This window comes from Oncorhynchus mykiss, chromosome 12 (assembly GCF_013265735.2).
Source record: "Oncorhynchus mykiss isolate Arlee chromosome 12, USDA_OmykA_1.1, whole genome shotgun sequence".
In the NCBI taxonomy this organism is placed as follows: Eukaryota; Metazoa; Chordata; class Actinopteri; order Salmoniformes; family Salmonidae; genus Oncorhynchus; species Oncorhynchus mykiss.
The window spans coordinates 5,519,737-5,663,915 of NC_048576.1; the positions used below are offsets into that span (position 1 = coordinate 5,519,737).

The following is a 144,179-nucleotide window of genomic DNA, read 5'->3' on the forward strand; positions in this document are numbered from 1 at the left end:
GATCAGATGGGTTTTTACTGTTGATCAGATGGGTTTTTACTGTTGATCAGATGGGTTTTTACTGTTGATCAGATGGGTTTTACTGTTGATCAGATGGGTTTTACTGTTGATCAGATGGGTTTTTACTGTTGATCAGATGGGTTTTTACTGTTGATCAGATGGGTTTTACTGTGGTTCAGATGGGGTTTACTGTTGATCAGATGGGTTTTACTGTTGATCAGATGGGTTTTACTGTTGATCAGATGGGTTTTACTGTTGATCAGATGGGTTTTACTGTTGATCAGATGGGTTTTTGCTGGGCTGTTGATCAGATGGGTTTTACTGTTGATCAGATGGGTTTTGCTGTTGATCAGATGGGTTTTACTGTTGATCAGATGGGTTTTACTGTTGATCAGATGGGTTTTACTGTTGATCAGATGGGTTTTTACTGTTGATCAGATGGGTTTTTACTGTTGATCAGATGGGTTTTACTGTTGATCAGATGGGTGTTTACTGTTGATCAGATGGGTTTTACTGTTGATCAGATGGGTTTTGCTGTTGATCAGATGGGTTTTCCTGTTGATCAGATGGGTTTGACTGTTGATCAGATGGGTTCGACTGTTGATCAGATGGGTTTTACTGTTGATCAGATGGGTTTTTACTGTTGATCAGATGGGTTTTTACTGTTGATCAGATGGGTTTGACTGTTGATCAGATGGGTTTGACTGTTGATCAGATGGGTTTTTACTGTTGATCAGATGGGTTTGCTGTTGATCAGATGGGTTTTACTGTTGATCAGATGGGTTTTGCTGTTGATCAGATGGTGTTTACTGTTGATCAGATGGGTTTTACTGTTGATCAGATGGTGTTTACTGTTGATCAGATGGATTTTACTGTTGATCAGATGGGTTTTTACTGTTGATCAGATGGGTTTTACTGTTGATCAGATGGGTTTTGCTGTTGATCAGTTGGGTTTTACTGTTGATCAGATGGGTGTTTACTGTTGATCAGATGGGTTTTACTGTTGATCAGATGGGTTTTGCTGTTGATCAGATGGGTTTGACTGTTGATCAGATGGGTTTGACTGTTGATCAGATGGGTTTTACTGTTGATCAGATGGGTTTTTACTGTTGATCAGATGGGTTTTGCTGTTGATCAGATGGGTTTTACTGTTGATCAGATGGGTTTTTGCTGGGCTGTTGATCAGATTGGTTTGGCTGTTGATCAGATAGGTTTTACTGTTGATCAGATGGGTTTTACTGTTGATCAGATGGGTTTTGCTGTTGATCAGATGGGTTTGAATTTTATCAGATGGGTTTTACTGTTGATCAGATGGGTTTTGTTGTTGATCAGATGGGTTTTACTGTTGATCAGATGGGTTTTACTGTTGATCAGATGGGTTTTTACTGTTGATCAGATGGGTTTTGCTGTTGATCAGATGGGTTTTACTGTTGATCAGATGGGTTTGACTTTTATCAGATGGGTTTTACTGTTGATCAGATGGGTTTTGTTGTTGATCAGATGGGGTTTACTGTTGATCAGATGGGTTTTGCTGTTGATCAGCTGGGTTTTGCTGTTGATCAGATGGGTTTTACTGTTGATCAGATGGGTTTGACTGTTGATCAGATGGGTTTTTACTGTTGATCAGATGGGTTTGACTGTTGATCAGATGGGTTTTGCTGTTGATCAGATGGGTTTTACTGTTGATCAGATGGGTTTTACTGTTGATCAGATGGGTTTGACTGTTGATCAGATGGGTTTTTACTGTTGATCAGATGGGTTTTTCTGTTGATCAGATGGGTTTTACTGTTGATCAGATGGGTTTGACTGTTGATCAGATGGGTTTTTACTGTTGATCAGATGGGTTTTACTGTTGATCAGATGGGTTTTTACTGTTGATCAGATGGGTTTTTACTACTGATCAGATGGGTTTTTACTGTTGATCAGATGGGTTTTACTGTTGATCAGATGGGTTTTTACTATTGATCAGATGGGTTTTACTGTTGATCAGATGGGTTTTGCTGTTGATCAGATGGGTTTTGCTGTTGATCAGATGGGTTTTACTGTTGATCAGATGGGGTTTACTGTTGATCAGATGGGGTTTACTGTTGATCAGATGGGTTTTACTGTTGATCAGATGGGGTTTAATGTTGATCAGATGGGTTTTTACTGTTGATCAGATGGGTTTGACTTTTATCAGATGGGTTTTACTGTTGATCAGATGGGTTTTTACTGTTGATCAGATGGGTTTTTACTGTTGATCAGATGGGTTTGACTGTTGATCAGATGGGTTTTTACTGTTGATCAGATGGGTTTGACTTTTATCAGATGGGTTTTACTGTTGATCAGATAGGTTTTACTGTTGATCAGATGGGTTTTTACTGTTGATCAGATGGGGTTTACTGTTGATCAGATGGGTTTTACTGTTGATCAGATGGGGTTTACTGTTGATCAGATGGGTTTTTACTGTTGATCAGATGGGTTTGACTTTTATCAGATGGGTTTTACTGTTGATCAGATGGGTTTTTACTGTTGATCAGATGGGTTTTTACTGTTGATCAGATGGGTTTGACTGTTGATCAGATGGGTTTTTACTGTTGATCAGATGGGTTTGACTTTTATCAGATGGGTTTTACTGTTGATCAGATGGGTTTGACTTTTATCAGATGGGTTTTACTGTTGATCAGATGGGTTTTTACTGTTGATCTGATGGGTTTTATTGTTGATCAGATGGGTTTTAGTGGGCTGTTGATCAGATGGGTTTTGTTGTTGATCAGATGGGGTTTACTGTTGATCAGATGGGTTTTTGCTGGGCTGTTGATCAGATGGGTTTTACTGTTGATCAGATGGGTTTTGCTGTTGATCAGATGGGTTTTGCTGTTGATCAGATGGGTTTTACTGTTGATCAGATGGGTTTTACTGTTGATCAGATGGGTTTTTACTGTTGATCAGATGGGTGTTTACTGTTGATCAGATGGGTTTTAACTGTTGATCAGATGGGTTTTAGTGGGCTGTTGATCAGATGGGTTTTGCTGTTGATCAGATGGGTTTTAACTGTTGATCAGATGGGTTTTACTGTTGATCAGATGGGTTTTTACTGTTGATCAGATGGGTTTTACTGTTGATCAGATGGGTTTTACTGTTGATCAGATGGGATTTTACTGTTGATCAGATGGGTTTTACTGTTGATCAGATGGGTTTTAGTGTTGATCAGATGGGTTTTACTGTTGATCAGATGGGTTTTACTGTTGATCAGATGGGTTTTACTGTTGATCAGATGGGTTTTTACTGTTGATCAGATGGGTTTTACTGTTGATCAGATGGGTTTTGCTGTTGATCAGATGGGTTTTACTGTTGATCAGATGGGTTTTTACTGTTGATCAGATGGGTTTTACTGTTGATCAGATGGGTTTTAGTGTTTATCAGATGGGTTTTACTGTTGATCAGATGGGTTTTACTGTTGATCAGATGGGTTTTCCTGTTGATCAGATGGGTTTGACTGTTGATCAGATGGTTTTTACTGTTGATCAGATGGGTTTTTACTGTTGATCAGATGGGTTTTTACTGTTGATCAGATGGGTTTTACTGTTGATCAGATGGGTTTTACTGTTGATCAGATGGGTTTTACTGTTGATCAGATGGGTTTTACTGTTGATCAGATGGGTTTTACTGTTGATCAGATGGGTTTTTACTGTTGATCAGATGGGTTTTACTGTTGATCAGATGGGTTTTACTGTTGATCAGATGGGTTTTTACTGTTGATCAGATGGGTTTTACTGTTGATCAGATGGGTTTTAGTGGGCTGTTGATCAGATGGGTTTTACTGTTGATCAGATGGGTTTTACTGTTGATCAGATGGGTTTTGCTGTTGATCAGATGGGTTTTACTGTTGATCAGATGGGTTTTACTGTTGATCAGATGGGTTTTACTTTTGATCAGATGGGTTTTGCTGTTGATCAGATGGGTTTTACTGTTGATCAGATGGGTTTTTACTGTTGATCAGATGGGTTTTTACTGTTGATCAGATGGGTTTTACTGTTGATCAGATGGGTTTTACTGTTGATCAGATGGGTTTTGCTGTTGATCAGATGGGTTTTACTGTTGATCAGATGGGTTTTACTGTTGATCAGATGGGTTTTTACTGTTGATCAGATGGGTTTTACTGTTGATCAGATGGGTTTTACTGTTGATCAGATGGGTTTTAACTGTTGATCAGATGGGTTTTACTGTTGATCAGATGGGTTTTACTGTTGATCAGATGGGTTTTACTGTTGATCAGATGGGTTTTGCTGTTGATCAGATGGGTTTTACTGTTGATCAGATGGGTTTGACTGTTGATCAGATGGGTTTGACTGTTGATCAGATGGGTTTTGCTGTTGATCAGATGGTGTTTACTGTTGATCAGATGGGGTTTACTGTTGATCAGATGGGTTTTTACTGTTGATCAGATGGGTTTGACTGTTGATCAGATGGGTTTTACTGTTGATCAGATGGGTTTTACTGTTGATCAGATGGGTTTTTACTGTTGATCAGATGGGTTTTACTGTTGATCAGATGGGTTTTACTGTTGATCAGATGGGTTTTACTGTTGATCAGATGTGTTTTACTGTTGATCAGATGGGTTTTTACTGTTGATCAGATGGGGTTTACTGTTGATCAGATGGGTTTTACTGTTGATCAGATGGGTTTTACTGTTGATCAGATGGGTTTTAGTGGGCTGTTGCATGTCCCGTGGTAATACTATTAGAAGAGGAATAATGGAGGTCAATCATTCCATTTAAAAGACAAAGTGACAGTCAAACAGATGACAGAAATACCCGCCTCTCATCAGGGTATATGTACCTAATGTTACCCACCTCTCTCTGTTACTTCTCATCAGGGTATATGTACCTAATGTTACCCACCTCTCTCTGTTACCTCTCATCAGGGTATATGTACCTAATGTTACCCACCTCTCTCTGTTACCTCTCATCAGGGTATATGTACCTAATGTTACCCACCTCTCTCTGTTACCTCTCATCAGGGTATATGTACCTAATGTTACCCACCTCTCTCTGTTACCTCTCATCAGGGTATATGTACCTAATGTTACCCACCTCTCTCTGTTACCTCTCATCAGGGTATATGTACCTAATGTTACCCACCTCTCTCTGTTACCTCTCATCAGGGTATATGTACCTAATGTTACCCACCTCTCTCTGTTACCTCTCATCAGGGTATCTGTACCTAATGTTACCCACCTCTCTCTGTTACCTCTCATCAGGGTATATGTACCTAATGTTACCCACCTCTCTCTGTTACCTCTCATCAGGGTATATGTACCTAATGTTACCCACCTCTCTCTGTTACCTCTCATCAGGGTATATGTACCTAATGTTACCCACCTCTCTCTGTTACCTCTCATCAGGGTATATGTACCTAATGTTACCCACCTCTCTCTGTTACCTCTCATCAGGGTATATGTACCTAATGTTACCCACCTCTCTCTGTTACCTCTCATCAGGGTATATGTACCTAATATTACCCACCTCTCTCTGTTACCTCTCATCAGGGTATATGTACCTAATGTTACCCACCTCTCTCTGTTACCTCTCATCAGGGTATATGTACCTAATGTTACCCACCTCTCTCTGTTACCTCTCATCAGGGTATATGTACCTAATGTTACCCACCTCTCTCTGTTACCTCTCATCAGGGTATATGTACCTAATGTTACCCACCTCTCTCTGTTACCTCTCATCAGGGTATATGTACCTAATGTTACCCACCTCTCTCTGTTACCTCTCATCAGGGTATCTGTACCTAATGTTACCCACCTCTCTCTGTTACCTCTCATCAGGGTATATGTACCTAATGTTACCCACCTCTCTCTGTTACCTCTCATCAGGGTATATGTACCTAATGTTACCCACCTCTCTCTGTTACCTCTCATCAGGGTATATGTACCTAATGTTACCCACCTCTCTGTTACCTCTCATCAGGGTATATGTACCTAATGTTACCCACCTCTCTCTGTTACCTCTCATCAGGGTATATGTACCTAATGTTACCCACCTCTCTCTGTTACCTCTCATCAGGGTATATGCACCTAATGTTACCCACCTCTCTCTGTTACCTCTCATCAGGGTATATGTACCTAATGTTACCCACCTCTCTCTGTTACCTCTCATCAGGGTATATGTACCTAATGTTACCCACCTCTCTCTGTTACCTCTCATCAGGGTATATGTACCTAATGTTACCCACCTCTCTCTGTTACCTCTCATCAGGGTATATGTACCTAATGTTACCCACCTCTCTCTGTTACCTCTCATCAGGGTATATGTACCTAATGTTACCCACCTCTCTCTGTTACCTCTCATCAGGGTATATGTACCTAATGTTACCCACCTCTCTCTGTTACCTCTCATCAGGGTATATGTACCTAATGTTACCCACCTCTCTCTGTTACCTCTCATCAGGGTATCTGTACCTAATGTTACCCACCTCTCTCTGTTACCTCTCATCAGGGTATCTGTACCTAATGTTACCCACCTCTCTCTGTTACCTCTCATCAGGGTATCTGTACCTAATGTTACCCACCTCTCTCTGTTACCTCTCATCAGGGTATATGTACCTAATGTTACCCACCTCTCTCTGTTACCTCTCATCAGGGTATCTGTACCTAATGTTACCCACCTCTCTCTGTTACCTCTCATCAGGGTATATGTACCTAATGTTACCCACCTCTCTCTGTTACCTCTCATCAGGGTATCTGTACCTGACCATAGAGTCCCCCCCCCCTCAAGGCAAGCTGATATAATGTTACCCACCTCTCTCTGTTACCTCTCATCAGGGTATCTGTACCTGACCATAGAGTCCCCCCCCCTCTTGGACAGGGTATCTCTAACTAGCCATAGAGTAAAGTTATATATAATATTATTAACCAGGTTTTTCTACCATGTCTCCAGGTTACCTGTACCTGGCCATAGAGTTCGCCCCTCACGGTAACCTGTTGGACTTCCTGAGGAAGAGCAGAGTGTTGGAGACTGACCCGGCCTTCGCTATCGCCAACAGCACCGCCTCCACCCTCACCTCACAACAGCTGCTCCACTTTGCTGCCGATGTGGCCCGAGGCATGGACTACCTGGCTCAGAAACAGGTCAGTACTGAAGATGTGGCCCGGGGCGTGGACTACCTGGCTCAGAAACAGGTCAGTACTGAAGATGTGGCCCGAGGCGTGGACTACCTGGCTTAGAAACAGGTCAGTACTGAAGATGTGGCCCGAGGCGTGGACCACCTGGCTTAGAAACAGGTCAGTACTGAAGATGTGGACTGAGGCGTGGACTACCTGGCTTAGAAACAGGTCAGTACTGAAGATGTGGACCGAGGCGTGGACTACCTGGCTCAGAAACAGGTCAGTACTGAAGATGTGGCCCGAGGCATGGACTACCTGGCTCAGAAACAGGTCAGTACTGAAGATGTGGACTGAGGCGTGGACTACCTGGCTCAGAAACAGGTCAGTACTGAAGATGTGGCCCGAGGCATGGACTACCTGGCTCAGAAACAGGTCAGTACTGAAGATGTGGCCCGAGGCGTGGACTACCTGGCTCAGAAACAGGTCAGTACTGAAGATGTGGCCCGGGGCATGGACTACCTGGCTCAGAAACAGGTCAGTACTGAAGATGTGGCCCAAGGTATAGACCAAACTGGTATGTGACCAGGCTAGGTACAGCCCAAACTGATCTGGGACCAGGCTAGGTACAGCCCAGACTATTCTGGGACCAGGCTAGGTACAGCCCAAACTAATCTGGGACCAGGCTAGGTACAGCCCAAACTGACCTGGGACCAGGCTAGGTACAGCCCAAACTGATCTGGGACCAGGCTAGGTACAGCCCAAACTAATCTGGGACCAGGCTAGGTACAGCCCAAACTGACCTGGGACCAGGCTAGGTACAGCCCAAACTGATCTGGGACCAGGCTAGGTACAGCCCAAACTAATCTGGGACCAGGCTAGGTACAGCCCAAACTGACCTGGGACCAGGCTAGGAACAGCCAAAACTGACCTGGGACCAGGCTAGGTACAGCCCAAACTAATCTGGGACCAGGTTAGATACAGCCCAAACTGACCTGGGACCAGGTTAGGTACATTCCAAACTAATCTGGGACCAGGCTAGGTACAGCCCAAACTGATCTGGGACCAGGCTAGGAACAGCCCAAACTGATCTGGGACCAGGCTAGGAACAGCCCAAACTGATCTGGGACCAGGCTAGGAACAGCCCAAACTGATCTGGGACCAGGCTAGGAACAGCCCAAACTGATCTGGGACCCAGCTAGGTACAGCCCAAACTGATCTGGGACCAGGCTAGGAACAGCCCAAACTGATCTGGGACCAGGCTAGGTCAGTGCCTTTTTTTATGTTTCAGATCCCAGAGACAAGAGAGTGTGCTTTTAGTCATAAAATCCCATTAACGTTGCACATACTGTGGGATTTATTCTTGTGAGTTGTATATTCTAATCAGATCTCTTGTGATTTCTAGTTCATCCACAGAGACCTGGCAGCCAGGAACATCCTGGTGGGAGACAACTTTGTGGCCAAGATAGCCGACTTTGGTCTGTCCAGAGGTCAGGAGGTCTATGTGAAGAAGACGATGGTAAGAGTCTCTGAAGCTGACAAATTTAATGTCAACGTAAATCACAAGGGTTTTATACTATGAAATCATATGATCCTCTCAGACCGCTGTGGTCACAAACAGAAGCCTATCTTTCAGTTGGGGAGAGGGACACGCCTGGGCTGCCCACTATCTTAGCTTTGGTTTAGTTTATTAATTCGACAATTAAAAAAAAAACAAGCACACATAAAACTTCAAATCTATACATGCACATGAATAAAACCATAGAGGATAACACACAATACAGTCTGGGACTTATTTCCATTGTTAAATCATGGAGGATAACACACAATACAGTCTGGGACTTATTTCCACTGTTAAATCATGGAGGATAATACACTATACAGTCTGGGACTTATTTCCATTGTTAAATCATGGAGGATAACACACTATACAGTCTGGGACTTATTTCCATTGTTAAATCATGGAGGATAACACAAAATACAGTCTGGAACTTATTTCCATTGTGGTCCTCTTGAGACAAGATGGCTGGACAAGATGGAACACAGTATGGCAGTGAAATAATAAAACAAAAACAGAGAAGAAGAACATCTATCTCATCAAAAACAGAGAAGAAGAACATCTCTCTCATCAAAAACAGAGAAGAAGAACATCTATCTCATCAAAAACAGAGAAGAAGAACATCTATCTCATCAAAAACAGAGAAGAAGAACATCTATCTCATCAAAAACAGAGAAGAAGAACATCTATCTGATCAAAAACAGAGAAGAAGAACATCTATCTCATCAAAAACAGAGAAGAAGAACATCTCTCTCATCAAAAACAGAGAAGAAGAACATCTATCTCATCAAAAACAGAGAAGAAGAACATCTCTCTCATCAAAAACAGAGAAGAAGAACATCTATCTCATCAAAAACAGAGAAGAAGAACATCTATCTCATCAAAAACAGAGAAGAAGAACATCTATCTCATCAAAAACAGAGAAGAAGAACATCTATCTCATCAAAAACAGAGAAGAAGAACATCTATCTCATCAAAAACAGAGAAGAAGAACATCTATCTCATCAAAAACAGAGAAGAAGAACATCTATCTCATCAAAAACAGAGAAGAAGAACATCTATCTCATCAAAAACAGAGAAGAAGAACATCTATCTCCTCATTCCAGCTACATCATAGGGGTTATTCAAATGGGCACAGAGGACATCAAACATATTTTTACTTTATTAAAATTATTATTATTATTAATTATTATTACTTTATTACTTTATTGGTGCTAAAACTTTGTTGACAAAGACGTGTTTACTGTGTGTGACTCACAGGGACGGTTACCTGTCAGGTGGATGGCCATAGAATCACTGAACTACAGTGTCTACACCACCAACAGTGACGTGTGAGTACTGCATCTTTCATCTATTTTTTTTTAATGGGAATGTAATGTTCTAGAAGTGTCCAGACACCTTTTTTTTGTGATTTCCCTAGTTTTTGTGAAAATTACCCTAAACAGCAAATCACTTCCTCATACTCGTTGCGTATTATGGGGGGCCCTGAAAAATCATGAATAAAGGCTCCCAAAAACCTCCTTTTAGTAACGGCAAAGCTCTCAGAACAGTGATGCAGGTATTCGTTAAGCTGTTTCATACTGAATACATTAAGCTGTTTCATACTGAATACGTTAAGCTGTTTCATACTGAATACGTTAAGCTGTTTCATACTGAATACGTTAAGCTGTTTCATACTGAATACGTTAAGCTGTTTCATACTGAATACGTTAAGCTGTTTCATACTGAATACGTTAAGCTGTTTCATACTGAATACATTAAGCTGTTTCATACTGAATACGTTAAGCTGTTTCATACTGAATACGTTAAGCTGTTTCATACTGAATACGTTAAGCTGTTTCATACTGAATACGTTAAGCTGTTTCATACTGAATACATTAAGCTGTTTCATACTGAATACGTTAAGCTGTTTCATACTGAATACGTTAAGCTGTTTCATACCGAATACGTTAAGCTGTTTCATACTGAATACGTTAAGCTGTTTCATACTGAATACGTTAAGCTGTTTCATACTGAATACGTTAAGCTGTTTCATACTGAATACATTAAGCTGTTTCATACCGAATACGTTAAGCTGTTTCATACTGAATACGTTAAGCTGTTTCATACCGAATACGTTAAGCTGTTTCATACTGAATACGTTAAGCTGTTTCATACTGAATACGTTAAGCTGTTTCATACTGAATACGTTAAGCTGTTTCATACTGAATACGTTAAGCTGTTTCATACCGAATACGTTAAGCTGTTTCATACTGAATACGTTAAGCTGTTTCATACTGAATACATTAAGCTGTTTCATACTGAATACGTTAAGCTGTTTCATACCGAATACGTTAAGCTGTTTCATACTGAATACATTAAACTGTTTCATACTGAATACGTTAAGCTGTTTCATACTGAATACGTTAAGCTGTTTCATACTGAATACGTTAAGCTGTTTCATACTGAATACGTCAAGCTGTTTCATACCGAATACGTTAAGCTGTTTCATACTGAATACGTTAAGCTGTTTCATACTGAATACGTTAAGCTGTTTCATACTGAATACGTTAAACTGTTTCATACTGAATACGTTAAGCCGTTTCATACCGAATACGTTAAGCTGTTTCATACCGAATACGTTAAGCTGTTTCATACTGAATACGTTAAGCTGTTTCATACCGAATACGTTAAGCTGTTTCATACCGAATACGTTAAGCTGTTTCATACCGAATACGTTAAGCTGTTTCATACCGAATACGTTAAGCTGTTTCATACCGAATACGTTAAGCTGTTTCATACCGAATACGTTAAGCTGTTTCATACCGAATACGTTAAGCTGTTTCATACCGAATACGTTAAGCTGTTTCATACCGAATACGTTAAGCTGTTTCATACCGAATACGTTAAGCTGTTTCATACCGAATACGTTAAGCTGTTTCATACTGAATACGTTAAGCTGTTTCATACTGAATACGTTAAGCTGTTTCATACCGAATACGTTAAGCTGTTTCATACTGAATACGTTAAGCTGTTTCATACCGAATACGTTAAGCTGTTTCATACCGAATACGTTAAGCTGTTTCATACTGAATACGTTAAACTGTTTCATACTGAATACGTTAAGCTGTTTCATACTGAATACGTTAAACTGTTTCATACTGAATACGTTAAGCTGTTTCATACTGAATACGTTAAGCTGTTTCATACTGAATACGTTAAGCTGTTTCATACTGAATACGTTAAGCTGTTTCATACTGAATACGTTAAGCTGTTTCATACCGAATACATTAAGCTGTTTCATACCGAATACGTTAAGCTGTTTCATACTGAATACATTAAGCTGTTTCATACTGAATACGTTAAGCTGTTTCATACCGAATACGTTAAGCTGTTTCATACTGAATACGTTAAGCTGTTTCATACTGAATACGTTAAGCTGTTTCATACTGAATACGTTAAGCTGTTTCATACCGAATACGTTAAGCTGTTTCATACTGAATACGTTAAGCTGTTTCATACTGAATACGTTAAGCTGTTTCATACCGAATACGTTAAGCTGTTTCATACTGAATACGTTAAGCTGTTTCATACTGAATACGTTAAGCTGTTTCATACTGAATACGTTAAGCTGTTTCATACTGAATACGTTAAGCTGTTTCATACTGAATACGTTAAGCTGTTTCATACTGAATACGTTAAGCTGTTTCATACTGAATACGTTAAGCTGTTTCATACCGAATACGTTAAGCTGTTTCATACTGAATACGTTAAGCTGTTTCATACCGAATACGTTAAGCTGTTTCATACTGAATACGTTAAGCTGTTTCATACTGAATACGTTAAGCTGTTTCATACCGAATACGTTAAGCTGTTTCATACCGAATACGTTAAGCTGTTTCATACTGAATACGTTAAGCTGTTTCATACTGAATACGTTAAGCTGTTTCATACTGAATACGTTAAGCTGTTTCATACTGAATACGTTAAGCTGTTTCATACCGAATACGTTAAGCTGTTTCATACCGAATACGTTAAGCTGTTTCATACCGAATACGTTAAGCTGTTTCATACTGAATACGTTAAGCTGTTTCATACTGAATACGTTAAACTGTTTCATACTGAATACGTTAAGCTGTTTCATACTGAATACGTTAAGCTGTTTCATACTGAATACGTTAAGCTGTTTCATACTGAATACGTTAAGCTGTTTCATACTGAATACGTTAAGCTGTTTCATACTGAATACATTAAACTGTTTCATACTGAATACGTTAAGCTGTTTCATACTGAATACGTTAAGCTGTTTCATACCGAATACGTTAAGCTGTTTCATACTGAATACGTTAAGCTGTTTCATACCGAATACGTTAAGCTGTTTCATACTGAATACGTTAAGCTGTTTCATACCGAATACGTTAAGCTGTTTCATACCGAATACGTTAAGCTGTTTCATACTGAATACGTTAAACTGTTTCATACTGAATACGTTAAGCTGTTTCATACTGAATACGTTAAGCTGTTTCATACTGAATACGTTAAGCTGTTTCATACTGAATACATTAAGCTGTTTCATACTGAATACGTTAAGCTGTTTCATACTGAATACGTTAAGCTGTTTCATACTGAATACGTTAAGCTGTTTCATACTGAATACATTAAGCTGTTTCATACTGAATACGTTAAGCTGTTTCATACTGAATACGTTAAGCTGTTTCATACTGAATACGTTAAGCTGTTTCATACTGATCTTTATCAGCAACGTTATATTACAGCTCTAAAATACTCAAACTATCTAAACACGGGGAGTGACAACTGCAGAAAGAACTCTAAAATACATTTACACTGTATGGACTGACTGTGTACACAGATTTAATCTATATCACTTCTCTCTTCTCTCTCGTTCTTTCTTCTCTCTCTCCTCCCTCTCTCTCTTTCTTGTCTCTTCTCTCTCTCTTTTTTCTCTCTCTCTCTCTTTTCTCTCTCTCTTTCTTGTCTCTTCTCTCCTCCCCCTCTCTCTCTTTCTTGTCTCTTCTATCTTCTCTCTCTCTCTCTCTCTCTTTTCTTTCTCTCTCTCTCCAGATGGTCTTATGGTGTACTTCTCTGGGAGATCGTCAGTTTAGGTTTGTATTCAGGATAATTAGGTTTGTATCCAGGGTAATTAGGTTTGTATTCTGGGTAATTAGGTTTGTATCCAGGGTAATTAGGTTTGTATTCAGGGTAATTAGGTTTGTATTCAGGGTAATTAGGTTTGTATCCAGGGTAACAAGGTTTGTATCCAGGATAATTAGGTTTGTATTCAGGGTAATTAGGTTTGCATCCAGGATAATAATCTACAATATTGCCAATGGATTTGAAATGCAGCCTGATACGTCCAGTGTGTGCGTCTTATCATGGACAGTGTATTTTGTGTTGACCTGGTGTATCAGGAGGTACTCCGTACTGTGGGATGACGTGTGCAGAGCTGCATGAGAAACTCCCTCAGAGCTACCGGCTGGAGAAACCCCTCAACTGTGACGATGAGGTGTAAGTAGTCTGGAGATGTAGACATCAGAGAATATAGAGACATCAGAGAATATAGAGACATCAGAGAATATAGAGATCAGAGAATATAGAGACATCAGAGAATATAGAGACATCAGAGAATATAGAGACATCAGAGAATATAGAGACATCAGAGAATATAGAGATCAGAGAATATAGAGATCAGAGAGTATAGAGACATATAGACATCAGAGAATATAAGAAACATCAGAGAATATAGAGATCAGAGAATATAGAGACATCAGAGAATATAGAGACATCAGAGAATATAGAGACATCAGAGAATATAGAGACATCAGAGAATATAGAGATCAGAGAATATAGAGACATCAGAGAATATAGAGATCGGGGAATATAGAGACATCAGAGAATATAGAGATCAGAGAATATAGAGACATCAGAGAATATAGAGACATCAGAGAATATAGAGACATCAGAGAATATAGAGACATCAGAGAATATAGAGATCAGAGAATATAGAGACATCAGGGAATATAGAGATCAGAGACTATAGAGACATCAGAGAATATAGAGACATATATAGACATCAGAGAATATAGAGACACACAGAATGTAGAGATACAGAATATAGAGACATATAGAATATAGAGACACACAGAATATAGAGACATATAGAATATAGAGACACACAGAATACGCATGAAGGAAACAAGGAAATGATAAGGGTACAATTTTAAAAACATAAAAAATAAGTTCAAATCAGATTCAAGGTTATTTGCGGTATGTATTAAATCCATTTTCAACCCCTCTCCTGTGTTGTTGTCCAGGTATGACCTGATGGGTCAGTGCTGGAGGGAAAAGCCCTACGAGAGACCCTCGTTTCAACAGATACTGGTCTCCCTCAACAGGATGCTGGAGGAGAGGAAGGTAAAACACACTTTATTTTTTACTCATTCATCTACTCCGTCATTGGTAATACATTTTTTTAAAAACACATAGGACATTCAGCAGTAGGAAGTTCCAGTAAGAAGTCAGAAGTTCCAGTAGGAAGTTCCAGTAGGAAGTAGGAAGTTCCAGTAGGAAGTTACAGTAGGAAGTAGGAAGATACAGTAGGAGGTAGGAAGTTGAAGTAGGAAGTTACAGTAGGAAGTAGGAAGTTACAGTAGGAAGTAGGAAGTTCCAGTAGGAAGTTCCAGTAGGAAGTAGTAGCCACAACGTAGGTACAGGGTATGACAGTAGCCCATCACAAGCTTTCTCTATCAGTTCATTAAGTACAGAACACTATTTCTCTTCCTGTTGTTTCTAGACATATGTCAACACCAAGCTTTCTCTATCAGTTCATTAAGTACAGAACCCTATTTCTCTTCCTGTTGTTTCTAGACGTATGTCAACACCAAGCTTTCTCTATCAGTTCATTAAGTACAGAACCCTATTTCTCTTCCTGTTGTTTCTAGACGTATGTCAACACCAAGCTTTCTCTATCAGTTCATTAAGTACAGAACCCTAATTCTCTTCCTGCTGTGTCTAGACGTATGTCAACACCAAGCTTTCTCTATCAGTTAATTAAGTACAGAACACTATTTCACTTCCTGTTGTTTCTAGACGTATGTCAACACCACCCTGTATGAGAAGTTCACCTATGCCGGTATCGACTGCTCCGCAGAAGAAGCTGGATGACCTTGTGCTAAACCTAAAAACTACAGTGCAAGTATTCCACTACCACTGCGTTGTACGGAGAATTATAAAGTTACATGGTTTAAGAAATCCTCTTACAAGGGATTCACAGACTAGTATTTTGCACATATTGTGTATTCCAAGTTATGTGCTAACTTTTGTCCAATCATAAACTGACTTTCAAAACGCTAATCCTTGATGCTAAGTTGTTGTTTATGTTGTTGTTGATGATTCTTCTGTTTTGATGAACCGTCCACCCTATTCCCCCATACTGTATAGTGCACTACCTAGGGGCCCTGGTCAAAAGTAGTGCACTGGAAAGGGAATAGTGCCATTTGGGACACAGCCTATGCTAGTCGCTGGCTGACCGATAACAACAGTGTAACGGTTGACCTTACAGATGGAGTATCTTAATTTGAGCCAGTTTTCTACAGCTGGAAAATAATCCTGCAGCAACAGGAAATGTGAATTATTACACGGGTTATAATACATTTTTCATTAGGTGCAAATCAAGTCTGACATTTTAAAGTGGAAATTACAAAATGTAGAAGCCTTTTTAAACCTTGAATAATACACTACAAGTTTGCATTTTCTGCTGTGTAAGAAAATTCCCAACAACAAAAAAAAGGGATCAAATGAAGAACCTACATCTGTATAGTGTAACATACATGGCAGCCTGCTGTAATATCAGATGTAAATGTCTTTAAGAAACCATTACTTAGGAAGATGGTATCCTTAAAATGAATAAAACGTTTTGTGATTAAATTCTTATCTGTGATGTATGACTTGTGTGATATTATTTGTTTTTATGTTTCAAAGAGATGACTGCAACAAAGCACACCACCTAATAATCAAGCAGTACACTATGATTTCATGACACAAGTCAGTAATACTGGAGTTATTCTGTCCTTATTTCTATCCAGATAGTTCAGGATAGGTCAGTGGTCCTGGGTTGAGTGTCCAGTAGAAATCCAGTCTATATCTGGCTGTTACCGCCACGGTCTCCTCGCAGGGTCTACTGTCTGCTACAGGTCTGTTCCTAGTCTCTGGGTCACTCTATGGTCTGGGTCCACAGGTCTGTTCCTAGTCTCTGGTCCACAGGTCTGTTTCTAGTCTCTGGTCCACAGGTCTGTTCCTAGTCTCTGGTCCACAGGTCTGTTCCTAGTCTCTGGTCCACAGGGCTGTTCCTAGTCTCTGGTCCACAGGACTGTTCCTAGTCTCTGGTCCACAGGGCTGTTTCTGGTCCACAGGACTGTCACTAGTCTCTGGTCCACAGGGCTGTCCCTAGTCTCTGGTCCACAGGGCTGTCCCTAGTCTCTGGTCCACAGGGCTGTCCCTAGTCTCTGGTCCACAGGGCTGTCCCTAGTCTCTGGTCCACAGGGCTGTCTCTGGTCCACAGGGCTGTCACTAGTCTCTGGTCCACAGGGCTGTCCCTAGTCTCTGGTCCACAGGGCTGTCCCTAGTCTCTGGTCCACAGGACTGTCTCTGGTCCACAGGGCTGTCACTGGTCTCTGGTCCACAGGGCTGTCACTAGTCTCTGGTCCACAGGACTGTCTCTGGTCCACAGGGCTGTCCCTCACAGATCTCCCTCTGAGCAGAGATAATACACACCTCATATACCCTGAACGATGCGAAAGCTGCCGCCACGATACACGATCCTCCCAGGATATACCACCAGCTGAAGAGGCCGAAGGACACGCCCTTCACGATGCAGTACAGGCCGAAACACACCAGGAAGATCATCGACACGATCTGAACACACACCGGCGGGCTGCTGGCCTCCTCACCCATAGAGGAAAAGTCTAGGCTGTACAACCGACTGGTAGGTCTGAGCTGCAAGAGATGGTGTCTCTCATGGGACAAAAGGGGCGCAAGCTGTGGCCCAAAGACAAGACTCGTTGGAAGACGATTGTCGCACCGTTAGCTACGAGGAATAAGTCAATTATGTACCAACCGACATGTCAGCATTAAACCTCCTCTTCGGTTAGACAGACTCAGACAGAGACACACAGTCACTTAGCTCCACTGAGGTGAGAGGTACTGTAAGAGGTGGGCTGTGAGTGCCTGGTCAGCTTTATATATTAGCCTACTGTTGTACATGGATCTGATTGATTAGACGAAACAACTCTCTTTTTAATTAGCTGTGGTGAGGATCAACCTTGACTTTAATCCATGTCTAGAACCTCTGAGGTGAATTAAAAAAAAACACTGGTGGATTAAAACACTGTGAGTGGCTGTCCATGGAGAGAACTCTTCCTACAGTGAGGTGTTAGCATGTTAGCCTCTGTGCTATTTATCACCCATCTAAACACAGTGAGGGTTAGCATGTTAGCCTCTGTGCTATTTATCACCTGTCTAATCACAGTGAGGTGTTAGCATGTTAGCCTCTGTGCTATTTATCACCCGTCTAATCACAGTGAGGTGTTAGCATGTTAGCCTCTGTGCTATTTATCACCCATCTAATCACAGTGAGGGTTAGCATATTAGCCTCTGTGCTATCTATTATCAATCTAATCACAGTGAGGGTTAGCATGTTAGCCTCTGTGCTATCTATTATCAATCTAATCACAGTGTGGGTTAGCACAGAGGCTAACATGCTATCTATTATCCATCTAATCACAGTGAGGGTTAGCATGTTAGCCTCTGTGCTATCAATAATCCATCTAATCACAGATAGTGTATAAGTAAACTAAGCTAAACTAATGAGCTCAGAATAAGAGATTGAACCGCTGTGTTTCTCTCAACAACAGATGAGCCCATTCTGTATCGCAAACAACACCAGTAGGCATGTACTGTATAAAATCACCTTGTGAAAAGATATAAACTTTTTTCTGGAAGGAATCAAAACTTTATTGTTTCTGGTGTAGTAATGTTTACATGGAATCATGAACAGTCAAACTAAATGTTAAAAAGAATTGTAAATAAGTGTCAGTGTCTAGTTGACAATATTATCATCGCTTTGTAGGTCAGACACTTTGTGTTGGTTATTGTAAACTGAACAGTCAAGTTACAGACTGATGATTGGATAACAAACTTGATTTTAGTGTTGCTAAATTATCATAAATACATATTCACTAGGCTAAGGATGCCAGCACAACAAGTTAATTTACATAGAAAGAAGTCCTCATGGTGAAGTAATGAAAAACAGGATCATGATGGATGAACACCTGAAAGAACCAATGAAACTACAAAAAAACCCCGGCAATATCACATTTATATAAGTATTCAGACCCTTTACTTAGTACTTTGTTGAAGCACCTTTGGCCGTGAAGACATCCTTGAGTCTTCTTGGTTATGACGCTACAAGCTTGGCACACCTGTATTTGGGGAGTTTCTCCCATTCTTCTCTGCAGATCCTCTCAAGCTCTGTCAGGTTGTAATGGGAGCTATTTTCAGTCCGGGCTCCGCCTGGGCCACTCAAGGACATTCAGAGACTTGTCCCGAAGCCACTCCTGTGGTGTCTTGGTTGTGTGCTTAGGGTCGTTGTTCTGTTGGAAGGTGAACCTTCACCCCAGTTAGAGGTCCTGAGCGCTCTGGAGCAGATTTTCATCAAGGATCTCTCTGTACTTTGTTCTGTTCATCTTTCCCTCGATCCTGACTAGTCTCCCTGTCTCTGCCACTGAAAAACAGCCCCACAGCATGATGCTGCCACCACCATGCTTCACCGTAGGGATGGTGCCAGGTTTCCCCCAGAGAATCTTGTTTCTCATGGTTTGAGAGTATTTAGGTGCCTTTTGGCAAACTCCAACTGGGCTGTCATGTGCCTTTTACTGAGGAGTGGCTTCTGTCTGGCCGCTCTACCATAAAGGCCTGATTGGTGGAATGCTGCAGAGATGGTTGTCCTTCTGGAAGTTTCTTCCATCTCCACAGAGGAATTTTGGAGCACTGTCAGAGTGACCATTGGGTTCTTGTTCACCTCCCTGACCAAGGCCATTCATCCCTGATTGCTCAATTTGGCTGGGAGGCCAGCTCTAGGAAGAGTCTTGGTGGTTCCAAACTTTTTCCATTTTAGAATGATGGAGGCCACTGTTTTCTTGGGGATCTTCAAAGCTACAGAAAATATTTGGTACCCTTCCCCAGATCTGTGCCTCGACACAATCCGGTATCGGAGCTCTACAGACAACGCCTTCGACCTCATGGTTTGGTTTTGCTCTGACAACTGTGGGACCTTATATAGACCGGTGTGTGCCTTTCTAAATCATGACCAATCAATTTAATTTACCACAGGTGTACTCCAATCAAGATGTAGAAACATCTCAAGGATGATCAATGGAAACAGGATGCACCTGAGCTCAATTTCAAGTCTCATAGCAAAGGGTTTGAATACTCATGTGAATAAGGTATTTCTGTTTTTAATTTGTCATTATGGGGTATTGTGATGTCATTCTGGGTTATTGTGATGTCATTATGGGGTATTGTGATGTCATTATGGGGTATTGTGATGTCATTATGGGGTATTGTGATGCCATTATGGGGTATTGTGATGTCATTATGGGTCATTGTGATGTCATTATGGGTTATTGTGATGTCATTATGGGGTATTGTGATGTCATTATGGGGTATTGTGATGTCATTATGGGGTATTGTGATGCCATTATGGGGTATTGTGATGTCATGCTGGGTTATTGTGTGTAGATTAATTAGGAAAAGATGTATGTAATCCATTTTAGAATAAGTCTGTAACGTAACAACATGTAGAAAACGTCAAGGGGTCTGAATACTTTCCCAATGAACTATATAGTGCACTGCCTTTGCCCATAGGCCAAAGGGTCCCATAGCGTCCTGGTCAACCGTAGTGCACTGCCTTTGCCCATAGTGCCCCGTAGGTTTCCATAGAGCCCTGGTCAACAGTAGTGCACTGCCTTTGCCCATAGGCCATAGTGTCCCGTAGGGTTCCATAGAGCCCTGGTCAACAGTAGTGCACTGCCTTTGCCCATAGGGCCCCGTAGGGTTCCATAGAGCCCTGGTCAACCGTAGTGCACTGCCTTTGCCCATAGGCCATAGTGTCCCGTAGGGTTCCATAGAGCCCTGGTCAACAGTAGTGCACTGCCTTTGCCCATAGGGCCCCGTAGGGTTCCATAGAGCCCTGGTCAACCGTAGTGCACTGCCTTTGCCCATAGGCCATAGTGTCCCGTAGGGTTCCATAGAGCCCTGGTCAACAGTAGTGCACTATATAAGAAATAGGATTCTATTCTTACGTTTTGATTTGCCAGTCAGCCAGCCAGCTTGCCAGTCAATCAGTCAGCCAGCCAGCTGGCCAGTGAATCAGTCAGCCAGCCAGCTGGCCAGTGAATCAGTCAGCCAGCCAGCTTGCCAGTCAATCAGTCAGCCAGCCAGCTGGCCAGTCAATCAGTCAGCCAGCCAGCTGGCCAGTGAATCAGTCAGCCAGCCAGCTTGCCAGTCAATCAGTCAGCCAGCCAGCTGGCCAGTGAATCAGTCAGTCATCCAGCTGGCCAGTGAATCAGTCAGCCAGCCAGCTGGCCAGTGAATCAGTCAGCCAGCCTGCCAGTAAGTCAGTCAGTCAGTCAGTCAGTAAGTGGTCCTAGTAGTCATACTCTCATATTGAACATAATCAACTCATGCAAACATTAGTTAATCAGCTCCTCCTCTGTAATCTGGTGTTATAGAGAGAATGATTCAACATGACAAACTACAGCAGAGTCTAGTAGTCTCTGCTACAGTGTTGATCGTACAACTAGTAGAGTCTGTCCTCGCTACATCCAGCCAGGCAGGCGTATCTGCAGATAACAGGTTCTTCTACGGCTACCAGACGCACGGTGATGATGTCATCCAAGCTTCAGAGGCATCTCTGCTGCTCACTGGACCCCTCCCACAGCGTATCCACGGTAACCTCCTGCCAGGCCATCGGCAGCTCCAGTGGTTCTGCTACAACACCTCAGTGACACATCCCAGACGTCATATCTTTCTGGAAGAGATAAATAAGTTACTAGAGAGTGAGAGGATGAAACTGATTCAACATTCAATTCATTTGTTTACAACAACACTTGTGACTGTGCTCCATTCGATGGTATGTCATGACAACTGTTCGGTCAAGACAGGTGTAAATCCCTGTATCAGCGGAGAATGAGTTTGGCAACAGTGACAGGCTGGCAAACTGAGCTGAGCTCCACCTTGGTGAGAGGGCCATCACTACGCTCAAGGTCAACGTACTAACACACCTGGCCTGATGGCCTGCTAATACACGCTGGCTGTCAGCCTATTAGGCACAAGGTCAACCCGATAGCACACCCAGAGAACTCACAGCCAGGTGGCTAGGCAACAGCCTTCCTTCCAGGGGCCAGTAGAAGGGTGGCACCAGGACCTACAGTCGTCCTGGTCCTTGTTTCTGCCTCATGTGTGCAGCTGTATTTGTTTATTTTCTGTTGCCTAGGAGATCTATACTACACAAGAGCTGACCTGAAGGAACAAATATATTCCTGCAGGCCATTCCCCCATATTCCCCCATCCCCCATATTCCCCCATTCCCCCATATTCCCCCATATTCCCCCATTTTCCCCCCATTCCCCATATTCCCCCATTCCCCCATATTCCCCCATTCCCCCATTCCCCATATTCCCCCATTCCCCATATTCCCCCATTCCCCATATTCCCCATATTCCCCCATATTCCCCATATTCCCCCATTCCCAGATTCCCCATATTCCCCCATTCCCCCATCACTCCTCTTGTCCGAATCTTTCTCCTGAGCCAGCATAAGGCCAAATGAGAAGGACTCACAGGAGCTGGCAGAAGACATCTGTATGTCCCTGCCGTGTAATGGCGACCAGAACCAGACTGATCCCATCTCCCTGCCGTGTACTGGCGACCATAACCAGACAGATCCCATCTCTCTGCCGTGTACTGGAGACCAGAACCAGACTGATCCCATCTCCCTGCCGTGTACTGGAGACCAGAACCAGACTGATCCCATCTTCCTGCTGTGTACTGGAGACCAGAACCAGACTGATCCCATCTCCCTGCCGTGTACTGGAGACCAGAACCAGACTGATCCCATCTCCCTGCCGTGTACTGGAGACCAGAACCAGACTGATCCCATCTTCCTGCTGTGTACTGGAGACCAGAACCAGACTGATCCCATCTCCCTGCCGTGTAATGGAGACCAGAACCAGACTGATCCCATCTCCCTGTCGTGTAATGGAGACCAGAACCAGACTGATCCCATCTCCTAGCTGATAGAGGACTGATTATATCTCCCTGTTCCACTGTATGGAGGCTGATAGAGGACTGATTCTATCTCCCTGTTCCACTGTATGGAGGCTGATAGAGGACTGATTATAACTCCCTGTTCCACTGTATGGAGGCTGATAGAGGACTGATTATATCTCCCTGTTCCACTGTATGGAGGCTGATAGAGGAAGTAGACAAGAGGAGAAAATGGAATACAATGAAAACCTACAACTAAACTAGAATGTTTTCTTAAGGAACACTGACCAGGCAACAGCACATTTTAAAGAAAACATAGAACATCTATTCTAATGCTGCCTTACACCAGTCCAGTCAGCCTCTAGGTGGCACCAGTCCATTCAGCCTCTAGGTGGCACCAGTCCATTCAGCCTCTAGGTGACACCAGTCCATTCAGCCTCTAGGTGGCACCAGTCCATTCAGCCTCTAGGTGGCACCAGTCCAGTCAGCCTCTAGGTGACACAAGTCCATTCAGCCTCTAGGTGACACCAGTCCAGTCAGCCTCTAGGTGACACCAGTCCAGTCAGCCTCTAGGAAACACCAGTCCAGTCAGCCTCTAGATGACACCAGTCCAGTCAGCCTCTAGGTGACACCAGTCCAGTCAGCCTCTAGGTGACACCAGTCCAGTCAGCCTCTAGGTGACACCAGTCCAGTCGGCCTCTAGATGACACCAGTCCAGTCGGCCTCTCGATGACACCAGTCCAGTCGGCCTCTCGATGACACCAGTCCAGTCGGCCTCTCGATGACACCAGTCCAGTCGGCCTCTCGATGACACCAGTCCAGTCGGCCTCTAGATGACACCAGTCCAGTCAGCCTCTAGATGACACCAGTCCAGTCAGCCTCTAGATGACACCAGTCCAGTCAGCCTCTAGATGACACCAGTCCAGTCAGCCTCTAGATGACACCAGTCCAGTCAGCCTCTAGATGACACCAGTCCAGTCAGCCTCTAGGTGACAGCAGTCCATTCAGCCTCTAGGTGACACCAGTCCATTCAGCCTCTAGGTGACACCAGTCCATTCAGCCTCTAGGTGACACAAGTCCATTCAGCCTCTAGATGACACCAGTCAGTTAGCCTCTAGGTGACACAAGTCCATTCAGCCTCTAGATGACACCAATCAGTCAGCCTCTAGGTGGCACCAGTCCAGTCAGCCTCTAGGTGGCACCAGTCAGTCAGCCTCTAGGTGGCACCAGTCCAGTCAGACTCTATAATAAAGAACTACCGGGTGACCAGAGCCTTAATAAACCCCTAGCCCCTAACCCCTAGCCCCTAACCCCTAGCCCCTAGCCCCTAACCCCTAGCCCCAAACCCCTAGCCCCTAACCCCTAACCCCTAGCCTCCTGTATGTCTGAGAGGATTGCATTACTACTCACCAGCCTTGGTCTAAAGCACTATATAATAGGGAATAGGGTTCCAAACGGCTCTGTTCTAAAGTAGTAAACTATATAGGGAATAGGGAGCCATTTGGGACACTTCTCTCTATACTCACCAGTGGCTCCAGCTCCTTGCGGTCTATGAGGTTGAGCTCTGTGCTGAAGTAGTAGAAGTGCTTATAGCAGGTGTTAACATGGGCCTCAGCTCCCATCAGGATCATACGGTCAAAATGGTGGATGTAGACGTGGACAAACACCCGGAACAGACGGCAGATGATCTTCTTACAGATCTGGGTGAAGTTCTTAGGGAAGGGGATACCTGTGGGGAAAGAGAGAGAGAGAGAGAAGGAGAGAGAGAGAGAGAGAGGGAGAGAGGGAGCGGGAGAGAGAAGGAGCGGGAGAGAGAGAGAGAGAGGTAGCGAGAGAGAGAGAGAGAGAGAGAGAGAGAGAGAGAGAGAGAGAGAGAGAGAGAGAGAGAGACAGAGAGGGAGAGAGAGAGAGGGGGAGCGGGAGAGAAAGAGAGGGAGCGAGAGACAGAGACAGAGAGAGAGAGAGAGAGAGAGAGAGTGAAAGAGAGATTTTATTTGTATTTATTTTTTATTCTTTATGCCATGCACAATGCAGAGAACGCCAGAAGAAGAATTATAATTTAATTATCACAGTGAATTATTGTAATGTTTGTTTATGTGTAAATTAATCCCGAAAATAAAACTATGTAATTCCTTTGACAGGCAGGCAGGTGGCAGCAGAGAGCCAACAGAGACCAACATTCTGTTTACCCTGCAGTATAAACACAAACAGAGTCTGTTTACCCTGCAGTATAAACACAAACAGAGTCTGTTTACCCTGCAGTATGGACACAGTTTGTTTACCCTGCAGTATGGACACAAACAGAGTCTGTTTACCCTGCAGTATGGACACAGTTTGTTTACCCTGCAGTATGAACACAAACAGAGTCTGTTTACCCTGCAGTATGAACACAAACAGAGTCTGTTTACACTGCAGTATGAACACAAACACAGTCTGTTTACCCTGCAGTATGAACACAAACACAGTCTGTTTACCCTGCAGTATGAACACAAACACAGCCTGTTTACCCTGCAGTATGAACACAAACAGAGTCTGTTTACCCTGCAGTATGAACACAGTCTGTTTACCCTGCAGTATGGACACAAACAGAGTCTGTTTACCCTGCAGTATGGACACAGTCTGTTTACCCTGCAGTATGAACACAAACAGAGTCTGTTTACCCTGCAGTATGGACACAAACAGTGTCTGTTTACCCTGCAGTATGAACACAGTCTGTTTACCCTGCAGTATGAACACAGTCTGTTTACCCTGCAGTAAGGACACAGTCTGTTTACCCTGCAGTATGAATACAAACAGAGTCTGCTTACCCTGCAGTATGAACACAAACAGAGTCTGTTTACCCTGCAGTATGGGCACAAACAGAGTCTGTTTACCCTGCAGTATGAACAGTCTGTTTACCCTGCAGTATGAACACAAACAGAGTCTGTTTACCCTGCAGTATGGACACAAACAGAGTCTGTTTACCCTGCAGTATGGACACAGTTTGTTTACCCTGCAGTATGGGCACAAACAGTCTGTTTACCCTGCAGTACGGACACAGTCTGTTTGCCCTGCAGTATGAACACAAACAGAGTCTGTTTACCCTGCAGTATGAACACAGAGTCTGTTAGTGGTAACATGGATAACATTTTCTCAACGACATGCCACACAACCCGTATCCCACTCTGGTAATAATACAACCACACAGTGATGCTATGGAGACCAACAACTGTGCATGGCATCAAATGCATGATCTAAGCCAAAGACATATCAGCCAACTGACCGGCATGTATCCCGATCTTGTAGATATAATTGAATTGTATAAACTTAATTGATGGACAGTTGGAAATGTCCCCAGCATAGGACACATACAGGGGCAACTCCATCAATACAACCAGGACAATACAACCAGGACAGACCAGGACAATACAACCAGTGGCAGACCAGGACAATATAACCATAACAGGCCAGGACAATACAACAAGTACAGACCAGGACAATACAACCAGACTATCAGACTACAGGACAGACCAGGACAATACAACCAGGACAGACCATGACAGACCAGGACAATACAACCAGGACAGACCAGGACAATACAACCAGGACAATACAACCAGACCATCAGACTACAGGACAGACCAGGACAGACCAGGACAATACAACCAGACTATCAGACTACAGGACAGACCAGGACAGACCAGGACAATACAACCAGACTATCAGACTACAGGACGGACCAGGACAATACAACCAGGACAGACCAGGACAGACCAGGACAATACAACCAGACTATCAGACTACAGGACAGACCAGGACAGACCAGGACAATACAACCAGACTATCAGACTACAGGACAGACCAGGACAATACAACCAGGACAGACCAGGACAATACAACCAGACCATCAGACTACAGGACAGACCAGGACAGACCAGGACAGACCAGGACAATACAACCAGACCATCAGACTACAGGACAGACCAGGACAATACAACCAGGACAGACCAGGACAGACCAGGACAATACAACCAGGTTGTCAGACTACAGGACAGACCAGGACAATAAAACCAGGACAGACCAGGACAGACCAGGACAATACAACCAGGACAGACCAGGACAGACCAGGACAATACAACCAGGACAGACCAGGACAATACAACCAGACTGTCAGACTACAGGACAGACCAGGACAGACCAGGACAATACAACCAGACTGTCAGACTACAGGACAGACCAGGACAGACCAGGACAATACAACCAGACTATCATACTACAGGACAGACCAGGACAATACAACCAGGACAGACCAGGACAATACAACCAGACTGTCAGACTACAGGACAGACCAGGACAGACCAGGACAATACAACCAGACTATCATACTACAGGACAGACCAGGACAATACAACCAGGACAGACCAGGACAGACCAGGACAATACAACCAGGACAGACCAGGACAATACAACCAGACTATCAGACTACAGGACAGACCAGGACAATACAACCAGGACAGACCAGGACAGACCAGGACAATACAACCAGACTGTCAGACTACAGGACAGACCAGGACAATAAAACCAGGACAGACCAGGACAGACCAGGACAATACAACCAGGACAGACCAGGACAATACAACCAGACTATCAGACTACAGTACAGACCAGGACAGACCAGGACAATACAACCAGACCATCAGACTACAGGACAGACCAGGACAGACCAGGACAATACAACCAGACTATCAGACTACAGGACAGACCAGGACAGACCAGGACAATACAACCAGGACAGACCAGGACAGACCAGGACAATACAACCAGGACAGACCAGGACAGACCAGGACAATACAACCAGACTGTCAGACTACAGGACAGACCAGGACAGACCAGGACAATACAACCAGACTATCAGATTACAGGACAGACCAGGACAATACAACCTGGCCATCAGACTACAGGACAGACCAGGACAGACCAGGACAATACAACCAGACTATCAGACTACAGGACAGACCAGGACAATAAAACCAGAATATCAGACTACAGGACAGACCAGGACAGACCAGGACAATACAACCAGACTATCAGACTACAGGACAGACCAGGACAGACCAGGACAATACAACCAGACTATCAGACTACAGGACAGACCAGGACAGACCAGGACAATACAACCAGACTATCAGACTACAGGACAGACCAGGACAGACCAGGACAATACAACCAGACTATCAGACTACAGGAAAGACCAGGACAGACCAGGACAATACAACCAGACTATCAGACTACAGGACAGACCAGGACAGACCAGGACAATACAACCAGGACAGACCAGGACAGACCAGGACAATACAACCAGGACAGACCAGGACAGACCAGGACAATACAACCAGACTGTCAGACTACAGGACACACCAGGACAATACAACAAGACTATTAGACTACAGGACAGACCAGGACAGACCAGGACAATATAACCATAACAGGCCAGGACAATACAACCAGGACAGACCAGGACAATATAACCATAACAGGCCAGGACAATACAACCAGACTATCAGACTACAGGACAGACCAGGACAATACAACCAGGACAGACCAGGACAATACAACCAGACTGTCAGACTACAGGACAGACCAGGACAGACCAGGACAATATAACCTGGCCATCAGACTACAGGACAGAACAGGACAGACCAGGACAATACAACCAGACTATCAGACTACAGGACAGACCAGGACAATACAACCAGACTATCAGACTACAGGACAGACCAGGACAATACAACCAGACTATCAGACTACAGGACAGACCAGGACAGACCAGGACAATATAACCATAACAGGCCAGGACAATACAACCACACCATCAGACTACAGGACAGACCAGGACAGACCAGGACAATATAACCATAACAGGCCAGGACAGTACAACAAGGACAGACCAGGACAATATAACCATAACAGACCAGGACAATACAACAAGGACAGACCAGGACAATATAACCATAACAGACCAGGACAATACAACCAGACTATCAGACTACAGGACAGACCAGGACAGACCAGGACAATACAACCAGACTATCAGACTACAGGACAGACCAGGACAGACCAGGACAATACAACCAGGACAGACCAGGACAGACCAGGACAATACAACCAGACTATCAGACTACAGGACAGACCAGGACAATACAACCAGACTATCAGACTACAGGACAGACCAGGACAGACCAGGACAATATAACCAGGACAGACCAGGACAATACAACCAGGACAGACCAGGACAGACCAGGACAATACAACCAGACTATCAGACTACAGGACAGACCAGGAAAGACCAGGACAATACAACCAGGACAGACCAGGACAGACCAGGACAATACAACCAGACTGTCAGACTACAGGACAGACCAGGACAATAAAACCAGGACAGACCAGGACAATATAACCAGACTGTCAGACTACAGGACAGACCAGGACAGACCAGGACAATACAACCAGACTGTCAGACTACAGGACAGACCAGGACAGACCAGGACAATACAACCAGACTATCAGACTACAGGACAGACCAGGACAATACAACCATAACAGGCCAGGACAGACCAGGACAATACAACCAGACTATCAGACTAGAGGACAGACCAGGACAATACAACCAGGACAGACCAGGACAATACAACCAGACCATCAGACTACAGGACAGACCAGGACAATACAACCAGAACAGACCAGGACAGACCAGGACAATACAACCAGACCATCAGACTACAGGAGAGACCAGGACAATACAACCAGACTATTAGACTACAGGACAGACCAGGACAATACAACCAGACTATCAGACTACAGGACAGACCAGGACAGACCAGGACAATATAACCATAACATGCCAGGACAATACAACCAGACCATCAGACTACAGGACAGACCAGGACAATATAACCATAACAGGCCAGGACAGTACAACAAGGACAGAACAGGACAATATAACCATAACAGACCAGGACAATACAACAAGGACAGACCAGGACAATATAACCATAACAGACCAGGACAATACAACCAGACTATCAGACTACAGGACAGACCAGGACAGACCAGGACAATACAACCAGACTATCAGACTACAGGACAGACCAGGACAATACAACCAGACTACAGGACAGACCAGGACAGACCAGGACAATAAAACCAGGACAGACCAGGACAGACCAGGACAATACAACCAGACTATCAGACTACAGGACAGACCAGGACAATATAACCAGGACAGACCAGGACAATACAACCAGGACAGACCAGGACAGACCAGGACAATACAACCAGACTATCAGACTACAGGACAGACCAGGACAGACCAGGACAATACAACCAGGACAGACCAGGACAATACAACCAGACAGTCAGACTACAGGACAGACCAGGACAGACCAGGACAATACAACCAGGACAGACCAGGACAATATAACCATAACAGGCCAGGACAATACAACCAGACTATCAGACTACAGGACAGACCAGGACAGACCAGAACAATACAACCAGACTGTCAGACTACAGGACAGACCAGGACAGACCATCAGACTACAGGACAGACCAGGACAATATAACCATAACAGGCCAGGACAGACCAGGACAATACAACCAGACTATCAGACTACAGGACAGACCAGGACAATACAACCAGGACAGACCAGGACAGACCAGGACAATACAACCAGACCATCAGACTACAGGACAGACCAGGACAATACAACCAGGACAGACCAGGACAATACAACCAGACCATCAGACTACAGGAGAGACCAGGACAATACAACCAGACTATCAGACTACAGGACAGACCAGGACAATACAACCAGACCACCAGACTACAGGACAGACCAGGACAGACCAGGACAATACAACCAGACTATCAGACTACAGGACAGAACAGGACAGACCAGGACAATATAACCAGGACAGACCAGGACAATACAACCAGACTGTCAGACTACAGGACAGACCAGGACAGACCAGGACAATACAACCAGGACAGACCAGGACAGACCAGGACAATACAACCAGACTATCAGACTACAGGACAGACCAGGACAATATAACCAGGACAGACCAGGGCAATACAACCAGGACAGACCAGGACAGACCAGGACAATACAACCAGACTATCAGACTACAGGACAGACCAGGACAGACCAGGACAATACAACCAGGACAGACCAGGACAATATAACCATAACAGGCCAGGACAATACAACCAGACTGTCAGACTACAGGACAGACCAGGACAGACCAGGACAATACAACCAGACTATCAGACTACAGGACAGACCAGGACAATACAACCATAACAGGCCAGGACAATACAACCATAACAGGCCAGGACAGACCAGGACAATACAACCAGACTATCAGACTACAGGACAGACCAGGACAATACAACCAGGACAGACCAGGACAGACCAGGACAATACAACCAGACCATCAGACTACAGGATAGACCAGGACAATACAACCAGGACAGACCAGGACAGACCAGGACAATACAACCAGACCATCAGACTACAGGACAGACCAGGACAGACCAGGACAATACAACCAGACTATCAGACTACAGGGCAGACCAGGACAATACAACCAGACCATCAGACTACAGGACAGACCAGGACAGACCAGGACAATACAACCAGACTATCAGACTACAGGACAGAACAGGACAGACCAGGACAATATAACCAGGACAGACCAGGACAATACAACCAGGACAGACCAGGACAATACAACCAGACTGTCAGACTACAGGACAGACCAGGACAATACAACCAGACCATCAGACTACAGGACAGACCAGGACAGACTAGGACAATACAACCAGACTATCAGACTACAGGGCAGACCAGGACAATACAACCAGGACAGACCAGGACAGACCAGGACAATACAACCAGACCATCACTACGGGTTACTACCGTGTCTGTCTGTCTGTCTGTCTTAGTCTGTCTCCGTCCATCTCTGTCCGTCTCTGTCTGTCTGCAGCCTGAGATGTTTTTGGTAATCCAATCCACAGAGCGACCAGAGCAGGTCAATACTGACTGGGTCTAGGTCATCACAGAGAGAGGAAGAGGTTGGTTACCAGCCACACATACAATAGGACCAGTCTGAGGGATATTGAAGATGTACAGCAGCTGAGCTTGAGAGCACACCCTATTCCCTATATAGTGCACTACTTTAGGCCAGAGCCCTATGGAACCCTATTCCCTATATAGTGCACTACTTTAGACCAGAGCCCCATGGAACCCTATTCCCTATATAGTGCACTACTTTAGACCAGAGCCTTATGGAACCCTATTCCCTGTGTGACAGACACCCTCTATCTGACAGAGCTGAACGCTCACACAGACACCCTCTATCTGACAGAGCTGAACGCTCACACAGACACCCTCTGACAGAGCTGAACGGTCACACAGACACCCTCTATCTGACAGAGCTGAACGGTCACACAGACACCCTCTATCTGACGGAGCTGAACGCTCACAGAGACACCCTCTGACAGAGCTGAACGCTCACACAGACACCCTCTATCTGACAGAGCTGAACGCTCACACAGACACCCTCTGACAGAGCTGAAAGGTCACACAGACACCCTCTGACAGAGCTGAAAGGTCACACAGACACCCTCTGACAGAGCTGAAAGGTCACACAGACACCCTCTGACAGAGCTGAAAGGTCACACAGACACCCTCTGACAGAGCTGAAAGGTCACACAGACACCCTCTGACAGAGCTGAAAGGTCACACAGATTCCCTCTGACAGAGCTGAAAGGTCACACAGACACCCTCTATCTGACAGAGCTGAATGGTCACACAGACACCCTCTGACAGAGCTGAAAGGTCACACAGACACCCTCTGACAGAGCTGAACGGTCACACAGACACCCTCTGACAGAGCTGAAAGGTCACACACACACCCTCTGACAGAGCTGAAAGGTCACACAGACACCCTCTGACAGAGCTGAAAGGTCACACAGACACCCTCTGACAGAGCTGAACGCTCACACAGACACCCTCTATCTGACAGAGTTGAAAGGTCACACAGACACCCTCTGACAGAGCTGAAAGGTCACACAGACACCCTCTGACAGAGCTGAACGCTCACACAGACACCCTCTGACAGAGCTGAAAGGTCACACAGACACCCTCTGACAGAGCTGAAAGGTCACACAGACACCCTCTGACAGAGCTGAAAGGTCACACAGACACCCTCTGACAGAGCTGAAAGGTCACACAGACACCCTCTGACAGAGCTGAAAGGTCACACAGACACCCTCTATCTGACAGAGTCGCAAGACTCATCAATCTCACCGGAGAAGTCATCCGAGTGAGCGAAACAGCACCCCAGCTGTCTCAGTATGTATAGATCATGTTTCTGATGCTGTCTGGCCAAAAAGAGTATGGCAGGTAATATTATGAGCTACAGATACTAAAACAGACAGGTGCTTTTTGCCTTGCTATGATGCTTTCTCTGGTGAAAGAGATTCAGCTTCTTGGCGAATCAAACAATAATTATTACAATTTAGTACACACTTATCCAGAGTGATTTATAGGAGCAATTTGGGATTAAGTGCCTTGCTCAAGAGCACAATTACATATATTTCATCTAGTCGGCTCGGGGATTTGAACCAGCAACTTATCGGTTACTGACCCGGATAGACATTATTATATACAGTGGCATTCGGGAAAAAGTATTCAGACCCCTTCCCTTTTTCCACATTTTGTTACTTATTCTAAAATGGATTAAAAAAATTATTGTAAACGTATACAAAAAAATGCATCCTGTTTCCATTGATCATTTACATTTTTTATTTAACTAGGCATCCTTGAGATGTTTCTACAACTTGATTGGAGTACACCTGTGGTAAATTCAATTGATTGGACATGACTTGGAAAGGCACACACCGGTCTATATAAGGTCTCACAGTTGACACAGTGCATGTCAGAGCAAAAACCATGCTATGAGGTTGAAGAAATTGTCTGTAGAGCTCCTAGACAGGATTGTGTTGAGGCACAGATCTGGGGAAGGGTACCCAAAAAATGTCTGTAGCATTGAAGGTCCCCAAGAACACAGTGGCCTCCATCATTCTTAAATGGAAGAAGTTTAGAACCACCAAGACTCTTCTTAGAGCTGGCCCTGGGCCAAACTGACCAATTGGGGGAGAAGGGCCTTGGTCAAGGAGGTGACCAAGAACCCGATGGTCACTCTGACAGAGCTCCAGAGTTCTTCTGTGTAGATGGGAGAACCTTCCAGAAGGACAACCATCTCTGCAGCACTCCACCAATCAGGCCTTTATGGTAGAGTGGCCGGATGGAAGCCACTCCTCAGTAAAAGGCACATGACAGGCCACTTGGAGTTTGCCAAACGGCACCTAAAGACTCTTAGACCATGAGAAACAAGATTCTCTGGTCTGATGAAACCAAGATTGAACTCTTTGGCCTGAATGCCAAGTGTCACGTCTGGAGGAAACCTGGCACCATCCCTATGGTGAAGCATAGTGGTGGCAGCATCATGCTGTGGGGATGTTTTTCAGTTGCAGGGACTGGAAGACTAGTCAGGATCGAGGGAAAGATGAATGGAGCAAAGTACAGAGAGATCCTTGATGAAAACCTGCTTCAGAGCACTCAGGACCTCAGATTGGGGTGAAGGTTTACCTTCTAACAGGACAATGACCCTAAAAACACAGCCAAGACAATGCAGGAGTGGCTTCGGGACAAGTCTCTGAATGTCCAGAAGAGGCCCAGCCAGAGCCCAGACCTGAACCTGATTGATCATCTCTGGATAGACCTGAAATTAGCTGTGCAGTGATGTTCCCCATCCAACCTGACTTGAGCTTGAGAGGCCCTGCAGAGAAGAATGGGAGAATCTACCCAAATACAGGTGCCAAGCTTCTAGCGTCATTCCCAAGAAGACTCCAGGCTGTAATCGCTGCCAAAGGTGCTTCAACAAAGTACTAAGTAAAGGGTCTGAATACATATTTTTAAATATTTATATGCTGAAACAGGAAAGGGCCTTCATATACTGCTGCCACAAAGTTGTAAGCACAGAATTGTCTAGAATGTCATTTTATGCTGTAGCGTTAAGATTTCCCTTCACTGGACCTAAGGGGCCTAGCCCGAACCATGAAAAAACAGCCCAGACCATTACTCCTCCTCCTCCACCAAACTTTACAGTTGGCACTATGCATCCGGGCAGGTAGTTTCTCCTGGCATCCGCCAAACTCAGATTCGTCCATCGGACTGCAAAATGGTGAAGTGTGATTCATCACTCCAGAGAACGTGTTTCCACTGCTCCAGAGTCCAATGGCGGTGAGCTTTACACCACTCCAGCCGACGCTTGGCGTTGCGCATGGTGATCTTAGGCTTGTGTGCGGCTGCTCCGCCATGGAAACCCATTTCATGACGCTCCAGACGAACAGTTCTTGTGCTGACATTGCTTCCAGAGGCAGTTTGGCACTCGGTAGTGAGTGTTGCAACATGTCTTTAGAGAGAGAAAGTCCTCTTATTCTCCAGTAACAGAGGAAGTCCTTAACATGTCTCTAGAGAGAGAATGGCACTCGTTCAGAACGTACGCCCACTACATGAGCCCAGCTAGCACCCTGTGTGTTTGTGTTGCAGTAGCCTGTTAGGCAGGTTAGATCCGATTAAGAGAGGATTGATCAAGTTGGTTTTGAATTAATAAGTAATTCATATTTAATTATGCGCAGTAAACACACGTGTTTGTTTCAGTAAAGTTAATTTACATTCCTCTTTACGGACACCAGCAACAAGGAAAAAGGTTTAATTTCCAGTTTGAGACTGTTCCTGACTGGGAAACACTTGTTACTTCAAAACAGGAACCACAATGGAATAAAATCCTCAACTTGATTGTCAAATGCCTGTCAATTTAACATCTATATACAGTTGATGTATTTATTTTCTCTTAACTGACACACATAGATGTTTTAAAGTCCATCAAAAGCAATCAATACTACAGACCCACAGAAAACCACAGCAGTGAATTTTCCATCAACATTTCCTGCCTATAGGGACCATCAATCATTTGAATGTGTGCCTCGTGCATGACTGACAGGAGATGATATCATTCAGAGCATGAATGATCTGAGTTTTAGACGGATGGAGCTCACTCCTCACTATGTGCCACTCTAATTTCAAAGTCGTAGGTCCATAGGATCTCTGGTCTAAAGTAGTGCACTATATAGGGAATAGGGTTCCATAGGGCTCTGGTCTAAAGTAGTGCACTATATAGGGAATAGGGTTCCAGAGGATCTCTGGTCTAAAGTAGTGCACTATATATAGGGAATAGGGTTCCATAGGGCTCTGGTCTAAAGTAGTGCACTATATAGGGAATAGGGTCCCATAGGGCTCTGGTCTAAAGCAGTGCACTATATAGGGAATAGGGTTCCATTTGGGACTCATCCTCAGTCTCCCTAACCCGCTCCCCCGGGTCTGGTGAAACTGGATTATACGGGGATCTCACAATCCAGGAAAAGATTACTCCATTATTGCACAAAAGTATTAGGTTAAAGTTGAACCCGTAAGAATTCAACCATTCATGCCTATAACACAGAGGCTGAATATATACATATATGCAATTAGTAAAGCTAACTTTAATAAGGTGTGAAGCCACTCTATGTCGCTTAATTATATATTAAATCTGTTCAAAATCTCTTGATTGAAATCAAACAACATGAATCACTGTATTCAGGAGATTGGATCAAACAGTAAACTCCCTGAACATACAGTACAATTTACAACAGACATCCACCATGAGATAGATTTGAACACTGTCATCATCAGTCTATCACATCAAAGACCGTCACAGAGACAGCATGACCCTGGGTAACCTTAACCCTATCCTGAAACTGACCCCACACAGAGATGACAGAGCGAGTCAGAGAGACACTGTCTCAGGAAGACATAACATCACCTTAAAGGTGAAAGGTCAGCTACCTGCACCATGACCCTGGGAAATCCTAACCCTAACCTGACAGTGACCCCAAAGCCATGACAGAGACAAATAACAGTGGTCTGGCACACTGCAGCTGCAGGGTTAGTAACAGACAACAGGGCCATACATACCCTGACTACTCTAACCCTGACTACCCTAACTCTAACCCTGACTACCCTAACCCTGACTACCCTAACCCTGACTACCCTAACTCTAACCCTGACTACCCTAACCACCCTAACCCTAACCCTGAATACCCTAACCCTGACTACCCTAACCCTAAACCTGACTACCCTAACCCTGACTACCCTAACCCTAACTACCCTAACTCTAACCCTGACTACCCTAACCCTAACCCTGACTACCCTAACCCTGACTACCCTAACTCTAACCCTGACTACCCTAATCCTGACTACCCTAACCCTGACTACCCTAACCCTAACCCTGACTACCATAACCCTGACTACCCTAACTCTAACCCTGACTACCCTAACCCTGACTACCCTAATCCTGACTACCCTAACCCTGACTACCCTAATCCTGACTACCCTAACTCTAACCCTGACTACCCTAACCCTGACTACCCTAACCCTAACCCTGACTACCCTAACCCTGACTACTCTAACCCTGACTACCCTAACCCTATCCTTGACTACCCTAACCCTAACCCTGACTACCCTAACCCTGACTACCCTAACCCTGACTACCCTAACCCTAACCCTGACTACCCTAACCCTGACTACCCTAACCCTAACCCTGACTATCCTAACCCTGACTATCCTAACCCTAACCCTGGCTACCCTAACTCTAACCCTGACTACCCTAACCCTAACCCTGACTACCCTAACCCCCTGACTACCCTAACCCTGACTACCCTAACTCTAACCCTGACTACCCTAATCCTGACTACCCTAACCCCCTGACTACCCTGACCACCCTAACTCTAACCCTGACTATATTAATGGTTTAAACCCTCTGGGTTGTTGCCATGATCTTCTCCTCAATCACAGTAACCTGAACTAGATTGTAGCTACGTTAACGCAACACCTTAGGGGCTAAGGTGCTGGACTGACAGTACTTGGATCAAGCCCTGGTTACTTCAGGACTAAGGAATACTGTAGACTACACATGGCTCAAAACAAGACTACACCACCTGGCTCAAAACAAGGCTACAACACCACCTGGCTCAAAACAAGGCTACAACACCACCTGGCTCAAAACAAGGCTACACCACTTGGCTCAAAACAAGGCTACAACACCACCTGGCTCAAAACAAGGCTACAACACCACCCTGGCTCAAAACAAGGCTATACCACCTGGCTCAAAACAAGGCTACAGCACCTGGCTCAAAACAAGGCTACAGCACCACCTGGCTCAAAACAAGCCTACAGCACCACCTGGCTCAAAACAAGGCTACAACACCACCTGGCTCAAACCAAGGCTACAACACCACCTGGCTCAAAACAAGGCTACAACACCACCTGGCTCAAAACAAGGCTACAACACCACCTGGCTCAAACCAAGGCTACAACACCACCTGGCTCAAAACAAGGCTACAACACCAAGCTCAAAACAAGGCTACAACACCAGGCTCAAAACAAGGGTACAGCACCTGGCTCAAAACAAGGCTACACCACCTGGCTCAAAACAAGGCTACAACATCACCTGGCTCAAAACAAGGCTACACCACCTGGCTCAAAACAAGGCTGTTCAAAACAAGGCAACAACACCTGGCTCAAAACAAGGCTACACCACCTGGCTCAAAACAAGGCTACAGCACCTGGCTCAAAACAAGGCTACACCACCTGGCTCAAAACAAGGCTACACCACCTGGCACAAAACAAGGCTACACCACTTGGCTCAAAGCAAGGCTACAACACCACCTGGCTCAAACCAAGGCTACAACACCACCTGGCTCAAACCAAGGCTACAACACCAGGCTCAAAACAAGGCTACAACACCAGGCTCAAAACAAGGCTACAGCACCTGGCTCAAAACAAGGCTACACCACCTGGCTCAAAACAAGGCTACAGCACCTGGCTCAAAACAAGGCTACACCACCTGGCTCAAAACAAGGCTGCTCAAAACAAGGCAACAACACCTGGCTCAAAACAAGGCTACACCACCTGTCTCAAAACAATGCTACAACACCACTTGGCTCAAAACAAGGCTACAACACCACTTGGCTCAAAACAAGGCTACTTCACCTGGCTCAAAACAAGGCTCAAAATAAGGCAACAACACCTGGCTCAAAACAAGGCTACAGCACCTGGCTCAAAACAAGGCTCAAAACAAGGCTCCTACACCTGTCTCAAAACAAGGCTATACCACCACCTGACTCAAAACAAGGCTACAACACCACCTGGATCAAAACAAGGCTACAACACCTGGCTCAAAACAAGGCTACACCACCTGGCTCAAAACAAGGCTACACCACCTGCCTCAAAACAAGGCTACACCACTTGGCTCAAAACAAGGCTACAACACCACCTGGCTCAAAACAAGGCTACAACACCACCTGGCTCAAAACAAGGCTACCACCTGGCTACCCGATACTGCTGCGATACTGCTGCTGTACAAGGCTACACCACCTGCCTCAAAACAAGGCTACACCACTTGGCTCAAAACAAGGCTACAACACCACCTGGCTCAAAACAAGGCTACAACACCACCTGGCTCAAAACAAGGCTACAACACCACCTGGCTCAAAACAAGGCTACACCACCTGGCTCAAAACAAGGCTACAACACCTGGCTCAAAACAAGGCTACACCACCTGGCTCAAAACAAGGCTACAACACCTGGCTCACTCTCACCATGGTGATACAGTACAGTATAAAAAGCCTATTAAAACAAACAAGGTTATTTTTAAACTTTGTTAAGTCATTTAAGTGTGTGGTTGGAAAGTACTGGATGGATACAGTACTCTCCTCTTCCCCTGGTTCGTTACTGTTTAATAAAGCATGGGACTGCTCGACAACACATCCCATGGACACACACACACACACAGGTTTGAACATGCTCCAGGGTGAATTATTGATGTCTAGCTGAGAGCACAGTGGAACCTAAATAGAGACAGAGAGAGAGAGAGACAGAGAGAGGAGAGAGAGAAGAGAGAGATGGATAGAGAGAGAGAGAGAGAGAGAGAGAGAGAGAGAGAGAGAGAGAGAGAGATGGATAGAGAGAGAGGTGGGATAGAGGGCGGGAGGATGAAGATAGAGAATGAGGATAGATAGAGAGAGGAGAAAGAGAGAGGGGATAGAGAGAGAGGGGGGATAGAGGGAGGGAGGGTGAAGATAGAGAATGAGGATAGATAGAGAGAGGAGAAAGATAGGGAGTCAAGATAGAGATACAAGAAAAGAAGAGGAGAGAACTCTCACGGTCGCCATGCGGTGACAGGCTGCCGGCCATGGAACAAAGGGAATCATCCTGGATATCATGGTGACACCGTGGTGGGAACAGGCTAGGGACTCGTTCCAAACGGCACCCTATTCCCTATATAGTGCACTTCTTCTGATCTGAGCCCTGTTGGTCCCCTATGGGCCCTGGTTAAAAGCAGTACACTATAAATGGAACTATAAAGGTTCCATTTGCGTGGCTCACCAGAGCATTGGCAGATCAGATGTATCTGCATTATTCAAAGGCTGAACTGAGGACGATACTGCTGCTGTACTCTGACACCCATTATCAGACTGACACCCATTATCTGTTACCAGACTGACACCCATCACCTGTTACCAGACTGACACCCATCACCTGTTACCAGACTGACACCCATCACCTGTTACCAGACTGACACCCATCACCTGTTACCAGACTGACCCTCATCACCTGTTACCAGACTGACACCCGTCACCTGTTACCAGACTGACACCCGTCACCTGTTACCAGACTGACACCCGTCACCTGTTACCAGACTGACACCCATCAGCTGTTACCAGACTGACACCGTCACCTGTTACCAGACTGACACCCATCGCCTGTTACCAGACTGACACCCATCACCTGTTACCAGACTGACACCCATCACCTGTTTTTTTCCAAGCGATAAACTTTGTCGGACCCCGAAACAGCACCCTATTCCTCATAGTACTACTGTTCACCAGGGCGCTCCTTAGACTGCTTGTAGTGGTGACTAAGAGCAGGGTTGACAGGAGGAAGGTCATACTGTAGGTCATAGGTCAATAGCTGTTAGTGGTTCTATCCAATTAGCGTCCGCCTCCGGATCACCTGACTTTTCATGTCAGCGTCAAGGCAGCCATTACAATGAGCAGTGTTCCTTGTAATACCCTGGGTCCAAGAGGGCCCGGACTCCTGATCTAATGCTATATTTTGTTACCGTTACTCCGCAGGACAGTATGGTAGCCTAGTAATCCAGTAACTTCCCAACTTCCCAACATTTTCAGAAAATGACAGGAATTTTCCGCAACAGGAATTCCGTCACCGATGCTAGTCTGAAAAAATTCCCAAGACGTTCCTTATCCTCTAATGCAGGGGATGCTCAATTACTGTTTGAGATGGTCCGGTGAGACAGATGTCCTAGGTGACAAAGGTTCAGATGGATATTGTCATGTCTCAGCATACTGTAGTAACAACCCATGTGAACCCAAACTGTTGTAATTGTTCACGGCCATCTTGTTGGTTGGGAATTGATGGGAAATGATGTAAATATATCACTAGCCACTTTAAACAATGCTACCTTATATAATGTTACTTACCCTACATTATTCATCTCATATGCATATGTATATACTGTACTCTATATCATCGACTGCATCCTTATGTAATACATGCATCACTAGCCACTTTAAACTATGCCACTTTGTTTACATACTCATCTCATATGTATATACTGTACTCGATACCATCTACTGTATCTTGCCTATGCTGCTCTGTACCATCACTCATTCATATATCTTTATGTACATATTCTTTATCCCCTTACACTGTGTATAAGACAGTAGGTTTGGAATTGTTAGTTAGATTACTTGTTATTACTGAATTGTCGGAACTAGAAGCACAAGCATTTCGCTACACTCGCATTAACATCTGCTAACCATGTGTATGTGACAAATAAAATTTGATTTGATTTGATTTGGAGTGTATTAATAGATGCCAAGAGAAGCCAGGATTACTCAAATATTTTTGACCAATCAAAATTCTAAAAAAATATATGTATCTTTCATCTCTCTGAGATTTCATAAATTTCTATAACAGCACCTCTCTGTCTCAGTATGTGTAGACCATGTATCTGATGCTGTCTCAGTATGTGTAGACCATGTATCTGATGCTGTCTGGACAGTGAAACAGCACCTCTCTGTCTCAGTATGTGTAGGCCATGTATCTGATGCTGTCTGGACAGTGAAACAGCACCTCTCTGTCTCAGTATGTGTAGACCATGTATCTGATGCTGTCTGGACAGTGAAACAGCACCTCTCTGTCTCAGTATGTGTAGACCATGTATCTGATGCTGTCTGGACAGTGAAACAGCACCTCTCTGTCTCAGTATGTGTAGACCATGCATCTGATGCTGTCTGGACAGTGAAACAGCACCTCTCTGTCTCAGTATGTGTAGACCATGTATCTGATGCTGTCTGGACAGTGAAACAGCACCTCTCTGTCTCAGTATGTGTAGACCATGTATCTGATGCTGTCTCAGTATGTGTAGACCATGTATCTGATGCTGTCTGGACAGTGAAACAGCACCTCTCTGTCTCAGTATGTGTAGACCATGTATCTGATGCTGTCTGGACAGTGAAACAGCACCTCTCTGTCTCAGTATGTGTAGACCATGCATCTGATGCTGTCTGGACAGTGAAACAGCACCTCTCTGTCTCAGTATGTGTAGACCATGTATCTGATGCTGTCTGGACAGTGAAACAGCACCTCTCTGTCTCAGTATGTGTAGACCATGTATCTGATGCTGTCTCAGTATGTGTAGACCATGTATCTGATGCTGTCTGGACAGTGAAACAGCACCTCTCTGTCTCAGTATGTGTAGACCATGTATCTGATGCTGTCTGGACAGTGAAACAGCACCTCTCTGTCTCAGTATGTGTAGACCATGTATCTGATGCTGTCTCAGTATGTGTAGACCATGTATCTGATGCTGTCTGGACAGTGAAACAGCACCTCTCTGTCTCAGTATGTGTAGACCATGCATCTGATGCTGTCTGGACAGTGAAACAGCACCTCTCTGTCTCAGTATGTGTAGACCATGTATCTGATGCTGTCTGGACAGTGAAACAGCACCTCTCTGTCTCAGTATGTGTAGACCATGTATCTGATGCTGTCTCAGTATGTGTAGACCATGTATCTGATGCTGTCTGGACAGTGAAACAGCGCCCCCTCTGTCTCAGTATGTGTAGACCATGTATCTGATGCTGTCTGGACAGTGAAACAGCACCTCTCTGTCTCAGTATGTGTAGACCATGTATCTGATGCTGTCTGGACAGTGAAACAGCACCTCTCTGTCTCAGTATGTGTAGACCATGTATCTGATGCTGTCTGGACAGTGAAACAGCACCTCTCTGTCTCAGTATGTGTAGACCATGTATCTGATGCTGTCTCAGTATGTGTAGACCATGTATCTGATGCTGTCTGGACAGTGAAACAGCGCCCCCTCTGTCTCAGTATGTGTAGACCATGTATCTGATGCTGTCTGGACAGTGAAACAGCACCTCTCTGTCTCAGTATGTGTAGACCATGTATCTGATGCTGTCTGGACAGTGAAACAGCACCTCTCTGTCTCAGTATGTGTAGACCATGTATCTGATGCTGTCTGGACAGTGAAACAGCACCTCTCTGTCTCAGTATGTGTAGACCATGTATCTGATGCTGTCTGGACAGTGAAACAGCACCTCTCTGTCTCAGTATGTGTAGACCATGTATCTGATGCTGTCTGGACAGTGAAACAGCACCTCTCTGTCTCAGTATGTGTAGACCATGCATCTGATGCTGTTGCTGCTGATGTTGCGGCCGTAGTGTTTGATTGATTGATGCCAGAAAGCATTTGGCCTGACTTGATGAAAAAAATTATAAAATAATTAGCCAATCAGTGCTGAGCTGTTGCATTTTTATTTTACTAGGCAAGTCAGTTAACAACAAATTCTTATTTTCAACAACAGCGGGGGCAGAAGGGGCAGAAGGACAGATTTGTACCTTGTCAGCTCGGGGATTTGAACTTGCAACCTTCACGGTTACTAGTCCAACGCTCTAACCACTAGGCTACCTGCAGCCTCTACACTCTAACCACTAGGCTACCTGCCGCCTCTACACTCTAACCACTAGGCTACCCTGCCGTTACAGTACATTCGTAATTTGCTTTGTGGACTTCATCAGACAGATTGTTGTTCTTCGGTTTTGTGATGAAACAGAAGGTGTGGTTGAATTTCTTCTGCCGCTGTGTGACTGTTGTCTTTTTGTTGTATATCCCGGGTCTTATTGTATATCACAGTGGCGTATGAACCAATGGGTTATAAAGCAAACAACACAAATATCACTACATTGGTTATTATATGGATTTGTTTTTACTGGCCTTGTTTGCTGAGTGATATTACCCACTAGCACTGCTTCTAGTTCCTAAAAAAGACTGTCTGGGTCGGTTGAGTGTGGCTGATGTACATATAGTTACAGCAGACCCAGAGTACTCACCCATGCTGGTGGGGAAGATATCCTCATTGTTGATCTGGACCTCGATCCAGTCCATGAGCAAGTTCATGTACTTGGGAGCCGGTAGAGCCGTTGGTTTCTTGTACTTGTGATCGTCCTGCCATCGGTACTCATACCTAGGACCTCCGGACATGACCGGACAACTCTTCTCCGTGCAGAACTCACACACCGTCCCGTAGATGAGGTTTATCCTGTTGAAGAAGTCAACTACGTGCATGGCCACCCAGTCGTTCAGATCCTCCCCGTGGGGCAGAGCTACCGCCGCCCGTAGGTCAACCCCGGAGCTCAGCGACACCTGGGCCTTTTTATGCAGCTCGAAACGCTGCGTCCCCGGCTCAAACTTACGCTTGGGCCGGAAGGTCTTGTCCTTGTTGAAGACCTGCTTCAGGGCGATGGACATGTTGCCGGGGACGGGGGCAAGTGGGACGAAGACTGGGGCGAGGGGGGAGAGGAGGTTCAGGGACGAGGACCGGGGGAGCGGAGAGGAGGGGAAAAGTTCTGGAGGAGCAGGAAGTACAGGAGGAGGAGGAGGAGCAGGTTGAGATGAGGAAGAGGGATACAGCAGGGCAACGTTTACTGTTTGGAGTGCCGCATCAGGACATCTTTTTCTGTGAGAAGCAGAGAAGAGAAAGACACGGATTAGACATCACGTTAACATTTGACATTATAGTCCTTTAGTTGATGATCTTATCCCCAATTGTAGTGTTTGTTTGTGTAACAGTATAGACTTTACGTCCGTCCCCTCGCCCTGACGTCACCGATTGAAACGCCACTAGCGCGCACCACCGCTAACTAGCTAGCCATTTCACATCAGCTACATTTGCTTAAAACTTTAAATGACAGAGATCATGATTGAGCGTTGAATAAGGAGTTGACAGGGTGTTGGACAGGGTGTTGAACAAGGTGTTGACAGACAGGGTGTTGACAGACAGGGTGTTGAACAAGGTGTTGACAGACAGGGTGTTGACAGACAGGGTGTTGAACAAGGTGTTGGACAGGGTGTTGAACAAGGTGTTGACAGACAGGGTGTTGACAGACAGGGTGTTGAACAAGGTGTTGGACAGGGTGTTGAACAAGGTGTTGACAGACAGGGTGTTGACAGACAGGGTGTTGAACAAGGTGTTGGACAGGGTGTTGAACAAGGTGTTGGACAGGGTGTTGAACAAGGTGTTGACAGACAGGGTGTTGACAGACAGGGTGTTGAACAAGGTGTTGGACAGGGTGTTGAACAAGGTGTTGACAGACAGGGTGTTGAACAAGGTATTGAACAGGGTGTTGACAGACAGGGTGTTGAACAAGGTATTGAACAAGGTGTTGACAGACAGGGTGTTGACAGACAGGGTGTTGAACAAGGGTGTTGAACAGGGTGTTGACAGACAGGGTGTTGAACAAGGTATTGAACAAGGTGTTGACAGACAGGGTGTTGACAGACAGGTGTTGAACAAGGTGTTGAACAAGGTGTTGACAGACAGGGTGTTGAACAAGGTGTTGAACAAGGTGTTGACAGACAGGGTGTTGACAGACAGGGTGTTGAACAAGGTGTTGGACAGGGTGTTGAACAAGGTGTGGACAGACAGGGTGTTGACAGACAGGGTGTTGAACAAGGTATTGAACAGGGTGTTGAACAAGGTGTTGGACAGGGTGTTGGACAAGGTGTTGACAGACAGGGTGTTGAACAAGGTATTGAACAAGGTGTTGAACAAGGTGTTGGACAGGGTGTTGAACAAGGTGTTGGACAGGGTGTTGGACAAGGTGTTGACAGACAGGGTGTTGAACAAGGTATTGAACAAGGTATTGAACAGGGTGTTGACAGACAGGGTGTTGAACAAGGTATTGAACAAGGTGTTGACAGACAGGGTGTTGAACAAGGTGTTGGACAGGGTGTTGGACAAGGTGTTGGACAGGGTGTTGACAGACAGGGTGTTGACAGACAGGGTGTTGAACAAGGTGTTGACAGACAGGGTGTTGAACAAGGTATTGAACAGGGTGTTGACAGACAGGGTGTTGAACAAGGTATTGAACAAGGTGTTGACAGACAGGGTGTTGAACAAGGTGTTGGACAGGGTGTTGGACAAGGTGTTGGACAGGGTGTTGGACAGGGTGTTGAACAAGGTGTTGGACAGGGTGTTGGACAGGGTGTTGAACAAGGTATTGAACAGGGTGTTGACAGACAGGGTGTTGAACAAGGTATTGAACAAGGTGTTGACAGACAGGGTGTTGAACAAGGTGTTGGACAGGGTGTTGGACAAGGTGTTGGACAGGGTGTTGGACAGGGTGTTGAACAAGGTGTTGGACAGGGTGTTGAACAGGGTGTTGAACAAGGTATTGAACAGGGTGTTGACAGACAGGGTGTTGAACAAGGTATTGAACAGGGTGTTGACAGACAGGGTGTTGAACAAGGTGTTGAACAAGGTGTTGGACAGGGTGTTGGACAAGGTGTTGGACAGGGTGTTGACAGACAGGGTGTTGAACAAGGTATTGAACAAGGTGTTGACAGACAGGGTGTTGACAGACAGGGTGTTGAACAAGGTGTTGAACAAGGTGTTGAACAAGGTGTTGAACAAGGTGTTGAACAGGGTGTTGAACAGGGTATTGAACAAGGTGTTGAACAAGGTGTTGACAGGGTGTTGAACAAGGTGTTGACCAAGGTGTTGGCAGGGTGTTGAACAAGGTGTTGAACAAGGTGTTGACAGGGTGTTGAACAGGGTGTTGAACAAGGTGTTGAACAGGATGTTGAACAGGGTGTTGAACAGGGTGTTGAACAAGGTGTTGACCAAGGTGTTGGCAGGGTGTTGAACAAGGTGTTGAACAGGGTGTTGAACAAGGTGTTGACCAAGGTGTTGACAGGGTGTTGAACAAGGTGTTGACCAAGGTGTTGGCAGGGTGTTGAACAAGGTGTTGAACAAGGTGTTGACAGGGTGTTGAACAGGGTGTTGAACAAGGTGTTGAACAGGGTGTTGAACAGGGTGTTGAACAAGGTGTTGAACAAGGTGTTGACAGGGAGTTGAACAGGGTTTTGAACAAGGTGTTGGCAGGGTGTTGAACAAGGTGTTGAACAAGGTGTTGAACAAGGTGTTGGCAGGGTGTTGAACAGGGTGTTGAACAGGGTGTTGAACAGGGTTTTGAACAAAGTGTTGAACAAGGTGTTGAACAAGGTGTTGACAGGGTGTTGAACAAGGTGTTGACCAAGGTGTTGGCAGGGTGTTGAACAAGGTGTTGAACAAGGTGTTGAACAAGGTGTTGACAGGGTGTTGAACAGGGTGTTGAACAAGGTGTTGAACAAGGTGTTGAACAGGGTGTTGAACAGGGTGTTGAACAAGGTGTTGAACAAGGTGTTGACAGGGAGTTGAACAGGGTTTTGAACAAGGTGTTGGCAGGGTGTTGAACAAGGTGTTGAACAAGGTGTTGAACAAGGTGTTGGCAGGGTGTTGAACAGGGTGTTGAACAGGGTGTTGAACAGGGTTTTGAACAAAGTGTTGAACAAGGTGTTGAACAAGGTGTTGAACAAGGTGTTGTACAAGGTGTTGACAGGGTGTTGAACAGGGTGTTGAACAGGGTGTTGAACAAGGTGTTGAACAGGGTGTTGAACAGGGTGTTGAACAAGGTGTTGAACACGGTGTTGAACAGGGTGTTGAACAAGGTGTTGAACAAGGTGTTGAACAGGGTGTTGAACAGGGTGTTGAACAAGGTGTTGAACAAGGTGTTGAACAGGGTGTTGAACAAGGTGTTGAACAGGGTGTTGAACAAGGTGTTGAACAGGGTGTTGAACAAGGTGTTGAACAAGGTGTTGAACAAGGTGTTGAACAGGGTGTTGAACAAGGTGTTGAACAGGGTGTTGAACAGGGTGTTGAACAGGGTGTTGAACAAGGTGTTGAACAGGGTGTTGAACAGGGTGTTGACAAGATGTTGAACAAGGTGTTGACCAGGGTGTTGAACAAGGTGTTGAACAAGGTGTTGACCAAGGTGTTGAACAGGGTGTTGAACAGGGTGTTGAACAAGGTGTTGAACAAGGTGTTGAACAGGGTGTTGAACAGGGTGTTGAACAGGGTGTTGAACAAGGTGTTGACAGGGTGTTAACAGGGTGTTGAACAAGGTGTTGAACAAGGTGTTGAACAAGGTGTTGACAGGACCCTAGCTGGAACGACCTCTCTTCATCACAGAGCCACCCATTGTGCTGCTGGGTTAGGGTTAGGGCACGTGGCAACAAGATCTGAGCTCAGATATCGATCAGTGGAAATCGATAAATAGTTGAACCATCTGCACACAGTGCAGATCTGTTCTGTGGTGCCCGACCTGTTTAGTCCACTGACAGACAGAGACAGAGATTAGCTTCAAGCTCTGCTTTACACATTCCACACACTGATACAACGCCAGAGTGATGCTATCAGGGTCATGACTCAAACGTAAGTAATGGAACCGCACACATTTTAACAACGATCCTGTCTAAACACGAAATCATGAGGTATCTTTGTGTTTGTACTCAATTTAGTGAGGACACTCCCAGTTCTTCCCCGCAGTCAGTGGGATTACGAGTTTAGATCAGAGAGAGATTTAGCTGGTTGTGACTGTGAGGCTTCGTGTCTTTTGGATCAGGGGGTTTGAATACATCCAAAGTCATAACATTACTTAGAGAACAGAATACTGACGTGAAAACATGATTTTTAGGGGTGTGGAGAGGTTGTGGCCCTTTATTTCCAATGAGGATATTTATGGACGATATTTCTGTCCATTTAAGGGGACCCCTTTTTGGCTCAGTGGAAGGCAAACGTTCTGTATAGCCTCTAAAATTACAACATTTCATTGGTGTCCCAAGACTTCCAGTAAACAATGCTTATTGTTTTTAGAGGCTGCTGTACGTAGACATGGAATCACGAGTCACTTTAATATTGTGTACATACTGCTTTACTCATCTCATATGTAGATACTGTATTCTATTCTACTGGATTTTAGTCAATGACACTCCGACATTGCTCGTTCCTAATATTTATATATTTCTTAATTCCATTCTTTTACATTTAGATTTGTGTTTATTGTTGTGAACTGTTAGATACTACTGCACTGTGGGAGCATGAAACACAAGCATTTAGCTAGATATTACTGTACTGTGGGAGCAAGAAACACAAGCATTTAGCTAGATATTACTGTACTGTTGGAGCTGGGAACACAAGCATTTAGTTAGATATTACTGCACTGTTGGAGCTAGGAACACAAGCATTTAGTTAGATATTACTGCACTGTGGGAGCAAGAAACACAAGCATTTAGCTAGATATTACTGTACTGTTGGAGCTGGGAACACAAGCATTTAGTTAGATACTACTGTACTGTTGGAGCTAGAAACACATGCATTTAGTTAGATATTACTGTACTGTTGGAGCTAGGAACACAAGCATTTAGTTAGATATTACTGTACTGTTGGAGCTAGAAACACAAGCATTTAGTTAGATGCTACTGCACTGTTGGAGCTAGGAACACAAGCATTTAGTTAGATATTACTGTACTGTTGGAGCTAGAAACACAAGCATTTAGTTAGATACTACTGCACTGTTGGAGCTAGAAACACAAGCATTTAGTTAGATACTGCTGCACTGTTGGAGCTAGAAACACAAGCATTTAGCTAGATATTACTGCACTGTTGGAGCTAGAAACACAAGCATTTCACTACACCCGCAATAACATCTGCTAAATATTTATACGCTACCAATACAATTTGATTTGGACTGTATCAATTTACTTATTGCAGCCTGACAAAGATTACAGGAGTTGAATCTGATTCTAAAATCGAATACAGATCACATCATTCCCACCATGCGGTTTAATTTGAGGTTATGTCATATCCATGGTACTTTAAAGCCACGCCAAGCGGATTTATACTACCACTGTAACAGACTGCTTATGAGCATACGACTTAATCCCAAATGGCACCCTATTCCCTATATAGTGCACTACTTTGTTTTGACCAGGGCCCATAGGGTTCTGGACAAAAGTAGTGCACTAGGAAATAAACTGAATAATCCCGGCATGTTAGGCATTACAATAATATAATATAAGAATACATACAAGTTTGGTTTAAAAGCTTTGAGTATCCAGTTGAAGCAGCAATCTTGGCATGTTCCCTGCTTTTCCATAATATCCAAAACAAACAACATGCCTGGCTAAGGAGATGTTTCTTGCTACTTTCGCATCATATTTATGTATGATTTGTAAATTCAGAGTAGAGTGCCCGACTGCCCCGGTGAAGAACACAACCTACTACGTCCGTAGTGGAAGATGTGATGTGAAACTCAATCAATGGGGCCTATTGTCTTCTTCAGGAGAAATGTTGCCTGACCAGATCTGAACCTGTCTGAGTGTTAGGTTAGCTACTTACTTCCCTCTTGTCTTGTTAGTGGTCAACAGGTTCCCTACTTCCCTCTTGTCTTGTTAGTGGTCAAAAGGTTCACTACCTCCCTCTTGTCTTGTTAGTGGTCAACAGGTTCCCTACCTCCCTCTTGTCTTGTTAGTGGTCAACAGGTTCACTACTTCCCTCTTGTCTTGTTAGTGGTCAACAGGTTCACTACTTCCCTCTTGTCTTGTTAGTGGTCAACAGGTTCACTACTTCCCTCTTGTCTTGTTAGTGGTCAACAGGTTCACTACCTCCCTCTTGTCTTGTTAGTGGTCAACAGGTTCACTACCTCCCTCTTGTCTTGTTAGTGGTCAACAGGTTCACTACTTCCCTCTTGTCTTGTTAGTGGTCAACAGGTTCACTACCTCCCTCTTGTCTTGTTAGTGGTCAACAGGTTCACTGCTTCCCTCTTGTCTTGTTAGTGGTCAACAGGTTCACTACCTCCCTCTTGTCTTGTTAGTGGTCAACAGGTTCACTACCTCCCTCTTGTCTTGTTAGTGGTCAACAGGTTCACTACCTCCCTCTTGTCTTGTTAGTGGTCAACAGGTTCACTACTTCCCTCGTGTCTTGTCAGTGGTCAACAGGTTAGCTACTTACTTCCCTCTTGTCTTGTTAGTGGTCAACAGGTTCACTACCTCCCTCTTGTCTTGTTAGTGGTCAACAGGTTCACTACCTCCCTCTTGTCTTGTTAGTGGTCAATAGGTTCACTACCTCCCTCTTGTCTTGTTAGTGGTCAACAGGTTCACTACCTCCCTCTTGTCTTGTCAGTGGTTAATTGTCACTGTAGCAAATAGGGACAATATTACAGTCCCCTAATTACTTCATGATGAATTGGTCTGTTTGGTCTTTATCTAGCTGGAGCATCTCTGTATGTCTGGTCGGTCTGGTCTACTGTCTGTCTGGTGTACTGTCTGTCTGGTGTACTGTCTGTCTGGTGTGCTGTCTGTCTGGTGTGCTGTCTGTCTGGTGTGCTGTCTGTCTGGTGTGCTGTCTGTCTGGTGTACTCTCTGTCTGATGTACTGTCTGTCTGGTGTACTGTCTGTCTGGTCTACTGTCTGGTCTACTGTCTGGCTGGTCTGTCTGGTCTACTGTCTGTCTGGTCTACTGTCCTGGCTGTCTGTTCTACTGTCCTGGCTGTCTGGTCTACTGTACTGTCTGTCTGGTCTACTGTACTGTCTGTCTGGTCAACTGTCTTGGCTGTCAGTGTGGTCTACTGTTTGTGTGGTCTACTGTCCTGTCTGTGTATCGGTCTGGGGCCTGATTTTCATAACGATGGGGTAAGACACCAAGCTGGTAGAAAAGACGACATTCCAACCAGTTTACAATCTAGTGATAGTTATCTGCTTTCAATTACATAATTGACTATGAAGGGCCTCTAATGCTCCTCCAGGTGTCAGTGGCCTCTTCAGTCTTTACGGAGATCCTGGAGTGATATTTACTCAGAGCTGTCTGGTCTACCTAGCTGAGTAGAGGGCCTCACCAACTCCTAGCGGAGTAGAGGGCCTCAACAGTTCCTAGCGGAGTAGAGGGCCTCACCATCTCCTAGCGGAGTAGAGGGCCTCACCATCTCCTAGCAGAGTAGAGGGCCTCACCATCTCCTAGCGGAGTAGAGGGCCTCACCAGCTCCTAGCGGAGTAGAGGGCCTCACCAACTCCTAGAGGAGCAGAGGGCCTCACCAGCTCCTAGCAGAGCAGAGGGCCTCACCAGTTCCTAGCTGAGTAAGAGGGCCTCAACAGTTCCTAGCTGAGTAAGAGGGCCTCACCAGTTCCTAGCTGAGTAAGAGGGCCTCACCAGCTCCTAGCTGAGTAAGAGGGCCTCACCAGCTCCTAGCTGAGTAAGAGGGCCTCAACATGATTTCCAGCATTACAGCATAATTGACATGTATGCAGTCAACATTTTAAGGTAACGATGATCAAATCAGGATGTATTCAACAATACAACATCACCAATGGCATTTCTATACATAGCAAAGCTCAGATGTCAGGACCTGCGTGGTTCTGGTACCGGTTCCGATCAACATTTTCATAGGTTGTAAACAAAAAACACTTTCTGTTTGTCATAGACCAGGGATGGACAACTTTGATGGGGGTGGGGACCACAAATTCTAACGCATGTCCCTGTAATTCTACACGTTTGGAGGCAAACGTTTACAGTTTTTAATATGATAACTGATGACCAATGATCAAGTTAAGATAGCTGGCTGCTAGACTCATTTACCAATCTAAAACAATGTTGCTGACATGAGATAACTGAGTGTCTGCTGAAAATGTCACCTTTTTTTGTATTCTATTACTCTAACTGTCAACAGGAAGTTGAGACCCTGACTAAGTTCAGAAAAATAAATAAAATATACAGCATTTTTTTTATTTATTGGTCCTGAGGACCTAAACCAGTTGCCCATCCCTGTCATAGACGGACAAGATTAATATGAGATGAAAGGCAAGTCTCTGTCACGACTTCCGCCGAGGTTGGTCCCTCTGTTCGGGCGGCGTTCGACGGTCGACGTCACCGGCTTTCTAGTCGCTACCGATCCATGTTTAATTTTCGTTTGGTGTTGTCTTCATTATTCACACCTGATTTCTATTCCATTCATTATGTTCCTTATTTAACCCTCTGGCTTCCCTCTCTGTACTGTGCGTTATTGTTTGTCATGTGGCTTCGTGTTCTTGTGTTTTTTGATTTTTTTTCCGTTTTCCGTGTTGGAATATTATTCTTCATTTTTGAGTAAACTGTCGGACTATCCTCATCTCTGTGTCCTGCGCCGTGACTCTACCTTTTTACCTCTCCATTCACCAACACCCTCACAGTCTCCAACGAGTTCAGGAAGCCAAGCTAAAGCTCTGAGACATTCACAGAGATGGGGAAACTTCGGGAGGCCCTGGGGGGGGGGAGACGTTTTGACCAAAAGAGACTTGAAGAAAATATGCAGATCTTCCTCTAAACACTAAACATAGAAATATGTATTTTTTTGTATTTTTAGTTTTAAAAGAAGGTGAAATCTTATAGTTAGTCCTTTCTATATTTAGAAAGCATATCAGTAATTTCAAGCCTTATTAGAACAGTTTTGCTGAACAGGAAATACATCATATCAATATTTGTACTGTGTACTGGAGCAAGTCTCCTTAAAAGTGACTGCACAATGTATAACCATTTTTACCAGAAAGGTGAGATTTTAACCTTTCTTTGAGTAAGCAGCATTACTAGTTATTGTTTATGGACCTCTCATAATAAATAATTACTTTTGGGTATTACTTAGATTACATTTTCTATTACATTTAGTTACATTTAACGGGTCAATAGTTACTTAGATTACATTTAGTTACATTTAACGGGTCAATAGTTACTTAGATTACATTTTCGATTACATTTAGTTACATTTAACGGGTCAATAGTTACTTAGATTACATTTTCGATTACATTTAGTTACATTTAACGGGTCAATAGTTACTTAGATTACATTTTCGATTACATTTAGTTACATTTAACTGGATAACATTAAAAAGAAAGACCCATTGTTTCCACTTTTACATTACGCCATATAATGTAAAGTGAGATCATTCACATTCTCATGAGTACTCTGAGAACTGACAGATCAATAACTTCTTGTTCTCATGAGTACTATGAGTACTGACAGATAGAGAGCTTCTTGTTCTCATGAGTACTATGAGTACTGACAGATCAATAACTTCTTGTTCTCATGAGTACGACAGATCAATAACTTCTTGTTCTCACGAGTACTCAGAGTACTGACAGATAGAGAGCTTCTTGTTCTCATGAGTACTATGAGTACTGACAGATCAATAACTTCTTGTTCTCACGAGTACTCAGAGTACTGACAGATAGAGAGCTTCTTGTTCTCATGAGTACTATGAGTACTGACACATAGAGAGCTTCTTGTTCTCATGAGTACTATGAGTACTGACACATAGAGAGCTTCTTGTTCTCATGAGTACTATGAGTACTGACACATAGAGAGCTTCTTGTTCTCATGAGTACTATGAGTACTGACACATAGAGAGCTTCTTGTTCTCATGAGTACTCTGAGTTCTTCGCTAATCTTTCTAAGAGGAAATAAACATATTTTTTTTATACAGCAAAGCCAGATCTGAAGATAAGGTCACCATTGTAATGGAAAACCCTTCCTCCTTCGCCTTTCACCAGTAACTGAGCAACTTGAAGGACAACATTTCAGAAGCCTGGCTTTGGAAGTGTGGATGAATGACCTCATCACCTGTCCAGACAGAAGCTGATAGATTCACTTTAAGGACAGAGTGACAGACAGACAGACGTTTCTCTGTTAGTGTAGTGCGTAGGCCATCTGATCATTACAGATGTAACCTTGGTTACCATAACACACCAATAAAAAGAACAATGTGCCTTTCCAAGGTAACTCTAGGTCAATCCTAAAATTCAAGATTGTTCAATCATTCTGATTGATTATTTGGCTAATCAATGCTACTGATCGTGATCAATGACGACACATGATGGAACTGTTGCAGACAGTAAACGTGACTCACACACACACACACTGTAATTCCCAAGGTGCAGCTAAGAAGACAGAATGATGTGTGCTGAACTGGGGAAGGAAACTGATGAGGGCAGAGCAGCACTTTCTGTGGAGCCAGAATCTGTTCAATCATTAATGACCGTGGTAGAGATGCTGTTGTGGGTTTATGACCATGGTAGAGATGCTGTTGTGGGTTTATGACCACGGTAGAGATGCTGTTATGGGTTTATGACCATGGTAGAGATGCTGTTATGGGTTTATGACCATGGTAGAGATGCTGTTACGGGTTTATGACTATGGTAGAGATGCTGTTATGGGTTTATGACCATGGTAGAGATGCTGTTGTGGGTTTATGACCGTGGTAGAGATGATGTTATGGGTTTATGACCATGGTAGAGATGCTGTTATGGGTTTATGACCATGGTAGAGATGCTGTTATGGGTTTATGACCATGGTAGAGATGCTGTTATGGGTTTAACGCGTCTTTCTGTCCTTAAATAAAATGATATTCCAACATAGTGTTTCCCCTGTACAGTACAGCATTAACAGTCTGGAAATAGTGTGTTTAGCTAACTGTGTGTTTAGCTAACTGTGTGTTTAGCTAACTGTGTGTTTGAACTAACTGTGTGTTTAGCTAACTGTGTGTTTGAACTAACTGTGTGTTTGAACTAACTGTGTGTTTAGCTAACTGTGTGTTTAGCTAACTGTGTGTTTGAACTAACTGTGTGTTTAGCTAACTGTGTGTTTGAACTAACTGTGTGTTTGAGCTACTGTGTGTTTAGCTAACTGTGCGTTTGAGCTACTGTGTGTTTAGCTAACTGTGCGTTTGAGCTAACTGTGTGTTTGAGCTAACTGTGTGTTTGAACTAACTGTGTGTTTGAACTAACTGTGTGTTTGAGCTACTGTGTGTTTAGCTAACTGTGTGTTTAGCTAACTGTGTGTTTGAGCTAACTGTGTGTTTGAGCTAACTGTGTGTTTGAGCTAACTGTGTGTTTGAGCTAACTGTGTGTTTGAGCTAACTGTGTGTTTAGCTAACCGTGTGTTTAGCTAACCGTTCTCTATATGTATCTTTGCATTACATATAAGACCGGGCTAGAGTCTAAACATACACAAACTGGCGTTACATTGTCTATAAACATGTAATAACAGGTCTTAGACTTATCTACAGTGGAAGGATGTTATATACTGTCTATAAACATGTAATAACAGGTCCTAGGCCTATCTACAGTGGAAGGATGTTATATACTGTCCATAAACATGTAATAACAGGCCCTAGACCTATCTACAGTGGAGTGACATTACATACGGTCTATAAACATGTAGGTGACAGGTCTAGGGCCTATCTACAGTGGAAGAACTAACAGGAGGGATATTCCATAAATAGCAGATACAGACGTTATGTATTAGAAGTAAAACCCAAATCACACAGACAGTTCCTAAATACAGCTTGAAGCAGAAAGTAACTAAGAGTTGAATCAATCTGAGTGGACGAGACAGACAGACAGACAGACAGACAGACAGACAGACACTTTTGTATATTATCTACCTCACTTGCTTTGGCAATGTTAACACATGTTTCCCATACCAATAAAGCCCCTTGAATTGAATTGGAGAGAGAGAGAGAGAGAGAGAGAGAGAGAGAGAGAGAGAGAGAGAGAGAGGCCTGAGGCCAAACCACACGACCGACAACATTGGACACTTTATGGAACACAAAGCCTTCACTATCTCAACCTGGAATATGCGAGGTCTGAGGTCATCCATCTGATGTCCAGTGATATTATGGTAGGAATCCAGGTTACAACTGTATTCACACATTATTTGCTTTTCTCACAGATTGCAACAACACTAATTAATGTCTGTTTGTTTTTGTAGATGGAGCAAGATTACATCTGACAATGCAAACTGTGTTTAAATGGCATGGCATATACAGACAGGCAGAAAGACAAGCAAACCAAAGAACATGTGAACCAAGGCCATGATTTCATGGATCATCATCATCTGATGACGAGGGCAAAGTCCAATCACTCAATACCTCAACCTAATCCTATGTGTTATTTTTAAATGGCCACCAACTCACTGGTATTTCAGAGATGTAAAGAGAAACCAAAGAGGGTTCTGAAGATTTTAACCTTTATTGCCGCTATTTAACTAGGCAAAGTCAGTTTATAAGAACAAATTCTGAGGATAAAGCTATAAACATTCCAGAACACCATCAACAGTAAATGGTGTGGAAGTCTGGACCTATCTTGGTATGACTGATGTTGAAATGCCGACCCTTCTACCCCCTGAGAAGAGTTTTCATCTGTTATCGTGACTGTTGTAAACATTCTATCTCAGGACAACAAAAACAACAAGCAGACAATAAATAAACTGTACCGGGCTATAAACAAGCAGGAAACTCCACGGATCATGGAGGCTGCTGTTCTTGTTGCCGGGGATTTTAATTCCGTGTCACTAAGACACGTGATACCAACAACATTGTAGTTACTCCACAATACTAACCTAAATGACAGAGTGAAAAGAAGGAAGCCTGTACAGAATGCAAAAAATATTCAGAAACATGCATCCTTTAAGAGCAGCAATAACCCTGGGTCGCTCGTCTTTTCAGTTTGCTGCCGCTTAGTGACTGGGTCAGGCTGCAACAAACACTCAACCTGAACAGTTTCATCTTTAATCTCTTCAAAGACTCAGTTGGGGCTGCTTTGCGTGATGTATTGTTGTCTCTACCTTCTTTGCCTCTGTGCTGTTGTCTGTGCCCAATAATGTTTGTACCATGTTTTGTGATGCTACCATGTTGTTGTCATGTTGTGTTGCTACTATGCTGTGTTGGCATGTGTTGCTGCCATGCTATGTTGCTGTCTTATAGGTCTCTTTTTATGTAGTGTTGTCTCTCTTGTCGTGATGTGTGTTTTGTCCTATATATATATATATATATATATATATATATATATATATATATATATATATATATATATATATATATATATTTTATAAAAACAATTATTTTTCATTCCAGCCCCTGTCACTGCAGGAGGCATTTTGCATTTTGGTAGGCCGTCATTGTAAATAAGAATTTGTTCTTAACTGACTTGCCTAGTTAAATAAAGGTTTAATAAAAAAAATAAAATTCACAGGAGAGCCATTTGAACATAAGCTTTAAAAAACATCAAAATGTGTTTGTTTTTTTGTGTCAGAAATGCCTTCTGGAGCATGCAAACTTAATAACAAATGTGTATGCCATCTGTAAACTATGAATCACATTGTTAAATCACGAGTCTAGTTTGTTTAGCCACAAAAAAAAGTCAGCAACCGTCCTGCTAGCCATGATTGGCTGAGATAATGAGTGGGCTGGACGTGTGTAGTGAGATGAGTTCGGATTGGTCTGCCACGTAGCACGCTTCTGTCTATAACATGAGCTGCTCAGTATGTGAAAGGTAATCCATTCTAACACAGATTTCTTGAAAGATATCACGTAGTAGAACTGCATCAGTGTTGCTTTCCACTTTCTGGAGGACCGAGTTTTGAAATCAATGGAATTAGAGTATGATAGCTATGGAGATGGAGTAAATTCTGGCGTTTTGACTGCAAATATACAAAACAGAGTCAAAAAGGGAACACACAGCTTGTCCAGAAGCAAGACGTTGGTGTCCGCGACATGGCTGGTTTTCATTTTGTAGTCCGTGATTGTCTGTACGTCTCGTGTCTGAGCCGTTGAATTGCGACTCCACCCTATACTGCCTGTTTGATTGCCTTACGGAGGGAATAACTACACTGTTTGTATTCGACCATATTCCCAGTCACCTTGCCGTGGTTAAATGTGGTGGTTGGAGCTTTCAGTTATGCGCGAATGCTGCCAGCTATCCATTGGTTTCTGGTTAGGGTAGGTTTTAATAGTCACAGTGGGTACAACATCTCCTATACACTTCCTGATGAACTCAGTCACCGTATCAGTGTATTCGTCAATGTTATTCTCGGGAACATATCCCAGTCTGCGTGATCAAAACAAACTTGAAGTGTGGATTCCGATTGGTCAGACCAGCGTTAAATAGACCTTAATACAGGTACTTCCTGTTTGAATTTCTGCCTATAGGAAGAGAGGAGCAAAATGGAGTTGTGGTCAGATTTGCCGAAAAGAGGGCAGGGGAGGTCCTTGTAGGCATCCCGGAAGTTGGAGTCAAAGTGATCGAGTGTTTTCGCAGCGCGAGTACTAAAGTCAATGTGTTGATAGAACTTCGGCAGCCTTTTCCTCAAGTTTGCTTTGTTAAAATCCCCAGCTACAATAAATGCAGCCTCAGGATATGTGGTTTCCATTTTGCATAAAGTCCAGTGAAGTTATTTGAGGGCCGTCGTGGTATCGGCTTGAGGGGGGATATACACGGCCTTGACTATAACCACAGAAAATTAACATTGAGAGATAATCTGCTCGGCATTTGATTTTGAGGTATTCTAGGTTGAGTGAACAAAAGTACTTGAGTTCCTGTATGTTATCACAATTACGCCACGAGTCTTTAATAATGAAACATACACCCCTACCCTTCTTCTTCCCGGAGAGATATTTATTCCTGTCTGCGCGATGAACTGAGAACCCAACTGGCTGGACAGGCTCAGACAGTAGAGCGAGAGCCATGTTTCTGTGAAACAGAGTATGTTACAATCCCTGATGTCTCTCTGGAAAGAAACCCTCACCGTGAGCTCATCAAATTTATTATCCAGAGACTGAACATGTGCGAGTAACATACTTGGAAGCGGTGGGTGGTGTGCACACCTCCTAAGTCGGACTAGAAGACCATTCCGAGTACCTCTCCTCCGCCAGCGTTGTTTTGGGTCGGCCTCTGGAATCAGTCCTACTGCCCTGGGGGGTACGAACAAAGGATCCGCTTCGGGAAAGTCATATTCCTATGTCGTAATGCTGGTGAGTTACCACCGCTCTGATATCCAATAGTTCTTCCCGGCTGTATGTAATAACACAAAACATTTTGTGGGCTAACGATGTAAGAAATACTATATAAAAAAACAAAATAATGCAAAGTTTCCTAAGAGCTAGAAGTGAGGCAGCCCTCTCTGTCGGCACCATTTTTTTTCAGCCTATCAGAAGCTGGCATCAACCCATCCAGATCAAGATCACCCAAAAATGTCTCATTCAGATTTATCAGATTTAGCAATATGTTCGGGGGACTTCGCCGATAGCGTTGACGAGCTAACCACCTCGGTCACCTGATTCATCAGGAAATGCATCGCCAACGTTGTCTTCACAGTGAAGGTTCTCTGCTTCCCCAATCAAACGCCCTGATTAAACACTGAGTCGTGCGTTTTGTAACGGATGTGGAACAGCTAGCTTAGTTAGCGGTGCGCGCTAAATAGCGTTTGAATCGGTCCCTGGTCCGCGCGCCCGGTGTATGGGCGAGGGCGAGGGCGAGGGTCTAAAGTTATACTGGTACACGGTGAAAGCTAAAGAAAAGAGCTACCGGCTCGCAGGGCTGTCACAGCCAATCCCAAGGCTTCAGCTGAGGACACGAACGCGTACGTGAAGTCCTGCTATGACCTCCACAGAGCCATCACAACAGCCACAATGACAATATCGGAGCAAGGTGGAATCCCATTAACACGTCTCTGACCCTCAACGGATGTGGCAGGGGCTACAGTGCATTACGGACAACAAAAGGAAGCCCTAGCCATGATCTGCCCAACGATGCCTCTCTACCAGCCTAACTAAATGCCTTTTATGCACGCTTTCACAAAAACAACAGAGAGCCCTGCAGGCACCCCACTGATCATGAAGATTGAGTGATCCCTCTTTCTCCGAGGCTAACGTGAGTAAGGTTATTAAAACAGGTCAATACTCGTAAGACCGCTTGGCCAGACGGTTTTCCAGGGCGTGTCATCAGGGCATGTGCAGACCAGCTAGCAGGAATCTTCATTGACATTTTCATCCTCTCCCTCTCCCAGTCTCAAATCCCCACATGTTTCAAGGTATCAAGTTGACTATGATCATTCCTGTTCCCAAAAATGCTAAGGTATCCTGCCACAATGACTACCACCCTGTAGCTCTCACATCTGTAATCATGAAGTGCTTTGAAAGGCTGGTCATGGCTCACATCACCTCCATCATCCCAGACCCAGTCCAATTTGAATAACACCCCAACAGATCCACAGACAACGCAATCTCAGTTGTACTCCACACAGTTCTCTCCTACATAGAAAAGAGCTGTATCTATGTGAGGATGTTGTTCATTGACTACAGCTCAGTGTTCAACACCACAGTGTCCTCCAAGCTCATCACTAAGCTAAGGACCCAGGAACTGTATATTACTATATATTACCACTAGTATATTACCATAGGTGTCACGTTCTGACCTTTATTTCCTTTGTTTTGTATTTATTTAGTATGGTCAGGGCGTGAGTTGGGGTGGGCAGTCTATGTTTGTTTTTCTATGTTTTGGGTTATTTCTATGTTTCGGCCTAGTATGGTTCTCAATCAGAGGCAGGTGTCATTAGTTGTCTCTGACTGAGAATCATACTTAGGTAGCCTGGGTTTCACTGTGTGTTTGTGGGTGATTGTTCCTGTCTCTGTGTTTGCACCAGACAGGACTGTTTTAGGTTTTCACACGTTTGTTGTTTTGTTAGTTTTTCATGTACAGTTTCATTATTAAAGTACAATGAATAACAACCACGCAGCTTTTTGGTCCGCCTTCACAACAGGAAAACCCTTACAATAGGTATTTATATAGTCCTGCTACCAGTCACCTTTCAGCTCTGTCTACATGTACTGCACATCTGCCTATCACACCTAAACTGACACTCTTACACACACACACACACACACACACACACAATAGAGTAGACCTTTCTGCATAATGACAATGAGTCCAGCTGTGTGAGATGACAGTGTGTTTTTGTTTACAACAGTTGGCCCTATTAGGAGTAGCATCTGGAAGCCACCATTACGGTAAAATAAAATAAAAGTTCTGAAGAGAGCAGGCTTTAAAAAAGCCTGAGTCAAAACTCATGAAGCCGTGTGTGTGTGTGTGTGTGTGTGCTTCCTCAAAACGACAGCTGTGTAAAAAATGCATCAAACTCTGCCTTGGGACCAAGTGGATGACTGCATGTCGTTTGAGTAGGGGAATACAATGTGTAAAGCAAACTTACTACTGTACCGCTTCCTTCCCATGAATGACTTATAGCGACGCTATAGCAACCCTTGTGAATATCTAGGATTATATTGAACACTGTTTTACTTGCTCTTAAACACTAGTAAAAACTAAATGCATTCTCTTCAACCGATCGCTGCCCGCACCTGCCAGCCCGCCTAGCATCACTACTCTGGACAGTTCTGACTTCTGAATATGTGGACAACTACAAATACCTACTGTAGGTGTCTGGTTAGACTGTAAACTCTCCTTCCAGACTCATATTAAACATCTCCAATCAAGCATCCCGGGTGGCGCAGCGGTTAAGGGCGCTGTACTGCAGCGCCAGCTGTGCCACCAGAGACTCTAGGTTTGCGCCCAGGCTCTGTCGTAACCGTCCGCGACCGGGAGGTCCGTGGGGCGACGCACAATTGGCCTAGCGTCGTCCGGGTTAGGGAGGGTTTGGCCGGTAGGGATATCCTTGTCTCATCGCTCACCAGCGACTCCTGTGGCGGGCCGGGCACAGTGCGCGCTAACCAAGGTTGCCAGGTGCACGGTGTTTCCTCCGACACATTGTTGCGGCTGGTTTCCGGGTTGGATGCGAGCTGTGTTAAGAAGCAGTGCGGCTTGGTTGGGTTGTGTATCGGAGGACGCATGACTTTCAACCTTCGTCTCTCCCGAGCCTGTATGGGAGTTGTAGTGATGAGACAAGATAGTAGCTACTAAAAAAAACAATGGGATACCACGAAATTGAAAAAGAAAAAAAAGAATAGAAAAAAAACAACATCTCCAATCCAAAATTAAATCCAGAATCGGCTTCCTATTTCGCAACAAAGCGCCGCCAAACTGACTATCCTACTGATCCTTGACTTCGGCGACGTAATTTGCAAAATAGCCTCCAACAATCTACTCAGCAAATTAGATGTAGTCTATGCCATCCGTTTTGTCACCAAAGCCCCATATACTACCCAACACTGCGACCTGTATGCTCTCGTTGGCTGGCCCTCGCTTCATATTCGTCGCCAAACCCACTGGCTCCAGGTCATCTATAAGTCTTTGCTAGGTAAAGCCCCACCTTATCTCAGCTCACTGGTCATCATAGCAGCCCCCCCCATAGCACGCTCTCTAGCAGGTATATCTCACTGGTCATCCCCAAAGCCAATTCCTCATTTGGCCGCCTTTCCTTCCAGTTATATGCTGCCAATGACTGGAACGAATTGCAAAAATCACTGAAGCTGGAGACTCATATCTCCCTCACTAGCTTCAAGCACCAGCTGTCAGAGCAGCTTACAGATCACTGCACCTGTAAATAGCCCATCTGTAAACAGCCCATCCAAATACCTCATCCCCATATATTATTACTTATTTTTTGCTCCTTTGCACCCCAGTATCTCTACTTACACATTCATCTTCTGCACATCAATCACTCCAGTGTTTAATTGATAAATTGTCATTTCTTCACCACTACGGCCTATTTATTGCCTTACCTCCCTAATCTTCTACATTTGCACACGCTGAATATAGATTTTTCGATTGTGTTATTGACTGTATGTTTGTTTATCCCATGTGTAACTCTGTGTTGTTGTTTTTGTCACACTGCTTTGCTTTATCATGGCCATGGCGTAGTTGTAAATGAGAACTTGTTCTCAACTGGCCTACCTGGTTAAATAAAGGTGTTTGTTTTCTTCATCTATTAAAAGGTGAGAGAATAATATATCTAGACATTTGAAGCCCTCATATACAGTATCACACAGAGTCCATGTTCAGTTCAGTCAATGTTTAACCAGGTTACTCTGTGCTTGGCAAACACTTCTGTAACCAAACCGCACTCACACATTCCTTTCCTCTGAGACCTTGTACACACAACCTACTCAAATAAATCACCTCTGGTGGGAATGGGATGAAGGGTAGTTAACTCAGTGACCAAGTTGACACACCTTACAACTACCAGTACATTATGGTCACCCTTTAAACACCTTAAAACTACCAGTACACTACGGTCACCCTTTAAACACCTTAAAACTACCAGTACATTATGGTCACCCTTTAAACTACCAGTACATTATGGTCACCCTTTAAACACCTTACAACTACCAGTACATTATGGTCACCCTTTAAACACCTTAAAACTACCAGTATATTATGGTCACCCTTTAAACACCTTAAAACTACCAGTACATTATGGTCACCCTTTAAACTACCAGTACATTATGGTCACCCTTTAAACTACCAGTACATTATGGTCACCCTTTAAACTACCAGTACATTATGGTCACCCTTTAAACACCTTAAAACTACCAGTACATTATGGTCACCCTTTAAACACCTTTAAACTACCAGTACATTATGGTCACCCTTTAAACTACCAGTACATTATGGTCACCCTTTAAACACCTTACAACTACCAGTACATTATGGTCACCCTTTAAACACCTTAAAACTACCAGTATATTATGGTCACCCTTTAAACTACCAGTACATTATGGTCACCCTTTAAACACCTTACAACTACCAGTATATTATGGTCACCCTTTAAACACCTTAAAACTACCAGTACACTATGGTCACCCTTTAAACTACCAGTACATTATGGTCACCCTTTAAACACCTTACAACTACCAGTATATTATGGTCACCCTTTAAACACCTTAAAACTACCAGTACATTATGGTCAACCTTTAAACTACCAGTACATTATGGTCACCCTTTAAACACCTTAAAACTACCAGTACATTATGTTCAACCTTTAAACTACCAGTACATTATGGTCACCCTTTAAACACCTTACAACTACCAGTACACTACGGTCACCCTTTAAACACCTTAAAACTACCAGTACATTATGGTCACCCTTTAAACACCTTACAACTACCAGTACATTATGGTCACCCTTTAAACACCTTACAACTACCAGTACACTACGGTCACCCTTTAAACACCTTAAAACTACCAGTACATTATGGTCAACCTTTAAACTACCAGTACATTATGGTCACCCTTTAAACACCTTACAACTACCAGTATATTATGGTCACCCTTTAAACACCTTACAACTATCAGTACACTACGGTCACCCTTTAAACACCTTAAAACTACCAGTACATTATGGTCAACCTTTAAACTACCAGTATATTATGGTCACCCTTTAAACACCTTACAACTACCAGTACACTACGGTCACCCTTTAAACACCTTAAAACTACCAGTACATTATGGTCACCCTTTAAACACCTTCAAACTACCAGTACATTATGGTCACCCTTTAAACTACCAGTACATTATGGTCACCCTTTAAACACCTTAAAACTACCAGTACATTATGGTCACCCTTTAAACTACCAGTACATTATGGTCACCCTTTAAACTACCAGTACATTATGGTCACCCTTTAAACTACCAGTACATTATGGTTACCCTTAAAACTACCAGTACATTATGGTCACCCTTTAAACTACCAGTATATTACGGTCACCCTTTAAACTACCAGTACATTATGGTCACCCTTAAAACTACCAGTACATTATGGTCACCCTTTAAACTACCAGTACATTATGGTCACCCTTTAAACTACCAGTACATTATGGTCACCCTTTAAACACCTTCAAACTACCAGTACATTATGGTCACCCTTTAAACACCTTAAAACTACCAGTACATTATGGTCACCCTTTAAACACCTTCAAACTACCAGTATATTATGGTCACCCTTAAAACTACCATTATATTATGGTCACCCTTTAAACACCTTAAGACTACCAGTACATTATGGTCACCCTTTAACCACCTTAAAACTACCAGTATATTATGGTCACCCTTTAAACACCTTAAAACTACCAGTACATTATGGTCACCCTTTAAACACCTTAAAACTACCAGTACACTATGGTCACCATTTAAACACCTTCAAACTACCAGTACATTATGGTCACCCTTTAAACTACCAGTATATTACGGTCACCCTTTAAACTACCAGTACATTATGGTCACCCTTAAAACTACCAGTACATTATGGTCACCCTTTAAACTACCAGTACATTATGGTCACCCTTTAAACTACCAGTACATTATGGTCACCCTTTAAACTACCAGTACATTATGGTCACCCTTTAAACACCTTACAACTACCAGTACATTATGGTCACCCTTTAAACACCTTCAAACTACCAGTACATTATGGTCACCCTTTAAACTACCAGTACATTATGGTCACCCTTTAAACACCTTACAACTACCAGTATATTATGGTCACCCTTTAAACACCTTAAAACTACCAGTACATTATGGTCACCCTTTAAACTACCAGTACATTATGGTCACCCTTTAAACACCTTACAACTACCAGTACACTACGGTCACCCTTTAAACACCTTAAAACTACCAGTACATTATGGTCACCCTTTAAACTACCAGTACATTATGGTCACCCTTTAAACACCTTAAAACTACCAGTATATTATGGTCACCCTTTAAACACCTTAAAACTACCAGTATATTATGGTCACCCTTTAAACACCTTAAAACTACCAGTACATTATGGTCAACCTTTAAACACCTTACAACTACCAGTATATTATGGTCACCCTTTAAACACCTTACAACTACCAGTACACTATGGTCACCCTTTAAACTACCAGTACACTACGGTCACCCTTTAAACTACCAGTACACTATGGTCACCCTTTAAACTACCAGTATATTATGGTCACCCTTTAAACACCTTAAAACTACCAGTACATTATGGTCAACCTTTAAACTACCAGTACATTATGGTCACCCTTTAAACACCTTACAACTACCAGTACACTACGGTCACCCTTTAAACACCTTAAAACTACCAGTATATTATGGTCACCCTTTAAACACCTTAAAACTACCAGTATATTATGGTCACCCTTAAAACTACCATTATATTATGGTCACCCTTTAAACACCTTAAAACTACCAGTACATTATGGTCACCATTTAAACACCTTAAAACTACCAGTACACTATGGTCACCATTTAAACACCTTAAAACTACCAGTACACTATGGTCACCATTTAAACACCTTCAAACTACCAGTACATTATGGTCACCCTTTAAACTACCAGTATATTACGGTCACCCTTTAAACTACCAGTACATTATGGTCACCCTTAAAACTACCAGTACATTATGGTCACCCTTTAAACTACCAGTACATTATGGTCACCCTTTAAACTACCAGTACATTATGGTCACCCTTTAAACACCTTACAACTACCAGTACATTATGGTCACCCTTTAAACACCTTCAAACTACCAGTACATTATGGTCACCCTTTAAACACCTTAAAACTACCAGTACATTATGGTCACCCTTTAAACACCTTCAAACTACCAGTATATTATGGTCACCCTTTAAACACCTTAAAACTACCAGTACATTATGGTCACCCTTTAAACTACCAGTACATTATGGTCACCCTTTAAACACCTTACAACTACCAGTACACTACGGTCACCCTTTAAACACCTTAAAACTACCAGTACATTATGGTCACCCTTTAAACTACCAGTACATTATGGTCACCCTTTAAACACCTTAAAACTACCAGTATATTATGGTCACCCTTTAAACACCTTAAAACTACCAGTATATTATGGTCACCCTTTAAACACCTTAAAACTACCAGTACATTATGGTCAACCTTTAAACACCTTACAACTACCAGTATATTATGGTCACCCTTTAAACACCTTACAACTACCAGTACACTACGGTCACCCTTTAAACTACCAGTACACTACGGTCACCCTTTAAACTACCAGTACACTATGGTCACCCTTTAAACTACCAGTATATTATGGTCACCCTTTAAACACCTTACAACTACCAGTACACTATGGTCACCCTTTAAACTACCAGTACACTACGGTCACCCTTTAAACTACCAGTACACTATGGTCACCCTTTAAACTACCAGTATATTATGGTCACCCTTTAAACACCTTAAAACTACCAGTACATTATGGTCAACCTTTAAACTACCAGTACATTATGGTCACCCTTTAAACACCTTACAACTACCAGTACACTACGGTCACCCTTTAAACACCTTAAAACTACCAGTATATTATGGTCACCCTTTAAACACCTTAAAACTACCAGTATATTATGGTCACCCTTAAAACTACCATTATATTATGGTCACCCTTTAAACACCTTAAAACTACCAGTACATTATGGTCACCCTTTAAACACCTTAAAACTACCAGTATATTATGGTCACCCTTTAAACACCTTAAAACTACCAGTACATTATGGTCACCATTTAAACACCTTAAAACTACCAGTACACTATGGTCACCATTTAAACACCTTAAAACTACCAGTACACTATGGTCACCATTTAAACACCTTCAAACTACCAGTACATTATGGTCACCATTTAAACACCTTACAACTACCAGTATATTATGGTCACCCTTTAAACACCTTAAAACTACCAGTACACTACGGTCACCCTTTAAACTACCAGTACATTATGGTCACCATTTAAACACCTTACAACTACCAGTATATTATGGTCACCCTTTAAACACCTTAAAACTACCAGTACATTATGGTCACCATTTAAACACCTTACAACTACCAGTATATTATGGTCACCCTTTAAACTACCAGTACATTATGGTCACCCTTTAAACACCTTACAACTACCAGTACACTACGGTCACCCTTTAAACACCTTACAACTACCAGTATATTATGGTCACCCTTTAAACACCTTACAACTACCAGTACACTACGGTCACCCTTTAAACACCTTAAAACTACCAGTATATTATGGTCAACCTTTAAACACCTTACAACTACCAGTATATTATGGTCACCCTTTAAACACCTTACAACTACCAGTACATTATGGTCACCATTTAAACACCTTTAAACTACCAGTACACTATGGTCACCATTTAAACACCTTAAAACTACCAGTACACTATGGTCACCATTTAAACACCTTTAAACTACCAGTACATTATGGTCACCCTTTAAACACCTTACAACTACCAGTACACTATGGTCACCCTTTAAACACCTTACAACTACCAGTACACTACGGTCACCCTTTAAACACCTTAAAACTACCAGTACATTATGGTCACCCTTTAAACACCTTCAAACTACCAGTACATTATGGTCACCCTTTAAACTACCAGTACATTATGGTCACCCTTTAAACACCTTAAAACTACCAGTACATTATGGTCACCCTTTAAACTACCAGTACATTATGGTCACCCTTTAAACTACCAGTACATTATGGTCACCCTTTAAACACCTTAAAACTACCAGTACATTATGGTCACCCTTTAAACACCTTAAAACTACCAGTACATTATGGTCACCCTTTAAACACCTTAAAACTACCAGTACATTATGGTCACCCTTTAAACTACCAGTACATTATGGTCACCCTTTAAACACCTTAAAACTACCAGTACATTATGGTCACCCTTTAAACTACCAGTACATTATGGTCACCCTTTAAACTACCAGTACATTATGGTCACCCTTTAAACTACCAGTACATTATGGTCACCCTTTAAACTACCAGTACATTATGGTCACCCTTTAAACTACCAGTACATTATGGTCACCCTTTAAACTACCAGTACACTATGGTCACCCTTTAAACTACCAGTACATTATGGTCACCCTTTAAACACCTTAAAACTACCAGTACACTATGGTCACCCTTTAAACACCTTTAAACTACCAGTACATTATGGTCACCCTTTAAACACCTTAAAACTACCAGTACATTATGGTCACCCTTAAAACTACCAGTACATTATGGTCACCCTTTAAACACCTTAAAACTACCAGTACATTATGGTCACCCTTTAAACACCTTAAAACTACCAGTACATTATGGTCACCCTTAAAACTACCAGTACATTATGGTCACCCTTTAAACACCTTAAAACTACCAGTATATTATGGTCACCCTTTAAACACCTTAAAACTACCAGTATATTACGGTCACCCTTTAAACTACCAGTGCATTATGGTTACCCTTAAAACTACCAGTACATTATGGTCACCCTTTAAACTACCAGTACATTATGGTCACCCTTTAAACACCTTACAACTACCAGTACATTATGGTCACCCTTTAAACTACCAGTATATTACGGTCACCCTTTAAACTACCAGTACATTATGGTCACCCTTAAAACTACCAGTACATTATGGTCACCCTTTAAACTACCAGTACATTATGGTCACCCTTTAAACTACCAGTACATTATGGTCACCCTTTAAACACCTTACAACTACCTGTACATTATGGTCACCCTTTAAACACCTTCAAACTACCAGTACATTATGGTCACCCTTTAAACACCTTCAAACTACCAGTATATTATGGTCACCCTTTAAACACCTTAAAACTACCAGTACATTATGGTCACCCTTTAAACTACCAGTACATTATGGTCACCCTTTAAACACCTTACAACTACCAGTACACTACGGTCACCCTTTAATCACCTTAAAACTACCAGTACATTATGGTCACCCTTTAAACTACCAGTACATTATGGTCACCCTTTAAACACCTTAAAACTACCAGTATATTATGGTCACCCTTTAAACACCTTAAAACTACCAGTATATTATGGTCACCCTTTAAACACCTTAAAACTACCAGTACATTATGGTCAACCTTTAAACTACCAGTACATTATGGTCACCCTTTAAACACCTTACAACTACCAGTATATTATGGTCACCCTTTAAACACCTTACAACTACCAGTACACTATGGTCACCCTTTAAACTACCAGTACACTACGGTCACCCTTTAAACTACCAGTACACTATGGTCACCCTTTAAACTACCAGTATATTATGGTCACCCTTTAAACACCTTAAAACTACCAGTACATTATGGTCAACCTTTAAACTACCAGTACATTATGGTCACCCTTTAAACACCTTACAACTACCAGTACACTACGGTCACCCTTTAAACACCTTAAAACTACCAGTATATTATGGTCACCCTTTAAACACCTTAAAACTACCAGTATATTATGGTCACCCTTAAAACTACCATTATATTATGGTCACCCTTTAAACACCTTAAAACTACCAGTACATTATGGTCACCCTTTAAACACCTTAAAACTACCAGTATATTATGGTCACCCTTTAAACACCTTAAAACTACCAGTACATTATGGTCACCATTTAAACACCTTAAAACTACCAGTACACTATGGTCACCATTTAAACACCTTAAAACTACCAGTACACTATGGTCACCATTTAAACACCTTCAAACTACCAGTACATTATGGTCACCATTTAAACACCTTACAACTACCAGTACATTATGGTCACCCTTTAAACTACCAGTATATTACGGTCACCCTTTAAACTACCAGTACATTATGGTCACCCTTAAAACTACCAGTACATTATGGTCACCCTTTAAACTATCAGTACATTATGGTCACCCTTTAAACTACCAGTACATTATGGTCACCCTTTAAACACCTTACAACTACCAGTACATTATGGTCACCCTTTAAACACCTTCAAACTACCAGTACATTATGGTCACCCTTTAAACACCTTAAAACTACCAGTACATTATGGTCACCCTTTAAACACCTTCAAACTACCAGTATATTATGGTCACCCTTTAAACACCTTAAAACTACCAGTACATTATGGTCACCCTTTAAACTACCAGTACATTATGGTCACCCTTTAAACACCTTACAACTACCAGTACACTACGGTCACCCTTTAAACACCTTAAAACTACCAGTACATTATGGTCACCCTTTAAACTACCAGTACATTATGGTCACCCTTTAAACACCTTAAAACTACCAGTATATTGTGGTCACCCTTTAAACACCTTAAAACTACCAGTATATTATGGTCACCCTTTAAACACCTTAAAACTACCAGTATATTATGGTCACCCTTTAAACACCTTACAACTACCAGTACACTATGGTCACCCTTTAAACTACCAGTACACTACGGTCACCCTTTAAACTACCAGTACACTATGGTCACCCTTTAAACTACCAGTATATTATGGTCACCCTTTAAACACCTTAAAACTACCAGTACATTATGGTCAACCTTTAAACTACCAGTACACTACGGTCACCCTTTAAACACCTTAAAACTACCAGTATATTATGGTCACCCTTAAAACTACCATTATATTATGGTCACCCTTTAAACACCTTAAAACTACCAGTACATTATGGTCACCCTTTAAACACCTTAAAACTACCAGTATATTATGGTCACCCTTTAAACACCTTAAAACTACCAGTACATTATGGTCACCATTTAAACACCTTAAAACTACCAGTACACTATGGTCACCATTTAAACACCTTAAAACTACCAGTACACTATGGTCACCATTTAAACACCTTCAAACTACCAGTACATTATGGTCACCATTTAAACACCTTACAACTACCAGTATATTATGGTCACCCTTTAAACACCTTAAAACTACCAGTATATTATGGTCACCATTTAAACACCTTACAACTACCAGTATATTATGGTCACCCTTTAAACTACCAGTACATTATGGTCACCCTTTAAACACCTTACAACTACCAGTACACTACGGTCACCCTTTAAACACCTTACAACTACCAGTATATTATGGTCACCCTTTAAACACCTTACAACTACCAGTATATTATGGTCACCCTTTAAACACCTTACAACTACCAGTACATTATGGTCACCATTTAAACACCTTTAAACTACCAGTACACTATGGTCACCATTTAAACACCTTAAAACTACCAGTACACTATGGTCACCATTTAAACACCTTTAAACTACCAGTACATTATGGTCACCCTTTAAACACCTTACAACTACCAGTACACTATGGTCACCCTTTAAACACCTTAAAACTACCAGTACATTATGGTCACCCTTTAAACACCTTAAAACTACCAGTACATTATGGTCACCCTTTAAACTACCAGTACATTATGGTCACCCTTTAAACACCTTAAAACTACCAGTACACTATGGTCACCATTTAAACACCTTTAAACTACCAGTATATTATGGTCACCCTTTAAACACCTTAAAACTACCAGTACACTATGGTCACCCTTTAAACTACCAGTATATTATGGTCACCCTTTAAACACCTTAAAACTACCAGTATATTATGGTCACCCTTTAAACACCTTAAAACTACCAGTACATTATGGTCACCCTTTAAACTACCAGTACATTATGGTCACCCTTTAAACTACCAGTACATTATGGTCACCCTTTAAACACCTTAAAACTACCAGTATATTATGGTCACCCTTTAAACACCTTAAAACTACCAGTATATTATGGTCAACCTTTAAACACCTTACCTGGCCGCGACCGGGAGGTCCGTGGGGCGACACACAATTGGCCTAGCGTCGTCCGAGTTGGGGAGGACAAGAAATAATGGGGATCCACAATAAACCCCAGGAAGAGTAGCTGCTGCTAATGGGGATCCATAATAAACCCCAGGAAGAGGAGCTGCTGCCTTGGCAGGAACTAATGGGGATCCACAATAAACCCCAGGAAGAGTAGCTGCTACCTTGGCAGGAACTAATGGGGATCCATAATAAACCCAGGAAGAGGAGCTGTCTGTAATCCCAACATGTTCCCAAGAGCTCCAAGATGACCTGGCTAAATGACTATCACCCTGTAGCACTGTATAATTATTATAATTACTTCAAGTAATGGTCATGACACACATCAACACCATTATCCCTGGACCCACTCCAATTCACATATCCTGCCCCAAGAAATCCACAGATGACGCAATATCAATTGCACTTCACACTGCCCTCTCCCATCCCATACTGAAGGTACTGTATAGGCCTAGATATTAATTAATGGCCCTCTCCCATCTGGACAAGAAGGTGAAAAACTATGTGAGAATGCTGTACGTGGACTATAGCTCAGTGTTCAGTACCATAGTCCTCTCCGAGCTCATCACCAAGCTAGGGACCCAGGGATTGAACCCCTCCCTCTGAAACTGGATCCTGGACTTCTTGACGGGCCAGCCACAGGTGCTGAGGGTAGGCAACAACAGGGGACCCCTCAGGGGGGCGTGCTTAGTCTTCTCTTGTACTGCCTGTTCACCCACGACTGTGTGGCCAAGCACGACTCCAACGCTATCATCAAGATTTGGCTCTTGGATCCTCATAAAGTTTTACAGCTGCACCGTCAAGAGCTATTAGACTGGCTGCATCACTGCTTGGTAGAGCAAATTCACCGCCCTTGAACACAAAGCGCTACAGAGGGTGGCGCGGACAGTCCAGTACATCACTGGGGCCGAGCTTCCTGCCATCCAGAACCTCTATACCAGAGGGTGGTGCGGACAGTCCAGTACATCACTAGGGCCGAGCTTCCTGCCACCCAGGACCTTTATATCAGGCGTGTCAGAGGAAGGCCCGAAAAATTGCCGCAGACTCCAGCCACCCAAGCCATAGACTGTTCGCTCTGCTACGGTCTGGCAAACGGTACTGGAGCATCGACTCTCAGACAGGCACAGAGACAGCTTCTAACCCCCATTAAATAGTTCCCCCCCCTCACCAATCTACATACAATACCCCATAATGACAAAGCAAAAACACTTAATACTTATTAACTCAAGACATTTTTAGCTTTTAATGTTTTATACATTTTTTAATTACACTTTGACATGATGGGCTACTCTGTGTAGGTCAGTGACATAAAATCTCAACGTAACTCAACAAAATGTAGAACAGGTCAAAGGGGGTGTGAATATATTACTGTAGGTACTGAAGGTACTGTGTAGGCCTAGATATAGTAGGTCTGTAGGTGGGTATAAACCACTTCCCTAGCCGGCCGTTCTGCGCACACTAAAATCTCAACATTTCCAATTCGTGGTACAAAGACTGTTTTAATAATTGGAAAGACTGTAGTGGGAGAATTAGTGAAGGTGATACTCGTGACGGGCGACTTGCAGGCGCTTAGTGATGACTCAATCACCATTTACGACATTGTTTGGGTGGCTGACCGTCTGTGGACTATCACGAGGTTCAAACACACCTCATCTCTCGAGGAAGAGACGTCCCTACGGAAGTCCTGGGGGTCACTGACGCCAGGAGAGGTGTGAAGACTAAGGAAATGTAATGTGCATTACCATTGGGATTTCACTTTAAAACTATTTAAGAGATTCAACTAAATTGTTTTTTTATTTTTTATTTTTTTACCTTTATTTAACCAGGTAGGCCAGTTGAGAACAAGTTCTCATTTACAACTGCGACCTGGCCAAGATAAAGCAAAGCAGTGCAACAAAAACAACAACACAGAGTTACACATAAACAAACGTACAGTCAATAACACAATAGAAAAGAAAAATAGAAAACTCTATGTACAGTGTGGACAAATGTAGAAGAGTAGAGAGGTAGGCAACAAATAGGCCCTAGACGCGAAAATAAATACAAATTAGCATTAACACTGGAGTGATATATGTGCAGATGATGATGTGCAAGTAGAGGTACTGGGGTGCAAAAGAACAAGAGGGTAAGTAATAATATGGGGATGAGGTAGTTGGGTGTGCTATTTACAGATGGGCTGTGTTCAGGTACAGGGATTGGTCAATTAATGTTACCGTGTGAATTTTTTATTTTTTTATTTTTACCTTTATTTAACCAGGCAAGTCAGTTAAGAACAAATTCTTATTTTCAATGACGGCCTGGGAACAGTGGGTTAACTGCCTGTTCAGGGGCAGAACGACAGATTTGTACCTTGTCAGCTCGGGGGTTTGAACTCGCAACCTTCCGGTTACTAGTCCAACTCTCTAACCACTAGGCTACCCTGCCGCCCCGAATGAAATTGTCATGTTTCATAAAGAGCTAGGAATGTGTATGTTATATTGTACTGTAAGTACAATGGATTTATTGTTACAGGAAACTGTTATATTGTTCATTGGACAGCGGAGAGTTCAAAGAGGAGCGACACAGAGGTGCGCTCCTATCATTTAAATTGAGTTGATTAGATAAGAGTCTGGCTGTGTTTCCCTGTCTATTGTTTTTTTCTAGCAAAGTCCTAAGAAATGTTCATTCAGATTGGGGGTGAGTTTCTGCTTGAATTTGGTTAAAATGGCAGAGAGTTTGGTTAAAAGGACGGTGAATTTGGTTAAAAGGACAGTGAACTTGGTTAAAAGGACAGTGAGTTTAGTTAAAAGGACAGTGAGTTTAGTTAAAAGGACGGTGAATTTGGTTAAAAGGACGGTGAATTTGGTTAAAAGGACAGTGAATTTGGTTAAAAGGACAGTGAACTTGGTTAAAAGGACAGTGAACTTGGTTAAAAGGACAGTGAATTTGGTTAAAAGGACAGTGAACTTGGTTAAAAGGACGGTGAATTTGGTTAAAATTCGGTTTGGTTAAAAGGACAGTGAGTTTGGTTAAAAGGACAGTGAGTTTGGTTAAAAGGACGGTGAATTTGGTTAAAAGGACGGTGAATTTGGTTAAAAGGACGGTGAATTTGGTTAAAAGGACAGTGAGTTTGGTTAAAAGGACAGTGAGTTTGGTTAAAAGGACGGTGAATTTGGTTAAAAGGACAGTGAGTTTGGTTAAAAGGACAGTGAATTTGGTTAAAAGGACATTGAATTTGGTTAAAAGGACAGTGAATTTGTTCATACTCTGCTTCCTCCTATGTCACACAGTCTTAAGGCATTAGCTTCAGTTCAGCTGGCGGGCTAGGCTCCCTAAAAAAGACCTTTGCTTGAAAAATAAGAAAAATCAAGGTGTGAAATATTTTTTATTTTACCTTTATTTAACTAGGCAAGTCAGTTAAGAACAAATTCTTATTTTCAATGACGGCCTAGGAACAGTGGGTTAACTGCCTGTCAGCTCGGGGGTTTGAACTTGCAACCTTCCGGTTACTAGTCCAACGCTCTAACCACTAGGCTACGCTGCCGCCCCATTATGAACTTAATATACTGTATAATAACGTGACCTAAAAAAAGGAGTTTCTCCGTGAGCCAGCCATTCCCCAGCCAATCGGACGGAAGAGTCGCCGACAAAGGAGTTCACTTTTGCTGCAGTCTTTGCTGTAAAATAGAATGTGTTGTGCAGTGCTTTGGTCTCCCACAAGCCACTTCTTCTGATATTCACCCCAGCCCTAACCCACAAGCCATTTCTTCTGAAATCCACTCCAGCCCTAACCCATAAGTCCTGTGTCAACAAAGCCCTAACCCGGAAGCTTGTAATAAATCCTGCTATGCCCTCAGGCGAACCATCAAACAAGCAAAGCGTCAATACAGGATTAAGATTGAATCCTACAACACCAGCTCTGACGCTCGTCGGATGTGGCAGGGCTTGAAAACTATTACGGACTAAAAAAGGAAACCCAGCCGCGAGCTGCCCAGTGACGCGAGTCTACCAGACGAGCTAAATGCCTTTTATGGTCGCTTTGAGGCAAGCAACACTGAAGCATGCATGAGAGCACCAGCTGTTCTGGATGACTGTGAAGCTCTCGGTAGCCGATGTGCGATGAGCAAGACCTTTTGTACTGTACTCTACTGTACTCTACTGCACTGAAATCTACTGTACTCTACTCTGCTGTACTGTACTGTACTGTACTCTACTGTACTCTACTGCACTGTACTCTACTGTACTCTACTGTACTCTACTCTGCTGTGCTGTACTCTACTGTACTCTACTCTGCTGTGCTGTACTCTACTGTACTCTACTCCACTGTACTCTACTGTACTCTACTGCACTGTAATCTACTGTACTCTACTCTGCTGTGCTGTACTGTACTCTACTGTACTGTACTCTACTGCACTGTACTGCACTGTAATCTACTGTACTCTACTCTGCTGTGCTGTACTGTACTCTACTGCACTGTACTCTACTGTACTCTACTGCACTGTAATCTACTGTACTCTACTCTGCTGTGCTGTACTGTACTGTACTGTACTGTACTCTACTGCACTGTACTGTACTATACTATACTATACTATACTATACTATACTGTACTGTACTATACTATACTATACTATACTATACTATACTGTACTGTACTATACTATACTGTACTGTACTCTACTCTGCTGTGCTGTACTGCACTGTACTCTACTGTACTCTACTGTACTGTACTCTACTGCACTGTAATCTACTGTACTCTACTGTACTCTACTGCACTGAAATCTACTGTACTCTACTGTACTCTACTCTACTGCACTCTACTCTGCTGTGCTGTACTGTACTCTACTGTACTGTACTCTACTCTACTGCACTGTAATCTACTGTACTCTACTGTACTCTACTCTACTGCACTCTATTGTACTCTACTCTACTGTGCTGTACTGTGCTGCGCTGTGATGTCCAAACATGTGCCCAATGACATTCATATCCATAATTATGCATTTCTGTGTAGAACAGATCAGGGACCCATTATTTAAATCCAATACCGGAATTCCATTAATGGGTGTAAATCCACTTCACCGTACTTCAATAACCGAAAGAGATGCTCTCTATATGGGGAACAGTAGTCTAGAGTAGACACTATTCTCTATATGGGGAACAGTAGTCTAGAGTAGACACTAGTCTCTATATGGGGAACAGTAGTCTAGAGTAGACACTATTCTCTATATGGGGAACAGTAGTCTAGAGTAGACACTATTCTCTATATGGTGAACAGTAGTCTAGAGTAGACACTAGTCTCTCTATATGGTGAACAGTAGTCTAGAGTAGACACTATTCTCTATATGGTGAACAGTAGTCTAGAGTAGACACTAGTCTCTATATATGGGGAACAGTAGTCTAGAGTAGACACTAGTCTCTATATGGTGAACAGTAGTCTAGAGTAGACACTATTCTCTATATGGTGAACAGTAGTCTAGAGTAGACACTAGTCTCTATATGGGGAACAGTAGTCTAGAGTAGACACTAGTCTCTATATGGGGAACAGTAGTCTAGAGTAGACACTAGTCTCTATATGGGGAACAGTAGTCTAGAGTAGACACTAGTCTCTATATGGTGAACAGTAGTCTAGAGTAGACACTATTCTCTATATGGGGAACAGTAGTCTAGAGTAGACACTAGTCTCTATATGGGGAACAGTAGTCTAGAGTAGACACTAGTCTCTATATGGGGAACAGTAGTCTAGAGTAGACACTAGTCTCTATATATGGGGAACAGTAGTCTAGAGTAGACACTAGTCTCTATATGGGGAACAGTAGTCTAGAGTAGACACTATTCTCTATATGGTGAACAGTAGTCTAGAGTAGACACTAGTCTCTCTATATGGTGAACAGTAGTCTAGAGTAGACACTATTCTCTATATGGGGAACAGTAGTCTAGAGTAGACACTATTCTCTATATGGGGAACAGTAGTCTAGAGTAGACACTAGTCTCTATATATGGGGAACAGTAGTCTAGAGTAGACACTAGTCTCTATATGGTGAACAGTAGTCTAGAGTAGACACTATTCTCTATATGGTGAACAGTAGTCTAGAGTAGACACTATTCTCTATATGGGGAACAGTAGTCTAGAGTAGACACTAGTCTCTATATATGGGGAACAGTAGTCTAGAGTAGACACTAGTCTCTATATGGGGAACAGTAGTCTAGAGTAGACACTATTCTCTATATGGTGAACAGTAGTCTAGAGTAGACACTATTCTCTATATGGTGAACAGTAGTCTAGAGTAGACACTATTCTCTATATGGGGAACAGTAGTCTAGAGTAGACACTAGTCTCTATATGGTGAACAGTAGTCTAGAGTAGACACTAGTCTCTATATGGGGAACAGTAGTCTAGAGTAGACACTAGTCTCTATATATGGGGAACAGTAGTCTAGAGTAGACACTAGTCTCTATATGGGGAACAGTAGTCTAGAGTAGACACTATTCTCTATATGGGGAACAGTAGTCTAGAGTAGACACTATTCTCTATATGGGGAACAGTAGTCTAGAGTAGACACTAGTCTCTATATGGTGAACAGTAGTCTAGAGTAGACACTAGTCTCTATATGGTGAACAGTAGTCTAGAGTAGACACTAGTCTCTATATGGGGAACAGTAGTCTAGAGTAGACACTAGTCTCTATATGGGGAACAGTAGTCTAGAGTAGACACTAGTCTCTATATGGGGAACAGTAGTCTAGAGTAGACACTAGTCTCTATATGGGGAACAGTAGTCTAGAGTAGACACTAGTCTCTATATGGGGAACAGTAGTCTAGAGTAGACACTAGTCTCTATATGGTGAACAGTAGTCTAGAGTAGACACTAGTCTCTATATGGGGAACAGTAGTCTAGAGTAGACACTAGTCTCTATATGGGGAACAGTAGTCTAGAGTAGACACTAGTCCCTATATGGGGAACAGTAGTCTAGAGTAGACACTAGTCTCTATATGGTGAACAGTAGTCTAGAGTAGACACTAGTCTCTATATGGGGAACAGTAGTCTAGAGTAGACACTAGTCTCTATATGGGGAACAGTAGTCTAGAGTAGACACTAGTCTCTATATATGGGGAACAGTAGTCTAGAGTAGACACTAGTCTCTATATGGGGAACAGTAGTCTAGAGTAGACACTAGTCTCTATATGGGGAACAGTAGTCTAGAGTAGACACTATTCTCTATATGGTGAACAGTAGTCTAGAGTAGACACTAGTCTCTATATGGTGAACAGTAGTCTAGAGTAGACACTAGTCTCTATATGGTGAACAGTAGTCTAGAGTAGACACTAGTCTCTATATGGTGAACAGTAGTCTAGAGTAGACACTAGTCTCTATATGGGGAACAGTAGTCTAGAGTAGACACTATTCTCTATATGGGGAACAGTAGTCTAGAGTAGACACTATTCTCTATATGGGGAACAGTAGTCTAGAGTAGACACTAGTCTCTATATGGGGAACAGTAGTCTAGAGTAGACACTAGTCTCTATATGGTGAACAGTAGTCTAGAGTAGACACTAGTCTCTATATGGGGAACAGTAGTCTAGAGTAGACACTATTCTCTATATGGGGAACAGTAGTCTAGAGTAGACACTATTCTCTATATGGGGAACAGTAGTCTAGAGTAGACACTAGTCTCTATATGGTGAACAGTAGTCTAGAGTAGACACTAGTCTCTATATGGGGAACAGTAGTCTAGAGTAGACACTAGTCTCTATATGGTGAACAGTAGTCTAGAGTAGACACTAGTCTCTATATGGGGAACAGTAGTCTAGAGTAGACACTAGTCTCTATATGGTGAACAGTAGTCTAGAGTAGACACTAGTCTCTATATGGGGAACAGTAGTCTAGAGTAGACACTAGTCTCTATATGGGGAACAGTAGTCTAGAGTAGACACTAGTCTCTATATGGGGAACAGTAGTCTAGAGTAGACACTAGTCTCTATATGGGGAACAGTAGTCTAGAGTAGACACTAGTCTCTATATGGGGAACAGTAGTCTAGAGTAGACACTATTCTCTATATGGGGAACAGTAGTCTAGAGTAGACACTATTCTCTATATGGTGAACAGTAGTCTAGAGTAGACACTAGTCTCTATATGGGGAACAGTAGTCTAGAGTAGACACTAGTCTCTATATGGTGAACAGTAGTCTAGAGTAGACACTATTCTCTATATGGTGAACAGTAGTCTAGAGTAGACACTAGTCTCTATATATGGGGAACAGTAGTCTAGAGTAGACACTAGTCTCTATATGGGGAACAGTAGTCTAGAGTAGACACTAGTCTCTATATGGGGAACAGTAGTCTAGAGTAGACACTAGTCTCTCTATATGGTGAACAGTAGTCTAGAGTAGACACTAGTCTCTATATGGTGAACAGTAGTCTAGAGTAGACACTAGTCTCTCTATATGGGGAACAGTAGTCTAGAGTAGACACTAGTCTCTCTATATGGGGAACAGTAGTCTAGAGTAGACACTAGTCTCTATATGGGGAACAGTAGTCTAGAGTAGACACTATTCTCTATATGGGGAACAGTAGTCTAGAGTAGACACTAGTCTCTATATGGGGAACAGTAGTCTAGAGTAGACACTAGTCTCTCTATATGGGGAACAGTAGTCTAGAGTAGACACTATTCTCTATATGGGGAACAGTAGTCTAGAGTAGACACTAGTCTCTATATGGTGAACAGTAGTCTAGAGTAGACACTATTCTCTATATGGGGAACAGTAGTCTAGAGTAGACACTATTCTCTATATGGGGAACAGTAGTCTAGAGTAGACACTAGTCTCTATATGGGGAACAGTAGTCTAGAGTAGACACTAGTCTCTATATGGGGAACAGTAGTCTAGAGTAGACACTAGTCTCTATATGGGGAACAGTAGTCTAGAGTAGACACTAGTCTCTATATGGGGAACAGTAGTCTAGAGTAGACACTATTCTCTATATGGGGAACAGTAGTCTAGAGTAGACACTAGTCTCTATATGGGGAACAGTAGTCTAGAGTAGACACTAGTCTCTATATGGGGAACAGTAGTCTAGAGTAGACACTAGTCTCTATATGGGGAACAGTAGTCTAGAGTAGACACTAGTCTCTATATGGGGAACAGTAGTCTAGAGTAGACACTAGTCTCTATATGGTGAACAGTAGTCTAGAGTAGACACTAGTCTCTATATGGGGAACAGTAGTCTAGAGTAGACACTAGTCTCTATATGGGGAACAGTAGTCTAGAGTAGACACTAGTCTCTATATGGGGAACAGTAGTCTAGAGTAGACACTAGTCTCTATATGGGGAACAGTAGTCTAGAGTAGACACTAGTCTCTATATGGGGAACAGTAGTCTAGAGTAGACACTAGTCTCTATATGGGGAACAGTAGTCTAGAGTAGACACTAGTCTCTATATGGGGAACAGTAGTCTAGAGTAGACACTAGTCTCTCTATATGGGGAACAGTAGTCTAGAGTAGACACTAGTCTCTATATGGGGAACAGTAGTCTAGAGTAGACACTAGTCTCTATATGGTGAACAGTAGTCTAGAGTAGACACTATTCTCTATATGGGGAACAGTAGTCTAGAGTAGACACTAGTCTCTATATGGGGAACAGTAGTCTAGAGTAGACACTAGTCTCTATATGGGGAACAGTAGTCTAGAGTAGACACTAGTCTCTATATGGGGAACAGTAGTCTAGAGTAGACACTAGTCTCTATATGGGGAACAGTAGTCTAGAGTAGACACTAGTCTCTCTATATGGGGAACAGTAGTCTAGAGTAGACACTAGTCTCTATATGGGGAACAGTAGTCTAGAGTAGACACTAGTCTCTATATGGTGAACAGTAGTCTAGAGTAGACACTATTCTCTATATGGTGAACAGTAGTCTAGAGTAGACACTAGTCTCTATATGGTGAACAGTAGTCTAGAGTAGACACTAGTCTCTATATGGTGAACAGTAGTCTAGAGTAGACACTAGTCTCTATATGGGGAACAGTAGTCTAGAGTAGACACTAGTCTCTATATGGTGAACAGTAGTCTAGAGTAGACACTAGTCTCTATATGGGGAACAGTAGTCTAGAGTAGACACTAGTCTCTAAATGGTGAACAGTAGTCTAGAGTAGACACTAGTCTCTATATGGGGAACAGTAGTCTAGAGTAGACACTAGTCTCTATATGGGGAACAGTAGTCTAGAGTAGACACTAGTCTCTCTATATGGGGAACAGTAGTCTAGAGTAGACACTATTCTCTATATGGTGAACAGTAGTCTAGAGTAGACACTAGTCTCTCTATATGGGGAACAGTAGTCTAGAGTAGACACTATTCTCTATATGGTGAACAGTAGTCTAGAGTAGACACTATTCTCTATATGGTGAACAGTAGTCTAGAGTAGACACTAGTCTCTCTATATGGGGAACAGTAGTCTAGAGTAGACACTATTCTCTATATGGTGAACAGTAGTCTAGAGTAGACACTAGTCTCTATATGGGGAACAGTAGTCTAGAGTAGACACTATTCTCTATATGGTGAACAGTAGTCTAGAGTAGACACTATTCTCTATATGGGGAACAGTAGTCTAGAGTAGACACTATTCTCTATATGGTGAACAGTAGTCTAGAGTAGACACTAGTCTCTATATGGTGAACAGTAGTCTAGAGTAGACACTAGTCTCTATATGGTGAACAGTAGTCTAGAGTAGACACTAGTCTCTCTATATGGTGAACAGTAGTCTAGAGTAGACACTATTCTCTATATGGTGAACAGTAGTCTAGAGTAGACACTAGTCTCTATATGGTGAACAGTAGTCTAGAGTAGACACTAGTCTCTATATGGTGAACAGTAGTCTAGAGTAGACACTAGTCTCTATATGGTGAACAGTAGTCTAGAGTAGACACTAGTCTCTATATGGTGAACAGTAGTCTAGAGTAGACACTAGTCTCTATATGGTGAACAGTAGTCTAGAGTAGACACTAGTCTCTCTATATGGGGAACAGTAGTCTAGAGTAGACACTATTCTCTATATGGTGAACAGTAGTCTAGAGTAGACACTAGTCTCTATATGGTGAACAGTAGTCTAGAGTAGACACTAGTCTCTATATGGTGAACAGTAGTCTAGAGTAGACACTAGTCTCTATATGGGGAACAGTAGTCTAGAGTAGACACTAGTCTCTATATGGTGAACAGTAGTCTAGAGTAGACACTAGTCTCTATATGGGGAACAGTAGTCTAGAGTAGACACTAGTCTCTAAATGGTGAACAGTAGTCTAGAGTAGACACTAGTCTCTATATGGGGAACAGTAGTCTAGAGTAGACACTAGTCTCTATATGGGGAACAGTAGTCTAGAGTAGACACTAGTCTCTCTATATGGGGAACAGTAGTCTAGAGTAGACACTATTCTCTATATGGTGAACAGTAGTCTAGAGTAGACACTAGTCTCTCTATATGGGGAACAGTAGTCTAGAGTAGACACTATTCTCTATATGGTGAACAGTAGTCTAGAGTAGACACTATTCTCTATATGGTGAACAGTAGTCTAGAGTAGACACTAGTCTCTCTATATGGGGAACAGTAGTCTAGAGTAGACACTATTCTCTATATGGTGAACAGTAGTCTAGAGTAGACACTAGTCTCTATATGGGGAACAGTAGTCTAGAGTAGACACTATTCTCTATATGGTGAACAGTAGTCTAGAGTAGACACTATTCTCTATATGGGGAACAGTAGTCTAGAGTAGACACTATTCTCTATATGGTGAACAGTAGTCTAGAGTAGACACTAGTCTCTATATGGTGAACAGTAGTCTAGAGTAGACACTAGTCTCTATATGGTGAACAGTAGTCTAGAGTAGACACTAGTCTCTCTATATGGTGAACAGTAGTCTAGAGTAGACACTATTCTCTATATGGTGAACAGTAGTCTAGAGTAGACACTATTCTCTATATGGTGAACAGTAGTCTAGAGTAGACACTAGTCTCTATATGGTGAACAGTAGTCTAGAGTAGACACTAGTCTCTATATGGTGAACAGTAGTCTAGAGTAGACACTAGTCTCTATATGGTGAACAGTAGTCTAGAGTAGACACTAGTCTCTATATGGTGAACAGTAGTCTAGAGTAGACACTAGTCTCTCTATATGGGGAACAGTAGTCTAGAGTAGACACTATTCTCTATATGGTGAACAGTAGTCTAGAGTAGACACTAGTCTCTATATGGTGAACAGTAGTCTAGAGTAGACACTAGTCTCTAAATGGTGAACAGTAGTCTAGAGTAGACACTAGTCTCTCTATATGGTGAACAGTAGTCTGTCTACTTGTAATAATGGACCGTAAAATTGCTCTCTCAGACCGGGCTTTACCAGAACCCACGCCCCGTAGCTATGCAAGTTGCAAAGGTGTCCATCACAGGCGTCCGAGAGCAGCCAATGAGCCCGACCGGGACGTGCAATCCTTCTCGACGCAAGACAATAATCCTACGAGGCTACTTCATTTGAACGTGTACATAAAACAACATACCATTACGAACAGATTAGTAAATGACTAGCTGTTAAGACTGTCTATGCAAGGTGTTGGTATACGCAGGGGATTGAGGATAACATTGTAGCCTGTAGGGTCTGATGCACGCAACTCCCATGTTTCTAGTAGTCTGTGACATTACCAAGATGTAACTTCATTCGGTGTCCTGACAACGCACCACTGCCGTTATAATGGTAGCCTATCGCATTGCCTTGGGGAGCGCTAGTTGTGTGTGTGTGTGTGTGTGTGTGTGTGTGTGTGTGTGTGTGTGTGTGACTTCGCCTCCAAGGGCCACATTAAAATGTTCCACTTTATTGTATAGTGTAGACAAGGCTATTCTACCCCGAACTGAAGTGGTAGCGTCCACTTCAACCACATATTTAGAAATTACCCCGTTTCTCCCAGCCACATCAATATTTTACCCCCCCCCCCCCTCCCCTCACCCAACGAATAAAGATAAATTGCAAAATTGGAAAAACGATATCAAAATCTACAATTTACAGTGTAGAAAATGTGTAAAATGTAAAACAGCTTTCTATTCAATTAAACGAGTGGATCAGAATGAAGAACTTGAGAAATTGAAACTAATATTCTGTTATTCAATTTGAACAAGCGTATTAGATCATTAGACTGATCAGTGTTAACACGGACACCTACTGAAAGGCCAAAATGACCGAAAAGAAAACGAGCAAACAGTTACGAAAGTTGAAACATTGTTAGCCTTTACATCAAAGGTCAAACTTTCGATGTAGCAAAATAACGCTATGCGTTAGATGACCAGGGTATAAACACATACACATAAGACTCTTTAAAGTGCCATATAAAAACATTTATCATGAAATTATAAACATGTAACATGCCTATTTGTTAGTGCGTATCGTTCTTACCTGAACATCAGTTATCTGTATCCAACCGTTGCGCTCTCCTGCCGTCGTTCGACTAGAATGAACACATTCCTCTGTCCCGCTACGGCTGTTCCACGGGGAGAGGAAAGAGACAATAGAAACGCCTATAGCAAATATAGGGATGACCGGGGATGTCCTCTTGATAAATGCCAAGCATTCAAAATGTTACGAATACGTTTGGGTGTCAGAGAAAATGTATGCAGTAAAAAGTTACATTACTGTCTATAGTGAAGCAAAAGTAGTCAAAAATGTAGATAAAGTACAGATACCCCCCCCGAAAAAACGACTTAAAAGTATGTTTTACTTTGAGTAGTTTACACCTCTGGGTGTCAGTCCCATTGATGAGATTAAACGATGTTGTGTTTCAAAACGAGAGTAGCCCAAAGGCTGGCAGATGGCGATATTGAGTCCTTTCCCTTTTACCGTCAAAACACATTGTATGCAGCCTGCAATATTCACATATCCTCCCGTGGACCGGCTTTACCTAAAACATTCTCCATCTTCAGGCTGCAAAGGCGTTGATTTCCTCCTTAACTAGATTTATTGTCGAGAAGGAGGGGGTGGGGGGGGGGGGGGAACTGGGGAAATATGTGTACTTTCTTTATGAAACACAATTTTTCACCACCATGCTAGAGGGGCTAATGCCTAGGAATGCTAGTCCCAGATGTGACATATTGTGGTTTCAGTCAATCAGATTGCAGCAGTCTGTTTACTGAATGCAGCAGTCTGATTACTGAATGCAGCAGTCTGATTACTGAATGCAGCAGTCTGATTACTGAATGCAGCAGTAACATCAGGAAGTAGCATTAGCCATTAGCATGGTGGTGTAAAATGGCGTCTCACACACAAAGTAAGCATATTTTCAGAAGAAATCCCCTCCTCGCCAATACATCTAGTTAAGTAGGAGATCGATACCTTTGCAGCCTGAATGGAGAATGTTTTAGGTACGCATAGGTCCATGGGGATATGAATGTAGTGCCAGCTGCGTACAATGCATTTGGATGGTAAGATGAAACCATCGATATCGCCACCTGCCGGTCTTTGGGCTAAAGGGAGAACGGACTACAACTTTCTCTTTGAATTGCAATATGGGCTGTTGGAAATAAAGTGAGGGGATATATTTATTACAGCCTAATCCTGGGAACAAATCTCTCAGAAGGGTCTTGTTACAAAGTAGCCTACATACACTGTAGTGGTTCCCAAACCGAGCCGGCAGGGGGGACCTGCAGAACTCAGTCCTCCTTTAAACTGACACTTGAAAATTGTAATAGTAGAATGCACAAGGTGCAATTTCTATATCGGGTAGTGAATCATCACTTCCTCTTGTCCTGTCAGTCATTTCAGACCACGGAGAGATATTTATAACTTGTCAGAAATGTCCAGATCAACTAGCCCACGTCAGCTAACATGTTTTTAGCCCATAGATATTGTTGTACCTTTTTTTTTTGTCACTCAAATATCACATGAATAAACGTATAGAATTACAAGGAAAGTATCTTTAAAACGGAACATTTTTTATATAAGCACCTCATGATAACGTGTAGAATTCCAGGAAATCAGCTTTAAACCTGAAAAAACTCTCCACCAACAACAACGGGGGGATGTGAACAGTTTGTGTCACGAACAGCGATAGTTCCCATAGGAATAGACGTGTTTCGTGCGTGCGGAAGGGGGTGGAACATGTGATGCTGGTCAACGCGGGGAAAGGGTCCCCGTGTGAAAAAGTTTGGGAACACCTGCTGTAAAGTACTTATTTTCTGACAACACTGCTCTCTAGTGGGGAAGTAAGGAAATACGGTACTGTATGACGCTTCTCGTCTATTCTAGTGATGCAAAAATGATTGTTGTTTTAAAATCAGTTAATTTATTCTCTGATTAAATGACATTGGGCTTAATCCATATAGAAGGTATGTGATATTGTAACAGTAGAAACCAATGAACAAGAATAGGACATTTACACTGGAGCCTACTATACTAGCCCACTATAACCCACCATAGTAACTCAACACCAACAAAACCAACCCATGGAGGTGAATTTGAGGTAGTAGACTCCTCTCATTGGTGCTGTGAAGTTACCTGTATCAGAGGAGAAACAGAGCTGTAAGGTCTACACCTGTTTTATTCGCCGTGACAAATATACTTTGATTTGATTTGATTTGATCAACACTGTCGCCCCCATAGACACTGGAGCAGTCTGTTAGTATTGTTTGACTCGGTGCCTGTTGCTGGACCTGTGTGTTCATACTACATTTCTAATAGTGAAATGCTTACTTAAATATGCTGAACATAAATATAACTGCAACGTACAACAATTTCAGCGATTTCACTGAGTTACAGTTCATATAAGAAAATCAGTCAATTGAAATAAATTAATTAGGCCCCTTAATCTATGGGTTTCACGTGACTTGGCATGGCCGCAGGCTCGGCCTGACACACCCACTGGGGAGCCAGGCCGAGGCAATCAGAATAAGTTTTCCCCACAAAGGGCTTTATTACAGACTGAAATAATCATGTTTCATCAGCTGTCCTGGTGGCTGGTCTCAAACGATCCTGTAGGTGAAGAAATCGGATGTGCTGTCAAATTCTCTAAAACGACGTTGGAGGCGGTTTATGGTAGAGAAATTAACATTAAATTCTCTGGCAACAGCTCTGGTGGACATTCCTGCAGTCAGCATGCCAATTGTACACTTCCTCAAAACTTGAGACATCTGTGGCATTGTGTTGGGACACAACCGCATATTTTAGAGTGGCCTCTTATTGTCCCCAGCACAAGGTGCACCTGTGTAATTATCATGCTGTTTAATCAGCTTGATATGCCACACCTGTCAGGTGGATGGATTATCATGGCAAATGAGAAATGCTCACTAACAAAGATGTAAACAAATTTGTGCACAACTTTTGAGAGGAATAAGCTTTTTGTGAATATGGAAAATGTCTGGGATCTTTTATTTCAGCTCATGAAACACTACATGTTGTGTTTATATTGTATCCTTATAGCAATGGTAGTAGCACCACCATAGTGGGGGGGACCCATAGTGGTGCTACTCCTGATAGCAGTGGTATCACAGACCATAGTGATGCTACTCCTGATAGCAGTGGTATCACAGACCATAGTGATGCTAATCCTGATAGCAGTGGTATCACAGACCCTAGTGATGCTAATCCTGATAACAGTGGTATCACAGACCCTAGTGATGCTAATCCTGATAGCAGTGGTATCACAGACCATAGTGATGCTACTCCTGATAGCAGTGGTATCACAGACCATAGTGATGCTAATCCTGATAGCAGTGGTATCACAGAACATAGTGATGCTAATCCTGATAGCAGTGGTATCACAGACCCTAGTGATGCTAATCCTGATAGCAGTGGTATCACAGACCATAGTGATGCTACTCCTGATAGCAGTGGTATCACAGACCATAGTGATGCTAATCCTGATAGCAGTGGTATCACAGAACATAGTGATGCTAATCCTGATAGCAGTGGTATCACAGACCATAGTGATGCTACTCCTGATAGCAGTGGTATCACAGACCATAGTGATGCTACTCCTGATAGCAGTGGTATCACAGACCATAGTGATGCTAATCCTGATAGCAGTGGTATCACAGACCCTAGTGATGCTAATCCTGATAACAGTGGTATCACAGACCCTAGTGATGCTAATTCTGATAGCAGTGGTATCACAGACCATAGTGATGCTACTCCTGATAGCAGTGGTATCACAGACCATAGTGATGCTAATCCTGATAGCAGTGGTATCACAGAACATAGTGATGCTAATCCTGATAGCAGTGGTATCACAGACCCTAGTGATGCTAATCCTGATAACAGTGGTATCACAGACCATAGTGATGCTAATCCTGATAGCAGTGGTATCACAGACCATAGTGATGCTAATCCTGATAGCAGTGGTATCACAGACCCTAGTGATGCTAATCCTGACAGCAGTGGTATCACAGACCCTAGTGATGCTAATCCTGATAGTAGTGGTATCACAGACCCTAGTGATGCTAATCCTGATAGCAGTGGTATCACAGACCCTAGTGATGCTAATCCTGATAGCAGTGGTATCACAGACCATAGTGATGCTAATCCTGATAGTAGTGGTATCACAGACCATAGTGATGCTAATCCTGATAGCAGTGGTATCACAGACCATAGTGATGCTAATCCTGATAGCAGTGGTATCACAGACCATAGTGATGCTAATCCTGATAGTAGTGGTATCACAGACCATAGTGATGCTAATCCTGATAGCAGTGGTATCACAGACCATAGTGATGCTAATCCTGATAGCAGTGGTATCACAGACCATAGTGATGCTAATCCTGATAGCAGTGGTATCACAGACCATAGTGGTGCTAATCCTGATAGCAGTGGTATCACAGACCATAGTGATGCTAATCCTGATAGCAGTGGTATCACAGACCATAGTGATGCTAATCCTGATAGTAGTGGTATCACAGACCATAGTGATGCTAATCCTGATAGCAGTGGTATCACAGACCATAGTGATGCTAATCCTGATAGTAGTGGTATCACAGACCATAGTGATGCTAATCCTGATAGTAGTGGTATCACACGGGGAGCAAAACCAGCTGCCTGTACTGAGGCACGGGGAGAAGAACCAGCTGCCTTTACTGAGGCACGGGGAACAAAACCAGCTGCCTGTACTGAAGCACGGGGAACAAAACCAGCTGCCTTTACTGAGGCACGGGGAACAAAACCAGCTGCCTGTACTGAGGCACGGGGAACAAAACCAGCTGCCTTTACTGAGGCACGGGGAACAAAACACAACATTTTTTGATCCTAATGAACAATGAAAACAAATTCCTTCATCATCCACTCTTAGAAAAAAAGATAATAAGTAGAACCATACAGGGTTATTCGATTTGTCCCCATAGGGGAACCATTTGCTGCTGGGTAGAACCATTTGCAGAGGGTTCTATCTATAATCCTCTATGTATGGTTCCTCAAAGGATCCCCTGTATATTTTTCTGCCTAGAACCCCTTATGAAGGGTTCTATCGAGAACCCTTTTATCTTTGGAGGGTTCTTCCTAGAACCGTCTATGAATCTGCTGGAAATTCCACCTCGTGTATTCTATTATTCTAACTGTCAACAAACAGTAAGTTGAGACTCTGACTGCTGTTGTAGAGGGTGCAACAGGTCAGCGCCTCAGGAGTAAATGTCAGTTGGCTTTTCATAGCTGAGCATTCAGAGGTCGAGACAGCAGGTGAGGGAGAGACAGAGGGAGGAAGGGAGGGAGAGCGAGAGAGATGGTCGAAAAAAGCAGGTCCGGGACAAGTTAGCACATCTGGTGAACAGGTCAGGGTTCCTCAGCCGCAGGCAGAACAATTGAATTCACCTTGAATTGACGTCTGTGCCTAGTGGGTTTCCCAGTTTCCACAATGGCCGAAATGGCTTCTCTACTGTTGGTCATGTGACATGTTTTCTCAACTATGATTTGCAGAGATTTTCTCTTTCTCTGAATGAAGATTATACATTGAGATGCCCTATTTGACCGCTGGAGGGCAGCAAAACACTGCTGCAAAGATCAAATCTGCAAAACATGTAACTACAAAATATCAGCATGTTGTCCATTCTATTTTTAAGGCATGAATTATTGTACTTCTCCATGGTTGTCATTTTAAAACCACCATTTAACTTTTTTACATGAGGAACATTTTATATGTTTCTTCAAAATGACACGTACTTCTTCTACTATAGCCTTAGATCTGATTTACTCCTATAGCTATAGATCTGATTTACTCCTATAGCTATAGATCTGATTTACTCCTATAGCTATAGATCTGATTTACTCCTATAGCCTTAGATCTGATTTACTCCTATAGCTATAGATCTGATTTACTCCTATAGCCTTAGATCTGATTTACTCCTATAGCCTTAGATCTGATTTACTCCTATAGCTATAGATCTGATTTACTCCTATAGCCTTAGATCTGATTTACTCCTATAGCTATAGATCTGATTTACTCCTATAGCCTTAGATCTGATTTACTCCTATAGCTATAGATCTGATTTACTCCTATGGCCTTAGATCTGATTTACTCCTATGGCCTTAGATCTGATTTAATCCTATAGCCTTAGATCTGATTTACTCCTATAGCTATAGATCTGATTTACTCCTATAGCCTTAGATCTGATTTACTCCTATGGCCTTAGATCTGATTTACTCCTATAGCCTTAGATCTGATTTACTCCTATAGCCTTAGATCTGATTTACTCCTATAGCTATAGATCTGATTTACTCCTATGGCCTTAGATCTGATTTACTCCTATAGCCTTAGATCTGATTTACTCCTATGGCCTTAGATCTGATTTACTCCTATAGCCTTAGATCTGATTTACTCCTATGACCTTAGATCTGATTTACTCCTATGGCCTTAGATCTGATTTACTCCTATGGCCTTAGATCTGATTTGCTCCTATAGCCTTAGATCTGATTTACTCCTATAGCCTTAGATCTGATTTACTCCTATAGCCTTAGATCTGATTTACTCCTATAGCCTTAGATCTGATTTACTCCTATAGCCTTAGATCTGATTTACTCCTATAGCCTTAGATCTGATTTACTCCTATAGCCTTAGATCTGATTTACTCCTATAGCTATAGATCTGATTTACTCCTATAGCCTTAGATCTGATTTACTCCTATAGCTATAGATCTGATTTACTCCTATAGCCTTAGATCTGATTTACTCCTATAGCCTTAGATCTGATTTACTCCTATAGCCTTAGATCTGATTTACTCCTATGGCCTTAGATCTGATTTACTCCTATAGCTATAGATCTGATTTACTCCTATAGCTATAGATCTGATTTACTCCTATAGCTATAGGCCTGATTTACTCCTATAGGCCTGATTTACTCCTATAGCTATAGATCTGATTTACTCCTATAGCTATAGGCCTGATTTACTCCTATAGGCCTGATTTACTCCTATAGGCCTGATTTACTCCTATAGCCTTAGATCTGATTTACTCCTATAGCCTTAGATCTGATTTACTCCTATAGCCTTAGATCTGATTTACTCCTATAGCTATAGATCTGATTTACTCCTATAGCCTTAGATCTGATTTACTCCTATAGCTATAGATCTGATTTACTCCTATAGCTATAGATCTGATTTACTCCTATAGCCTTAGATCTGATTTACTCCTATAGCTATAGATCTGATTTACTCCTATAGCTATAGATCTGATTTACTCCTATAGCTATAGGCCTGATTTACTCCTATAGCTATAGATCTGATTTACTCCTATAGCTATAGACCTGATTTACTCCTATAGCTATAGATCTGATTTACTCCTATAGCTATAGATCTGATGTACTCCTATAGCTATAGACCTGATTTACTCCTATAGCTATAGACCTGATTTACTCCTAAAGCTATAGACCTGATTTACTCCCATAGCTTCAGGCCTAATTTACTCATATTGCTATAGGCCTGATTTACTCCTATAGCTATAGGCCTGATTTACTCCTATAGGCCTGATTTACTCCTATAGGCCTGATTTACTCCCATAGCTATAGATCTGATTTACTCCAATAGCTATAGATCTGATTTACTCCTATAGCTATAGATCTGATTTACTCCTATAGCTATAGATCTGATTTACTCCTATAGCTATAGATCTGATTTACTCCTATAGCTATAGACCTGATTTACTCCTATAGCTATAGATCTGATTTACTCCTATAGCTATAGATCTGATTTACTCCAATAGCTACAGGCCTGATTTACTCCTATAGCTATAGATCCGATTTACTCCTATAGCTATAGACCGGATTTACTCCTATAGCTATAGATCTGATTTACTCCTATAGCTATAGATCTGATTTACTCCAATAGCTACAGGCCTGATTTACTCCTATAGCTATAGATCTGATTTACTCCAATAGCTAAAGATCTGATTTACTCCTATAGCTACAGGCCTGATTTCCTCCAATAGCTACAGTAGAGGCCTAATGTTACATAATATACCTGAGTTGGTACCTCACCAGGTCAGTAATTGACCACCTGAAGACCGTGCCAGGTGTCAGCTTAGCATTGCAAAGAAACTGGGTCAAGAACAGTAGCTCTATTTCTGGGAACATTTCATGACAGAATTTCAGTCCTTTAAAGTTTAAACATGAAATTAGATTTCAGCGTTGACATCTAAACATTTTTAATCTGTTTATAAATACTTTAACGACCCAAATCCGTGCAATTTCAAATTACCTTGAAGAACAGAGAAGCTTAACTGCTTACCGAAGCTATTTCTGCTGTGTTTTCACACATTCATTTCCATGTCTCTGCATTGACATGCCATTACAGTAATACCCACCTACACCAGATAGGAATTACCACAGATAACGATTGCGTCCCCAACGGCACCCTATTCCCTATGTAGTGCACTTCTTTTGACCAGAGCCCCCGTATGGGCCACCTACGGGGTCCTGATCAAAAGTAGAGCACTATATAGGGAATAGGGTGCCGTTGAGGACACAACCAGGAATTACCAACACCTTCAAACAGCTCATTACTGTCAGAGAGACTGGGACCATAATGATGTCTTGGAGGAGTAGTGTGTTTTTTTGAGAGAGAAAAAAAAATGATACGTTTTTTTTTTTTAAATGGCATTTTACATGGTACTTTTAAAACACATTTGTTACATAACAACAATATTGTTTATTATATACACGTTGTATATTGGTGTAGTAGTGTGTGGTACAGATTCTTCCACTGGAGGCTGCTGAGGGGAGGACGGCTCGTAATAATGGCTGGAATTGAATGTGTTAAATACCATTCCGTTTACATTCCAGACAATCATTTGTGCTAAGCTGATCAAGAAGCTAGAAGAAGAACTAGAGGAGACACAGCTAAATGTGAGCGTTACACGCTAGGTAACCTGTGGAATAAGTCTGATGCTGTAAATACTGTGGTTAACGTTGTTGTTGTTTTTTTTATCCTACCTCTTCTGAATTAAACAAAACAATATCTACTGTTCTGTGATACACAATCAATATCTCCTGTTCTGTGATACACAATCAATATCTCCTGTTCTGTGATACACAATCAATATCTCCTGTTCTGTGATACACAATCAATATCTCCTGTCCTGTGATACACAATCAATATCTCCTGTTCTGTGATACACAATCAATATCTACTGTTCTGTGATACACAATCAATATCTCCTGTCCTGTGATACACAATCAATATCTCCTGTCCTGTGATACACAATCAATATCTCCTGTTCTGTGATACACAATCAATATCTACTGTTCTGTGATACACAATCAATATCTCCTGTTCTGTGATACACAATCAATATCTCCTGTTCTGTGATACACAATCAATATCTCCTGTCCTGTGATACACAATCAATATCTACTGTTCTGTGATACACAATCAATATCTCCTGTCCTGTGATACACAATCAATATCTCCTGTCCTGTGATACACAATCAATATCTACTGTTCTGTGATACACAATCAATATCTCCTGTCCTGTGATACACAATCAATATCTCCTGTTCTGTGATACACAATCAATATCTCCTGTTCTGTGATACACAATCAATATCTCCTGTTCTGTGATACACAATCAATATCCACTGTTCTGTGATACACAATCAATATCCACTGTTCTGTGATACACAATCAATATCTCCTGTCCTGTGATACACAATCAATATCCACTGTTCTGTGATACACAATCAATATCTCCTGTCCTGTGATACACAATCAATATCCACTGTTCTGTGATACACAATCAATATCCACTGTTCTGTGATACACAATCAATATCTCCTGTCCTGTGATACACAATCAATATCCACTGTTCTGTGATACACAATCAATATCTCCTGTCCTGTGATACACAATCAATATCCACTGTTCTGTGATACACAATCAATATCTCCTGTCCTGTGATACACAATCAATATCTCCTGTCCTGTGATACACAATCAATATCTACTGTTCTGTGATACACAATCAATATCTCCTGTTCTGTGATACACAATCAATATCTCCTGTCCTGTGATACACAATCAATATCTCCTGTTCTGTGATACACAATCAATATCTCCTGTTCTGTGATACACAATCAATATCTCCTGTCCTGTGATACACAATCAATATCTCCTGTCCTGTGATACACAATCAATATCTCCTGTCCTGTGATACACAATCAATATCTCCTGTCCTGTGATACACAATCAATATCCACTGTTCTGTGATACACAATCAATATCCACTGTTCTGTGATACACAATCAATATCTCCTGTCCTGTGATACACAATCAATATCTCCTGTCCTGTGATACACAATATCTACTGTTCTGTGATACACAATCAATATCTCCTGTTCTGTGATACACAATCAATATCTCCTGTCCTGTGATACACAATCAATATCTCCTGTCCTGTGATACACAATATCTACTGTCCTGTGATACACAATCAATATCTCCTGTCCTGTGATACACAATATCTACTGTTCTGTGATACACAATCAATATCTCCTGTCCTGTGATACACAATATCTACTGTTCTGTGATACACAATCAATATCTCCTGTCCTGTGATACACAATATCTACTGTTCTGTGATACACAATCAATATCTCCTGTCCTGTGATACACAATATCTACTGTTCTGTGATACACAATCAATATCTCCTGTCCTGTGATACACAATCAATATCTCCTGTCCTGTGATACACAATCAATATCTCCTGTCCTGTGATACACAATCAATATCTCCTGTCCTGTGATACACAATCAATATCTCCTGTCCTATGATACACAATCAATATCTCCTGTTCTGTGATACACAATCAATATCTACTGTTCTGTGATACACAATCAATATCTCCTGTCCTGTGATACACAATCAATATCTCCTGTCCTGTGATACACAATCAATATCTCCTGTCCTGTGATACACAATCAATATCTCCTGTTCTGTGATACACAATCAATATCTCCTGTCCTGTGATACACAATCAATATCCACTGTTCTGTGATACACAATCAATATCTCCTGTCCTGTGATACACAATCAATATCTCCTGTCCTGTGATACACAATCAATATCTCCTGTTCTGTGATACACAATCAATATCTACTGTTCTGTGATACACAATCAATATCTCCTGTCCTGTGATACACAATCAATATCTCCTGTTCTGTGATACACAATCAATATCTCCTGTCCTGTGATACACAATCAATATCTCCTGTCCTGTGATACACAATCAATATCTCCTGTCCTGTGATACACAATCAATATCTCCTGTCCTGTGATACACAATCAATATCTCCTGTCCTGTGATACACAATCAATATCTCCTGTTCTGTGATACACAATCAATATCTCCTGTCCTGTGATACACAATCAATATCTCCTGTCCTGTGATACACAATCAATATCTCCTGTCCTGTGATACACAATCAATATCTCCTGTCCTGTGATACACAATCAATATCTCCTGTCCTGTGATACACAATCAATATCTCCTGTTCTGTGATACACAATATCTACTGTCCTGTGATACACAATCAATATCTCCTGTCCTGTGATACACAATCAATATCTCCTGTCCTGTGATACACAATCAATATCTCCTGTCCTGTGATACACAATCAATATCCACTGTCCTGTGATACACAATCAATATCTCCTGTCCTGTGATACACAATCAATATCTCCTGTCCTGTGATACACAATCAATATCTCCTGTTCTGTGATACACAATCAATATCTCCTGTCCTGTGATACACAATCAATATCTCCTGTCCTGTGATACACAATCAATATCTCCTGTTCTGTGATACACAATCAATATCTCCTGTCCTGTGATACACAATCAATATCCACTGTTGGTATAATACAGAACGTCATGTAGGAGTGACACCAAACAAGAAACTACAAAACTCTATTTGAGAAATGCTTCTTCTTATTGAGCAACAAACCAACCAAACCACAAAAGCATTAATTCCTCCTCAGTCAAGTCTTCACAGCCTGTAAATGCGGTTCTGAGAGAGAGAGTGGGCGTACTTTCTGGGGTGCGTCCCAAAAAGGCACCCTAATTCCCTACATTGTGCACTACTTTGAACCGGAGCGCACAGGGAAAAGGGTGCCATTTGGGATTCTCGCCTGGATCAGTCCTACCCAGGAAGCTGCTCATCTACATGGCCACAGGCCATTCTATCAAATATTTGTGGCGAACCGTATTCCTTTTGTCAAGTGTATCACACCCCGGGTGTGGCTGAATACCATCCACCTATACTTGCCATTATAGTCAGCATCAAGGCAGTTACTAGACTGAGGCTGTTAGAGTCAGCAGCAAGGCAGTTACTAGACTGAGGCTGTTAGAGTCAGCAGCAAGGCAGTTACTAGACTGAGGCTGTGTGGCTGAATACCATCCACCTATACTTGCCATTATAGTCAGCATCAAGGCAGTTACTAGACTGAGGCTGTTAGAGTCAGCAGCAAGGCAGTTACTAGACTGAGGCTGTGAGAGTCAGCAGCAAGGCAGTTACTAGACTGAGGCTGTTAGAGTCAGCAGCAAGGCAGTTACTAGACTGAGGCTGTTAGAGTCAGCAGCAAGGAAGTTACTAGACTGAGGCTGTTAGAGTCAGCAGCAAGGCAGTTACTAGACTGAGGGATGTCTATAAAAACCTCAACGGAGGCTTTGGTTACAGTATCAACTCAAAGTAATGGCATATTTAATGAACCCTGGTCTAAAGTAGTGCACGATATATAGGGAATAGGGTTCCATAGGGCTCTGGTCTAAAGTAGTGCACTCTATTTAGGGAATAGGATTCCATAGGGCTCCGGTCTAAAGTAGTGCACTATATATATGGAATAGGGTTCCATAGGGCTCTGGTCTAAAGTAGTGCACTATGTAGGGAATAGGGTTCCATAGGGCTCTGGTCTAAAGTAGTGCACTATGTAGGGAATAGGGTTCCATAGGTTTCTGGTCTAAAGTAGTGCACTATATAGGGAATAGGGTAACATTTCATGCCAAGTCTAGATAGGGTACACTTGTTCCAGTAGTTTATCAAGCCTCCCTTGACTTCTATTCCACAGCTTATATATTGGCTGCTTGAGGTTAAACCAACTGAGCTTTACAAATCTGGACAAACAATATGGAGCATTTCCCATGTCATGCCTCTTTCCTGCCTATTTAATGCCTCTGCCCTGCAGACGTGTCTGCTGTACATTTGGGCTCTCTGACGAGCCAAGGGTTTTAAACACTCCTCAAGCTGATTCGCTACAACATTCCAGAATGAGACTTCCTTCCAGGCAGATACACTCCAGGAAATACACACACACACAAAAAAAAAATGAATAATTTGAGTGAGAGAGACTTTTAGTTTCTATCATGTAGAAACGTCGCTGTGTGCTATTTGCATGTGAAAAGTAGTGAAGTGATCCTTCGCGTACACACTGTCATTATAAAGTATACCGGTCAGCTAGATACAGTAGGTTCTCAACCTACATTAGTCATGGCGTTTACACACTGCTCATTATGTGGCAGTGTGATCGTTAAGTTAGGTCTTCAGGAACAGGGTTGGAGAGCCCTGGACTAGATTGATGAACAGGGATGGAGAGCCCTGGACTAGATAGATGAACAGGGTCGGAGAGCCCTGGACTAGATAGAAGAACAGGGTCAGAGAGCCCTGGACTAGATAGATGAACAGGGTCAGAGAGCCCTGGACTAGATAGATGAACAGGGTCGGAGAGCCCTGGACTAGATAGATGAACAGGGTCAGAGAGCCCTGGACTAGATTGATGAACAGGGTCAGAGAGCCCTGGACTAGATAGATGAACAGGGTCAGAGAGCCCTGGACTAGATAGATGAACAGGGTCGGAGAGCCCTGGACTAGATAGAAGAACAGGGTCGGAGAGCCCTGGACTAGATAGATGAACAGGGTCAGAGAGCCCTGGACTAGATAGATGAACAGGGTCAGAGAGCCCTGGACTAGATTGATGAACAGGGTCGGAGAGCACTGGACTAGATAGATGTAAACCTACAGGATGGTATCTCTCCAGGAACAGGGTTGGAGAGCTCTGGACTAGATATATGTAAACCTACAGGATGGTATCTCTCCAGGAACAGGGTTGGAGAGCTCTGGACTAGATAGATGTAAACCTACAGGAGGGTATCTCTCCAGGAACAGGGTTGGAGAGCTCTGGACTAGATAGATGTAAACCTACAGGAGGGTATCTCTCCAGGAACAGGGTTGGAGAGCCCTGGACCAGATAGATGTAAACCTACAGGATGGTATCTCTCCAGGAACAGGGTTGGAGAGCTCTGGACTAGATAGATGTAAACCTACAGGAGGGTATCTCTCCAGGAACAGGGTTGGAGAGCTCTGGACTAGATAGATGTAAACCTACAGGATGGTATCTCTCCAGGAACAGGGTTGGAGAGCTCTGGACTAGATAGATGTAAACCTACAGGATGGTATCTCTCCAGGAACAGGGTTGGAGAGCTCTGGACTAGATAGATGTAAACCTACAGGATGGTATCTCTCCAGGAACAGGGTTGGAGAGCTCTGGACTAGATAGATGTAAACCTACAGGATGGTATCTCTCCAGGAACAGGGTTGGAGAGCTCTGGACTAGATAGATGTAAACCTACAGGATGGTATCTCTCCAGGAACAGGGTTGGAGAGCTCTGGACTAGATAGATGTAAACCTACATGAGGGTATCTCTCCAGGAACAGGGCTGGTGAACTCTGGACTAGATAGATGTAAACCTACATGAGGGTATCTCTCCAGGAACAGGGTTGGAGAACTCTGGACTAGATAGATGTAAACCTACAGGATGGTATCTCTCCAGGAACAGGGTTGGAGAGCTCTGGACTAGATAGATGTAAACCTACAGGATGGTATCTCTCCAGGAACAGGGTTGGAGAACTCTGGACTAGATAGATGTAAACCTACAGGATGCTATCTCTCCAGGAACAGGGTTGGAGAGCTCTGGACTAGATAGATGTAAACCTACAGGAGGGTATCTCTCCAGGAACAGGGTTGGAGAACTCTGGACTAGATAGATGTAAACCTACAGGATGGTATCTCTCCAGGAACAGAGTTGGAGAGCTCTGGACTAGATAGATGTAAACCTACAGGATGGTATCTCTCCAGGAACAGGGTTGGAGAACTCTGGACTAGACCAATGCTCACTCTAAGTGGACCTCACCCTTCACACACAAACAAAATCACTGGGATGAGATCTGGTTTTTGTCTAGTTGGTCTGGGAAGGAGAGGAGACAGTCAATTCTGACCTTTGCAAGTAACTGTCATCCCTCACAACACGTCTCCTACACCTTGATTATAACCTATTGTAGCCAACAATAATACACAAAAAACCTCAGGTGGAGGAAAACAATGATTATCAGTCTGGTTTATCCCCTCCTTGGGGAAAAAAAAGAACTGTCAGCATTGTACCTACTACCCGGGGTTGTTGGAAAATCTTTTTTTTCTGGACCTTGTTTGTATGACACTTGTGGTTGTCGTGGTGCCTGGCACACTGTAGTGATGACATCAGGACTGAATTCCTTTATCTGCAAGGCAACACCTTGATGACATCAGGACTGAATTTCTTTATCTGCAAGGCAACACCTTGATTACATCCTCCAACAGGGAATTGTTTCTAACAACTAAAGGGGAAATGTAAAATAATTCAATCACCTTTTTTTTTGACAGCACCTGTTTTGATTCATAAACAAAACAACAGTTGAGACAACATGCTCTTGATTAAAAGGTGGATGTAATTTCTATCACAGAAACGTAATTCATAGAAGGGACATTTCCGTTCAGACCCCTGTAATTTAGCTGGTACACCATTGACATTTGAATTGAATTGAAATGTTCACTTCTAATTACTACCACAAAGGTGACCTCCGAGTCCACCCATTGTTGAATGTCAACTTAAATGATCTTGTATGTATTTCTATAGGTTTCTTCTGGAAAGGAAAGGGAAACAGGGATACCTCGTCAGTTGTACAACTGAATTCGTTCAACTGAAATGTGTCTTTCTCATTTAACCCAACCCTTCTGAATCAGAGAGGTGTGGGTGGCTGCCTTAATCGACATCAATTTCATCAGCGCCCAGTTAACTACCTTGTTCAGGGGCAGAACGACAGACCTTGTCAGCTAGGGGAATCGATCTGGCAAGTTTTCAGTTACAGGCCCAACGCTCTAACCACTAGGCTACCTGATTACTGGACTAAAACTCCTACCTGCCGGACCTTCTCATTCAAGTCAACGTTCTCTGATGTGTGGACCTCTAACAATCTTTAGTGGCACCATTTGAAAAATTGTATGTCAATTTGATTTCCCATTTTACGTTAAAGATTTGAAAAATTCCTTAATTTTAAAATAAAAAAATACATTATAAAATAGTTTGATAGCCCTGTTTGTAAGTTTTTAAATGATCTCAATCATTTATCTTTTCCAGTGTTGAATATGTTGATGTCTCAAGGTATGGAAGGTTATGCAAAATGGGTCAACTTTGAGCGTTTTCATCTTTTGAATGGTTTGGCATTCAGGTCCAAAGCCATTTTCTGAGCGTTTCTACAATGGGCAAATATATATGAAAGGTTTCGCTTAAATCAAATTGGGTGCTGTCAAAAAGGGGATGGAATTCAAATTTGATTTACCATATAGACATTTTGTTTGGCTACGACAACTACAACATAATTATGGCTAAAACCTTGATCTGGACTGAATCCCCTTATCAGCAAGGCAATACATTTATAATACCATCCAACAGAATATAGTTCTTAAGAACCGTAGCTCTTAGAACAGTACAACAACTTTAACTCAAAACTCCACGAACAGTACAACATCGGTAACTCAACTCCACGAACAGTACAACATCGTTAACTCAAAACTCCACGAACAGTACAACATCGTTAACTCAAAACTCCACGAACAGTACAACATCGTTAACTCAACGCCACGAACAGTACAACATCGTTATCTCAACACCTTGGACATGGTATTAGACATGATATTGGACATAGTATTGGACATGGTATTAGACATGATATTGGACATAGTATTGGACATGGTATTAGACATGATATTGGACATAGTATTGGACATGGTATTGGGCTGGTATTGGGCTGGTATTTTGCTGGTATTGGACATAGTATTGGACTGGTATTGGGCTGGAATTGGGCTGGTAATAGACATGGTATTGGGCTGGTATTGGACTGGTATTGGACTGGTTTTGGACCTGGTATTGGGCTGGTATTGGACATAGTATTGGGCATGGTATTGGGTGGTATTGGACATGGTATTGGTTTTGTATTGAACATGGTAATGGTTTTGTATTGGACATGGTATTGGTTTTGTATTGGACATGGTATTGGTTTTGTATTGGACATGGTATTGGTTTTGTATTGGACATGGTTTTGGGCTGGTATTGGACATGGTTTTGGGCTGGTATTGGACATGGTATTGGTTTTGTATTGGACATGGTATTGGTTTTGTATTGGACATGGTATTGGTTTTGTATTGGACATGGTTTTGGGCTGATATTGGACATGGTATTGGTTTTGTATTGGACATGGTATTGGTTTTGTATTGGACATGATATTGGTTTTGTATTGGACATGGTTTTGGGCTGGTATTGGACATAGTATTGGGCTGGTATTGGACATAGTATTGGGCTGGTATTGGACATAGTATTGGGCTGGTATTGGACTGGTATTGGATATGGTATTGGGCTGGTATTGGACAAGGTAATGGGCTGGTATTGGACTGGTATTGGGCTGGTATTGGACTGGTATTGGACATAGTATTGGGCTGGTATTGGACTGGTATTGGACTGGTATTGGGCTGGTATTGGACTGGTATTGGACTGGTATTGGGCTGGTATTGGACTGGTATTGGGCTGGTATTGGACTGGTATTGGACATGGTATTGGACTGGTATTGGACTGGTATTGGACATAGTATTGGACTGGTATTGGACATAGTATTGGACTGGTATTGGACATAGTATTGGACATGGTATTGGACTGGTATTGGACTGGTATTGGACATAGTATTGGGCTGGTATTGGACATCGTATTAGGCTGGTATTGGACATAGTATTGGACTGGTATTGGACATAGTATTGGACTGGTATTGGACATAGTATTGGACATGGTATTGGACTGGTATTGGACATAGTATTGGACATGGTGTTGGGCTGGTATTAGACATGATATTGGGCTGGTATTGGACATAGTATTGGGCTGGTATTGGACATGGTAATGGACATGGTATTGGACTGGTATTGGACATAGTATTGGACATGGTGTTGGACTGGTATTGGACAAAGTATTGGACTGGTATTGGACATAGTATTGGACTGGTATTGGACATAGTATTGGACTGGTATTGGACTGGTATTGGACATGGTGTTGGGCTGGTATTGGACATGGTATTGGACTGGTATTGGGCTGGTATTGGACATGGTATTGGGCTGGTATTGGACATGGTATTGGACTGGTATTGGGCTGGTATTGGACATAGTATTGGGCTGGTATTGGACATAGTATTGGGCTGGTATTGGACATGGTATTGGACTGGTATTGGGCTGGTATTGGGCTGGTATTGGGCTGGTATTGGGCTGGTATTGGACATAGTATTGGACTGGTATTGGACATAGTATTGGGCTGGTATTGGACATGGTATTGGGCTGGTATTGGGCTGGTATTGGACATGGTAATGGACATGGTATTGGACATAGTATTGGACTGGTATTGGACATAGTATTGGGCTGGTATTGGACATGGTAATGGACATGGTATTGGACTGGTATTGGACATAGTATTGGACATGGTGTTGGACTGGTATTGGACATAATATTGGGCTGGTATTGGACATAGTATTGGGCTGGTATTGGACATGGTATTGGGCTGGTATTGGACATAGTATTGGACTGGTATTGGACATAGTATTGGGCTGGTATTGGACATAGTATTGGGCTGGTATTGGGCTGGTATTGGACATAGTATTGGACATAGTATTGTGCTGGTATTGGACATGGTATTGGGCTGGTATTGGGCTGGTATTGGGCTGGTATTGGACATAGTATTGGGCTGGTTTTTGACATGGTATTGGACTGGTTTTGGACCTGGTATTGGGCTGGTATTGGACATAGTATTGGGCATGGTATTGGGTGGTATTGGACATGGTATTGGTTTTGTATTGGACATGGTAATGGTTTTGTATTGGACATGGTATTGGTTTTGTATTGGACATGGTATTGGTTTTGTATTGGACATGGTATTGGTTTTGTATTGGACATGGTTTTGGGCTGGTATTGGACATGGTATTGGTTTTGTATTGGACATGGTATTGGTTTTGTATTGGACATGGTATTGGTTTTGTATTGGACATGGTATTGGTTTTGTATTGGACATGGTTTTGGGCTGATATTGGACATGGTATTGGTTTTGTATTGGACATGGTATTGGTTTTGTATTGGACATGGTATTGGTTTTGTATTGGACATGGTTTTGGGCTGGTATTGGACATAGTATTGGGCTGGTATTGGACATAGTATTGGGCTGGTATTGGACATAGTATTGGGCTGGTATTGGACTGGTATTGGATATGGTATTGGGCTGGTATTGGACAAGGTAATGGGCTGGTATTGGACTGGTATTGGGCTGGTATTGGACTGGTATTGGACATAGTATTGGGCTGGTATTGGACTGGTATTGGACTGGTATTGGGCTGGTATTGGACTGGTATTGGACTGGTATTGGGCTGGTATTGGACTGGTATTGGGCTGGTATTGGACTGGTATTGGACATGGTATTGGACTGGTATTGGACTGGTATTGGACATAGTATTGGACTGGTATTGGACATAGTATTGGACATGGTATTGGACTGGTATTGGACTGGTATTGGACATAGTATTGGGCTGGTATTGGACATCGTATTAGGCTGGTATTGGACATAGTATTGGACTGGTATTGGACATAGTATTGGACTGGTATTGGACATAGTATTGGACATGGTATTGGACTGGTATTGGACATAGTATTGGACATGGTGTTGGGCTGGTATTAGACATGATATTGGGCTGGTATTGGACATAGTATTGGGCTGGTATTGGACATGGTAATGGACATGGTATTGGACTGGTATTGGACATAGTATTGGACATGGTGTTGGACTGGTATTGGACAAAGTATTGGACTGGTATTGGACATAGTATTGGACTGGTATTGGACATAGTATTGGACTGGTATTGGACTGGTATTGGACATGGTGTTGGGCTGGTATTAGACATGGTATTGGGCTGGTATTGGACATAGTATTGGGCTGGTATTGGACATGGTATTGGACTGGTATTGGGCTGGTATTGGACTGGTATTGGGCTGGTATTGGACATGGTATTGGACTGGTATTGGGCTGGTATTGGACATGGTATTGGGCTGGTATTGGACATGGTATTGGACTGGTATTGGGCTGGTATTGGACATAGTATTGGGCTGGTATTGGACATAGTATTGGGCTGGTATTGGACATGGTATTGGACTGGTATTGGGCTGGTATTGGGCTGGTATTGGGCTGGTATTGGGCTGGTATTGGACATAGTATTGGACTGGTATTGGACATAGTATTGGGCTGGTATTGGACATGGTATTGGGCTGGTATTGGACATGGTAATGGACATGGTATTGGACATAGTATTGGACTGGTATTGGACATAGTATTGGGCTGGTATTGGACATGGTAATGGACATGGTATTGGACTGGTATTGGACATAGTATTGGACATGGTGTTGGACTGGTATTGGACATAATATTGGGCTGGTATTGGACATAGTATTGGGCTGGTATTGGACATGGTATTGGGCTGGTATTGGACATAGTATTGGACTGGTATTGGACATAGTATTGGGCTGGTATTGGACATAGTATTGGGCTGGTATTGGGCTGGTATTGGACATAGTATTGGACATAGTATTGTGCTGGTATTGGACATGGTATTGGGCTGGTATTGGGCTGGTATTGGGCTGGTATTGAACATAGTATTGGGCTGGTTTTTGACATGGTATTGTGCTGGTATTGGACTGGTATTGGGCTGGTATTTGACTGGTTTTGGGCTGGTATTGGACATGGTATTGGACATAGTATTTGGCTGGTTTTGGTCTGGTATTGGGCTGGTATTTGACATGGTATTGGACATAGTATTGGGCTGGTATTGGACATAGTATTGGGCTGGTATTGGTCTGGTATTGGGCTGGTATTGGACATGGTATTGGACATAGTATTGGGCTGGTATTGGATATGGTGTTGGGCTGGTATTGGACTGGTATTGGGCTGGTATTGGATATGATATTGGGCTGGTTTAGGACTGTTATTGGTTATGCTATTGGGCTGGTATTGGACATGGTATTGGGCTGGTATTGGACATGGTATTGGGCTGGTATTGGACATAGTATTGGGCTGGTATTGGACTGGTATTGGACATAGTATTGGGCTGGTATTGGACATAGTATTGGGCTGGTATTGGACATAGTATTGGACATAGTATTGGCCTGGTATTGGATATGGTATTGTGCTGGTATTGGACATGTTATTGGACATGGTATTGGCCTGGTATTGGATATGGTATTGTGCTGGTATTGGACATGTTATTGGACATGGTATTGGCCTGGTATTGGATATGGTATTGTGCTGGTATTGGATATGGTATTGGGCTGGTATTGGACATGGTAATGGGCTGTTATTGGACATAGTATTGGACATGGTTTTGGGCTGGTATTGGATATGGTAATGGGCTGGTATTGGACATAGTATTGGACATGGTTTTGGGCTGGTATTGGGCTGGTATTGGACTGGAATTGGACAAAGTATTGGGCTGGTATTGGACATGGTATTGGGCTGGTATTGGACATGGTATTGGGCTGGTATTGGACATGGTATTGGACTGGTATTGGGCTGGTATTGGACATAGTAATGGGCTGGTATTGGACATAGTATTGGGCTGGTATTGGACATGGTATTGGACTGGTATTGGGCTGGTATTGGACATAGTATTGGACTGGTATTGGACATAGTATTGGACTGGTATTGGACATAGTATTGGACATGGTATTGGACTGGTATTGGACTGGTATTGGACATAGTATTGGGCTGGTATTGGACATCGTATTAGGCTGGTATTGGACATAGAATTGGACTGGTATTGGACATAGTATTGGACTGGTATTGGACATAGTTTTGGACATGGTATTGGACTGGTATTGGACACAGTATTGGACATGGTGTTGGGCTGGTATTAGACATGATATTGGGCTGGTATTGGACATAGTATTGGGCTGGTATTGGACATGGTAATGGACATGGTATTGGACTGGTATTGGACATAGTATTATACATGGTGTTGGACTGGTATTGGACAAAGTATTGGACTGGTATTGGACATAGTATTGGACTGGTATTGGACATAGTATTGGACTGGTATTGGACTGGTATTGGACATGGTGTTGGGCTGGTATTAGACATGGTATTGGGCTGGTATTGGACATAGTATTGGGCTGGTATTGGACATGGTATTGGACTGGTATTGGGCTGGTATTGGACTGGTATTGGGCTGGTATTGGACATGGTATTGGACTGGTATTGGGCTGGTATTGGACATGGTATTGGGCTGGTATTGGACATGGTATTGGACTGGTATTGGGCTGGTATTGGACATAGTATTGGGCTGGTATTGGACATAGTATTGGGCTGGTATTGGACATGGTATTGGACTGGTATTGGGCTGGTATTGGGCTGGTATTGGGCTGGTATTGGGCTGGTATTGGACATAGTATTGGACTGGTATTGGACATAGTATTGGGCTGGTATTGGACATGGTATTGGGCTGGTATTGGGCTGGTATTGGACATGGTAATGGACATGGTATTGGACATAGTATTGGACTGGTATTGGACATAGTATTGGGCTGGTATTGGACATGGTAATGGACATGGTATTGGACTGGTATTGGACATAGTATTGGACATGGTGTTGGACTGGTATTGGACATAATATTGGGCTGGTATTGGACATAGTATTGGGCTGGTATTGGACATGGTATTGGGCTGGTATTGGACATAGTATTGGACTGGTATTGGACATAGTATTGGGCTGGTATTGGACATAGTATTGGGCTGGTATTGGGCTGGTATTGGACATAGTATTGGACATAGTATTGTGCTGGTATTGGACATGGTATTGGGCTGGTATTGGGCTGGTATTGGGCTGGTATTGGACATAGTATTGGGCTGGTTTTTGACATGGTATTGTGCTGGTATTGGACTGGTATTGGGCTGGTATTTGACTGGTTTTGGGCTGGTATTGGACATGGTATTGGACATAGTATTTGGCTGGTTTTGGTCTGGTATTGGGCTGGTATTTGACATGGTATTGGACATAGTATTGGGCTGGTATTGGACATAGTATTGGGCTGGTATTGGTCTGGTATTGGGCTGGTATTGGACATGGTATTGGACATAGTATTGGGCTGGTATTGGATATGGTGTTGGGCTGTTATTGGACTGGTATTGGGCTGGTATTGGATATGATATTGGGCTGGTTTAGGACTGTTATTGGTTATGCTATTGGGCTGGTATTGGACATGGTATTGGGCTGGTATTGGACATGGTATTGGGCTGGTATTGGACATAGTATTGGGCTGGTATTGGACTGGTATTGGACATAGTATTGGGCTGGTATTGGACATAGTATTGGGCTGGTATTGGACATAGTATTGGACATAGTATTGGCCTGGTATTGGATATGGTATTGTGCTGGTATTGGACATGTTATTGGACATGGTATTGGCCTGGTATTGGATATGGTATTGTGCTGGTATTGGACATGTTATTGGACATGGTATTGGCCTGGTATTGGATATGGTATTGTGCTGGTATTGGATATGGTATTGGGCTGGTATTGGACATGGTAATGGGCTGTTATTGGACATAGTATTGGACATGGTTTTGGGCTGGTATTGGATATGGTAATGGGCTGGTATTGGACATAGTATTGGACATGGTTTTGGGCTGGTATTGGGCTGGTATTGGCCTGGAATTGGACAAAGTATTGGGCTGGTATTGGACATGGTATTGGGCTGGTATTGGACATGGTATTGGGCTGGTATTGGACATGGTATTGGACTGGTATTGGGCTGGTATTGGACATAGTATTGGGCTGGTATTGGACATAGTATTGGGCTGGTATTGGACATGGTATTGGACTGGTATTGGGCTGGTATTGGGCTGGTATTGGGCTGGTATTGGGCTGGTATTGGACATAGTATTGGACTGGTATTGGACATAGTATTGGGCTGGTATTGGACATGGTATTGGGCTGGTATTGGGCTGGTATTGGACATGGTAATGGACATGGTATTGGACATAGTATTGGACTGGTATTGGACATAGTATTGGGCTGGTATTGGACATGGTAATGGACATGGTATTGGACTGGTATTGGACATAGTATTGGACATGGTGTTGGACTGGTTTTGGACATAGTATTGGACTGGTATTGGACATAGTATTGGGCTGGTATTGGACATGGTATTGGGCTGGTATTGGACATAGTATTGGACTGGTATTGGCCTGGTATTGGATATGGTATTGTGCTGGTATTGGACATGTTATTGGACATGGTATTGGCCTGGTATTGGATATGGTATTGTGCTGGTATTGGATATGGTATTCGGCTGGTATTGGACATGGTAATGGGCTGTTATTGGACATAGTATTGGACATGGTTTTGGGCTGGTATTGGATATGGTAATGGGCTCGTATTGGACATAGCATTGGACATGGTTTTGGGCTGGTATTGGGCTGGTATTGGACTGGAATTGGACAAAGTATTGGGCTGGTATTGGACATGGTGTTGGGCTGGTATTGGACATAGTATTGGGCTGGTATTGGACATGGTATTGGGCTGGTATTGGGCTGGTATTGGGCTGGTATTGGACATGGTATTGGGCTGGTATTGGGCTGGTATTGGACATAGTATTGGGCTGGTATTGGACATAGTATTGGGCTGGTATTGGACATGGTATTGGGCTGGTATTGGGCTGCTATTGGGCTGGTATTGGACATGGTATTGGACATAGTATTGGGCTGGTATTGGACTGGTATTGGACATAGTATTGGGCTGGTATTGGACTGGTATTGGACATAGTATTGGGCTGGTATTGGGCTGGTATTGGACATGGTATTGGACATAGTATTGGGCTGGTATTGGACTGGTATTGGACATAGTATTGGGCTGGTATTGGGCTGGTGAACAAGTCATCCTTTGTCTCACATATGGTGTTCTGACCTCTAGACCCTATATTAAATGGGGAATTTACTAAGCCATGTGTATGGAGTCAATTTAAGGAATGACTCGTTGAGGAATGACAAAACAACCTATCAGGTCAATCAGATCCAAGCTATAAGCACTGTCTCATCTCATACTTACTAAAGGGGTGTTTGTGGCTTTGTTGAAGTGCTTGGTTTCTTTGAGCATTACCACTAGGGAACATGCAGCCATGGAGAGCACTCATCTCAGATGATTGTAGAGAGATCAGTGATTGTGTTGTTGTGGGGGATGGGTCTCTCTCTCTCTCTCTTTCTCTATCTCTCTCTCTCTCTCTCTCAGTTTCTCAGTCTCTCTCTGTCTCCCTGTCTCTCTCTCTCTCTGTCTCTCTGTCTCTCTCTCTCAGTCTCTGTCTCTCTCTCTCTCTCTCTCTCTCTCTGTCTCTGTCTCCCTCTCTGTCTCAGTCCCTCTCTGTCTCTCTCTGTCTCACTCTGTGTCTCTCTCTCTCTCTCTCTCTCTCTCTCTCTCTCTCTCTCTCTCTCTCTCTCTCTCTCTCTCTCTCTCTCTCTCTCTCTCTGTGTGTGTGTTGTATAGTAGACTAAGCTCAGTGGCGCTCCAGCCAAGAGAATGTGATGTCACAGCAGCTGATAACAGCTTTCAGATGTGTTGTGGCCCTCTGCTCTGCGGCCAGCCAGCCAATGAGATGACGCTAGGCTTATTCCATTACACATCACAGAGGCATCGGTGGAGTGGGCCGCCTCAACGCCTGCCAAATAATCTCCCAGTGATGTCACGCGGAATGTATGGGTTAGATGAACATGCTGGAACAACACTGGACAGTGCCAATATGTCACTTGAACAACACTGGACAGTGCCAATATGTCTCTTGATCAACACTGGACAGTGCCAATATGTCTCTTGATCAACACTGGACAGTGCCAATATGTCTCTTGATCAACACCGGACAGTGCCAATATGTCTCTTGATCAACACTGGACAGTGCCAATATGTCTCTTGATCAACACCGGACAGTGCCAATATGTCTCTTGATCAACACTGGACAGTGCCAATATGTCTCTTGATCAACACTGGACAGTGCCAATATGTCTCTTGATCAACACCGGACAGTGCCAATATGTCTCTTGATCAACACCGGACAGTGCCAATATGTCTCTTGATCAACACTGGACAGTGCCAATATGTCTCTTGATCAACACTGGACAGTGCCAATATGTCTCTTGATCAACACTGGACAGTGCCAATATGTCTCTTGATCAACACTGGACAGTGCCAATATGTCTCTTGATCAACACTGGACAGTGCCAATATGTCTCTTGATCAACACTGGACAGTGCCAATATGTCTCTTGATCAACACTGGACAGTGCCAATATGTCTCTTGATCAACACTGGACAGTGCCAATATGTCTCTTGATCAACACTGGACAGTGCCAATATGTCTCTTGATCAACACCGGACAGTGCCAATATGTCTCTTGATCAACACCGGACAGTGCCAATATGTCTCTTGATCAACACCGGACAGTGCCAATATGTCTCTTGATCAACACTGGACAGTGCCAATATGTCTCTTGATCAACACTGGACAGTGCCAATATGTCTCTTGATCAACACTGGACAGTGCCAATATGTCTCTTGATCAACACTGGACAGTGCCAATATGTCTCTTGATCAACACTGGACAGTGCCAATATGTCTCTTGATCAACACTGGACAGTGCCAATATGTCTCTTGATCAACACTGGACAAGATGTTTCACAAACCTAATTGGTAGTCATAGTACTACTAGAGGACATGGTGTAGTTAATGAATATGAACATACGTATATTTATATTAACATATATTGTAAGAAACATCCCTACATTCTTGAATATACCATCTATTATATGCCATTATATTAAATACCATCTATTATATACCAAATAGAAACTGCTCCAGAGAAACTGGTCCAGAGAAACTGCTCCAGAGAAACTGCTCCAGAGAAACTGCTCCAGTAAAACTGCTCCAGAGAAACTGCTCCAGAGAAACTGCTCCAGAGAAACTGCTCCAGAGAAACTGCTCCAGAGAAACTGCTCCAGAGAAACTGCTCCAGTAAAACTGCTCCAGAGAAACTGCTCCAGAGAAACTGCTCCAGAGAAACTGCTCCAGTAAAACTGCTCCAGAGAAACTGCTCCAGAGAAACTGCTCCAGAGAAACTGCTCCAGAGAAACTGCTCCAGAGAAACTGCTCCAGAGAAACTGCTCCAGTAAAACTGCTCCAGAGAAACTGCTCCAGAGAAACTGCTCCAGAGAAACTGCTCCAGTAAAACTGCTCCAGAGAAACTGCTCCAGAGAAACTGGTCCAGAGAAACTGCTCCAGAGAAACTGCTCCAGTAAAACTGCTCCAAAGAGAAACTGCTCCAAAGAGAAACTGCTCCAAAGAAACTGCTCCAAAGAAACTGCTCCACTCCAACTCTTAAGACTAAACACATAACATAGTGTTTATAGTGTTTAAGCATAACATGCTTTATCAAGTCAAGGTTTCCACTTGAAAGAACCTAAGCTAGAAGTAAAACAAAATCTCCCTCCCAAATGGTACTATATAGGGAATAGGGTTCCATAGGGCCCTGGTCTAAAGTAGTGCACTATATAGGGAATAGGGTTCCATAGGGCCCTGGTCTAAAGTAGTGCACTATATAGGGAATAGGGTTCCATAGGGCTCTGGTCTAAAGTAGTGCACTATATAGGGAATAGGGTTCCATAGGGCTCTGGTCTAAAGTAGTGCACTATATAGGGAATAGGGTTCCATAGGGCCCTGGTCTAAAGTAGTGCACTATATAGGGAATAGGGTTCCATAGGGCCCTGGTCTAAAGTAGTGCACTATATAGGGAATAGGGTGCTATTTGGGAGGGAATTCAACAGGCACTTCCTGAAGAGAGAACTGCTGTCTTCAACATGTGATGTCAGTGGTAGAAGCCCTAATTGAATCAATATTCTTAAAACAAATATAAACTCAAATTGAACTTACAGACACAGAGGAATCAAATGTCAAAGAGATACGTTGTTAGGATGGTTTAGAGGTGAAGTGTACAACGAACCCTCCCTTCTAAGGGATCTGTTAGCTGGTAAATTAGATCCTAATGGATTCCATGGTGGTATCGTGAGAAACAGATGTGATTGACATATAGCTGGGGCAAAAATGAAATACATGGACTCTGGAGGATTACAGTGTTGTTGCTGTAATACATCTTTACTATATTGGTATACAAATAACTTTATGTACACTGGTACCATACTTACTAACCAATACTCGTGATAGGAGTGTGTCAGACTACCAAGCCACATCCAAAGGTAAGGTAAAAGATGTCATATATGTATTGAAAAAGTAGAAATCTCTTCGCCACGCTTCTCCTCAGACTCTCCATCAACTCTTGTCAGTCTGAAAAGGGCCTTATAAGAACCAGAAATGACCTTGATGTTCGTAGATGCACATGACAATAATTGTCATCCCGTTTGGCCCGATTGGATTGTCAGAGATTTGGATTAGAGCTACTCAGTCGTAGTCTGTCATTATTCACCTTCATAGCAGTAGGTTATCTTCTGTCAATCACGTCTGAGCCTCTCTTCCTCTGACTTGACTGAGTGTACAAATCACGTAGCCTGCCAGACCCCGAATGGAGACCGGTTCTTTGGCGAATGTATATGGGAAGATTCCAGTAGAACGTATGTGGGAAGATTCCCGTAGAATGTATATGGGAAGATTCCAGTAGAATGTACATGGGAAGATTCCAGTAGAATGCATATGGGAAGATTCCAGTAGAATGTATATGGGAAGATTCCAGTAGAATGTATATGGGAAGATTCCAGTAGAATGTATATGGGAAGATTCTAGTAGAATGTATATGGGAAGATTCCAGTAGAATGCATATGGGAAGATTCCAGTAGAATGTATATGGGAAGATTCCAGTAGAATGCATATGGGAAGATTCCAGTAGAATGTATATGGGAAGATTCCAGTAGAATGTATATGGGAAGATTCCAGTAGAATGTATATGGGAAGATTCCAGTAGAATGTATATGGGAAGATTCCAGTAGAACATATATGGGAAGATTCCAGTAGAATGTATATGGGAAGATTCCAGTAGAATGTATATGGGAAGATTCCAGTAGAATGTATATGGGAAGATTCCAGTAGAATGCATATGGGAAGATTCCAGTAGAATGTATATGGGAAGATTCCAGTAGAATGCATATGGGAAGATTCCAGTAGAATGCATATGGGAAGATTCCAGTAGAATGTATATGGGAAGATTCCAGTAGAATGTATATGGGAAGATTCCAGTAGAATGTATATGGGAAGATTCCAGTAGAATGTATATGGGAAGATTCCAGTAGAATGGAATGTATATGGGAAGATTCCAGTAGAATGTAATGTATATGGGAAGATTCCAGCAGAATGTAATGTATATGGGAAGATTCCAGTAGAATGTATATGGGAAGATTCCAGTAGAATGTATATGGGAAGATTCCAGTAGAATGTATATGGGAAGATTCCAGTAGAACGTATATGGGAAGATTCCAGTAGAACGTATATGGGAAGATTCCATTAGAATGTATATGGGAAGATTCCAGTAGAACGTATATGGGAAGATTCCAGTAGAACGTATATGGGAAGATTCCATTAGAATGTATATAGGAAGATTCCAGTTGCTATGACACCCGCAGCATGTTGAATAATTACTATTACAACCTATAACTGATTGATCGGAAACTATTACAACCTATAACATTGTAACAGTAAAGCTAGAAGGATGTAACATGAAAACCTTGATAAACTGGTTGCTGATTGGCTGACAGCCGTGGTATATCAGACAGTATACCACGGGTATGACAAAACGTTACTTTTTACTGATCTATGTTGGTAACCAGTTTATAATATAGCAATAAGGCACCTTGGGAGTCCGCGTTGCGTCGTGCCTAGGAACATCCCTTTAGCCGTGGTATATTTGCCACATACCACACCCCCTCAAGCCTTATTGCTTAATTATATCCTTGAGGTAGTCTGATATATTATAAGTACTTATATTATTATTAAAACATAATAATAGAAACATTACATATTTATCATAAACCATTACATCCATTATACCTTAGTCTATAGTTTGAGGTAGAATTATATGTACTGTATATTTGAGGTTAGATTATATGTATATCTGAGGTAAGATAATGTATTGTCACGGCTGTCGTTTGGAGATAGAGGGGAAGAGTAGTTGGAAGGATCGGAGGACCAAAATGCAGCTTGGTATGTGCTCATCGTGAATTTAATAAACAGAGAACACTTGAACGAACTATACAAAACAATAAACGAACAACGGCCGTGACGCTATATACGAAATGTGCTGACAAACAACTAACATAGACAATCACCCACAACCCACAATGACAAAGCAGGCTACCTTAACATGGTTCCCAATCAGAGACAACGACTAACACCTGCCTCTGATTGAGAACCATATCAGGCCCAAACACAGAAACAGACAAACTAGACATACAACATAGAATGCCCACTCAGATCACACCCTGACCAAACAAAACATAGAAACATACAAAGCAAACTATGGTCAGGGTGTGACATGCATAATTGAGGTTAGATGATATGCACCAAGTGAGGAAGCAACACATTCAACACCAATGAGGAATGTGAAGTGAGGTGAGCCTCAATATCCTGAACTCTGTTTTACAACTGGCCATATGAAAAACATTTCCTTCATATTCAAAACCACTGCAGAGGTGAAGTACCATAGACTCCTCCCTCCAGTCTTGTGTCCCAAAGAGCAACCTATTTTCTACATAGTGTACTACCATTAATCAGGGCCCATAGGGTAGTGCACTACATTGACCAGAGCCCATGGGGTAGTGCACTACATTGACCAGGGCCCATAAGGTAGTGTTCTACTGTTGACCTGGATCCATAGCTAGGACCCATAGGGTAGTGTACTACTGATGACCAGGACCCATAGGGTAGTGCACTACTGTTGACCACGACCCATAGGGTAGTGTACTACTGTTGACCAGGACCCATAGCTAGGACCCATAGGGTAGTGTAGTACTGTTGACCAGGACCCATAGGGTAGTGTACTACTGATGACCAGGACCCATAGGGTAGTGCACTACTGTTGACCACGACCCATAGGGTAGTGTACTACTGTTGATCAGGACCCATAGCTAGGACCCATAGGGTAGTGTACTACTGTTGACCAGGACCCATAGGGTAGTGTACTACTGTTGACCAGGACCCATAGGGTAGTGTACTACTGTTGACCAGGACCCATAGGGTAGTGTACTACTGTTGACCAGGACCCATAGGGTAGTGTACTACTGTTGACCAGGACCCATAGGGTAGTGTTCTACTGTTGACCAGGACCCATAGCTAGGACCCATAGGGTAGTGTACTACTGTTGACCACGACCCATAGGGTAGTGTACTACTGTTGACCAGGACCCATAGCTAGGACCCACAGGGTAGTGTACTACTGTTGACCAGGACCCACAGGGTAGTGTACTACTGTTGACCAGGACCCATAGGGTAGTGTACTACTGTTGACCAGGACCCATAGGGTAGTGTACTACTGTTGACCAGGACCCATAGGGTAGTGTACTACTGTTGACCAGGACCCATAGGGTAGTGTAGTACTGTTGACCAGGACCCATAGCTAGGACCCATAGGGTAGTGAACTACTGTTGACCAGGACCCATAGCTAGGACCCATAGGGTAGTGTACTACATTGACCAGGGCCATAGGAATAGGGTTCCATCTGAGATACGCATACTTAGACTCACATCTGTTGTCCCAGTGTCTCTACGGACTCTCAGTTTAAAACCATGTTCTTGGAACAACATTCTTCAGCCGGTATTTGGAAATAAATCGTACAGCACCCTGTGTCCCAAATGGTAACCTATTCTCTACATAGTGCACTACAGATGTAGGATCTTCATTTGATGCTGAGAACGTTCCTGAACAGCAAACTTGTAAGGGTTTAAAAAGGCTTCTAACGTTTGTAATTTACATTTTGAAATGTCAGACTTAAAAAAAATGTCTAATAATTATAATACACATAATAATTAACATTTCCTGATGCTGCAGGATTATCTCTCTGCTGTAGCAAACAGGCTCAAATTAAGATCCTACAGGGTCCCATAGGGCTCTGGTCTAAAGTAGTGCACTATATAGGGAATAGGGTTCGATAGGGCTCTGGTCTAAAGTAGTGCACTATATATAGGGAATAGGGTTACATAGGGTTCTGGGGTAAAGTAGTGCACTATATAGGTAATAGGGTTCCATATGGCTCTGGTCTAAAGTAGTGCACTATATAGGGAATAGGGTTCCATAGGGCTCTGGTCTAAAGTAGTGCACTATATAGGGAATAGGGTGTACATTATTGAGTTGTTGGAGGTTAAGGATATGTCACTTTTTCTAACAGCAACACATCTTGAGTGAAGTGGGTGGAGCACTGCTAGAGAATTCCCCCGAGCTGAGAACTCTAAACGGCTGTTAAAGAGAACACAGCAACCTAGAAAAAAATATCACACTTTTACATAAAGGGACTATGGTTTTAGGACTATGATTTTTAGGACTATGGTTTTAGACATAGGAAGAGGCATAATGACTGGCACCCTTGATGATGATGAGCAAAACAAAGACTCTATAAAATAAATAACACAATCCTGAGTTATATTTCATGTAAAACATAATGGGGAAATTATATTATTTTATACTAATACAATAGCTCAGAGAAAGAGATGTCATTTCACAAAGACAGGTCAAACAGGCTTTAGGATAAAAATGCCTTGGTACTTGGGCCAAGTTCACGATGCTCTTGACTGGTCCCCAGGACCAGTGGAAGCTAAATAGCCCCATAATATCACTGATCCACCACCCATATTTTAGGTATGAGGTACTTTTTTCTGCATATGCCTGAAGTTTTTCCAACACCGAACCCACCACTGGTGTGCCTGGCCACCAAATAGAGCTCTATTTTCATGTCACCTGACCATAAATCCGGTTCCAGTCCAAGGACAGGTGCCGTTTATCAATCTCCAGGCGGTGCTGTGGTCACATGACAGGAACACAGAGCTCTTAGGCCAGCGGTGGGTTTGACCTACTAAAGAACAATATGCAGAAAATACCTCATCCCTACTGTAAAATAAAATATGGTCGTATCTAAACAGCATTAATGTACACTTAAACGTAGCAAAACATTTAGCAACAGAAAATGAAAGCAAGCTTTTCTTATTGGAAACAGAACACAAAGTCCCGTAGTCTTCCTGTCTTCCATGGGTGTGTGGGACGTGGGGATGTGGGTGGAAGTAGCAGGGAACATAGCTGAACGAGCTAGGAGGGTGTTCTGAGCCAGAACCTCAGCCACTACATGGCTTAGAAGTAGAAAGGCATCTATCTCCCTCTGAGGGAAGAGAGAAAGAGAGAGAGAGAGAGAGAGAGGGAGAGAGAGACAGAGAGAGAGACAGAGAGAGAGAGAGAGAGAGACAGAGAGACAGAGAGAGGCAGAGTTACCCATCCCCCGACACCAACACAATCACTAATCTCTCTACAATCATCTACTTATGGGATATAGAATATAAATATGATGATAAAACAGAGAGGATATGATGATAAAACACAGATGATATGATGATAAAACACAGATGATATGATGATAAAACAGAGAAGATAATATGATGATAAAACAGAGATAATGATATGATGATCAAACACAGATGATGTGATGATAAAACAGAGATAATATGATGATTGCGTCACAAACTAACAAATAGAAAAAGCCACAGAGAGAATGTTCAGTCATTAAGTTACAGTAATTTTCCAGTCTACAGAATTAGACTCAACAGTGACATTTAAGGAATCATTTCGCCATTTATACCTTATACCTTATAGAGAGAGAGAGAGAGAGAGAGAGAGGGAGAGAGGGAGAGGGAGAGGGAGAGACAGAGAGAGACAGAGAGAGAGAGAGAGTTACCCATCCCCCGACACCAACACAATCACTAATCTCTCTACAATCATCTACTTATGGGATATAGAATATAAATATGATGATTAAACAGAGAGGATATGATGATAAAACACAGATGATATGATGATAAAACAGAGAAGATAATACAATGATAAAACAGAGATAATATGGTGATAAAACACAGATGATAATATGATGATAAAACACAGATGATATGATGATAAAACAGAGATGATATGATGATAAAACACAGATGATAATATGATGATAAAACACAGAAGATAATATGATGATAAAACAGAGATAATATGGTGATAAAACAGAGATAATATGATGATAAAACACAGATAATATGATGATAAAACAGAGATAGTAGACAGTAGATTTCCCTTCAATTCCACACCAACAATTCATTTCACACAGACAGTAGATTCCCTTTCAAATTCACTCCATCACTGAATCTCCAGCACAATGTCACATTCAAGTCGTGAAAATATGTACAAAAAGTATTTCAACAGATTTTGTGCGTTTTTGTGTCTTAATTCCTAGGAAAATACATTTTTGGGGGGCAAACATTTTAAAAATATTTTAAAAGTTATTAGAGCAATGCATTTTGGGCAATGGTGTTTTCTACACTGCTTTTTATGTATAAAAACAAACGCTTTAACAACCCAATATTGTTAATCAACCAGGTTGTCACAGAGATACATTATAATAGATAATGGTGTTATGTCGGATTTTACGAGGGTTGCCAGATTGGAGTAAAATCTGTATTTATCTGTTTTGTTGTTGTTGTATCAATGAAGGTTTTTAATTGGGAACATTTTCATGATGGGAAATTAATTAATCAATAAATGTGGGGAAACAGAAGAACTGCAAAAAAAAATATGTTACGCGAATGCAGTAAACCAAGGTAAGTTGCTAGCTAGCATTAAACGTATCTTATAAAAAACAATCACTCAATCATATTCACTAGTTAACTACACATGGTTGATGATATTATTAGTTTATCTAGCGTGTCCTGCGTTAAATATAATCGATGCTGTGCGTATCGTTGCTCCAATGTGAACCTAACCATGAACATCAATGCCTTTCTTAAAATCAATACACAGAAGTATATATTTTTAAACCTGCATATTTAGCTAAAAGAAATCCAGGTTAGCAGGCAATATTAACCAGGTGAAATTGTGTCACTTCTCTTGCGTTCATTGCACGCAGAGTCAGTGTATATGCAACAGTTTGGGCCGCCTAGTTTGCCAGAATTTTACGTAATTATGACATAACATTGAAGGTTGTGCAATGTAACAGGAATATTAAGACTTATGGATGCCACCCGTTAGATAAAATACGGAACGTTTCTGTATTTCACTGAAAGAATAAACGTCTTGTTTTTGAGATGATAGTTTCCGGATTCGACCATATCAATGACCCAAGGCTTGTATTTCTGTGTGTTATTATGTTATAACTAAGTCTATGATTTGATAGAGCAGTCTGACTGAGCGGTGGTAGGCAGCAGCAGGCTCATAAGCATTCATTCAAACAGCACTTTCGTGCGTTTTGCCAGCAGCTCTTCGTTGTGCTTCAATCATTGCGCTGTTTATGACTTCAAGCCTATCAACTCCCGAGATTAGGCTGGTGTAACCGATGTGAAATGGCTAGCTAGTTAGCAGGGTGCGCACTAATAGCGTTTCAAACGTCACTCGCTCTGAGACTTGGAGTGGTTGTTCCCCTTGCTCTGCATGCTTCGAGGGTTGATGTTGTCGATGTGTTCCTGGTTCGAGCCCAGGTAGGGGCGAGGAGAGGGATGGAAGCTATACTGTTACACTGGCAATACTAAAGTGCCTATAAGAACATCCAATAGTCAAAGGTTAATGAAATACATATGGTATAGAGAGAAATAGTCCTATAATTCCTATAATAACTACAACCTAAAACTTCTTACCTGGGAATATTGAAGACTCATGTTAAAAGGAACCACCAGCTTTCATATGTTCTCATGTTCTGAGCAAGGAACTGAAACGTTCGCTTTCTTACATGGCACATATTGCACTTTTACTTTATTTTCCAACACTTTGTTTTTGCATTATTTAAACCAAATTGAACATGTTTCATTATTTATTTGAGGCTAAAACGATTTTATTGATGTATTATATTAAGTTAAAATAAGTATTCATTCAGTATCGTTGTAATTGTCATTATTACAAATACATTTTTTTTAAATTGTCCGACAAATCGGTATCGGCTTTTTTTTTGGTCCTCCAATAATCGGTATTGGCGTTGAAAAATCATTATCGGTCGACCTCTAGTTACAAGTTTCCCGTCCTAAAAACGTATCACCATTTCCCAATCAAATAGGTTCCTTGATACCACAAAAGAGAAACTGTATTTTATTCTCCAATCTTTCAACATCGCCTTATATTAAATGCGCTATGAAGAAAATTGTTTTTGCCTAAACCTTTCTGCCTCTAAGTGCTACGGTATCCCAAAGTATTAAAGTGAAAACAAGGAAGTATTAGCTTTCATTTCAAAAACAACAACAACACTACAATTATATTGTAATTATTTTGGTGACAACCTGGTTGATTAACAATATTAGGACGCGAACACGTTTGCTTTTATATAAATAAAAGTGGGACACAAAAAAAGGCAGTGTAGAACACCGTTGCCCATCATGCATTGCTCTAATAACTTTAGCCCCCCCCAATTATTATTATTTTTTTCTATGAATGAAGTCGCACAAAAATGTGTGTCTGTTCACATGAATTAAGACACACAAGAAATGCACAAAATCTGCTGAAATACTTTTTGTACATATTTGCCCGAATTGAGTGTGAGATTGTTTTGGAATCTCCCACAGTCCATTCAATTCCACTTCAACACTGACTCACACACACACACACACACACAGACAGACAGTAGATTTCCCATAAATGACACTTCACCACTGACTGGACTGTAAACAGTGACTGTGAGGGACTTTTACTTTCAGAATGACCCAGCCTCATTGCTTCATGTGGTTTACAGGAAGCATTGGCCCTTCTTACAGGAAATTCAAAGGCTGTCTGTGGAGCATGGGGTGACTTGCCAGTATCTGCAAAAGGGATGGACATCCTTTAGCATAGTAACTTATGACCACAAAAATTGCTATCAAACTAAAATTGATACTATGAGGAGTGTTAAGAGCAGCAGGTTTTCTTGGCTCCGGTTCTGCATGGGGTGGACCCACTGCAGTGGCAGACAGTGACACTAGCCTATTCTACAGAAGACGCTGTCCGGCAGATGGGGAAGTTAAATCGAGTTTCTGACTCACAAACAAAATCCCATGGGATGTATCACTAGAGTAGAGGGTAGAGGGTGTAGGGGCTGTTGTTATTGTCTAACATAGTCTGGCTGCATTCCAAAAGGTTTCTGCAGCTGTCCATATAAGGGAAACATTTTTTGATTCTAGGTAGAACTCATTTGGATTCCATGTAGAACCTTCTACCAAAATGGTTCTAGCTGGAACCTTAAAGGGGGTTCTTCAAATGGTTCCATGTGGTTTCATATTAGGTTAATAGTGAAGACTATGTGTCAATCTCACTGTTGTTTCACATCTTCATACAGACTCCTGTATATTTCGCTTTAGGTTCTATCTACGTCATTTTAATTGAAAAGAGGGCAGGCTGTTTGTTTTACTAAGTTTGGTTGACTGATACTTTGCTCATGTATTTTGACAGTTGGCAAAGTAGAGAGTGAGTGTTGTATATAATACTCTGTCCCCTGATGATGATGATACTCTGTCCCCTGATGATGATACTCTGTCCCCTGATGATGATACTCTGTCCCCTGATGATGATGATACTCTGTCCCCTGATGATGATACTCTGTCCCCTGATGATGATACTTTGTCCCCTGATGATGACACAAGTTAAAAAAACAATACAAAAATTCCCGTTTCAGAAACCTACTCTTTTTATTTTTATTTATTATTGATTTATTCATAAACATTGAAGGAAACAATTAACACTTTTTCAAGAAGACAGCATATTGTAAACCAAAGAAGAAAAAAAACAGTTCAACAGTTAAACCAAGGCAAGTCGCCCTGTAGTCATCAGTCACGTGTCCCTCTCATAGTCAACACTATTCAGACAGGGACTGCAGTGCATTCCAAATGACATCCTATTCCCTCTACAGTTCACTACTTTTGACCAGAGCCCCTTATGGACCCGAGTCAAAAGAAGGGCACTATAGGGATTAGGGTTGCCTGGCTACCCATCCATATCGCTCCGGCCAACTAACATTTCTTCATCCACGATGAGTTTAGATTTGCCTCCCTCCCCGACGATTTACAGAATGCGGACACATCGTTCTGATGGGTTGGGTTGGGCCATAGCCGGCAAACACGATTAACGTTATCAACTTTACTACTCTGACTGACAAGACAATCCAACCGTTTATTTTTATTTTTTTCGTATAATGCCCCTCATTTTGATTTCACACAAACGACTGCTAGGACGGCAGTTTCAGACTGAGCGTATGCGGCGATGATGGAGCAGAGGAATTCAATACAGGGTGAGTCGTCAGGTAAGAGAAGGGTGCAATTTGGGACGTAGTCTCTGACACGGAATATTCCACTGAGTACACACCAACAGTTGTGTCAATGCTATCCAGAATATAACGTCATACACCGCAGCTTGACTTCCCTTTTTTAAAACCATTATTGTTATTGATCCATTACAAGGTAATATTCATCATTGATCACATGGATTGTTCATCGTCACAGTGATAAATCATGACAATTGACTGTGTTTTCAATATTGTTGTCAACTTTCAGGAGGGCCCCGTTTATACATGGGTCATTTGTCCAGATCTTGTCCTACATTCTGAACGTGTCCACATTTACAGAAATGTTTCTACACATGGCGTTAAAATGCGTTACTGTCCGCTGTGTCTGCATTGCGATCAGATTTCCTGGTCCCTTTACCTAACATCTATTCTTTTAAAAATATAATGTATTTATATATTGTAAGACACAATGCTGTAATCAGTCAATGGTGCCAAACTGACCATGATTTTAGAGGATGGGATAATGATGATTTAAAAGATCAGGACAATTAGAACCAGGTGGAAACAGGGCTTATGTGTAACATCTTGTCTACTTTACATGTTTGTATCTAAACCCTTTCAAACAGACACTGTAAAGTTAACCATGTTATACTGTAACTAAACCATTTTGTAACTACTGATAAACTATTTTCTTTGGCTTGATCATGAGGGGTCAGGTGCTTACAATGAACATCAGGTAATCTCTCTCTCTCTCTCGCTCTCTCTCTCTGTGAGTTATCTTTGCACTCCAAATACCTGTAGTAGTGCCTTTTAAAATGTTATTATCATGGCTGTAGCCTAACAAATCACAGGGATACTAGGACAATCTCAACCCAATACAGCATCAAACCACAGACTACAGTGCTAGTAGAATTTACTGTTTGACATTCCTTTAAAAAAAACACATTTCTCTCAGATTGGCTTAGTTACTGAAATGAATCTAGTCTCAGAAACACGTGTTTTAAACATTCTCCCCAAAACAGGAATAGCTCCTTTTTTTTTTTCCAGGAATGAAAGATCCACACACAACTCTGATCGAATTTAGACAGACCCTCTGTGGTCCCATCAACACCCTTTTTAATATTGTATTACGCTGGAAAATAAATATGTCACCGTAAAAACAGACGAATACTATTTCACTGAAATTGACACAAACGACTTAACACAACAAAGAGTAATGTTCCTAAGTACACACACCTACTTCAGTACATACAAAATAATACTACCCCCCCCCCCCCCCCACACACCTACACCACCACCATCAAAATCTGTCTCAATAAATAATGTACAGTATGGAGAGAGAAGAACACTAAACTGTTAGAAGGTTGTCGTCATCATTTTCACTGAATCTACAACTTTAGGAACGTTGATTTACATTTTGTACAAAAATATATAATTATTAGTGACTTAAAAAAAAAAAAAGCCTTATTCAAGTTTAAAAAATACATATTTTCCTTGAAGATCACAAAAAAAACTATTTGACAGATTCTTCTTTTTTATTATAATTTTTTTAATAATTTTTTAAAAATTTCTCTCTAGATTGATGTGAATAAAGTAAAGACACAATTATCATTAACCTGACATGTATATGTGTAGAAGCGAATACATAATAAAATGCCGACACATTTAAAAAACTGTGTCGGCACCAAGAAAAGACGATGTTCTATCCATTTCGGTCACCGCAGTAAGGTTTAGTTTTTGCCATAGTAATTAAAGCTCTTCTGATCTGATTTTACCTACTATATCGACAATCACATTTGCACTGTAGGAATAAAAAATTAAAAAAAACGAGAGAAAAAAACCAAAAGTATCAAATAGTTTCCAAAGACCTTCCTGATGAGACCATGATGAGACCATGATGAGACCATGATGAGACCATGATGAGACCATGGTGAGACCATGATGAGACCATGATGAGACCATGATGAGACCATGATGAGACCACAGATAAATATCAGACACGATTTCATCTTTTGATTTATGTGCAATATATTGTATTTCCCCCTCCCCGAAAAAAAAACTGTAAACGAGACACTAAATCCGTCCTGTGTAGTTCCACAGAAAACATAAATATCAGAGATACATTTTGCATAAATAAATTCCTCCAGAAATGTTTGTAAAATAAGAAATGAATTTAATAATCCAGTTTTGAATTAAAAGCCCTTGTCTTGTTACTTCAGTCTAGCTTGCTGCTTTCTCAAGAAGCCTCTTCCCTTTCTACTGTCCAACCGTGTCCATCTGTCCGTCTGTCCGTCTATCCATCTGTCCGTCTGTCCATCTGTCCATATGTCCGTCTTTCCATCTGTCCACCTGTCCGTCTGTCCATCTGTCCGTCTGTCCATCTGTCCGTCTGTCCGTCTGTCCATCTGTCCATATGTCCGTCTTTCCATCTATCCATCTGTCCATCTGTCCGTCTGTCCATCTGTCCGTCTGTCCATCTGTCCGTCTGTCCGTCTGTCCGTCTGTCCGTCTGTCCGTCTGTCCATCTGTCCGTCTGTCCATCTGTCCATCTGTCCGTCTAATAACACAGCAAGTTTATCTAAAATGTCCCTTAAAAAAATGTATTTCTGACACAGTGTAGTTCAGGTTAACACAGCGCTGATACACAATGTATATAATATATAATATGTTACCACATTGAACACAATATATTAGTCAATCAGTGGAGTACCGCAGCAACCCCCCCCCCCCCCCTACACATTTTGCCATGAGGCTGAGAGAAAACGTTGTTGTTTTAAAGCACATTTCCTGCAATTCTACACATATTTCCATGGAGAAAATATATTTTTTAAATAATATATTTAACCTTTATTTTAAACTAGGCAAGTCAGTTAAGAACAAATTCGTATTTACATTGACGGGCTACACCGGACAAACCCGGACGACGCTGGGCCAAAATCACGGCCCGTTGTGATACAGCCTGGATTCGAACCACGGTGTCTGTAGTGACACCTCTAGCACTGAGATGCAGTGCCTTACACCGCTGTGCCAATCTGGAGCCCCATTAGAAACATTTCCGATTTTATAGCTGATCTCATGCTTATTCTACACATTTTGCCATGAGGCTGAAATAAAATGTGGCCGTTTTACAGCTAAATCCTGTAATTCTTAAACAAATAAATCGTCTACAACACATAGATAGATTTGATCAACATGGTGATACTCTGACCAATTGCTTATTTTTTTTGTGTGTGAAAAAAAAAAAATCTCCTATTTTCTCTTTACTTCAAAGCAGAGTTTACAGTGGCTGATACGCAGGGCCTTGGAGTAACACACAATGTTCTCCTAGTACCGCCATTTGTCATTTTCAAATTGTTTTTTTTTAAAGTCAAACTGATTCGACTCAAATGTTTAGCTGGCAAAAATACTACGGTAATAATACTACGACAGTAAGAAATACAATAGAACAACATTTGGAATTGTTCTGAAATCATACGAGAGAGAGAGAGAGAGAGAGAGAGAGAGAGAGAGAGAGAGAGAGAGAGAGAGAGAGAGAGAGAGATGACCTTTTAGAATGTAGGAATTCCCGTTCTGAGGTGACATGTATGTCTACCCTACAGGGAAACCCTGTATGTTTCACACCTTCTCAGTTATTAGACTTCCTGTTTACCAAAAAACACCCGGGAACCTACTGAACTGTATACTAGAGGCACAATGTCCTCCGCTCGTCACGCTCCAATGGTTGCCTGGTTATGTACAAGGGTCAGTGTTGTAGAGCACAGTCTTCAGTCTGTCTGTGTGTGTGTGTGTGTGTGTGTGTGGTTTAATGTGCTCCTATTGAGCACAGATATACTTTGGTCACTGTCGGGGCTGCGGGAGGACAAAACTAAAGTTGGAAAGTAGAGGTGTCCCATGTCCTTTTCTTGTTGTGTTACTACGACAACTCAAAGTGTCTGTAGAGGTTAGAGAGGTGGGATTCTCCCTTCTCCCCAACCACTCACGTAGTTAGCAGTTAGCATAGAGAGGTGGGATTCTCCCTTCTCCCCAACTGCTCACGTAGTTAGCATAGAGAGGTGAGATTCTCCCTTCTCCCCAAGCCCTCACGTAGTTAGCAGTTAGCATAGAGAGGTGGGATTCCCCCCTTCTCCCCTACCGCTCACGCAGTTAGCAGTTAGCATAGAGAGGTGGGATTCTCCCTTCTCCCCAACCACTCACGTAGTTAGCAGTTAGCATAGAGAGGTGGGATTCTCCCTTCTCCTCAACATCTCACGTAGTTAGCAGTTAGCATAGAGAGGTGGGATTCGCCCTTCTCCCCAACATCTCACGTAGTTAGCAGTTAGCATAGAGAGGTGAGATTCTCCCTTCTCCCCAACCGCTCACGCAGTTAGCAGTTAGCATAGAGAGGTGGGATTCTCCCTTCTCCTCAACATCTCACGTAGTACTTTATTTACCCACAACACCCATCATTTACCTTGTAGAGGTACTAATTCCTTTAGAGAGGACTGACTCAGAGCAACAGAAAACAACCCTCCTCATCCCTGTACAGTACAGTCCGTTGGTCAGCAGCTGGTGCTCTCCCTCTCCCCGGTGCTCTTGGACTGTAGGGTTGCTGAGCTGACTGCAATTTGGCAGCCGTTGGTGACGTGATTCATGACTTTCTGTTTGAGCTGGGCCACCTGTTCCCTCAGTACCGAGGCGGTGGAGGTCAGGTCACAGTTCTGGGTTTTCAGAACCTTCACCTTCTCCTCTAGCCTGGAGATCCGCTCCAGCTTCCTTTTACGACACTTAGACGCCGCGATCCGGTTACGTAGTTTCTTCCTCTCGGCCTTGATCCTCTCCTGGGTCTCCAGGTCGATGGGAGAGAGCGAGGGAGGGGAGGAGGTGGGGTCCCCGGGAGGGTGACGTATCTCTGGGACAGTCTGAGGGGCGTCCAACCCCCTGTTGTGAGGATGGTGGGGTCCCTGGCCTCCGGGTCCGTGGGGGCCGTGGCATGGGTAGCCGCCGGGCATCTGGCCCCCTGGGTAGGATGATGATATATGGCTGGGGTGGTTCGGGTTGTAGCTGCTGAGGTTGGTATAGATGGGCAGGTCTCCTGCAGACATGATGTTCCTCTGGTAGGGGCCTTGCATAGAGGAGGAAGGGGACACGGGAGCTCCAACCAGCTGGTTCTGTTTATGAAGATCCGCCAGGGCTTTGACGAACCCATCGGCAAAACCCTCCTGTTCGTTAGTGGCATTGTTCCGGTACATGAAGGGGTTACCTCCGTTAGGGTTGGGGACAGGGGACGTCGTCACCAAGCCCTGGTTAGACTGGATGATGAGGTGCTCGAGGTCAGGGGAGGCTAGCTTCAGAAGGTTCATATCTGACAAGCCGCCGGGCATTAACGAGCTGTTTGTGTTGCTGTTAATCCCTCCCAGATTATTAGGATTGATATTGCAGTTACTCCCCGGCTGGCTTTGTGACAGTTTCAGGCCAGAGCTGCTGTGGGAACCGCCTGAGAAGTTATGTGCCACCTTCTTACTCATCATCTTGTGGCTCTGGTAACGTTGGTAATCGGCATGGTGTTGTCCGAAGTTGTGAGGAACACCTAGGGACTCGTCGTGATAGAAAGGAGTTTCCATTTTAGCCGTCATTGGCGCAGGGAGACAGAATCTTCATCATCTGATAATTATATAGAGGTCGAAGTGTTCCACCTTCACATTGACTGTGAAGACTAAGACTTTTGTTTGAAAAAATATTCCAATATGAAGTCTGCCACCTGTAAGAGTAAAAAAATAAAAAAATAAACGTTGGATATTATAATATGTAATTTGAAAAACAAAACAAAAAACATACAGTAGGCTACATATGTGATATAGCTTTATATTTACATTATATGATATGCATTACTTCTATGGCTTACAGGAATACCAAACTAGTTTATCTTTAGCTCAACGGTCGGAGCAACTTGCAGCGTACCTCTCTATACAGTACGCAGCATTTCGATAACATTTTCCTCCTGAGTTTGTAGCCTACTTATTGAGCATTCGCTTTTATGCTGTATCAATCATAATTCATATATTATTGCTTCCCTTGGAATCTAACCTTACCAATTGATGAATATGAAACAACTCTTTGTTACTGGGTTCATATTATTTGGGTTGATAAGCTACTATTTACAGTTCCTTAATAGTTTTATCCTGTTTTGATACGGGAGACTCCTGGATGTATAGCACACAGTTGGACATTGTCACCGTTATTATTTTATCACACAGTAGGCTACATTATAAATGACCAATTGCAAGAATAGTGTAACGTAATAATGTTGTTCAAATACATACAATAGGCGAAAGTCTCACAATGTCTCACGTCTCACAATGATGACAGGAAAGCCCGTGCAGTGCGATGACTAGTTGATTAGCCTACTAACGTTACGTTTCGAGAAATAACGTCCCCGTGAAACAATCCAGTGACTCAACTCCGGTGATTCGAGTTAATCACACCGATCAACGGTGACACAGAATACCATCCATCGTATGGTAGATGTTACCCACGCACGCTGTTTGTGAGTCGGTCGAGCGTGTGTGTGTGTGTGTGTGTGTGTGTACAGATGATCAATTCAAAAATGAATACGATATCCGTGCGTTAAACAAAAATCTTCCAACGAATTCAGATGGAAAAATTCATATAATCCAGTTTATTCTCTGTAAACTGACATTTGACATAGGAGAAATCGGGCTTCTCTTCCTTCTGCTACTCTCGTTGCTTCTCGTTTCCTCGTCTGAGCTGCAAATCCGCTGTCAGTTGTACTGTGGGGTTTTCTGCTTGGTCGATTACTAATACCATACGCCTCTCTCTCTCTCTCTCGTTCCTGAAACTACTCTGCATAGATGTCACACAGTCACTGACGCCTCCTCCCCTCTATGCCGCGTCGCTCAAATGTTTCTTTCTTTTTTTAACTGGCCATTTGAAAGCCAGTTACTATTTCAAAGTTTTTGTTAATGTACAATACAAATGTGTACATAATAGAACGTTTCCCGGACCATGTAGGCTAGTGTCCCGTGCGATAGGACAACCTGGTCTCAGAGCATTTCGTATTATTCTGTACATAAAGCACAGACTCTCAATTTAGTATGATAGGATCCGTTTCATATGGTGTGTATTCATTTGTGGATGTCCTTCATCTATTTCGTAAGATAAGTTCTGAATTTACAATTTGTATGATACACTACATGACCAAATGTATTTGGACACCTGCTCGTCGAAAATCTCATTCCAAAATCATGAGCAATAATATGGAGTTGGTCCCCTCTTTGCTGCTACAATAACCTACACTCTTCTGGGAAGGATTTCTACTAGATGTTGGAACATTGCTGCTATAACAGCCTCCACTCTTCTGGGAAGGCTTTCTACTAGATGTTGGAACATTGCTACGGAGACTTGCTCCCATTCAGCCACAAGAGCATGAGGTCGTACACTGATGTTGTGCGATCAGGCCTGGCTCGCAGTCAGCGTTCCAATTCATCCCAAAGGTGTTCGATGGGTTTGGGGTCAGGACTCTGTGCAGGCCAGTCAAATTATTCCACAATGATCTAGACAAACCATTTCTGTATGGACCTCGCGTTGTGCCCGGGGGCATTGTCATGCTGAAACAGGAATGGGGCTTCCCCCAAACTGTTGCCGCAAAGTTGGAAGCACAGAATCGTCCAGAATGTCATTGTATGCTGTAGCGTTAAGATTTCCCTTCACTGGAACTAAGGGGCCCAAACAATGAAAAACAGCCCCAGACCATTATTCCTCATCCACCAAACTTTACAGTTGGCATCCACCAAACCCAGATTCGCCAGATGGTGAACTGTAAATTCATCACTCTAGAGAATATGCTTCCGCTGCTCTAGAGTCCAATGGGAGCGAGCTTTATACCACTCCAGCCGACGCTTGGCATTGCGCATGTTGATCTTAAGCATGTAGTGCGGCCGCTCGGCCATAGAAACCCGTTTCATGAAGCTCCCAACGAACAGGTCTTGTGATGACATTACTTCCAGAGGCTGTTTGGAACTCAGTAGTGAGTGTTGCAACTGAGGACAGACGTTTTTTAATTGTGTAAAACACGCTTCAGCACTCGGCGGTCCCGTTTCTACCTCACAATAACATCACTTACAGTTGACCAGGGGAGCTATTACTCTGTAATAGCTAGGGGACTCTGTAATAGCTACAGTGCTCTGTCATAGGCCGTTACAAAGGCTACCACAAAACGGACTGCCGAGTGAGGCTAGACGAGTAACCTTTACGCTCTAAAGCAGTGGGGACAGTTTCAGTTAAACCTAGGGTATGGCAAAGTGAGGTTGGTTCAGGTTAAACCTAGGGTATGGCAAAGTGAGGTTAGTTCAGTTTAAACCTAGGGTATGGCAAAGTGAGGTTAGTTCAGTTAAACCTAGGGTATGGCAAAGTGAGGTTGGTTCAGGTTAAACCTAGGGTATGGCAAAGTGAGGTTGGTTCAGTTTAAACCTAGGGTATGGAAAAGTGAGGTTAGTTCAGTTAAACCTAGGGTATGGCAAAGTGAGGTTAGTTCAGTTAAACCTAGGGTATGGCAAAGTGAGGTTAGTTCAGTTTAAACCTAGGGTATGGCAAAGTGAGGTTAGTTCAGTTAAACCTAGGGTATGGCAAAGTGAGGTTAGTTCAGTTTAAACCTAGGGTATGGCAAAGTGAGGTTGGTTCAGGTTAAACCTAGGGTATGGCAAAGTGAGGTTAGTTCAGTTTAAACCTAGGGTATGGCAAAGTGAGGTTAGTTCAGTTAAACCTAGGGTATGGCAAAGTGAGGTTAGTTCAGTTAAACCTAGGGTATGGCAAAGTGAGGTTAGTTCAGTTTAAACCTAGGGTATGGCAAAGTGAGGTTGGTTCAGGTTAAACCTAGGGTATGGCAAAGTGAGGTTAGTTCAGTTTAAACCTAGGGTATGGCAAAGTGAGGTTGGTTCAGTTAAACCTAGGGTATGGCAAAGTGAGGTATGGGGGCTCAATTACGCTCTAAAGCAGTGGGGACAGTTTCAGTTAAACCTAGGGTATGGCAAAGTGAGGTTGGTTCAGTTAAACCTAGGGTATGGCAAAGTGAGGTATGGGGGCTCAATTACGCTCTAAAGCAGTGGGGACAGTTTCAGTTAAACCTAGGGTATGGCAAAGTGAGGTTGGTTCAGTTAAACCTAGGGTATGGCAAAGTGAGGTATGGGGGCTCAATTACGTCATTTCTACAAATTGTCTCACTAGACATACAAGCATATTCATTGTAGAGTTATGGCATAAAGAACATTTCTCCCATTCCACAAAAGATGAAAAAAAATGCTAGCTGGAGCTCGTTGATTTCTGAGCTCTTACCCGCTATGGACATATTGCTTATTCCCTAAGATCTGCCCACTATAGTGTTGTCCTGTCAGAACGTGATGTTGAGGCCCGTTACTATAGTGTTGTCCTGTCAGATTGTGATGTTGAGGCCCATTACTATAGTGTTGTCCTGTCAGAACGTGATGTTGAGGCCCATTACTATAGTGTTGTCCTGTCAGAGAGTGATGTTGAGGCCCATTACTATAGTGTTGTCCTGTCAGAACGTGATGTTGAGGCCCATTTTATAGTGTTGTCCTGTCAGAACGTGATGTTGAGGCCCATTACTATAGTGTTGTCCTGTCGGAACGTGATGTTGAGGCCCATTACTATAGTGTTGTCCTGTCAGAACGTGATGTTGAGGCCCATTTTATAGTGTTGTCCTGTCAGAGAGTGATGTTGAGGCCCATTACTATAGTGTTGTCCTGTCAGAACGTGATGTTGAGGCCCATTACTATAGTGTTGTCGTGTCAGATTGTGATGTTGAGGCCCATTACTATAGTGTTGTCCTGTCAGAACGTGATGTTGAGGCCCATTACTATAGTGTTGTCCTGTCAGAACGTGATGTTGAGGCCCGTTACTATAGTGTTGTCCTGTCAGAACGTGATGTTGAGGCCCATTACTATAGTGTTGTCCTGTCACAATGTGATGTTGAGGCCCATTACTATAGTGTTGTCCTGTCAGATTGTGATGTTGAGGCCCATTACTATAGTGTTGTCCTGTCAGAACGTGATGTTGAGGCCCGTTACTATAGTGTTGTCCTGTCAGAACGTGATGTTGAGGCCCATTACTATAGTGTTGTCCTGTCACAATGTGATGTTGAGGCCCATTACTATAGTGTTGTCCTGTCAGAACGTGATGTTGAGGCCCATTACTATAGTGTTGTCCTGTCAGAACGTGATGTTGAGGCCCATTACTATAGTGTTGTCCTGTCGGAACGTGATGTTGAGGCCCATTACTATAGTGTTGTCCTGTCGGAACGTGATGTTGAGGCCCGTTACTATAGTGTTGTCGTGTCAGATTGTGATGCTGAGGCCCATTACTATAGTGTTGTCCTGTCGGAACGTGATGTTGAGGCCCGTTACTATAGTGTTGTCCTGTCACAATGTGATGTTGAGGCCCGTTACTATAGTGTTGTCCTGTTGGAACGTGATGTTGAGGCCCATTACTATAGTGTTGTCGTGTCAGATTGTGATGTTGAGGCCCATTACTATAGTGTTGTCCTGTCGGAACGTGATGTTGAGGCCCGTTACTATAGTGTTGTCCTGTCGGAATGTGATGTTGAGGCCCATTACTATAGTGTTGTCCTGTCAGAAAGTGATGTTGATGCCCATTACTATAGCGTTGTCCTGTCAGATTGTGATGTTGAGGCCCATTACTATAGTGTTGTCCTGTCAGAAAGTGATGTTGAGGCCCATTACTATAGTGTTGTCCTGTCAGAATGTGATGTTGAGGCCCATTACTATAGTGTTGCCCTGTCGGAATGTGATGTTGAGGCCCATTACTATAGTGTATAGTGCTGTGAACTTTGGGCCTAGCAGGGCAGCACACTCTAAACCTGGTGGGCTAGGCAACAGCCTTCTAACTAAAGGCAGAGAGCTGCGGTCTGAGGGTTGCAGGAGACTGCAGACCTGCAACCGGGGAAGCTAACTTAGAGCCTAGCAGGGCATAGAGGTCTAATCATCTTTAGCCAGTTAGCTTGGGTGCCTGAGAATGCTCAGATCAACCCTACTCCTCAGCCAAGCGCACACGGGCAATCTGACAACCCTCTGAATTTATGAACTGGCAATCTGACAACCCTCTGAATTTATGAACTGGCAATCTGACAACCCTCTGAATTTATGAACACCCAGAGCACACTCTGAGGGCACTCTGGCACTCCAGAGGGAATTTACCTACAGACCCTAAGGTTGGGGGTTTGGATTACAATTACGTAAAAAATGTATGCCCTCTTTTGTCAAACATTCAAAACACCCCTACTCTTTCCTTCATTAAATGGGGCTCTGTCATTTCATCGCCACCAACGCGTTCAAAGGATCCCAGACCCTATGTGGATTGAGCTTTGCCTCCACAGCCAAAGTTATATTGTTCGTATGCCCTGCCGAAGGACCCTAGTATGGTGGAATAGATGCTTGGAGTTTGTCGGTCCCCAAGTCAGCACCAGTAATGCTTGGTGTGCAACAGCCGGTGGTGGTAAGTATAACCAGAGATACTGGAATATAATGACCTCTCTGGTATAAATGAGCAAATTACGTTAGATAATGTTATTGCTGGTTAAGTAAGTATAATGGCGCCAGAGGGGATGGTTGCCCCTTTGCGGGTTCCTAACCAACTGTACTATTTTGTTAGTTTTTTCCCACATTGTTTGTAACTCATTTTGTACATAATCTTGCTGCTATTGTCTCTTTTGACCAAAAAAGTACTTTGTTACCTACTTCCCAGTCCGTTTGACTGTGATCTTGGCTCAGTTGACACGGCAGGTAAGTGAAATCGAACAACCTATTGAAGTGTCATTAGACCGAATGCTGCAGACAACCCATTCACTGGGCACTACAGAGGAGTTTAGGTTCCTGGATCAAAAGGAACTCCCTGCAGTCTCCCTCTGAGCATCAATGCCGTGTTCAAAACAACTGGGAACTTGGAACTCGGAAAATCTCAGACTTCCGACTTCAGTGCATTTAAGACAACTGGGAATTCGGAAAGAAACAAGTTCCGACTGGGGAAAAATTGGCATCCAACTCGGAATTCAGGCCTCTTTCTAACACTGGAGGTTGGTGACACCTTAATCGGGGAGGACGGGCTCGTGGTAATGACTGGAGCGGAATCAGTGGAATGGTATCAAATACATCAAACACATTGGTTTCCATGGTTTCCAGGTGTTTGATGCCATTCCATTTGCTCCGTTCCGGACATTATTATGAGCCGTTCTCCCCTCAGCGGCCTCCACTGCTTTCCAGAGCTCTGACTTTCCAACCCGAAGATCACCGATGTCGTTATTTGACCTCGTATTTTTCTGAGTTCCCAGTTGTCTTGAAAGCACCATAAAACTCAATGGCAGGCTACCCGTTCGCCAGCTCACATCTGTATGAAGCTGGATTCAGGGTTCTCGTCTGCATTAAAAACGCAGTGATCAGGCTGGCATAAGATAAAGAAGTCCATTGTTTATGAGGATTGCCTGCTGCATTTGTTCGACAGATGTCCAGTTTACAACTGAACATGCAGCATCCCCTCGGTGTCACGGGGACCCTCGGCGTCAAGCAGACATGCCCTCGCTGTGAGCGTTCCTATAAATGGAAAGGGGAGGACACTTCAATCAGATCAAAGGTCTAAGCAATTTCTACTTTTGTTCCTATTCACCTTCATAACCTAGCCTGGTGGAACCAGCCTGATCATGGAGTTTACCATTCTATTTCACTTCACGTTTTCTGACATCTGAAGTGAAATATAATGGTGAATGGAGCCATCTGGTTGGTTACACCAGGCTAATCATAACCACCATTAAATAATATAATCAGTGTTGTGTGTGTGACCGACCAGTACCCTTGATGAGCTGATCTATGCTGCCATGTCCGTCAATGGGGCGCTGGCAAAGATCGGACCTCCAACCTCAACTCTTGCCTGCTCGCCAACGGCCATCGATGGGGAGAACAGAATTAGTTAGGTTTAGTCTGACCTGTTCAAACTTCAACATTTATTTATTTATTTTGATTTTACCTTTAAAAGTGCACTGTTCCTAGGCCATCATTGAAAATAAGAATTTGTTCTTAACTGACATAAAAAAAGGTTAAATAAAAAAAACATTCTGAACAAGGCAGTTCAGGGGCAAACTTAAAGTCATACCACATATTCTTAATTGGATTGAGGTCTGGGCTTTGACTAGGCCATTCCAAGACATTTAAATGTTTCCCTTTGAACCACTCGAGTGTTGCTTTAGCAGTATGCATAGGGTCATTGTCCTGCTGGAAGGTGAACCTCCGCCCCAGTCTCAAATCTCTGGAAGACTGAAAGGGTACAGTGTTCTTGAGGTTTCCCTCAAGAATTACCCTGTGACCAGTTTCCCAGTCCCTGCCAATGAAAAACATCCAATGAAAAACATGATTCTGCCACCACCATGCTTCACTGTGGGGATGGTGTTCTCGGGGTGATGAGTGTTGGGTTTGTATCTTTGGTCTCTTTGTTGCCTCTCTGATTAATGCCCTCCTTGCCTGGTCTGTGAGTTTTGGTGGGTGGCCCTCTCTTGGCAGGTTTGCTGTGGTGTCATAATCTTTCCATTTTTTAATAATCAACTTGATGATGCTCCGTGGGATGTTCAAAGTTTCATTTTTTTTTTTTTTAACCCAACCCTGATCTGTACTTCTCCACAACTTTGTCCCTGACCTGTTTGGAGAGCTCCTTGGTCCTTATGGTGCCACTTGCTTGGTGGTGCCCCTTGCAGACTCTGGGGCCTCTGGGGCCTTTCATAACAGGTGTGTATATACTGAGATCATGTGACAGATCATGTGACTTTATTTAACTAATTATGTGACTTTTGACTTTTCTTTTCACGCACCACCTTTCTGTTTTTTTTTAGAGAGAATTTTATTAAACAAGTCATTTTTAAAATTTCACTTCACCAATTTGAACAATTTTGTGTATGTCTATTACATGAAATCCAAATAAAAATCTATTTAAATTACAGGTTGTAATGAAACAATATAGGAAAAACGCCAAGGAGGGTGAATACTTTTGCAAGGCACTGTACCTAGGCAGTTGTACAACTGAATGCATTCAACTGAAACGTGTCTTCCGCATTTATCCCAACCCCCCCTGTTTCCAAGGTAGCCTGACTGGCACAGTATCTGTATCGACTGGGAATGACAATTAAAGGTGAAAGGTGCAAATTGTTATATTAGCCGAACACTGATTCTATGGTATTACGTATAGAGTTGTTTAATCTACATGGACCTGTTACTACATTTGAAACTTATCAAAACAATTAGTTTAGAATATCTACAAAAATTCAGCAGCGTTCTTCTCATACTCTGTAGACTACTGACCTATTCAAAGTTCCCCTGGCATCTCACCATACATCTGCATGGAGTTATTGGTCTGGTGAATTAGGCAGGTGTGATGAATTAGACAGGTGTGATGAATTAGGCAGGTGTGATGAATTAGGCAGGTGTGATGAATTAGACAGTGGTGATGAATTAGGCAGGTGTGATGAATTAGGCAGGTGTGATGAATTAGGCAGGTGTGATGAATTAGGCAGGTCTGGTGAATTAGGCAGGTCTGGTGAATTAGGCAGGTGTGATGAATTAGGCAGGTCTGGTGAATTAGGCAGTGGTGAGGAATTAGGCAGGTGTGATGAATTAGACAGTGGTGATGAATTAGACAGTGGTGGTGAATTAGACAGTGGTGATGAATTAGACAGTGGTGATGAATTAGACAGTGGTGGTGAATTAGACAGTGGTGGTGAATTAGACAGTGGTGATGAATTAGACAGTGGTGATGAATTAGACAGTGGTGGTGAATTAGACAGTGGTGATGAATTAGACAGTGGTGATGAATTAGGCAGGTCTGGTGAATTAGGCAGGTCTGGTGAATTAGACAGTGGTGATGAATTAGGCAGGTGTGATGAATTAGACAGTGGTGATGAATTAGACAGTGGTGATGAATTAGGCAGGTCTGATGAATTAGGCAGTGGTGATGAATTAGGCAGTGGTGATGAATTAGACAGTGGTGATGAATTAGGCAGGTCTGAGGAATTAGACAGTGGTGATGAATTAGGCAGGTGTGATGAATTAGGCAGGTGTGATGAATTAGGCAGGTGTGAAGAATTAGGCAGTGGTGATGAATTAGGCAGGTGTGATGAATTAGACAGTGGTGATGAATTAGGCAGGTCTGAGGAATTAGACAGTGGTGATGAATTAGGCAGGTGTGATGAATTAGGCAGGTGTGATGAATTAGGCAGGTGTGAAGAATTAGGCAGTGGTGATGAATTAGGCAGGTGTGATGAATTAGGCAGGTGTGATGAATTAGGCAGTGGTGATGAATTAGGCAGTGGTGATGAATTAGGCAGGTGTGATGAATTAGGCAGGTGTGATGAATTAGGCAGGTGTGATGAATTAGGCAGGTGTGAAGAATTAGGCAGGTGTGATGAATTAGGCAGTGGTGATGAATTAGGCAGGTGTGAAGAATTAGGCAGGTGTGATGAATTAGGCAGGTCTGGTGAATTAGGTGTCAGGCAATGTGTATAGGTGGCAGGGAAGTCAGGCGCAGGAGAGTCAAACGGAGTGTAAAATGGAGTCTTTTAATAATGTCATAAAAACATGCTCCATAACACTAAACAGGAAAAGAACATAAACCAATATGGGTACGAAGACCCGTCGCGCACCTATACAACAAAAACACTACACTGACAATAAACAATCTCTGACAAAGACATGAGGGGAAACAGAGGGTTAAATACACAACAGGTAATGAATGGGATTGAAAACAGGTGTGTGGGAAGACAAGACAAAACCAATGGAAAATGAAAAATGGATCGATGATGGCTAGAAGACCGGTGACGTCGAACGCCGAGCAACGCCCGAACAAGGAGAGGCAACGACTTCGGCAGAAGTCGTGACATTAGGCAGTGGTGATGAATTAGACAGGTCTGGTGAATTAGGAAGGTCTGATGAATTAGACAGGTGTGATGAATTAGGCAGGTCTGGTGAATTAGGAAGGTCTGGTGAATTAGGCAGTGGTGATGAATTAGGCAGGTGTGATGAATTAGGCAGGTCTGGTGAATTAGGCAGTGGTGATGAATTAGGCAGGTGTGATGAATTAGGCAGGTCTGGTGAATTAGGCAGTGGTGATGAATTAGGCAGGTGTGATGAATTAGGCAGGTCTGGTGAATTAGGCAGGTGTGATGAATTAGGCAGGTCTGGTGAATTAGGCAGGTGTGATGAATTAGGCAGTGGTGATGAATTAGGCAGGTGTGATGAATTAGGCAGGTGTGATGAATTAGGCAGTGGTGATGAATTAGGCAGGTGTGATGAATTAGGCAGGTGTGATGAATTAGGCAGGTGTGATAAATTAGACATGGTTACTCAAGGCAAAAACAAAAGTAGGGTGGCTGGGCGTATAAGGTGAATGTTTAGGAATCCAAGGGTTGCGAGTTCAAATCTTATTATGGACAACTATAGCATTTTAGGTAATTAGTAACTTTCCAACTACTTACTACTTTTTAGCTACAGTGTAACTACTTAGCATGTTAGCTAACCCTAACCCTTGTTAACTAACCCTTCCCCTAACCCTAACCTAACTCCTAACCTTAACCCTAACACTTAGCCTAGCTATGTTAGGCACCTAGCTAGAATTTGTACGATATCATATGTTTTGCAAATATGTAACATATTGTAAATTTAGCAAATTCGGTGCACATAATACGAATTGTAATTTGTAACATATTATACGAAATGGAAGATGGACATCCACAAATGAATACATACAATACGAAACGTAAAATATCATCCTAAATTGAGTGTCTCGAATGAACAGACAGAATAATACGAAATGCTCTAAAACCAGGTTAGGCTTTGAGGTTGTGGCGTCACTATTCAAGCAGGCAGCTTCCTCTGAGTCCGTAGGTTCAGGAATGTCCTCTGAAAATAATAAGTATGTTTGTATATTGCAAAGTCGGATACTCGGGCCAACGTCAAACATGTAGCTAAATCCACAGCGTTGGCCTTCCATGGATGTTTATACGACAAGTTATGGAGCCTGGTTTACGTCTCGTGCAGTGCTCAATCTCGCACTTAACAGCTTGCTACGTTGAAGAGATTGTTAGCTAGCTAGCTACGTTGAAGAGATTGTTAGCTAGCTAGCTAATAATTTGGCTAAAAACACTGTATTACTTTGCTGAATATCGCTGTCTGATCCACTTTTGTTGTTGTGGTCTTTTATCTTTTTTATATTCTTGTTTTGAGTTTCTTGTTTTACTGACCGATGGATTCTTATCTCGGCTTACATATCCAATATATTTTTTTAAAACACTTTTTCCATTCCTGGAGGAAGAGTCCAGTTGGAGGAAGAGTCCAGCTGGAGGAAGAGTCCAGCTGGAGGAAGAGTCCAGTTGGAGGAAGAGTCCAGTTGGAGGAAGAGTGTAGTTGTAGAAGGAGTCCAGTTGGAGGAAGAGTCCAGTCTGGATGCCGGAGACTGCATGGAAATGCTCGGAAATGTCCAACTGACCAATTTGCTGCTTCCATTATAAAAAGCATAACTTTATTTGTTAGTGTAGCTGTACCATTCGTAATCAGATTGACCCTTTTCTTATCAAAATTGGCGCCGGTGACTCGCGCAACATACTACACAACACTGTGACATCATTGCGTGTGACCAATCAATGACTCTACCACACCCACCGGCCCATTTGATTGGAC

The 144,179-nt window shown here is 42.6% G+C and overlaps 3 protein-coding genes across 9 annotated transcripts in view; 1 reads left to right on the plus strand and 2 right to left on the minus strand.

The window, feature by feature from the left end:
* tek (TEK tyrosine kinase, endothelial) overlaps positions 1–16,587 on the plus strand; it is a 74,261-nt gene extending 57,674 nt beyond the window's left edge. Inside the window, exons 20-26 of one of the 4 annotated variants that reach the window (XM_036936760.1) lie at positions 6,930–7,120; positions 8,499–8,612; positions 9,912–9,982; positions 13,713–13,753; positions 14,060–14,156; positions 14,963–15,062; positions 15,442–15,832. In XM_036936760.1, coding sequence (XP_036792655.1) covers positions 6,930–7,120; positions 8,499–8,612; positions 9,912–9,982; positions 13,713–13,753; positions 14,060–14,156; positions 14,963–15,062; positions 15,442–15,480 — 653 coding nt within the window. In that variant the 3' untranslated portion in view covers positions 15,481–15,832. The other 3 variants (XM_036936761.1, XM_036936759.1, XM_036936762.1) reach the window with 3 other exon arrangements.
* A 4,623-nt stretch (positions 16,588–21,210) lies between these two features.
* LOC110536877 (MOB kinase activator 3B) lies at positions 21,211–88,000 on the minus strand. Of its 3 annotated transcripts, none has more exons than XM_036936764.1 (4): positions 50,693–50,884; positions 44,617–45,242; positions 24,499–24,701; positions 21,211–21,731 (listed from the first exon to the last, which is right to left on the minus strand). In XM_036936764.1, exons 1-4 carry the CDS (start codon positions 50,779–50,781, stop codon positions 21,726–21,728), a joined length of 924 nt encoding a protein of 307 aa, XP_036792659.1. In that variant the 5' UTR covers positions 50,782–50,884; the 3' UTR covers positions 21,211–21,725. The 3 variants fall into 3 exon arrangements, with proteins under 3 accessions (XP_036792659.1, XP_036792658.1, XP_036792660.1); XM_036936763.1 differs by having other exon boundaries at positions 21,213–21,735; XM_036936765.1 differs by lacking the exon at positions 50,693–50,884 and adding an exon at positions 87,501–88,000 and having other exon boundaries at positions 21,214–21,735.
* A 42,386-nt stretch (positions 88,001–130,386) lies between these two features.
* june (JunE proto-oncogene, AP-1 transcription factor subunit) lies at positions 130,387–133,227 on the minus strand. 2 transcript variants are annotated; one of them, XM_021622555.2, is made up of 2 exons: positions 132,744–133,227; positions 130,387–132,181 (listed from the first exon to the last, which is right to left on the minus strand). In XM_021622555.2, exon 2 carries the CDS (start codon positions 132,054–132,056, stop codon positions 130,983–130,985), a length of 1,074 nt encoding a protein of 357 aa, XP_021478230.1. In that variant the 5' UTR covers positions 132,057–132,181; positions 132,744–133,227; the 3' UTR covers positions 130,387–130,982. The 2 variants fall into 2 exon arrangements, with proteins under 2 accessions (XP_021478230.1, XP_021478231.1); XM_021622556.2 differs by having other exon boundaries at positions 133,119–133,224.
* Positions 133,228–144,179: the final 10,952 nt, after the last annotated feature.

Coding starts and splice junctions, on each gene's coding strand:
- june (XM_021622555.2), bottom strand. CDS start 132,056: ATGACGGCTAAAATGGAAACTCCTTTCTATCACGACGAGTCCCTAGGT.
- LOC110536877 (XM_036936763.1), bottom strand. CDS start 50,781: ATGTTGTTTGTTTTGGATATTATGGAAAAGCAGGGAACATGCCAAGAT. Junction 45,243..50,692: donor AAAGCTTTTAAACCAAACTT/GTATGTATTCTT, acceptor TGCTTCTCACAG/AAAAAGATGTCCTGATGCGG. Junction 24,702..44,616: donor TATCTTCCCCACCAGCATGG/GTGAGTACTCTG, acceptor CTTTCCCCACAG/GTATCCCCTTCCCTAAGAAC.